The 144,179-nt window shown below is 34.3% G+C and overlaps 4 protein-coding genes and 2 long non-coding RNA genes across 18 annotated transcripts in view; 3 read left to right on the forward strand and 3 right to left on the reverse strand.

Moving 5' to 3' along the window:
* Positions 1-15,681: 15,681 nt before the first annotated feature.
* LOC125681145 (spore coat protein SP96-like) lies at positions 15,682-26,858 on the reverse strand. The gene is made up of 6 exons (XM_056156069.1): positions 26,738-26,858; positions 24,689-24,889; positions 24,274-24,438; positions 22,275-22,334; positions 20,192-20,579; positions 15,682-19,928 (listed from the first exon to the last, which is right to left on the reverse strand). Exons 1-6 carry the CDS (start codon positions 26,793-26,795, stop codon positions 19,679-19,681), a joined length of 1,122 nt encoding a protein of 373 aa, XP_056012044.1. The 5' UTR covers positions 26,796-26,858; the 3' UTR covers positions 15,682-19,678.
* Positions 26,859-32,964: 6,106 nt separating this feature from the next.
* LOC125681142 (uncharacterized) lies at positions 32,965-96,858 on the reverse strand. Of its 11 annotated transcripts, XM_056156063.1 has the most exons (17): positions 96,732-96,800; positions 95,741-95,790; positions 92,309-92,568; positions 92,084-92,208; positions 88,496-88,640; positions 87,796-87,932; positions 85,157-85,292; positions 80,910-81,005; positions 75,564-75,703; positions 75,178-75,266; positions 74,994-75,078; positions 73,829-73,900; positions 73,426-73,521; positions 73,179-73,337; positions 58,219-58,296; positions 33,486-33,581; positions 32,965-33,364 (listed from the first exon to the last, which is right to left on the reverse strand). In XM_056156063.1, the coding sequence occupies exons 3-17, from the start codon at positions 92,436-92,438 to the stop codon at positions 33,287-33,289; spliced, it is 1,662 nt and encodes a 553-aa protein (XP_056012038.1). In that variant the 5' UTR covers positions 92,439-92,568; positions 95,741-95,790; positions 96,732-96,800; the 3' UTR covers positions 32,965-33,286. The 11 variants fall into 11 exon arrangements, 9 of the variants coding, with proteins under 9 accessions (XP_056012038.1, XP_056012036.1, XP_056012037.1 ...); XM_056156061.1 differs by lacking the exon at positions 95,741-95,790 and having other exon boundaries at positions 96,732-96,846; XM_056156062.1 differs by lacking the exon at positions 95,741-95,790 and having other exon boundaries at positions 96,736-96,831.
* LOC130052073 (uncharacterized) lies at positions 34,878-51,634 on the forward strand. 2 transcript variants are annotated; one of them, XR_008800433.1, is made up of 4 exons: positions 34,878-35,099; positions 42,879-43,091; positions 47,834-47,904; positions 49,712-51,634. It is a non-coding gene; the product is annotated as an uncharacterized LOC130052073 (long non-coding RNA). The 2 variants fall into 2 exon arrangements; XR_008800434.1 differs by lacking the exon at positions 34,878-35,099 and adding an exon at positions 36,805-36,971.
* On the forward strand, positions 57,434-69,029 carry LOC125675425 (uncharacterized). The gene is made up of 4 exons (XR_008800435.1): positions 57,434-58,163; positions 63,294-63,489; positions 66,028-66,135; positions 66,673-69,029. It is a non-coding gene; the product is annotated as an uncharacterized LOC125675425 (long non-coding RNA).
* A 15,230-nt stretch (positions 96,859-112,088) lies between the features above and the next one.
* Positions 112,089-121,847, reverse strand: LOC125680815 (uncharacterized). 2 transcript variants are annotated; one of them, XR_008800439.1, is made up of 4 exons: positions 121,819-121,847; positions 114,468-114,703; positions 112,629-112,722; positions 112,089-112,527 (listed from the first exon to the last, which is right to left on the reverse strand). XR_008800439.1 is itself a non-coding variant. In XM_056156076.1 (4 exons), the coding sequence occupies exons 1-3, from the start codon at positions 115,368-115,370 to the stop codon at positions 112,637-112,639; spliced, it is 357 nt and encodes a 118-aa protein (XP_056012051.1). In that variant the 5' UTR covers positions 115,371-115,395; the 3' UTR covers positions 112,089-112,527; positions 112,629-112,636. The 2 variants fall into 2 exon arrangements, 1 of the variants encoding a protein (XP_056012051.1); XM_056156076.1 differs by lacking the exon at positions 121,819-121,847 and adding an exon at positions 115,336-115,395.
* Positions 121,848-134,393: 12,546 nt separating this feature from the next.
* The window catches only part of LOC125678963 (titin-like), a 294,828-nt gene continuing 285,042 nt past the window's right edge, over positions 134,394-144,179 (forward strand). The window contains exons 1-4 of the mRNA XM_056156077.1: positions 134,394-134,980; positions 140,360-141,360; positions 143,546-143,608; positions 144,098-144,179. The exon at positions 144,098-144,179 is cut by the window's right edge and continues 33 nt beyond it. Of these exons, the coding sequence (XP_056012052.1) occupies positions 140,364-141,360; positions 143,546-143,608; positions 144,098-144,179 (1,142 nt within the window). The 5' untranslated portion in view covers positions 134,394-134,980; positions 140,360-140,363. The remainder of the gene's footprint in view (positions 134,981-140,359; positions 141,361-143,545; positions 143,609-144,097) is intronic.

A 144,179-nucleotide genomic window follows, 5' to 3' on the forward strand; every position in this document is an offset into this window, starting at 1 on the left:
ATGCATTTAAAAGTTTTGCAAGGTCGAGGCTGTTGTAAAGTACATCACCTTTTGGTACCGTAATATGGTTAGAAATCGAATAAGGCACATTTACCAATTCCACAATAATCAAAATTAATCAGAGTGGTGTTTAACAAAGTAAGTTTTTTGGATGACTGATCACTAGATATGAATATTTCCGTTTTCCATTTTTGTTGAAGAAGCAACTGCCTATGATTTCAAAATGTGTAGTCTTTAATTTATCGAGAGGAATGGTCATGTATAGTGTTGAAAAGTCATAGGTTTTAATGTTATTGATTTGGGGAAAATTCTTCGATTTCAAGTTTACAAAAAGTTCTTTAGAATTTGTTATAATCCACATTTGATTAACATAAATTACAAATTATATCTTCAGAAGGACGTGAAAACATACCCAAAAGTAATTAAAGTGCGATATTTCAGAATTACTGCATGTATATTTCACTGATTATCCTTATTTCATAGTTTTTTATCAACAAGACTTTTAATGAACTGATATTAACAAGACACTACAGATTCATACAACTGAAATTATACACCTCCACATTCAAACCCAAACGCAACGAGAAACCCATTATAATACGCATCTATGTTAAGGCTCCCCGGAGTTTCAAATGCCTTCAAAACATACATTGCATTGCGAGGTAAGTTTTTGGTTTTCACTTGTCATTTGTATACTTAAATACAGACAATTTATATAGAAGTTTCTCTCGTCTATATATTAGCATATCTGTTATGATATCACATGACTTCGTTGATCACTTGACGGTAATTTATAATTGTTTGAAATGTTTCACATAAATTGCTTCAGCGCAGTTGATTTACAAATTATTTTCAACTTTTTGTTTGATAAATGAACTCACGGTATCTTTATGTTCCCGAAATGTGCTTTGGAAAAATTGTAGTATTACTTGCGTACAAAATAGAGGTATTTCATGAAAAGTTCAACTTACCGACACACTTACCTTTTACCTTACATTTGAGGATAATATGTATTCAAACAAAGCCATCACACATTTTTCCCAAGCAAGATTGGGGTAGAGAACAAACTCCTCTTACGACTTTCGTAGAAGATGTTAAATGAATCCTCATAAATTGCCTGCGCTAGACTCTTTTATAAACACATCATAAATTCTACCTCCTACCACTGGTATAAAACAAAATACATTTCAATCGTATATTTTTCGAAAGCAGTTTAAACACGCTGAATTTCAATCAAAGATAATTAAACAAACTATTTTAAAATATTCGGACATATAAGATATTAAAATGTAATGCAGACATGTGAATTTTGCAATAGCGTTCTGACATCTTATAGGCAGTTTGAAATAAGGTCTAAAGTTTTTGACACTCTCCCCGTCATAACAGCTCAAGTTTACAGTGACTTTATGTTATTTTCCATTATGACGTCATATATTGGTAGTTTGAAAAAGTAAAGGATAGAGTGCACTGTGATAATCTATAAGGGAAGACTTAACCTTCCCGCGTAGATGTTGAATAGGAGTTTTAAGAATCAATTAACCTGTTCATATATTTTTTATTCTAGGCATTCCCGTCTTATACATGACTATATAACTGCTACAATTGACAGGCATTTATCAAGTATATTCCTGTATTGGTATCAAATTACAAATTGACCAAAAATGAGGAATGTTGTTTTATTACGATATTTGAACGAAATTTATCCGTTCATTTTTCACTGCAATTCGCCAGATCAGCACAATGTGGTCATATGTATATGTGGTGGCCCTTTCGATTTGGTGGTATTTCCTGCAAATTAATGAAATATTAGATCAATTTATGAATAATATTGACACCACTGTGAAGCTGTGGTTTAAGATTCTCCTTACTATTGCTTTTATCATAACAATATTGATATACAAAGTAAATAGCACCTTAATCTTAGTAAGCGATGATAATACTGAAATACAAAGCAAACAATGCCATGATATTCATAAATCATATCAATGCTGGTATACAAAATAAATAAGACAAAGGTCTTTGTAAGCCGTAACAGTGACGATATACAAATAAACAAGACATTGGTCTTTTGAAATTGATAGCAATATTGATATACAAAATAAACAACACTTGTGGACATTCTGAAATAATCACAAGGCGGATATACAAGAGTACAATGCTCCTCTATATAAATGCTCATATTCAAAGTAGACTAAACTACATGACTTGTTTGATATCAATTGTTAAATTGCTCTTTGAATACTGATTTCGACTGTAGATTACTCCATTTATCTTATCAAAATATGAAAGGTGAAGATAGCGAACAGTGATCAATCTCATAACTCCTATAATGTAAAACTTACACGGTACCAATGTTGATGAACCATCTGTGCATTTCGACAAATAATGTCTCTTCAGTGATGCACAACGGAGATGTTTGAAATTCAAAATAACAATAAACTTGCTAGAGCTATAAGCAATACAAAATAGATAGTTCGGTAAACACGGACCCCTATTGCTTACGGCGAGTTTGATGAAATACTTCCTCCAACACGGCAATTAATCCCAACCCTGATGTTTCCAGGGACACATGCATGTGTTTTGTATTCGTGGCATTCTTAAGGAGCTTAAATTTAACACGGTGCTATTTTGATATTAACTTCTGAATTAATGTCTACAATGTGATTAACAGTTGTTTTTCTTCAAAATCTAGTTTATATTCACTCTGTGTTAGCGTTGTGTTAATTTTAATTCACATCCCGTACAAGTGTTAAGTCTTAACACAGTCGTTACAATGACCACAAATTTCATTTTCAATCACCTCAGACCCCAAAATCATAGAAGTTTCACAGACTCATGGATGTCTAGGTATGCACTGATCCCGCCTCTATTGTATTCAGGCGCCCGTGTATTACCTTCCTTAAATATCATATTTTTTATTGGATTTATTAAATTGATCATTTCGTTATCTTAAATTTTCATGCTTTATAAAATTGATGAATTTCGATTCCGTTTTTTATCATCTTTGTTATTGTCTTGTCAAGGGATAGAATCTTCACAATTCAAGTTAATTTCCTTAATTCAGGGGGCACACTACACGTTGCGGTCTTCAAATTCATAGTGTTGATGCAAGGTGAAGATAACGAACAGTGATCAATCTCATAACTCCTACAAGCAATACAAAATAGATAGTTGGGCAAACACGGATCCCTGGACACACCAGAGGTGGGATCAGGTGCCTAGGAGGAGTAAGCATCCCCTGTTGACCGGTCACACCCGCCATGAGCCCCATATCCTGATCAGGTAAACGGAGTTATCCGCAGTCAAAATCAGTGTGCCAAGAACGGCTTAACAATCGGTATGAAACACGTCAGACAGCATTTGACCCAATGCGAGGTTGTATTGACGAACTAGATCGTTATAACGACCATAGAACTTGCGAAATGCTGACTTCAATCGAGACTGTTGAAATCCCTGTACCATCAACTTGTTTGTCAGTAGCTTACCTCGATTTAAAAACTGACTATACCCAGAACAAGCTCTTGCATATCGAATCAGTTGAGATATATAAACACCATATGCAGGTGATAATGGAATATTGCTACATAAATGTGGGAAGTTGACGATGGAGAAGCTGAAATCATCCCGATTGTCATACAGTTGAGTTGTTAGTTTGCCGTTAATGTCTACTTTCAATAAAATATCTAAGTATGAAGCAGAAGTGGACGACTCTGTGGTGTCCTTTATTTCGAGCTCACAGGGATATATCAAATCGACATATGAATGAAAGCTATCATTGTTAATAGACAAAACGTCATCGATATATCTAAAGGTCGAATTGCAGGTCACAGCGAAAGATTTTTTCTTCTCACGTAGAAGTTTTTGAATAAATTCTGCTTCATATGAATATGATATGAGGAATAGAATGAAATGTGCTATAATCAAATTAATATTAGGTGACGGAAAAGGAATAGTGTTGATTTGAGGATTAGATTAAAGATTCACAATTTGTAATTTTAATTAAGTCACAGTAGAGGATTTTTCTAATTGTTAAATGAAAAGGTAAATATCCATATCCCTAATGTCATCTTTATATTAACAAGGGCGTCTCCATACAGATGGTTACTTTTTACTTACAAGCTTTGATCTGTGGAATCCCCACTGTTTTAAAAACTTGAAGTGGAATTATGGAATTTAATCGATAATTTCAATTGAAGAATCGACCTTATCACAGCTTGGACAGGAAAAAAACCGCAAATCAAACTCAATGGTAAAACCCCCTACCTTTCAGAACCCACAATTTGACAAAATATTGAAGAAACAAAACCTTCACCATGGATATAATACAACCGTTCAAACTCAACCTAATAAATAATTTGGTACCGTAAGATTCATTATACACTGTTTGTTAATGATATTTATGTGAAGCTCAAAACCGCAATGATAAACACGCCCTCACTTTCCGGTGTAGGGAAACTACAAAAAGGTAGGAAAATAACCTAAAAGGATAAAATTGGCTGAGAATAAAGTTGACTCACGAGGGCAGATCTTCGATCTCTGACTTTAAGTTGTCCAATATCGGTATTTTGAGCAACAGCTGGTTTATCCATAAGTTCACGACCTGTGATCATCTTTCTTCCAACTCTCCATGCATTGTAAAGGTAATCAGAGGGAGCACTCTCGACAGCGTTGAATAGAACGCCGAAGACGATGATAAGGGACAGTAATAGCTGGTCAAAAAATGAAGTGCCGACATTTATTCACGAATGAAAAATCAAGATGTATTAAAATACTAGTACTCAAAAATGTATATCAAATATTTCTATGAAAGGTGAAGATATTAAACATTGATCAATCTCATAACTCCTATAAGCAATACAAAATGGAGAGTTGGGCAAACACGAATCCCTGTATATATCAGAGGTGGGATCTAGAGCGCGATTTACACAAGAACTTACGACTTACGACTAACTTTGCAAACTGAAATTTTCCAGTTCATTGTAGGATCGATCACTCCTAATGCAATTTTATATAAATGTTGAAAATCAATCCTCAGAAATTTTTTACTTCATTTATTTAATTTAATAACTGTGTAATACAATTTAAGACTTGCGACTTTGTCATAAGTTGTTTTGTAAAACGGGCCTAGGTGCCTAGGAGGAGTTAGCATCCCTTGTATGTCTATCCATCTGTCAAGATATTTGTGATGAACAGAAATGGTAATTTTCACCACATTTAGAAAATATTCTGGGATCAAAACCTGCACTTCTACATCTATATTTTTACGTTCTCAGATGCAACAACTTCATTACATTGTTCCGCAATACGTGACTTGTATTGTTACAAGAGATAAAATGCATACATGTTCTTACCATTTTGAATACAATCTCAGTGGCACCTTGGATAGCAGGGATCCTCATATACTATACGACTAACAAAAGCGTTCATTATATACATAAATATTACGTCATAGGCGGAAGTAGGTGTGCCTTCGCCCAGCCACTCCCCACGATTAGGACAAAGCACAGTTTGAAATTATATTATTTTTAATACAGTAATTCTTTGCATTTGATGTTGTACTGGTTTATGCCTTAAAAACAAGTCTAGTTATTTCAAATAGCGCGTGTGCTTGCAGACTGCAATTGCTAAATTAGTATTTTATGAAGGTTTCTTTGAAGTTTGATTGGCAAATGTGAGGTGTGTACTACTCCTAGGCACCTGACACCACATGTGTTGCTACCAGGGGTCTGTGTTTGTCTTATTCTCAACTTTGTGTGCTTTATAAGATGGAAATTGTCCCATGTTTGGCACTTTGTAGAACTAATAATTCTGTGCTGATTGGAACAACATTTATTCAGGTATATAGTCAGGCTGTTGCATAACCCTTACAACCCATCCTGACTAGGTATACAGGGTTGTAAGAATTCCAACTCTTTCATACACACATTTGCACGGACAGACATTCATTCTAAAGAAAGGCTAGAAGTAATAAAAAGTAGAATAAGTGGACAATGTACTCAGGTTGAGTTGATAAATGTCATACTGTAATACTTAACAATGAGATGCATGCTGTAATACTAATGTTTTTATTTGAAAATACTACTTTAACAAACTATTAATTGAACAAATATACGCAATACAAAAAAGTAAGCATTGTATGATATTTCTTTTGTAACATAGTTTACGTTATACTTGAGTTTAATGTTTCAAATGATTCCATTTCTTTTCAAAATTATATGTACATGTTTCCCTTGCAATTTGTTTTTCTATTTTGTATACATTAATCCGAATGCCTTTAAATTTATTCAATGACAGACAATTTCCTTTACATATGGTTAGATATGTATAATGTATCAAATGGCAATTTACAAAGTTTACGGATTCAAATGTTGAACAACCAAGGATAAAAAATGTCCTATTAGTTATAATATTAAATGAAAACGTGTCATTAAGCCCAACATCGCACATTTCTTTTAAAAATTACTGACTTTTCACAATCATAATAAAGTGGTCCAACGATTTTCTCTCTTGTAAACAGAAAGTGCATAGATCGTTGTCTGGTTTCTTAATCATTTTAATAGGATATTTTATAGTTAAAATTCTATAATTCACTCGATATTGTAACCATTGTCATTTATCATCTTTTGTGCTCATAAAAACATTCTTATGAATTCTTCTCCATTCTTTATTTGATATTTCAAATTGTTTATCCCATGTTTTTGTCCATTTGGTTTATTGGGTTATCCTTGTTAAAACCGAATATTCTGTACATGCAAGGTGAAGATAACGAACATTGATCAATCTCATAACTCCTATAAGCAATACAAAAATAGATAGTTTGGCAAACACGGACCCCTGGACACACCAGAGGTGGGATCAGGTGCCTAGGAGGAGTAAGCATCCCCTGTTGCATATTTCTATTGCTGATGTTATTACACTGTATCTAGTAAAGGTGTAATATGTAAGGGAATAATTAGTTCCTGTTCTTAGTCAATATCAAAATTTCTCACCATTTTCTTCACTGCTCGTGTTACTCCGAAAAATTCCCAAACAAAATAGTTTTAATGTTATATAAAATCATATATTGTTTTGAAATTAGCATAAGTCATTATATTGCTTTCCTCATTCAGTAACGAGTTGATTAAATTAATGTTGTTTTTACACCATTCGTTCAAATGCGTCAATTTTTATCTACTTTAAGTTTTTCGTTATACCAGAGAACAGTTTTACCCAAAGAGTCAAAGTTTCAATGGTTACAATTTCAAATACTTCATAGAATAATTCCTTCCAATAATTATCTTTTTAAACTTAAATTAATAAACTCTCCTATTTGTACGTTTTGCAAAAGTAGCATAGAAACAATTGATTATCTGTTTGTAAAATGTTTTGAAGTAACGGTGATCTGGTGTGCAATTGAAAATTAGTTTTTCAATGAATTAATAAACCAATTATATGTGATAAACAAGCCATACTATTTGGCAAATACAATAAAAGAAACTTATACAAAGTAAAAAAAATTACCAATACTTATTTTCATGTATTAAATATTTGTAGGTATAGAATTGCTCCAAAACTAAATGTTTGTGTAGTGAAAAAACATTATATTGATAGATGCTATATAAAATAATCTATGTTGCTAAAAACCTGTAAATATACCGAATACGAGAAATACTGGTAGACTATATGTGAATTGCTTTAATTATGTACTGTTAACAGAGAACAATACGGAATTTTTGGGATGTGCCGGAACGACCGATTAGACTTGACGTTTATACACCACAGTCATGCGATATTAAGCAATTCTAGGGCAAAATCGACATCGACGAAACTGGTGTTTCACTAGCAGACGGTCCGTAAAAAGCTATGCACTGTCTCACGATGACGATTCAATCACTATTGGTGCTTAGTACCTGGGTGTAAATTAGATGGAAGGAAAAGGGCGCATTTAGACGCGTATCCTTGGATGGAAGGCGTGAAGTTTTACCGATATCCTGAATATATTCCTTAGATTTGTTTTCCTCGCCAACTCACATAAGTTAATCGAATGCATTTTCCTATAGAATGGTTGTAGTGATTCCTTTCTTTACAAAAGAGCATTTTAATACAGTAATTTGATAGCAAATGAAGTATGCCATGCTTGTTTACTTCGTTGTTATTGTAATCCGGAAATGACATGCCCTACAAATTACGTTCAACGCGCGATAAAAGTCAAAGTGGATCCGTATCTCGAAAGTCCGGTATTACTTGACATGAAATGATTGAAACTGACCAGACAAATATATTCCTCTCTCTCCCCTTCTCTCTCTCTCCATATTTTTTCGACTATTTTCAAGTTTATGCCACTATAATAAAACATTTCCATTATTGAACAACACATTTGGCATCTACCTAATTATGAAACTATTGCAATATAACTATTTTTTTATCCGGCATCCAATAGATGTTTATAAAACCTAATATCCAACTCTCTTTGGTATTGCTCATGGGAGTTATGGGATTAGTCATTGTTCGTTATCTTCGCCTTTCATATTTCTACAAACCCCATCAGTTTTCCAGTCAAGCATTGACAACAAACTTTATTACAGCTATCCACTGTATAAATACAAAAAAACTGGTTACTTTGGGGTAAAGTCGGTTTTTTTTTCTTTTAGTACTATACATCAAATAATATTACAGTACAATATATCACAAAATATTATCCTTTTTGTTAAAGGAATATAGCCAAAAACTTTAACATATCTGTCTTGTTTTGTCAGAAATCAGTAGTTGCAACATGCTTGGCCCTTGGCACCGTAGGAGTTTTTTATTTCATTTTTTACTGTCCCTTCTAGATCCCCTACTGCTATCCGAAAAATAGTTTCATTTCAGTCATACGAGACTTAATTCCATAACCTGCCTCATCATTCAAAGATCCAGGATTTTCATCTGGGGGAAGGCGATGCGCAATTTATTCTTTCAAACATCTTTGTTTACCTATATGGTGATACACTTCAGACATGATGTAAATTTTATTCTAAATTGATGCAATAAATATTGCTTATGCAAAATGAAAACTTCTCAGTACATGAGACATTTAGTATCAAACTTGTTTTCAATCCAGTACTTGTACAATGTACTATTTTTGAATCAAAATATTATTTCTATTTCCATAGCCGATTTTTCATCATTTATCCTTTACCAGTTCAGCTACAATGAAAGTTTATCATTTAAGAGATAAATACAAATAAGAGAAATACCACATCAAAACATAACACTGTAATCATAAAAAAATTTCATCATTGTGCATGTTGAAGATAACAGACAGTGATCAATCTCCTAATTCCTACAAGCAATACAAAATAGATAGTTGGGCAAACATGGACCCCTGGACACACCAGATGTGAGATTAGTTGCCTAGGAAGAGTAAGCATCCCCTGTTGACCGGTCACACCCGCCGTGAGGCATATATCCTGATCAGGTGAACGGAGTTATCCGCATTCAAAATCAGTGTGCCAAGAACGGCTTAACAGTCAGTATGAAACACGTCAGACAGCATTTGACCCAATGATAAGTTGAATTGACGAACTAGATCTGTATAATGTAAAATTGTTGTTCAGAATGACTTTAATGTGGATTTTCTAAAGAATATTGATAGGGGTATACATGAGTAAATGAATTGTGCTTGAACTTACACCCCAAACCCAAATTACACAATCCACATATTCATGGTTAATTTCATACAGTACGTTTTGTTCCTCCTCCTCTAAATGAGTGGAAATATCGTTTGAAATTCAAGCGTAAGTCATATTCAACATTTAGAATTTTCATTTCAAGTGATGATCATTTAGTATTTTGCCCTACAGTATCCATTGTCTGTGGATGAACTACAATGAAACACAACCCAACATAATTTCCTATTTTCAAAGTATGTGAAATATGTGAAGAATTTATTCAATGACAGTGACATGTACCTTTGCAGACATTAAAGGGACTGATTCACGAATTCCCCCAAAATTTTGTTTTTCACTTTTAATGATAAAAATCTATTGTCTAATGTGTTTACAAGATTTCACATCAAAATTAAGGTGATACACTATCACAGAAGATCATTTTAGAGAGTTTGTTTTCTAAACAAAGATTGAGGTATGTTATTGTTTACAACATTTTCAAAAGAAATGGATATTGATCTAAGTTTATTATATCTTTCAGATTTCAAGCATTCTTTGGGTAAAATGTGTCATCTAAAAGTTAAAAGTTGTGATTATGCAAAATTGAGATCCTCAATGTAATTTCTAATTTAATGCAATTCGTATTTCGAAATAGTGTATACGTAACGATGTGGATTTGCTGTTCTGGTGAGAAGGGAGAGGGGGTATTTTGTTGGTAGATCCTCTAACAAATATCCCATTTTATATCATTAGACTATGGGTGTTTTGCAATTACAAATTCTGTAATTCATATAAGGGACCGGTCAATATTTATTGGGGTTGGGGGTTGGGACCGGTGCATTCAATATTTCCATTTTTAAAAAACCCTATGTCCTATCTTCTAAAACAAAAAATGTTACTGTCCTATATCAGATGTGTAATTAAAAGATGTGTGTCCTATCTAATAAATAAGGATATATATGTATGATTAAACAACATTTTTACTTCCTTTTAAAAATCTCTGGAGTTCTTCAAAACTATCACTTAAAATTTGTCTCTCCAGTTATATCAGCTGAGGGATTCAAGCTCCTGAGAAACTTTTGTTTACTTTGTCATGTTCTATATCTTGATCAGGTAAACGGAGTTATCCGTAGTCAAAATCAGTGTGCCAAGAAAGGCCTAACACTCGGTATGAACCAATTCAGACAGCATTTGACCCAATGATAGGTTGTAATGGCAAATTGTCAATGATGTGTTTAGAATTTAGTTTTCTTACTTTTGATATAATTTTTTTTCAAAGCTTCAGTATCTTATTGCAAATTGTCTCTAGTATATTCAACTTGGACATGAGACATACAGACATACAATTAAGTATTATTGTTTTGTTCATTGATACATTTGCAAAAATATATAGCTGTTCTATCAGTTCTGAAAATTAAAAAAAAGTTGGAGTCCTATCAGTATTCAAACCAAGATAATTGTGTGTCCTAATGCATTTTGCAACGGTCCCAACCCCCCAATAAATATTGTCCGGTCCCTAATGTAGACCACATCCATATTGTAAATGTAATAAAAATCTTCATAGAGATTTCGATATAGAAATACTTGGAGCCTACTTATTCCAATATCTTACATGTATGTATCAAATAGCAGATCCCCCTCCACCTCATTAGTAAACTTGATGAACCTGGAGATTTTAATTTTGTTCCATGACCTTCCAATATACATTTTTCCATAGTTGATACTTTTTAGTAGTATTATTCTAAAGTAGCATTGTGTTTTTCTACACATAAGTTTGAAAAGTAAATTTCTAAAGTTTTCAAAATATAATCTTGGGATTCATTTAAAGTGGAGTCAAATTCGTCTAAGGATAAGAGTTATGCATGAGGGAAATAATCCTTAATTTTGAAATGAATTTCTAAATTTTATAACAGCAATTAAATATCCATCCGTATTTTCAAGCTAGTAACGAAGTACTTAGCTACTGGGCTGTAGAGACCCTCGGGGACTAACAGTCCACCAGCAGAGGCCTAGACCCAGGGGTCATAATGTAAAACTTATACGGTACCAATTTTGATGCACCAGATGCGCATTTCGACAAATAATGTCTCTTCAGTGATGCCCAACCGAAATGTTTGAAATCCGAAACAACAATGAAGTTTTAGAGCTATTAATAGCCAAAAACAGAGTGCCAAAAAAGGGGAGATATCATTTTTTAATGTTGTTGGGATATGACATGAAGTTGGTCATGTGATCAAATCCTAGATTTGATCACGTACCAATTTCATGTCATATCCCAATAACATTCAAAAATGATATTTTATTTCTTATATTTATATTTTCTATTTTGATTTGTGTTCTTACCAAGCTTCCATGATTATGTAGCAGATGACCAAAATAACGATCGTAGAACACAAAATATAGTTCGTAAGAGTTTTATCGAATAAAAAATTAGGAACAATATCAAAGAGAATATCAGATATATCAGTTAACTTTACGCTCTTAATTACCTTTATTTTTACAAATGTTTCATCTTTTTAAAACATTTCGATTATAATAAACAATTTCCATCATTGTAAAAATGGAATCAAGATGCCTTTTATTAATATTTTCTGAAGAATATTGATAGGGTTAAGCATTGCTGAATTAATTGCGCATGTACTTACACTCCACATCCAAATTACACAATCCACATATTCATGGTGAGTTTTATACAATACAGTTTGTCCCCCCCCCCTTCTCAAAATGAGTGGAAATATAGTTTGAAATTCAAGTCATATTCCACAGTTAGAATTTTCATTTCAAGTGATCATCAATTTAAATAATTTTGTCCTACTGGAACCATTGTCTGTCGATGAACTACAATGAAACACAACCCAACATAATTTCCTATTTTCAAAGTCTGTGATATAAGTGAATAATTTATTCAATGACAGTGACATGTACCTTTGCAGATATTAAAGGAACGGGCTCATGATTTTCCCAAAAAGTTTGTTTTTCACTTTTACTGATCAAAATCTATTGTCTAATATGTTTAAAAGATTTCACATGAAAATTAAGGTTATACATTATCACAGAAGCTCATTTTAGAGACTTTATTACTTGTTTTCTAAACAAAAATTGTGGTATGGTATATTTACAACATTTTCAAAAGAAATGGATACTGATCAAAGTTTATTATATCTTTCACATTTCAAGCATTCTTTTTGGTAAAATGTGTCATATAAAAGTTAACATTTGTGACTATGCAAAATTAAGATGCTTTATATTACAAAATTAATATTTTACTGGTTTGTTTGTATACATGAAAAGATTGGAGTCTTTGTTTACACAACACAGATTTCATGCTAAGATATTGCTTTTATTCTTGCATTCAGAAGGTCAAACATTTGGATGTTAACATCAGATCAATTATATTTTTATGTTTGACAAAATAGTTTTTTTTTCAAAAATCGTGAACCAGTTCCTTTAGGTAAACAGGCAGTTTAATATGTAGAATAATACAAGACAGGCGCATAACGGTTTTTCAACAGAGTATGATCTTGAAGTCTAAAAGCTTACAGATCAAGACCCCTACTTATCAGAAGCTGAAGCTAAAAGGTTATTTTTTGCATTATCAAGAGTCATGTGAACTTGTGTCCATTTTATTTATGATTAATTGTAATAAAATATCTTTGAAACTGTAATGGTAATCCTATTTTCCTAATGATATGAATAACCACAATTGTAGTTCATTTAGGAGTAGAGAATCTTTTAAAACCGTGGTAGCTTTTTCATCATAAATACCGTTTACTGTACTGACACACGATTCTTCATAATCATCTGGTGTTCCTCATCTGTCCACAAAGTCTACACTGGTCTTATTTTTGTACTTTACTTACCAGCTGCCAATGGATAAAATTTTATTTTGAATTGAAAAAACATGATCTCCTACTTTCAAAGTCTGTAATATAAGTAATTTATATATTTATAGTGATGTGTAACTTTTCGGACATCTTGTAAACAAACAGATTAAGATTAATTAAATCATCAGGCCCACTTGGCTTCTATACCACTTTGAACACAGAACTGGATACAATACATAAATCAGTATACTGTAGAAAGCATTTCCAAAATGTCAGCATGTCCCCATTAATATCTTAACGTCTAATGTTCACAAATGACTAAGACTTGTGAAGTTAACAAAATTTATAGACATACTAAATGAAGTTTTCTTGCGGGACTTGGTGATAGATAACAATTCTGTAGCACTGAAAGCATGTCACGGTCACAAACCTTTGATATCTTAATGTACACACTCTTTCACATTAATAGCCCATCACTATGTCTTTGATCAGGTAATATTAGACAGGGGCCTTGCTTTTATATGGTTTTTCTTTTTATTATAATGCAAGATCGAACATCTCATTAAATCCTGCAATAAATTGTAGTTTTAAAATGAAAATAATGAATTTGAATATTTGAAGTATATGCATTTAAATTATCTCTATTTGCTCATACATTAAACCATTCTCTTCCAACTCCAACTGTTTGAAAAAAAAATGCTTTCCAGATTTGTGTACATAGGTCAATTCATCTTATCTTGATTAATGAAACTTTAGAATCTACATTGTGATAGCCTATGAGTGCATAGCACAAGTCTCGAAACTTGACACTGAAAGGTCATATGAACCGATTTCTAATAGTGCTATTTTACTTTATAAAACAAATATGGATATGAATGAAAGTTAAATTGTAATGTGTATGATAATTTGCATTGATACGAAGTTAAGTCGTTGTGGTGTTCCTCATGTGCCCAAAAAGTATAAAATTCACAATTCGTTGGTTTTTGTTTTATTTCCTGGGGGTTTCCTTTAGTACTTTACATACCCACTGACATTGGATGAAATCTTAGTTTTGATTTAAAAGAAACATAACAGTATTTATATTGTTTCCAATAAACATCTTCAGAATATAGTATATGGAATATAGGTTATGATATATGAATGATACTTCTTTGGGACATGAGTGTATATAGCTATGCTACACGTAATGATAAATATGTGGCGCTATTTGAATACACTTGACGGATATATTTGTAATGTAATTCTAGATCAAATATGAAACTAAAACATCATCTTGTGTAGATTTATTCAAAGTTTGCATTCATCGCTAGATATATTTTTCTTATTACAATAATGAAAGACGAAGATAACGAACAGTGGTCAATCTCACAGAACCTGATCCCACCTGAGTGATCAATCTCATAGCACCTGGTGTGTCCGGGGGTCCGTGTTTGCCCATCTCTTTATCTTGTATTGCTTATAGGAGTTATGAGATTGATTACTGTTCGTTATCTTCACTTTTCCTAAAAGAAATGCAAAATAGACAGCTGGGTAATCTTAGACTCCTGGATAAACGAGACGTTGGATAAGTTCCCTGGGAGAAGTAATCATCCGCTGTTGACCGCTCACATCCACCGTGAGCCCCACATTTCGATCAGACAATAATCTTGTTCAATACATGTATATTTCCAGTGCTCTTCGCTTGCAGTAAGCGGTTGGCTTTCTACGGTGATTAGTTTGAGTCTTGGGAATTCAAAAGTGATTGGCATAGCGTCTTATTTTACATCGAATCATTTTGAACCCACATTATTTGGCTACCGCCGGATGGACTGAAAACATGACCACCTGTGGAATTTTTCGCAGATAATGCTGAAGTGGTTCAAATCCATCACGTCGGGAATATTGTACTCATTTTATCCTAAAGGGATCTCTTTGGAAGAGGTACATGAGCAACCCTTTATGTGACCTATTATTACAAATAAACGCCGCATTTCCAAAGCAATACATTAAATGTAAACACTTAGGACTTATAAATTTTATGCAAACTCACGGTGAGTCTTTCTGACAATATCAGCAAGGGAGATAAGCAACAACTATTAAGGAACATTTTTGTGATCGATAATATTTGATCAGCTGCATTGACGGTGAAAATAAATGGTAAATCAACCATAATTAATGCATTTCCAAACATACTTCATGGTCAATGACAATACCTGATTCTAGTTATATCAATCTGGCAACAATGAAAATAATGAGAAATGAAAATCTTTATTTCTTAAGTCGGACATACAGTGTATAAACAACAATGAACAGTAGCCATATATAAAGAAAACCGTAGTACCCGGAGTGAACCCACGTGTCCCAGTATTCGACCATTGCCGATCACGTGTCACAGCGAGCTATCATGATACCCCCTCATGTATACAACGACTGCTGATCACGGGGATCTGTCTCCGGTTGCAGCGATAAGAAATGAGTTAGTTAACCACTACTGTACCCGGACAAAATATCTAACTCCAGTATTGTATGTTACACTTATAAACACATTGACAGTGGATACAATAAAATGTAATTCGCTATTACACTCATACAGCGTCTGTTATTTTATAACACCGTGCAATGGACATAACAATATAAATATAGCAACAAAATATAGATGGTCAAAAGTTTGAATGTCGTTATTCATTTCAGCATATCTTGAATAATTATGTCCATTCAACAATATATTACCTCCCTTGTTGAACGTTGCTGAGGTGAATATTTTGTTACGAATTCGAATGTTGTTATGCTTCAAAATAAACTCAGAAGAAATCAATCGCAAAACACTCCAAAGACTTAACAATCTATTTACAATTATTATCAAAAATATAAACCAATGAAAAAATCACTGACTTGCAGTATCTTTAAACGTTCACAAAATCAGTGTCTTATACTTGTTTACCGAAATCTAGAATTTTCTAGGTCACAGGTGTCAATCATGTACAATGTATTACACAACAAACATAAATCGCTTTTATTAGAACGCTTAAACTTCTTTCAGTTTAGTTAGCTGTTGTTCACAATGGATCCATACAGAGCACATTTTAAAATTCTTTTGATAATAGTTTATAAAACGTGTTGTATATGTCAAAATGTTTTTGCGAAAAAGCATATGGCTGGAACTTTCAAATTGATAAAAGAATTGGCTTTATTGACCATGACCTGACCTTGGGAATGTTATATTTAACTAGAGAAGCTACTGTGCTAAATTTAAACTTTGATAAGTATACAGCATAAACAGCCGTGAGACATAATTTGGCCTACTGCCGTATTGAACAGATTTTTACGAACCATGTAGAAATCCCCCACAAGCTTGTCGGAGAATAACTGAAACAGCCGAGCGTGTGGTTGAACAAGACTAAATGGGCGCCATCATTTTGTTCAACTATCGGTGCTCTCAGTTGTGTCCGTTTTAATTCGTACGAAGCCACTCAAGGAGTTCCGAGTAATTGCTTCATTATCTGCTTCAACAGTTATTCGAGTTTTGAATTTGATTGCCAAAAAATACAAGACTCTATCGTGCAATTGTAATTTAAACACTTTTAAAATTTGTTCAAAATTGAATGTGTAATTGTTATTGTTACAGTTTTAAGCCAATCGTGATATAGAAAACAGCAATACGACTAAATAGATGGATGAGTTCATGAGTATCTATAAATAAAAATAGGCTTGTAAAACTTCGGTACTTCGTCGAAAAACTTGTAGATAAAATGAATAGATTTAAATTGTTTGAAGAGTACAACAAACATTTCTACATAAGCAGACAAGTTTCTGTATGCCTTCCTTTGTATTTTTGTTCTTGATATGATGTCACAATGCAATGTTATATTCCTCGCGTTTAATGAATGGGCGGATCAAATGCCTAAAGACTTGTTACAAGATGAAAGGTGAAGATAACGGACAGTGATCAATCTCGTCACTCCTATAAGCAATACAAAATAGAGAGAGTTCGGTAAACACTGATCCCTAGATATACCAGAGGTGGGATAAGGTGCCTAGGAGGAGTACGCATCTCTTGTCGACCGGTCACATATTTTGATTATCCCTAGCAAAGCATGTGATGTTACAATTTGAGATTGATTGTTTAGATGTTTCGGTACATTTATCATTCCCTCAAGTTTCAATAGACCCATTTCTAATTTCATGTGAAAAAGACTACCAAAAAATAGCTTTAATTATTTGAATTTTAGTTGGAGTCTAACGTAGTTCCACCCTTCTGCGACATCATAAGATTTTGCAAAGTCAACGATTTAATAAGATTTATGCATGACAGGAACATAAATTTTGTTGTAGTCTTTTTCAATAGTTATCATATAAATCTTGTAAAGCATAAAATATTTCAAAAGTCTAAGTTATATATGAATAATCAATTATGTTTCAAAATATTGAATCTAAGAGCAATAACTCTGTTTTCATTTATTATTCATAAAGTCCATTATGCGATAGATTTCCTTTATTTTTCACAAACCTTTGGTATATTTCTGAAAGAAAGGGTTTCATGGAATTGTTATGAATACTATTATATCGTTTTAACCACTTTGTGAAATTTTGATCATGTTGTTTAAGGATGATTGCAATTGTCTGACGTTGATAACCGGTGTATGTGTGTGCTAATTGATAAATGAATTATTAATACTAAAACATACTTATTTTACATGTCTCATTTTATTTATTACTAAGATATATTATTTGAAGAATCAACAATCAAATATAAGATCGAACCTATAATTCTAGAGAGGTGGAATTGACTTAACGCCAGAATAATTTCATAAATAGCATAAGAATATTTCAAATGTTCCGTTCTTTACTGAAGTTGAATATTATTATCACTTGGAACTCCCAATTAACCATTTCGTGCTTTGCTCGGCCCAACGGTCACACTGTTATACTTAGTAAATCAATACGGCGCTTCTATATATAGGTTTGTGAAATATGTTAGCTAAGTGAGGTTTTATTGTACTGAATAATCAACGCCTTGTCATAAAATAGAGTTTTGTGATGGCATTTTCAGTAGACTAGAGGTTTTCCCGTTTCCGTTTAAATTAAATTCCATTAATAATAGAGGTTAGGTCAGTCTTGCATATACATTAATGGCAAAATGTGTCAATTTTTCATAATCAAATTTTTCTAAAAAGTCCAAAATATCTAAAATCCTGGTTTGAATTTCTTATCTTAAAAGATATATTAATTTCTGCATCATTTTGTTCATTACGGTTTTTTTTTAAATCTGAACAATACATTTCCTTTAAATATATCTTAATGTGTAGCAAATTTACATTTATGATTTCCTATTGACGATCCATGCATGATATATTGTACATCGCAGTGTACACAAAACACAAATATAGCAATTATTTGAGATTTCGTAACAAATAGGTTAGCTTTGTGAAGAGTGTTAATTTTTGTAAAATCTTTATAGATAATTTTTACATAGGGCACATTCTTATCACGAAAGGTTAATTTCACACTTCTCTAACTGGGGTCTGATACCCTATATTTGAAACTGTGTAGAAAAAAAAAATACGATAGATTTCTTTTATAACATGCACAATACGAGTTTTTGTTCCTCAGAACTAAATATTAAAGTTTCAAAACCATTGAACTTGAGGAATATCGTTACGTGCCTGTTTGGTAATACCTTAGTACAAAACAAATGACAAGACCTTTTGTTTATGTATTTCATAAATAAAGGTCGCTTCCTCAAGCTAACTTTGAAACTTTACCCTTTTTGGCCTTGTACAAAAATATCAACAAATAGTAAGAAACAGGTACTGAATGACCAAAAAAGTAACATATGTACAGTAGAATCTTTTGAATATTGACATTACAATTCTACTAAATTTGACCAAACGAATAAGAGTAAATTTATCATCACTATTACATAAATTTGCAAAACTAGTAACATTTCTAACATTGTAAATATTGCTCAAGTTTTCCTCATAGCAGACGGTGAATCCCGATCCCGACTTGTCTTAATTGCGTCAGGTGACTTTTCCCTGCTCAGCAGATAAATTTTCTGCGCTTACCTCAGGGTCTCCGCAAAATAAACGTGATTATGATATAGAAGACTAGCAATCATTACACTTCTCTCAATCCGTAAGATGTAAGATATTAGTGCAATTTACAATTATTACACATTTATCTTCATCAAATGATACATGTACTTGAGCGTACCATAGCTCATCTTTTAAGTTGCTGAATTTTTAAATCCTATTTCTTTATCCTCTTCTTGCCTATCTCAATGCACGGTTGAGGTTCATTCGAGTCTGACAACAATTCTCTCAGAGATTGCGACAAGGGTGGCTCCAGATGATCATGTGAGGGTTCTTGTGGCGAACCGATCTGAGGTGGATCTAGGTGTCCATTATCAGGAGTGGGTGGCATTTCGTTCAGTTCATCGATTCCAATATCGATGGACTTTTTATCTACCACCTTCCTTCCAAATTTAGGATACAAAACTCTGTTAAAACAAAGTAGGTACAATAATACCGTCCTTGAAAGGCACGATATTTATATTACAATGTCATCATTTTACCTTTAGCTCTACCTTTCGTTGTTTCCATGGCGAGCAATACCAAAAAATCAAATTAAGAGAATTTAATTCAGGCAGAAAAAATAAAGACATACCGACAAGTAATATATAGTGTATGATTGAAAATGAACTCTGATAAAAGAACGACAAATAAAACGAATCTACAGTATGTCTATTTTATTAACCCTTACCTCAAAACTTTAAAGACTAAGACACCCAGCAATAGAGTCAGCCCTACACCGAGACAGGTCAATACGATTACTAGGTTTGTCTGAACACCTGTAGATCGTGATTTCAACAAAGTTAATTTCGATGTTGTTGTCGATGCCGTTGATATTGATGCAGGTGTTGTTGTCGATGCTGTTGTTATTGATGCAGGTGTTGTTGTCGATGCTGTTGTTATTGATGCAGGTGTTGTTGTCGATGCTGTTGTTATTGATGCAGGTGTTGTTGTCGATGCTGTTGTTATTGATGCAGGTGTTGTTGTCGATGCTGTTGTTATTGATGCAGGTGTTGTTGTCGATGCTGTTGATATTGATGCAGGTGTTGTTGTCGATGTTTCATTTTCATATTCTGTACCTGGATACATGAACATTTAAAAGATGATAAATATGGTTTTAGGCAACATGAATTATTGAAGTTATATATAGGAATGATAAAAGCGCCACACATTTTGAATTATACTAGGCGTTCAATATCATGCAGTAGAGAGGGTTCTTCATTGTGCCAACGCCTACCAACCTCGATAGGTATTCACGAGATAGTGAGTATTCGATGTTACATTGTACGAATGTATATGATAAAAGTTATGTATAGTTGATATAAAATCACGTGTAAGACACAGAAATCAGATACCCCGGGTTTCTTTCAGTTGCTAGCACGGCTTTATGCAGGGTGATTCCCTGTCTCCATTTTTATTCTCTCTGTATGTTAACGATTTTGAAATGGATTTCATAGAAAATAAGTGTATACCCGTAGAAATACGAGATATCATATATGCAGACGACAATGCGCTTTTTCCTCCCAGAAACAGAAAACAATTTACAAGATATGTTGTTTCTTTACAGCAATACACATCTAAGTGGAAAATAAAGGTGAACATAAATAATACAACAACTGTATTCATAAAGGGAAGAATTGTCGTTGGAAGTATGGCAATGAATTCATAGATATTGTTGAAAATGTAAATACTTAGGAAAAACACTAAAGCATAACGATGAATTTCATATGAAAAAGAATACTAGCATTGTACTGTAGAAAGGGTTTGAATTGTTTAGCATCGGTGTTTTACTGTTACAAGCACACAATTGTCATTGTACATACATATGTAAAAACAAACCATCCATGACACCGGACCTCGGTTGTAATAAATTGAAGCCGTAATGGAGCATTGAAGCACAATTTACAAGTCTTAATTCAGCAACGTAAATTTCTTTTTAAAATTTTCAGGGGAGGGGGAGCAGCTAATGGAGAAGTTAACCTCACAATTGCCTACACTTATGGACATGAAAAATTTTCAAAAAAACAAATCGAGAGGGAGGGACCAGACAACCCCCACCCCCCCACCCCCCCCCCCCCACCCCACCCCCAGTCAACGCGCGGCTAAGGTGATAAACATACGACTATTTGCAAAGTTCTATATCAATTCAATGATGTACAACTTGGAAATGGGTGATCGAGGATGGCCCCTCCCTTCCTTTTTTTCATTTTGCTTGTCAATAATTTTAGGCAACTGTGAAGTTTTTCTCATGCTCAACATATGAAATTTTGAACATATTAACGTATGATCAAAACGGGGATGGGGTTTATGTTTTATATAGATTTTCGTTTGTTAGAATTTTTTCCACCCACTCCTCAAAATCGTTCCTACGGGCCAAGACCCTGTGTTACCAAAGAACTTACAACTAAGACTTAAAACGTTACAGAGTTCTAAAAACTCGTCCATGTATTTGACAAAGAAGACCAGATCAGTGCAAGGGTTCAAAATTTAGAAATACTTAGAAAATTATCTTTTCAAGAATATCAATAATGCGTCCAATAAATATGACAACATCCTAATAAAGGAAATAAAAGGATGATCTGGGTTCACGGATACTTAACCTACTTATTAATGCAATCTATGTATACATTTTAGTTAATTGTTACTAGGTCCCAAATATTTGTAAATCTGATAAACAAAAGGACGGCCACGATCATCATATTATCAACATTGTCGGATTGTACTATGCGTGTTAAGCCCTATAGATGTCAATACTTTGATGTATATGTGAGTACCTTGACAAGGTGTGAATCCGGTACTTGATGATTGTCCTGCCGGACACAGGGATCCTTCTCCTGTGAAAAAGTGATCTATATCAATCAGGATTTTATTGAAAGGTAAAGAAACAAAACTACAGAAGGTGGGTTATAACCTAGCATGGGACAAAAATATATCCTTTCTAATCTATTAATAATAGATTTATGATAATACCCAAAGAATAACGAAAAGAATCACTATGTTTATACCAAATCTCATCAATCGGGTTTATCTGAATATTAAATAGCATTAGCTAAAGAACTATACCGCACTTTAAGGTCACGGAAAACGTATTCAACTTACTCCAATTTTTTTTTTGAATATTTCAAGTCTTAAACCATTGTAACATACACGTTTTGAAGATGGAAACTCGCCAACACAACCAGGTTAAAAGACTTCCAAAGTACAGGATGTTAAGCAGTTTATTTCAATATTATATAAGTGTAACACCGAGATATACTTTCAAATTTATAAATATCTCAGATGAAACAGCATCAGAGGACAGATCTAACAGCCTCAGAGGATACATCTAACAGCATCAGAGGACACATCTAAAAGCATCAGAGGACACATCTAAAAGCATCAGAGGACACATCTAACAGCATCAAAGGACACATCTAACAGCATCAGATGACAAATCTAACAGCATCAGAGAACATCAAACATCATTAGAGAACACATCTAACAGCATCAGAGAACAAACATCATCAGAGAAGACATCTAACAGCATCAGAGGACACGTCTAACAGCATCAGAAGACAGATCTAACAACATCAGACGACAAATCAAACAGCATCAGAGGACATATTTAACAGCATAAGAGGACAAAACTAACAGCATCAGAGGACACATCTAACAGCATCAGAGGAAAAATCAAACAGCATCAGAGGACACATCTAACAGCATCAGAGAACATCAAACATCATCAGAGAACACATCTAACAGCATCAGAGGACACGTCTAACAGCATCAGAAGACAGATCTAACAACATCAGACGACAAATCAAACAGCATCAGAGGACATATCTAACAGCATAAGAGGACAAAACAAACAGCATCAAAGGACACATCTAACAGCATCAGAGGACAAATGAAACAGCATCAGAGGACACATCTAACAGCATCAGAGGACACATCTAACAGCATCAGAGGACAAATCAAACAGGATCAGAGGACACATCTAACAGCATCAGAGAACATCAAACATCATCAGAGAACACATCTAACAGCATCAGAGGACACATCTAACAGCATCAGAGAACAAATCTAACACCTCCAGAGGACATATTTAACAGCATCAGAGGACACATCTAACACCATCAGAGGACACATCTAACATCATCCGAGGTCAGATCAAACAGCATCAGAGAACACGCCTAACACCATCAGAGGACACATCTAACAGCATCAAAGGACACATCTAACAGCATCAGAGGACAGAGAAAACAGAATCAGAAAACAAATCAAACAGCATCAGAGGATACTGATGAGAAAAATTCCATCAAGTATGTTTCAAGTTTTCTTTTTTGTTTTGAGTAAAAACAGCGGATTTTGATATACTCAAAACTTGAATGAAACCTGGAATATTTTTTACATTTATTTTATGATTTCAGATTATCACATACTCTTATAACAAATTCCTGAGAATGTGATGTGACATTTCTTACATGTATTTATAGAATATATATAATACAGGTTGCATATTCTATCTACATGTATGCAAATGATACATGTAGCTTGCAAAAACAACAGTCGTTTTTTAATCAGATATTCTACGTTTGGAAGTGGATGCGCCTTTGTCATGCAGCTATATCAATATTAAGATGCGATTCATTATTAAATTGAAACCTGGGTAGGAGTACTTAACAGGAACTCTTCAATGATAGAGATAGGAAAAGTAAATCCTGACCTACGTAATGTACATGTATATAACATTATGAACTTTTATCCACACCTTTCCTTGATTCGCTATTTTACCTATACAGTAGCCAGTGGAGGTCTGAGGAGGCGGTACAAGATAATACACTCTGTATCCCACACAACTCTTCACTTTTATTGATAACCTCGTAGCACATGAACCAAACAGTCCCGCTATACAAGCTGTTCTGGTCACCTCCCCATCAGCATCTGAAGGCAACGTTCCTGAAATGGATGAGCATGTTTAAAAATATGCTTTATAAAATTAGTTTTCTATTATCTTGTCAACTTTAAATGAATTCAATAACGTTTTATACAAATCACAAGTTTACGTAACTAGGAGATGACCATATCTTATTTCCACAGAAGGAAAGAGTGACTATGGGTAAAAAAAAAATGTGGAAAAGCGGGGGTAATTTGCCACGTGCTAATAATAAATCAAAATTCTAAATTCCTTCCCAAAACATTTACATACCTAACATCCAGATAGGATATATCGTTCCACATTGGGTCAATGAAGGCGCCGACGTCACCATATCATTTCCTGCTCCACTGTCAAATCTGTACCATCCCGAAGTTAAGAAGTTGTCACTGATAGCAACATCAGATAACTGTAGGGTATAGTTACTAGACCGTCTGTACTGTCCGTTTATCAGTGTGTTACTTGTACAAGGATCTAAATAAGGGATTCAAGGAGAAATTAAACATCGTCGCAAACGTGTGATTTCCATTTCGAAACAAATCTAAATTCTGAATTAAAGAATTCTCTATTGTGACGTTGTTTGTTGTTTGTATCTACGATTCACGTGACGTCTTGACAGGTTGTGCACTGTCACGTGTTGATAATGATGACTAGAGGAAAATGGAAAACGTATATTCTGCTGCTGTTGTTTTGCGATCTGCATTTTGACTGGCTAATGCACTCATGAAAAGGTGAAGATAACGAAAAATGATCAATCTCATAATACCTGATCTCACCTCTGGTATATCCAGGGGTCCGTGTTTGCCCAACTTTCTATTTTGTATTGCTTATATGATTTATGGGATTGATCATTGTTCGTTATCTTCACTTTTCACCTATAAGAATGTCAAAATGTATTGGACATGATGTATTCATTGAAATATAAGAAGCTATAGTCTTTCTTCAAAGTTTTCTTTACTTTTATGGGGTCCAGAAAGGCTGTTATATCATTCATAATCCTTTGTCATTAAAATATGAAAATATACAATAACTAGGCTATTGAGGAAATGACTTCGTGTAAAATCATACTATTTTCTACAAAATCAATCCTTTATTGTGGGTAGTGGGTAGGTAATTTATATCAAATATATGTATATGTTTTATATGGCTTGAAATTCTATGAATAGAAAACACATCCGATCACAAACCTAAATGATCCTATCTATCACATCTTATATAGCATATCTTCTAATTTGAACAATGTATTTGATACAAAAGAAGATTTTTTTCAATTAAATAAGATCAAGAGCTGTCGCATAGCATCTCTCAGCCTTCTTGGTCAAGGAAGTATCAAGAGTATATGTAAAACTTTTACGGTACCAATTTTGATGCACCAGATGCGCATTTGACAAAGTATGTCTCTTCAGTGATGCTCAACCGAAATGTTTGAAATCCGAAATAACAATGAAGTGTTAGAGCTATTATAGGCAAAAACAGTGTGCCAAAAAGTGGAGTCAAATTCGCCATGATGTAAATGTACTAACAATGTTAGAGAACATAGAAAAAATAGAAAAGAGTGTGTGTTTCTAGGACTTACAATTGTATAATAAACCCTATAGAATAGTAATTATATAACTACACCTTTAAATTCTAAGAAATGATTATATTATTATAACACATCCCAGGTTTTACAAAATAATGAGACTGCACGAAACATGGGTTTTATCCGCTTCATTTTTCGATATTTTATTAAATATAAAATTAACGGCAAATTGACAGCTCAGCTTTCTCCAATGACAACTTTCCGAATTTGTGTAGCAATATTTCATTATAACCAACATATGGAATTTATGTATCTCAACTGATCCGAGATGCGAAAACGTATTCTGTAAAAGTTAAAAATCAATCTCATAACTTCTATAACGAATACAAAATAGAGAGTTGGGCAAACACAGACCCCTGGATATACGAGAGGTGGGATCAGGTGCCTAGGAGGAGTCCTTTGCTGACCGGTCACACCCGCCGTGAGCCCTATATCCTTCATCAGGTATACGGAGTAATCCGTAGTCAAAATCAGTGTACCAAGAACGGCCTAACAATGGGTATGAAACACGGCAGGCAGTATTTGACCCAATGATAGGTTGTATTGGCAAACTAATTCATTATAACGACTACAGAATTTGCGAAATGTTGACTTAAAACGAGATTGTTCGAACCACTGTAACATCATCACCTGCCTCGATTTAAAAACTGATACTACTCTTGTGTATCGAATCAGTTGAGAAATATAAACACCATGTGAAGGTGATAATGGAATAATAACATGTGAAAAATGGTACAAACCTGTACTAATGACTTTGGACAGCGAGAATATCAAAAGGATGCTGAGACAGGAAATCATTGTTCTGAAATTACAGTTGATAGAATATCTATAATAACAATATGTCTCCTCGGGAGAAAACGAAGTAAATATCACTGTGCGTGCGTGCGTGCGTGCGTGCGTGCGTGCGTGCGTGCGTGCGTGCGTGTGTGTGTGTGTGTGTGTGTGTGTGTGTGTGTGTGTGTGTGTGTGTGTGTGTGTGTGTGTGCGTGCGTGCGTGCGTGCGTGCGTGCGTGCGTGCGTGCGTGCGTGTGTGTGTGTGTGTGTGTGTGTTTTAAGCTTGTGGTACTTCACCTACAGCTGGTGAGATCTCCTATATATTTGACTACGGATTACTCAGTTTGCCTCATCAAGATTTAGGGTTCACGGCGGGTGTGACCGGCTGACAGGGGGTGCTGACTCCTTCTAGTCACCTGATACCACATCCTGGGGATCCGTGCTTCCTAACTCTTAATTTTGTATTCGTTATAGGAGTTATGAGATTGATTTTGAGTACTTATTAATGTACACCAAGCTACATGTAATTATCACAGCCACATGCAGGTAGTTTAATTAGCTTTTATTAATTAGTAATTTATTTATTATTGACGTGTTTCCTACCAATTGTTGGGCCGTTCGTTACATACTGATTCTGACTACGGATTAACCTTTTTACCTGTTCCAGAGATAGGGCTCACGGCGGTGTGACCGGTCAACAGGGAATGCTTACTCCTCCTAAGCGCTAGTATTTTCAGGGGTCCGAGTTTGCCTTACTCTCCATTTTTCATTCTTTTCAAGAGTTATGGGATTGATACTTGTTTGTAATATTCACTTTTTTATTGTTTCTATATTTAGTATACTAGAATCGGGAGTGAAAGGATGCCGTTATAATGGTGCAGGAATCTATTGATTGACGAGGAGAGGATGGATATTCAAACATTTGCGAGTAGCATGGCGTTCTCTGAAGAGGATCCGACACAGATAGTATATTTAAGCATATGTTGGTAAAGTTTTCTCGGGTACCAAGATACTTGTAGTTGATGCCCAAGCGAAGTAAGTGATTATTAAACTCTTTGTGGTTTCCGTTTAGCTTAATATAACATTTCAGAAGTTTTATCCTTTAATCAATATTATCAGTTACTGGCATTTATTTTGATTGGTGCAATTTGGTACCGGCCGGGTTTGATACTTAAGTGTAGTACCCTCAAGGGGAGTTTACCTGAATTCAACAATCAAGGATGGATCCACTGGGAGTAGTTTTAAAGTATAATTAGGTTTTTTATAATCATTCAAAATATCATCGTCCATGTTTCAAGACTGTGTTCCACGTTCTGTCAAATTTATTACTTATTCTTCTAGACAATAGTGCACGTACTGATTAAGTTTGGGCATGATAGAAAAGACTTCCATGAGATTTCTAGTTTCAGACTGTTTCTAGATATTTGAATGACGGATTAGAATTGCATGGTTTTTTCTTATATACCATGGTTTATACCAATTTTATGAGCTAAGTGGAAGACGACGCCCTGTCCTTGATCATACCTCTACCAATCATTGATAATTATTGGCTTGATAATCAGGAATACAATGGTATGGTTCCCCAACCATGAAGCTTGCATTGGAATTGGAGTGATTTGATTAAGGCAAAAAGGATTTTAAAAGGAGTCCAAAGGTTTAGCATTAGTAGATGCAAATCTTTGCGCTAAAAGTTCATCGTCAAAAGAAATTTATAGTTATAGGAATATTCTAGAATTGTCAGTTTTAAAATTGTACACGAGTTGCAATGTATTGTCTCAGTAATGTAAAATGAATATGAAAGTGTGGGAAATTCAGACCAAATTGTTGAATTATTGGACAAGAAAATGAATTTTTATCAAATAAATGCAGGTGATCGATATAGACGTTTTTAGGAATCGTTGTTCTGTTTGAGAAACTAAGTTAACCAAAGTCTTTAGTTTCAATGCAAAGCCAAAAATTTTAGTAAATGCTCAATATATGATATTGTTTATAACAACTGATGAAAAATCAAAGCTTTATAGGTTATATTTGCTATTATTACTTTTAATATCATTTTGTTGATATGTATATTTCCAATACATTTAAATTGTGCATACCTGTCGTGGTGACGTTTCCATATGAGTGAAATATTCAATCAATCAATCAATCAAATACTAGTTTTATAGAAAGTGTTTTGGTATGGAAGATATTGTATGCATACATGTGTGATTTCCAGATTCGTCAGAGAATACGCAAGTCATGATTCTGAATAAAACGAATAAAATAATTCAAATAAATCAGGTTGCAGTAAGAATGATCATAGTTTACATCATTACCTATTGTAAATTAAGACATCTTTATAACATTTTCGGCAGTTTAACGAGCATTTGAAATGTAATATTGGTAAACTAGACAGACAAAAAAAGGACAGCGTTTGATGGTGTTACACGTAAGACGACCCGGACAGAAATTCAATTTTGAACGGGTTTTAAAATGCGCCTCTATGGAGTATCTTACGATTGCAGACGACAGGAAATGATCGGAATATCGGTTTATCTTAAGTATGCAAATGGCATCGGCGATTATAGATGAAGTATTTGGCACCGAATACCGTGGCCAATTAACCAAAGCATACGGACACAAAGCTACTAGCGGCAGTGAAGGACGTTTTCACCGCACCTTGTCTGTTTAGCTGGAAGTGGTAAAAGTTCCTTCTATATCAAACTAACCCGAAGCTTCAGAATGACTTGGGTGTGGATGTCAGATGGGTTCCTCGCCTGCTATAGTGGATAGCGCAGCTCCAAATTCCTGGATCATTGTAGGGTCGATCCAACTTTTCTTAGCAAAATGTTCACTACTGATTCTTTGATCTTATTATGGTGCGCCGTAAGGCAACGCTCCATTTTGATATGAAAGATCATATTCATCTTATTTGAGGATATAGTTGAATTTTTTTATGCATACTGATGAATAAAATACGAAGGGATAGTGAAAAATGTAGAATACAGCGTTCATTTTTTTCCCTTTAATTTTGATAGCTAATAGACTAATGCAATAAGTATTGAGCTGGTATCTTGCAAGTCAGAGGTTAACCCTAACCCACACATCAGAGGTGGTGAAAATCTGTGGAGATACCTCTCTTAGATAAAATCATAAAATTATTATAAACATATAATGATATGGAAAATATATGCGCTCTTTTTTTTTTCTTTTTTCTTTTTTTTTTTTTTTTTGCCGTTGTACCTGGGAGCATCAGAAAGTAACAGGTATCTCAAAAATATTGAGTTTTATAGGCAAAACAGACCCACAGTGATATTTCTGTTGATTAATGATATTTGTACTTACACTGTACGTTATGGCTTCCAAAAACAAAAAATTAATAAAGTGACTGGTAGAGATAAGATGTGACGTAACATACATTCAACTGATTGGTAGATTTTTTAAATGAATATGTCAAGAGAATATTTTTACATTGCAGCCAGGAAGTAAATTCAATCCATTGTGTACAATTAATTTTAAACATCGAGATAGATTCCGCTGTGCTGGTTCTATTCTGAGAGCTGGACATTCTGAAATAATTTATATTTAGCGTCGCGTAATAGATTTGGGGCTTTTAAACTTATTGAGCATTTTACCTCTTCGTCCAAATGTCTTTGTGATTTTGATAGATTGATTGCTTATTCCTCCCACAATTGCATTAAACTTTTGCTATATTGTTAAAATTGCGATTTATCTTATCATAAACTTACATACGTTTATTAAATAAAAATTGCACATACATTTCAAAACCAACCATAGGGGACGTTGATCTTATCTGTTTGTTTTAAATATTTTTATATCTGAAGGTATGTGTGAACATTTATTTTGGTCAGGATATAGAAAGTTTGAATTTTATATCTGCACATATATACATCTATATACCCTTGCAACTTGGAAAACCACATGCATGCATGCTTACAAGCCCCTGTCTTGTCTAATGTTTTTATAGATCTTCTGTAACATCACTTTGTTGTATGAAGTACAGAGTCACAACACCACTATACGATATGCTGTCCAATTTTGGCAAGAATAACAGTTTATAACAAACGACTTTTAGTTCAGGGTCAGGACAAATCTCAGGGATATAGACATTTAATTGATTATGTCCTCAATACTTCATTAACCGTGTGCGTATGGGAAAAAAAAGTAAAATGCTGGAATGATGTAGAAGAACATTAAATAAAGCTAAATATGAATATTGAAAAAGTGTGACCCTAAAGAAAATATTTTGAAATTATGCAAATTTTGTCTATTTTGTTTCAGTTAACCAAAAAGAATTTACCATTAATATTACAACAAAAGTTAGCATATCGGTTTTGTTTGTATATACATTGCCTGTTAGCGTTTCGGTTTTGTATGTATATACATTGCCTGTTTGCGTTTCGGTTTTGTATGTATATACATTGCCTGTTAGCGTTTCGTGTAAAAGATGCCAACATGAAGTACATTTCTTGTATAGATTTACATTCTACTTTCACTTCTATCGGAGTTCTCAGCTGTTCTACTTTCACTTCTATCGGAGTTCTCAGCTGCTATAGATATAGTGGTACGTGTACTACATTCACCAATCCATGTGCGCATTATTTACAGCAGCACCGCGTCCTTAAATGGTTATCATTATAATCTGTATCAAAAGCAAACATTGTAAGAGTATTACCAACACTATATATACTGGAAGATATCAAAAGCAAACATTGGAAGAGTAAATCTTACCAACACTATATGTACTGGAAGACATCAAAAACGAACATTGGAAGAGTAAATATTACCAACACTATATGTACTGGAAGACATCAAAAACGAACATTGGAAGAGTAAATATTACCAACACTATATGTACTGGAAGACATCAAAAACGAACATTGGAAGAGTAAATATTACCAACACTATATGTACTGGAAGACATCAAAAACGAACATTGGAAGAGTAAATATTACCAACACTATATGTACTGGAAGACATCAAAAACGAACATTGGAAGAGTAAATATTACCAACACTATATGTACTGGAAGACATCAAAAGCAAACATTGGAAGAGTAAATATTACCAACACTATATGTACTGGAAGACATCAAAAACGAACATTGGAAGAGTAAATATTACCAACACTATATGTACTGGAAGATATCAAAAGCAAACACATTGGAAGAGTAAATATTACCAACACTATATGTACTGGAAGATATCAAAAGCAAACATTGATATTACCAACACTATATGTACTGGAAGATATCAAAAACAAACATTGGAAGAGTAAATATTACCAACACTATATGTACTCGAAGATATCAAAAGCAAACATTGGAAGAGTAAATATTACCAACACTATATGTACTGGAAGATATCAAAAGCAAACACATTGGAAGAGTAAATATGTACTGGAAGATATCAAAAACAAACATTGGAAGAGTAAATATTACCAACACTATATGTACTGGAAGACATCAAAAGCAAACATTGGAAGAGTAAATATTACCAACACTATATGTACTGGAAGACATCAAAAGCAAACATTGGAAGAGTAAATATTACCAACACTATATGTACTGGAAGATATCAAAAACGAACATTGGAAGAGTAAATATTACCAACACTATATGTACTGGAAGACATCAAGAGCGAACATTGGAAGAGTAAATATTACCAACACTATATGTACTGGAAGACATCAAAAACGAACATTGGAAGAGTAAATATTACCAACACTATATGTACTGGAAAATATCAAAAGCAAACACATTGGAAGAGTAAATCTTACCAACACTATATGTTCTGGAAGATATCAAAAGCAAACATTGGAAGAGTAAATATTACCAACACTTTATGTACTGGAAGATATCAAAAGCAAACACATTGGAAGAGTAAATATGTACTGGAAGATATAAAAAACAAACATTGGAAGAGTAAATATTACCAACACTATATGTACTGGAAGACATCAAAGGCAAACACATTGGAAGAGTAAATATTACCAACACTATATGTACTGGAAGATATCAAAAGCAAACATTGATATTACCAACACTATATGTACTGGAAGATATCAAAAACAAACACATTGGAAGAGTAAATATTACCAACACTATATGTACTGGAAGATATCAAAAGCAAACATTGGAAGAGTAAATATTACCAACACTATATGTACTGGAAGACATCAAAACGAATTATAATACATGTAGAATTTTCATAATTTACCCATTATGAAATTTTAATGAGGAAATGATAAAAACAATAAAAGAGCGACAATAGACCACAATGATGGTGGAATTAAAAAATGTTGTTCCACTGACTCTAGAAGATGCTGGCTTCAGTTTTTGTATAGAATTTCTATAAGACGTATTAAAACACGGCATCAGTAAAATGTAAGTGTTTAAACCAAAGTTTCCAATTTTTTTTATTGTTTTGTTGAGAATTCATCCCCCTTTTCGACTATTGGGCTATTGTATGTAACTCCGATCTTTGGTTGAGTGTCAGAGCTATCATTGTCAGATTTCAGTTCTTCTCATCCTTTGATTTTAATTTTGATGCTGCAAAGTGTCTCAAAAAGTCCATGGTAGATCGATAGGATTCCTGAAAGTAGTATGATACAGGTATGTTATAAACGTTATTGAAAAATCCAAAACTATTTCTGAAAGTAATATGGTATGATAGAAACGTTATTGTAGATAAATTTATTGACTAATCTGTTTACCTGATTCAAAAAGTCTACATCTTCCTTGGTGACGCCAAACGTTAGGGTCCCTATATAATGTGTGTTTATCCCCACGGTCCTAGACAAATCCTGTGACTATAGAAAATATTCACATTTGAATATTAACAAAAGAACTGTTGTTTTCTTCTAAAGAGTATTTAGATATGGGTTTTAATGGTGTTTTCTTGTAAAACTACACTTTTGAGGATGGATCGAAGTATTTCAGACACATCCTTATGACAACGAATATTTTGAATGACGCTATAATTGGCAAACGGATGAAGAGAGATGACCCGCTAAAAATCGGTGCCGTCCGTGAAATTTTCAATGATCTTTTATTTCATTATTTTCTTTCGATGTATTAATCCGGAATTCTTGAATTAGGTTTCTATTTAAATACTAAGTTACATTAGTTCAAATTCAAATCATCAGTGCACTTTTCACTTTTAAGATCATTCAAAGCATTTCTTTAACCTGCCGAACATGCGCATAACGATAAACAACGTGCCAAACATACCGAGAGGTGGGTATAATATGTTGCTTGATGGGAAATTATCTTGTCAAACAGAATATACCACTCTGATTAGTATGATGTTCTCACGAACAAATTCGACAAAACAGTCTGCAAATTCCACAAATAAATAAACTGTCCATCAATTTTGGTGCTAAAAAATCAAATAGAGATATTCCATCCAGATCCACTCTACAGTATGGAAACTGCATGTAGATAAAACACAGTTGCTGGTGATGAGCATTAATTTAATTCAATATTACACCTTTTTATCTGCTTCATACCTTGAATGATGGCAAATTAACAACTTCAATTTATGAAAAACGTGATTGAATCAGCTTCGTTCCATCTTTATGCAGCAATATTCCATTTTCACCTCCTTCTAGTGTTTAAGTCTCTCAACTGATTCGATACGCAAGAACATGTTCCACGTATGATCAATTCTTAAACTGAGACAGGCTACTGTGAGAGAGAACTTACACTAAATCCTATCTGATTGATGTTGCCATGGAGAGTGTGTGAATGAGAACTTACACTAAATCCTGTCTGATTGATGTTGACATACATGGTGTTGTAGAGTGTGTGAATGAGAACTTACACTAAATCCTGTCTGATCGATGACATACATGGTGTTGTAGAGTGTCTGTGAGTGAGAACTTACACTAAATCCTATTTAATTGATGTTGACATACATGGTGTTGTAGTGTGTGTGTGAGAACTTATACACTAAATCCTGTCTGATTGATGTTGACATACATGGTGTTGTAGTGTGTGTGTGTGTGTGTGTGTGTGTTCGCGCACTATGCCGACACTTACGACACGTATAAGGTTACACACGAGCAACCTATGACATTTTCAGAACCTACGACACAAAAGTGTGTCGTAGGTTTGGAGACCCCTTGAAATCGGAATTTTTCATCGTGTTTTACCCAGAAAATACAAAATTTTGTATAGTGTGAGTTTCCGGGTTACACACGACTTTTGTTACACACAACACCGAGCCATAATGGGGTGCTTACACACTTTGCATCCTTGCCACATTCTCGCGCATGCGCAAATTCAACTTCCTAAGGAAACGAGGTCGAGTGGATGACAATGCAAATGTAAGTGTTTTTGTTTATTTAATTGAATATAAGTAGTCAATTAATGATTTAAAATTGATATTTTTGTTCCCGTCCGTTTAGTTTGAATACATTGGGGTATGTGATGTATCGTTATTCTGCAGTAATGGTGAGAAAAAGTAAGTTGACCTTTGACACGACTAAGATACAATTAGATGCGTGTAAGCTTAATTAGTTCAATGGTTTTCATTTTCTGTATGTTTTTGTGTTTGTTTTATATCATCATGATTATCTTCAGTATTTTGGTTTATCATTGATTTGACAAAATGTTTTACAAATACAGAATCAAGGAATAGTTAGAATTTCCTCTTCAATACAATATCGGTGTACACGTTTTTTTTTTTAGACATATGAACATCGTTAAAAGCAACAATTCTCTAAATATTAAATGAGAATTGAATTATTATACACAGTATATTTGTCATTCTTTGATGAATATGCGTATCTTAATGTATAACATTGATATATAACAAACTGACGAACAACTGGAATTTCCTCTTTAGAATATTCTATCTTAGCTTGGCAAAATATTTTCAATATTTTCAAAGATATAAACCCCGTTTCAAAGCGACAATATCAAAGAAAATTAAACAAGTACATAGCTCCAAAAAATTGGGTCTTTATTACCACTATTTTTGGATATTATTAACTGGTAACCGGTGGATAGCTCCAGCCTCTTTCCCCTTAATAAGGAAGGTGTGGTCAAGCGCGGTTAAACAAGTTCTTTGGGAAAATATTGTTTACCTTATTTTAAGAAATTGTTTAGATTTCATTTTGTTCCAACATCGACCAGTTGCAAAGATTTTGGGTTAATTTATCTGATGGTTGACTTTACGCCATGGCTATAAACAACTTTATATAATATGTTGATTTATAGGCGTTGAAAGAAATTTCCAAATAAAGGGTGTTGAAATCAAATGGGACAAGGACATTTAAAGTATGTGCGGTTCAAGTGTCTCTCATCAATATGAATAGAATGAAAAATAAAGTAATTTGTCCCAAAATGAAGTCCCCCCCCCCCCCCCTTTCTTCTCTCCAACCCCATCCCCATTTGTGCATGCAGCTAGATCCAGTGTTTTCATACCAGACCAAATTCATGTTAAATTATCAATGTTTGTCCTGTTAAGAAGATATACTTTTTAAGTAAATGGAAACTCCAATCTAGTTCACTGAATTTATGAAAAGGCAAGAGCAGATCCGGATTTCTATCTCTCTCTCTCTCAGAGTGTTGCCAAATCGGTGTAACTTACATTAAAAAAAATAAAGGGGTTTCGGTCAAGGGCTACCGCTATTTTTAGAGCGACCCTGAACACTAGCGACAGCGATCACCGCAACACCGGCACCAGAACATGTACAGACTGATCAATCGAGTGGGGAAGATCCCCAGGGCTTTTTGTAAATTTCATATAAAGTTGCAGAAATGACATTTTTTATCTTTGTTTATTTTTTTACTTATTCAATTGTAAGAAATCAGATACTATTTATATGTATTTCTAAAAATAAAATTGAAAAAAAAAATAATAAATCCATTACGAGATTCGAACTGGGTACATGTTATCGTGAGTTTCATAGACATCTCTAACGATTACGTAACAGTGTTTTAATCTTCACACTCTTGTTATTTCACACTCTCAAATAAATGAAGTTATGTAAATAAATTTTGTGTAGCCTATGTTTCAAAATATTATCTGTATTTTGCACCATTTACAAATGTAAAATAGTATTGTTAAAAATTCAGAAGTTTTTGAATTTGTCAGCACTTGGAGATTATTTTTCTCGTGCCGTAGACCGACTGAAGAAGAAAAAAAAGGGGTCAGATTATTTTCTTAGTGCTGTGTTTAAAGTTATGTATTAGTAAGTATAAAATGAGGATATCATTGTTTATAGACATCAGTCAGTGCTGCATATACATGTATTACCATTGTCTGTCTGTCTGTTTACCAGTATTTACAGGTATCTGAATTTTTAATCAGCTGTTAATCTGTAAATGGATACAAATAGAAAAATGGGAGGGGGGATGCATATAGATAGATATATAGTGTATTTATCATCTATTTATAGAGATAGAGTTTTTTCCTTTTATTTATTTATATATATTTATTGATTAAAATACCTGTGCAGTATAATGAGTATAGGCCTTTCCGAAAACGTGAGTTATCTCTCTTTGTATTCTTACATTTAGTGTGAATATGACAACTTCCGGGTAGTAACACACTCATACTTCGCATATATTATAAGAGTTAGATCTATATTAGTATGGGTGCTGTTCAAAATCGAAAACAGTTGAAATTATTTGTACGAGAGAGTAAGAAAATGTTAATGGAAACTAAAACGAATTTCTTGATCGAGTCGGGTGTGATTTTTCGGGGGGAGAGGGGTTGTTTAAAAATTAAATTTGAAATCACGCAGACATTCATTTGCTTACATATGTCTCCAATAACGACTGACATAATTATTTTGTATGAAAACAGAACTTCTGATTCTCAAGAGATGATGGCATCTCATCAACTCAAAGCTCGGGTTTTTACAAGGATCGACACGTGCAAAGATCTTGCATACCCCCCCCCTTTCCAAAATAATAAAAAAAATCAATTAAATTAGGAAATCAACGCTCTCGTTGTTTTATCAGGGCTAAAATTAATCCACCACTACCAATCGACTCTTTCAAAAATAAACCAGATTGCAATGTTTGGGTAACTTTCTCCAAAGTACCTGGACGTGTTCATTCTGTGTGCAAATCATTTGTACATTGCAGCATGAAGCTGGAATTGTTAATATCAACCGATATATTTAAAATGCAGAAAAATAGGTAATTAAATAAAAAATTTAAAATTAATTTCGTTCAATATTGCTCGATTGATAAAAATCATTTTTCATAGATCTGTGTGATCTAGGGGGGGGGGGGGGGGGGGAGCTGCCATATTCTCAAATGTACTATCTGGGGGATAGGCAAGTTTAACCCCCAATAGAATACTTTTGACGTCTCTGTATCTTCCCTCTTTTATTCGTTTTAGCCTCCTTGAAATGTACTTGATTATGTATAGGCACGTATCATGTCATAATAGAAATTGCAATCTCAGATTTATACCCCCTTTTCGCCACAAATTTACAAAATACTTTTGAGTAAAACTCCAAATATTTAACCCAAAATGGCTGTATACAGGTACACACTCTTGCCGACTATAAATTCAGGGAGTTCAATTATATTTTAAGTTATTTTATTTTCAAAACATTGCACGTCTAAATGTTAGTTTAAAGGTGGTTTGTGACGATGAATTTCTTTATGGTTATACTTGTATTTGAAATTGTATAAAGTAGTTTACAAGTGGGCAGACAGCTGGAAATCTGTCAGTGGCCTCTCACTTACAAGTACAAGCTGGGATAAATTTTACTCGCCAATCGAAGAGATGGACATTTTCAGAATCCAGAGGTGTCAGTTCGACATAACTTGACGTGGCAGAACTGTTATCGCTGAATGTACTACATTGATATTGAACAAGTAACTTCTGATATTTTATTATAAATATGACTGTATTAAAACACGGGCTAAAGATTCTGAGGAAATGTATGCAATATATGATATATACTAATTTCAGTCGTAAAATCCTGGAAAATGGGGGGGGGGGGGGTAGTTAGAATAATCTAACTGCGTCTCGGGACAGGCCCTTCTCTTTAACGATAGAACATTCTATTTGGGGGGGGGGGGGATCCTCCTCTACTTAAAACATTAATTTTGTATTATTTTTACATGCAAAGTTGCTTATTTTCACGTGTATGAAGTAAACCTATGAATTGGGATTTTTTATTAATGTTAAAATATTTGTTGGCGTGATTACTGTAAAAATTATACAGCAATATCTTTGCGGCCTTCGGAACTGTTCATAATGACGCTTCTCGAATATACTACCCGGAAGTCTTAAACTACTGTTACACAAGCGCACTACGTCCCGGATCAAGGAAAGATAACTCATGTTTTTGGATTGGCCTATTGCCCATGTCTGTTGTAGGGGTAGTGGTAAAATAGTATGATATACATGTATGTATGATATTTTAATAATATTAACAATGAACCTACATTGTAATATTTTTGCCATAGTGTGTATATGAATTCTAGGTATCAGGACAACTCGCCCCCAAGACAACTCGCCCTCAAGACAACTCGCCCCTAAGACAACCCGCCCTCAAGACAACTCGCCCCCTCTTCGGGACAACTCGCCCCCTCTCTTGAGATAATTCGCTCCTAAATATCATACATGTTTACAATTATTATTTTTGGTCTAAATCCAAGAGGTGTATTACCAAAAATTAATGAATTTCTTATAGATAGTATATACATCACAGACAATAAGACGTGTTCACATTAACACCGAACTTCATGTCTTTTTATGCAAGACGAACGATTTTAGTGGAAATCCAGTGTTTGGGTTCAGTAAATTCATCATCACTTTTATGTACATGTAAAATATATAATTTCAGCGGAAACAAGTTAGCGTTTGGTATAGGGAGAGTATTAGCTTGGTCTACAGCTGACGTAGTATAATTATCAATAATCTGCGTCTGTTGTTAAATCTAATTGTTTCATTTCCCCCAAGCTGTTATAAATTTACTTCAAACATTATGAGTTACTCATCATCAGAGTTCTTTACACTTTGAAATCACCGCGTAAAAAGAATCAGTAAAGCAAAGCCGTTATAAAATTTCTAAAATGGGAATTTTATTTTTCAACGGGTATTAGTTGAGAAATGCATTAAAAGATAATTACATGTATCAGAATATTCATGCTTCACCTTTACACTTATGTATACTATATCGATAAAAGAAACACCCACACCCTCAAAATTTTCTCAGTATTAGAGACATTTAATCAATTACCTGAAGATCAGTAAATATAATTTTCCTTGCCAATTGATTTATGAAAAATATAACTTTTTCTGAAATGCAATAATTAAATATATGTATAATTCTATTAGAATTTACCATTCGTGTTAAAGTATGAAAGAAAAAGACGTATCTTTATAATTGTAATTGTAATTAAAAGATTTATATAGCGCCCTATCAACATTAGTTCTCTAAAGCGCTTTACAAATGTGAAAGAAAAGATAATATAAAATCGATGTGCACATACATGTGAATAAAATATTCATAGTGTCAGAATTAAAATGCATAAATATTATTATTAATATATAGCGATATGATATGATTACCCTAATAACATATGAAACAATTTAAAACAACCCTTAGGAATAATTAAATACATAACAAGGACATAGGCATAATAACAAACAGCAGGGTTTTTTTTTTGGGGGGGGGGGGGGTTGTTTGTTTTTTGTTAACAGCACTGTAAGAGCTGTATGTAAGAGCACTAAGTATATAAAAATAATCACAAATTAAAAGCTAATTTAAAGAGATGCATTCTGAGGTCCACTTTAAAATTAGACAATGAAGTACATTGTCTGAGTTTAAAAGGCAGAGAATTCCAGAGACTCGATGCAGCTTTGTCCAAACGTCGATCCCCATATGTTTTCGTACGTGTCCGAGGTACCTGGAGAAGATGCAGAGATTCGGATCTTAGTGATCGTGTGGGATTGTAAACTGTAAGGATATCCTTTATGTAAACTGGAGATAGGTTGTTGGGAGATTTGAAAGTATGAAGGAAGTATCTTATATTGAATTCTGTACTCAACTGGGAACCAGTGAAGATCTATTAGAACAGGAGTAATATGGTCGGATTTTTTTGAGCGTGTTATTAATCTTGCAGCTGTGTTTTGTGCCCTCTGAAGTTTGCTGGTGTGTTTAGAATGAACACCATAAAGCAATGCATTTCCGTAATCTAATCTGGATGTAACTAGCGAGTTTACTAGAGTTTTACATGCTTCATCATTGATAAATGTTAAAAGTGTAAATAACACACACAAAATAAAAATAAAATGTGATAATATATTTATATATAATATTGGGGGCAGGGTTTGACACTAAGGCACGCCCGACCGACCGAGACTACTAAATGATAGGTCTGGTTGGGTAAAATGTTTATTTACTAGTCCGACTGGTCGTGTTAAAAATATGAACAAATTTAAGAAACTTTACTTTAAATCATAAAATATTTTATTCATAAAAAAAATAACTGTAAAGAGTTTGCGAGCAATTTAATGAACCGCATGATGACATAATCTCTATCTTTAGTTCTAATAAGTCGCGGTCGTAAGTGATGTTCTACGACATCTACACATTGTTAAAGTGTGTAAAGTTATGTTTTGGTTAAATAGAATTATTGAATTCACTTTCATTAAAAAAAACACCAAAACAGTTCATTTGAATTGAATATAAGAAAGTGTTTATTAAACATATGTGCGGGAATGTCTATATAATCAAATATGAAATCTCGTCCTCAATGAAAGCAAAAGATGTCTCAAGAAAGAAAAAAAAAGGAAAACGTTGGGAAGAAACAAAGCAGCTAGGGCTTATGAAATAGAAATTTTAAAAAAAATATTGAGGTCAATTTATTCTATTAAATGGATTAAAGAATTTCCGTGCCGGTAAAAATTTAATGAAACTGAAAATAGGGTTGAAAGTAAAAGCATCAAATTGAATGACGAGATTAAAGATTTTTTTGAGACAATTAAATGCATTTTAGTTCAAACTTAACGTTTTTCATTTAAATTAAGTACATGTATTTAGATATGGAGAATCTTATAAAAAAAAATTCTGGAACGTTGGTCAGGGCTAGTGGATGTAAGGTCAGGTCTAGCAAAAATCATTTTAAGTAGCCCGATTGGTCTAGTGCCCCAAAAAGTTAATGTCAAACCCTGGGGGGCAAGTGTCTCAAGAGAAGGGGGCGACTTGTCCTGAGAGAGGGCGAGTTGTCCTAAGAGGGGGCGAGTTGTCTTGGGGGCGAGTTGTCCAGCATTCGAATTCTATTGGTATCAATTATATAGTAGGCCTAGTAAGAATACTATTCTACTTCTATTCAGTAGAAATAGAGCAACACATACAAGAATATTTAAGCTTACATTTATGTATAGTAGTCTGGTACCACTAAATATATTAAGTTGAGTGTTCATAATATGTTAAAAATTCAGATCATGATGTTTATTTACATGTCAGAGGGCATAAACATGCACCATACTTTTCATGAAGCACCAACACTCTTCATGAAGTATGCTGGCGTAAAGCTCAGCAGTTCAGGGTACCTGTAAAGTGCGAAACGAAACGAAATCCACCGAAACGAAACGAAATATGTCGAAAGGAAACGAAACCCACCGAAACGAAACGAAACCTACCTAAGCGAAATGAAACAAATTGTATAACCAAACTCTTTTAATTATAATAATTAAAAATGGCATCTTAGGCCCCTGTGAAAGTTACCACATATCAATAAAATTCGCCTCCCCTTTGATGTAGGCCTTCGGCTTAACTGATATAATTAAAAGAGATCGGTTATACAATCTGTTTCGTTTCGGTAGATTTTGTTTCGTTTCGGCGGATTTCGTTTCGTTTCGATTTCGTTTCGCACTTTACAGGTACCCAGCAGTTCATGCCCTTAAATACTTTAAAAAATTAAACTTATTTCTTAAATATGCATACATGTATTTGTACTTTAATAATCCATGTTTAGGAAATATTTCCATGTTATATATGTTAATCATATGTGTCACCATGCAATGTTAGATTGAAAAATAATATAAATACATGTGTATATGCAAGCTAATGTTTCATTAGATTCTTTGCATTTGATTTTAATGTCAAGTTTCTTTTTCATAGTTGACGCAACAGATTATGAGATACAGATGAAACATGCAGGGAACCATGTAAATGATTCTGAAAGTGGCTACCCAGGTGCTGTTTAAGGAAGCTTGTAATAGGAGTGGAAAACCACCCAAAAACTATGTGTCTCAAAATGCCAGTAGAGACATAGAAAGAAGAGAGGAACTAGCTGGGATATCATTATGAAGAACCTAACCTCCTTGGAGTCAAGTATGTGACAAATTATTCATATAAATAATCATCCATGTCACCATGAGATCGAAATTAACTTTTTAACCACAAGAAATTTTAGGTACTGTATTCTTTTCCTACTAGGCTCCAATTCGAAATTTAACCAGCATTTTTCTATCGATTGCTTTTTTTTCAGGAATTTAATAAACTAAGCACCCCTTTTATCAAAATAAATGAGAAGAAAGTGCAATATCAAAAACAAGATTGGAATTTCTTTCCTTTAACATTTTTAAATGAATTATCAGGCAATGTATCATTGGTGGGGGTCATGGGGAACATCTATGCAGCATGTACTCACTATCCAGAGGTCCTCCACCTACAATTTACAGCATTATGTGGCTTGAACCTTAAGACTTAATGTGTATTTAATTCTCTCTCTCTCTCTCTCTCTCTCTCTCTCTCTCTCTCTCTCTCTCTATATATATATATATATATATTTCTATTTACTCAATCATGTGTGTAATCATGCTTAGCAACTATCCAGTATGTTTCTGTGTAACATATTCTCAGCCATGCGGATGTTTTTCGTTAGATGTCATTTTTTTCCTGACGAGTGAGGGGAAACCATCCCCTTATGAAACAGCCTGTAGAGAAATAAATGTTATGTGATTGAACTCCATCTGATCATCAATTTATATATATATATATATATATATATATATATATATATATATAATCCAAATAGAAAGAGTTGATATCACACAGTCAAAATAATTAAATAAAAAAGCAGGAAAATATGCAGTTCCAAAATATATTCAAATCGCTAGTGCTTTCTGGATTTTAACATCCATTCTCAGGTGAATACAAATATTGAATACAAAGTTGTTTATCTTATATTGTTGTATATGTATATCTAAAACATTTGGAGATTTCATCACAGTGGCTCATCACAAATTAACCTCTCTCTTCTATATTTACATGGGGGGGGGATCTGGTATCCCAATAATCACTCCTTCAAATTTCTATTATGTCTCCTTTATTTTACTGACATAAGATTTTACGACCCCTCTCAATCGATCAGAGAAAGACCATAGTTTGTAAAAATACTTAGAATATCTGTTCGCACCAACAATATATTTGAAGGAACAATGCATTTTCTATCGTTTTTAAAACCACAGGAACTTTTCATCAATCACTCAGAATGGAAGACAGACTTGCATTGGTCAGTTCAAGTTGCTCTTCAGTTAGGATGTGTGAGAGTAGTTTAAGCAAACATCCCCCCATTTAAGAAATTATGTCATTGTGCTTCTGCACAACTAATCATAATCTTACGTTCTAAGTTTTTATAGTATGTACCTGGAATATGTCAATATAATTCCATTTTTCTCATTCATAAGAGATTTACCAGTTATCTAAATATTACGTATGCAACTAATCAGAATGAAATGCTTGACGTGTGCATGTGTAGGTATTCATATTGTAAATCAACAGCAAAAAATCATTTTAATTTAATTACCCTTTAATAAGAAAGTTGTGGTCATTTCAGTACCAAAAAATGAAAGAAAGCAATGCACGTTATGTGCATATGTCAATCTGTAATTCTGTTGATGTCATCCAACAGGTATTTGTATCATGTACATATGATTAGCATAATTAGTTTGAATTTCATGTTTGCATCATATATAAGAAAGCTGTGGAGATTTTGAAATTGTCTAATCAAAATTTAGCACAATTGTGCATGCACATGCTGGCTAGTAATTTTAACCATACCAATTTGTAAGTGCCAAGACATACTAAAATCCTCAACTTCAGAAGAATTTAATGAAAAACATAAACATTATGGTCCTTGAAATATAGAAAAAATATAGAATCTTCAAAAGACAGGATATGCATATACTGAGTGTTGGCATTTTTGTATTACACCAATCTATATAGATACACATACTATCTACTATGCTGTGATATCAACTCATTCACTTTATTCATAAGAAAGTTACAGACATTTTAGTATTAAATCCAATCAAAATGAAATTTTGCATGCATGTGCAGATTGGTCATTTTGAACATGCAGATCAGTTAATAAATATCTTAAAAATATCTTAAAAATAAAAATCTTAAAAATTACAAGTCTTAATTAATAAATGCCTACAATATGAATATTAAACAATCTCAAAGAACAACAAAAAATTTAGACTGATTCCCAAGTTAGTGTACCAAAATCCAATGCATGCACATTCAGACTAAAATACTATCTTTCTGCACATCCAAATGATATACATGTACGTACAATCATCTTAAAAAGATTGCATATAAAGGATCTCTTGTATAGTTATTGAGAACAGAGTATACCCTAAGTTCTGGGAACATAAATATAAGGAATCACTGTCTAGTTTGTCAGGGTATATGAGGTGATTAACAAATTAACATCAACTGAAAATATGAGAATTCATGCATAACAGCTTCACCGTTTATATAGTTTGCATGCATGTATCATGTTCATGCTTTTATGGGATCTTTGTGAATTATGTCAAGGATTTGGATGATTTGAATATATTATAAAAGTGGCAAGAATGAAAATAACATGTTCTGCCATATTTTTGTTTTCGACAGTTTATTTTATTTTTCAATGCGTTGTTTTACACCAGTTTTATAACGTATGCAATGCAGTGTACACCAGTTTTGGACAAATGAAATTGGCCTTTAGTTTGCTTCATCAATATACAGACTCTATTTCAATTGATTATATATTAATAGTGAGGCTCATGCCAGTATAAGGCAATATACATCTTTCTCACATAATCACTAGTGTGAGACCAACTCAACCCATGTGAGACAGCCATACAAGATTTTTCTGTCTTACACTGCTAAGACATATCTTTGCTTGTGATGTACATATGTATGTCGTATATTTTTTGATTTACATTACACGATAAAGAAAAATAGTTTGTATTGTTTTCTTCAAATTTCAATTTGATATATATTATGTATAGCTTTTTTATGGACAACCTTGGGTTTTGTACTTTACACTTATATTGTAAACCATTTTCAGGTATGCTGAGATCTTCATACTGTGTAATTAATTTTTGCATATATTCAAAGAAGGATTTCAATAATTTTGAATTTTCTCAAAGCTCTTGAATTAAAATACTGAACTGATAAAATGTGAGAAAAATAACACTTTATTATTTGCTCATGTGGGATAGGGAAATTCCACCTCTGGAACAAGATTCACTGCTTAAGATTCAGCAAAGTCTCGTCCTAGACTGCAAATCTTGTCCCCTCGGTGGAATTTCCCTATCTCCCATTCATACGAATGAAGGATTCCATTTATCACACACATGCAATGCACACGTGATATCATGCCAATATACATATGCATTTATCACACATGTAGCAAGTTTCAATGTTAGAACACATCTGATATATGCAGTGAGTTTTATGTCAATATATATTTATCACACACATGCAGTGAGTTTCAGTGCCAGTACACATTTGCACACATGTAATGAGTTTCAGTGCCAGTACGCATTTATCACATGCGTGTAGTGAGTTTAAATGCCAGTACACATCACACACATGTAGTGAGTTTCAATGTCAGTACAGATCAATACACATGTAGTGAGTTTCAATGCCAGTACAGATTTACCACACACATGTAGTGAGTTTCAATGTCAATACAGATTTATCACACACATGTGAGTTTCAATGTCAATACATATTTATCACACACATATATTGAGTTTCAATGTCAATACAGATTTATCACACACATATATTGAGTTTCAATGTTAATACAGATTTATCACACACATGTAGTGAGTTTCAATGTCAATACAGATTTATCACACACATGTAGTGAGTTTCATTGTCAATACAGATTTTTCACACACTTAAACTGTTAAGTGAGTTTCAATGTCAATACAAAGTGATCAATTCTTTTGAGAAGCCTGTAGTAACCAACCATGTTGATATCCAAGAACTTTTTAACATTGTTATCTCTTTCTAAAATATTCAAAGTTTATATTTGGATTTCAAAAATCTTTTGTCTCTCAATCAACACATTGAAATTTGGTTTAAAGCATGTTGAATTTAGTTTCACAATCTTGATATGATTTAATTGTGATGATTTCAAAAATAACATTCCTACTCACCACCCTGCACCTCAGAAATTAAAATGTAACTTAGAAATAATGAATGCATTTAAAAAAAAAAAGATTTAAAAACATTCAATATTTAAAATGATTGGACCAGTATTTCCTAATGTGAAATAATGTTAACGTGTACTGTGTTGTGCGGCGTGAAGACAAAATGTTTGGTAATAAAATAAGGTTATATTTAACAAGGAAAAAGTTTTTGAATAGGTATTGACCATATATTACACAGATAAGTTAAATAGGCAACTTAATAAATTTCAAATGATTAGGTCACTAAAGATCATTTTGGAAAGATCAAGGTCACTCAACATGTACCTTATATAGAAAAGAACCTTTATTTCAAAAGTTATATATCATTGTGCAAGTCATTTGTTACATGAAGTATTTCAACTTCATTGGTTAGATGCAGTTTGGGGAAGCAATTACTAATATTCTTGTTATTGGATTTCACTCAAATAGAGACATCAACACTTGCCCGAGTCCCCACATACACAGGGTGGAAGTAACTTGTTTATGTGTTTGGAAAACGCGATATGTATATTACATATTTAAAGTTCATTTACATTTTGTTAATAGTAACTTACAGCAGTACAAACATTTTAAAGCTTTATCTCTTCAATGTTGTAGACTACATTCAGAGGGAATGCAGATACTGAGGCCCCCAAGCTCATCTAGGAAGTCGGGAAGAAAAAAGCGAGGTATTTGTATGTCATAATTTGTATTATATTTTGTTATTCCCAAGCAAATGAAGTTTAGGAGGGTATATTAGAATCGCCATGTCTGTCTGTTGGTCTGTCTGTCTGTCGATTTGTCTGTAGGCATAATTTTGGCTGTACTCATTTTAGGAGACTAGCTAATGGAATTTTCTTAAAATGTGTACACTCTCTCAAATCATAAAGACATAAAAATCTGCACCTAGGGTTTTCATAATGATTGGACAAAGTTTACTTAATTTAGATCATTTTGTTGTTTCTTTGAAATTAGAAAAATTTTGAGCCTTGTTTGCTTTAACTTAAGGGTATGTCCTGACCTTAGCAGAGGGTCATTTGGACAAGATTACAGATATTTTTATGCCCCCTAGATCAAAGATCGGGGGGGGGGGGGGGGATATTGTTTTTGTCCTGTCTGTCATTCTGTCTGAAACTTTAACCTTGCTAATAACCTTTGAACAGTAAGAGCTAGAGCTTTGATATTTCACATGAGTATTCCTTATGACAAGACCTTTCCGTGGGTACTAAACCTTTTGACCTTGACATTTGACCTACTTTTTGAGAAAAAATTGACATTGGTCATAACTTCTAAATGGTAAATATTAGAGCTTTCATATTGTACATGAACATTTCTTGTGACAAGATCTTTTTACTGGTACCAAGATATTTGTCCTTTTGACCTTGGCCATCTTCAGAATTGGCCATTATCGGGTGCATTTGTGTTTCACAAACACATCTTGTTTGTCCTTGCCATAAATTGCAAGATGAAATAAACAGGAGAATAATATACTAGGTGCAGAGGTTGCTTGTGTTCAAAGAATGTGCAACAACCAGCATCAGATGATAATCATTTGGACAAGCTAGGTCAAGGTTTCTGGGTGTGCAATGCAAAATTCTTCTCTATAATGTAATTTTATTATGAAATAACTTCAGAAAATTATACAAGATTAATTAAAATATGATCAAAGAAATGTCATGACCCTGAACACAAGTCATTCAGACAAGTTTAGGGGCACAGTTTAGGAGTTTCAGATTATGAAGTCTTAGGAATGTTAATATTCTAAGTTAGAGGTGCATGGAGAAGTCATACTTGACACAAAGGCTGCTTATAGCCAAGAAGTATGTCATAAACCTTATGCCCAGGTTATTTGTAGAGGGTCATGATCACATGACTCAAAAGTCAAATGTTCTTTAGGCTGCACCAATTTAATGCTGGGATTTTGGACAGTCATATTTTTCTGTTACTCTACTCAAAGTTTACTCATGACCAGACTTTTGGACCAATGTCATTTTGGGAAGGTCAGGCTCACTCAGAATATACACCTTATATATAAGGAAAAGTGCCTTATTTCATTAGTTTTTAAACAAGTATGGATCATAAATCGTGCAGATAGGTAATAGTCAAATGGCTTTCAGACAAAGGTCACTCAAGGTCATTTTGTAAAGGTCAACATCACTCAACATATACCTTATATATGATAAAGAAACCTTCATTCCAACAATATATCAACATTTATTGAGCATTGTGTGAATCATTTGTTATTTGAAATAGTTCATTCAGGTGAGATGTATTTTGGGGAGCATACATCAGTTTTATCAATATTCTTATTTTATATTAAATATCTATTGGTAGTTTAATAAAGGTTTAGGATAGAACATTTAAAAAATATATTATTGATTTGAAATCATTTACTTTAAGTTATGGTAAATGATAGAGAAAATGAGTTGGACAATCTTTCAAGAAACTGTTGTACAACTGTTTCAAGTGATATGTACTGTCCATTCTTTATTACAGCCAATGTTCAGTGCCACACTTGGACCACTGCAGAAAAGGCAGCTTTGTAAAGACAATTTGAGACTTTCATCAAACTAGGAAAAACTCTGGCTCAGGTTGCTGTCTAAAATCCATTTGGAAGGAGAAATCGCTGTCCAGTTTAACATGGTGTCGTGGAAAGTTTGCTGTTAAAAAAATTACTTCTGACAGAGGTGTTACAAAGAGTTAATCCAATTTTTATGCCCCCTCCATTTGAACGAGAGGGGACGTATATATTGTTTTACATGACTAATTAGGTCTGTAGAGCAAATCTTGTCTGCTCAATATCTAATGAATTCTTTTGCTTGACTGTTTCCAAACTTGGTACAATGATTGCCCCTAGATAGTGAATGAACCATATTAATTTACAGGTCACAGGGTCAAGGGTCAAACTGGACACAGTAAGATATTGTCTGTTCAATATCTTGAGAACGCTTTCCTGACAGACATCAAACTCGGTATACTGGTTTCTTTTAAGAAGTAGGTGGTTTCTTTTAAGAAGTAGATGGTTTCCTTTAAGAAGTATATGTCCCATAATGTCCCATATTCATTTTGAAGTCACAAGGACAAAGGTCAAACTGTACATAATAAAATATTGTCCACTGAATATTTAAAGAACCAACCCTTTACCTGACAGTTACTAAACTTGGTACAGCGGTTGCCCCTAGAGAGTAGATGACCCCTACTGATTTCCAGATCCCAAGGTTGAAGGTAAAATTGGACATAGTAAGATACCGTCTGTTCAATATTTGAGAACCATTCGCTTGACAGACATCAAACTTGGTTCACTAATTTTCCTTAAGAATTAGATACCCCATGGATTTTGAGGTCACAAGGTCAAGGGTCAAACTGGACATGACAAGATATTGTCTGCTCAATATATTGAGGACTCTTTGCTTGACAGATATCAAATCAGGTACACTTGTTCTACCTAAGGAGTAGATGACTCCATTTGATTTTGAAGTCACAAGGTCAATGGTCAAAATGCTACGGACATAGGTATTGTCTACACAATATCTTGAGTTTGCGTTTCTTGACAGACATCAAACTTGGTACACTGACACATCATAAGTGTAGATATCTAGTATTCATTTTAAGGTCAATGGTCAAACTACTCTGGACATCAGATTTTGTCCATTCAGTATCTTGAGAACCCTTGTTTGACAAACATCAAACTTGGTAGTCTGGTGCCGCCTAAAGAATAGATGGCTCCCATTGGTTTTAAACTCTCAAGGTCAAAGGTCAGGACTCAAATAACTGGTTATTTGAAAATATCTGCTCAGTACCTTTAGAGATCACATATAATGGTTGCCTCTGACTAATAGATACATTGTAACTTTTGCTACCGACATTCTAAATGATCATTTTCAATATTGTAATATGGAGGGCATATATATTTCTTAAATCTTTCTTGTAAATGGTTTTGATACTAGTTTTATATACAAGATGTATTATCAGCATTTGTCATTCATTGTACACCATACATTGGTTCATTCAAAATTGATAAATATATAATCAACAGCAGTACACATGAAATAATTCTCCATCTATATCTTGAATTGAACAAAAAGTTTAATGGTATTCCAAGGCCTTATATTCATGTGCGATTGACAGACTGAATGAATATACTAAGATAATATAACAGTATTTAACTAAAACTAATTGCAGTTTAACACTAATGTACTTATAATGTAATTGATAGTACCATGCTCTTACTTGTAACTTGTTTTCATTTATATTCAATAGATATTTCAAGTTTGATAGCTAACTCAAATTTCAAATATGAATGAACATTAAGTGTCTGCTGTTTTAAGACTAAAGAGTAGCTTTATTTACATCATATGAGGTTTTTTGAGCTAAATTGATCAGCTTTGTATGCTTATGAAATAAATATGTACACCTATATTTTGCAGTTGATTGTACTTTGCTTTAAAGAAGTCTTAAAATTGGTGTAGTTTTCATTAGGTTTGGACTTCGCAAGTGACAAATTGGATTAGGAGTATTTTTACTCAGTGTCTTCTCAAATACTAATGAAAAATCAAGACAATTTAATAGAGTCTTATAAATTCAGTATCTCTTGATAGATTGCTGAAAGAGTAGTACGAAAGAAAAATCCTGAACTCTGAACGATCAGATTCATGATGGATGCAGGGACACACAGTATTTTTAAAAGTCCTTGGTACAAGTTCTTCCTGTGACTTGAGCAGTGTCTGTATTCAGATATTTAAAAAAAAAGATCTTTAAAGCACTGTAGTACACTGTCATATAACCAGGAATATTTCCTGTATGGTCACCTTTAAATGGCCTTTGGTGTCGTATTTCGACATAAAGGACATCCAGGATACAGACGCCTTTGAATGCAACATTGGTTATATTACAAGTGTGACTGATAAGGAGCGCCAAATTAACAAAAACTCAGATAAAAAGATCAGTTCAATTATTACCCGTAATAATCAATTGACGTGCGCATCAAATCAATCATTGTTCTCATCAATTGATTAGGTGTTCACATCAATTATTGCGCCCATATATTAAATAATGCGCGCTGCCCATCAATTCAATGTATGAGAGCAATAATGGGTTTGCTGCGCGCATTTATTTAACTGATGACTGCAATACTTCAGCGCGGCATGTGATTTTGAGCTCCGTATAATTGATTTAATAATCTCTTTAATTCAATTGAAAATATCTTAATTATTTACAACGATTTTTGTACAAGAAATTAATGAGCACATCAACTCTTATATAGAGAGAAACACTTCAATTAATATAATGAATTCAAGACAGATCTAATTAGATAGTTGTTGTATCTAGAAGAAGTATTGCATGTATCAATTGAATAAATATCAATTCAATTGAAGAGAGCAATAATTAAATTATTACACACAGTAATTTAATTGAAGCGCCAGTAATTGAATTAAAGCTTTTTTTAATTAAATTGTGGAGGGCATCAATTCAATTGTTGATATCAGTAATTCATTTGAAGAGAACAACAATTCAACTATAGCCTAATCAACTCATCAAAGTATTCAATGCTATAAAGAATTCAATCAATGCGCGCAATAATTCAGAATTGTAGATTTTAGTAATTATCTGAACATGTTTCATTGAATTGTTGCAAGCATCAAATGAATTGATGATATCTTCAAATAATTAAACTTATCTTGAATTTAGCTTCTTAGACTGAAAACCTTTTTCAAATCTTTTTAACATTAATTTCTGTTACAGAAGAGTATATTTTAGTTCAACTGACAAAACACTAGACAGCCTCTCTCTCTCTCTCTCTCTCTCTCTCTCTCTCTCTGATATTTATATAAATTCCCCAAAAAGTTGTTTTTTGAGAAGTGGTTGAAACACTTGAGTTCCCTTTTAATTCCTTCAATCAACCGCCAGACTAAATGTAGTGACTTTCATGTAATATATCAAGTTTATACACTCTGTAGTGAGTTTCCGGTGTGTGTTCACATGTGACGTGGTGTCGTAGGTATCAGGTGAAAATTCAATTTTGTTAAAGACGGATTTTCTATATTTTAAGTATCAGAGCAATATAAACAATTTAATCAATGCGCGCTAGAAATTAGAATAGTAGATATTATTAATTATTTGAAGAGATCTTCAATTGAATTGTTGCGCGCATCAAATGAATTGATATTTTCAAATGCTTAAAGATGTCTTGAATTATTTGAGTTTACGTTGATTTGGTGATTCATAGACTGAACACCTTGTTTAGATCTGCTTAATATTAATTACCGGTATTATATAATGAGACTCCCCCCGGAAAATTGGCTATATATAGTAAGCCCCCCTCCCCCGGAGGAGTCTGGCAATATAGTTAGACCCCCCACACCCACACCCACCCCACACTTATCAATAGTGAGCCTCCCTCCTTCGTGATTGGTCTGGATTTCCATCGGAAGACTGGCTATGGTATTTAGTGAGTCACCCCCTTTGAGGGGTGGCTATATCCCCTAGCCCTAGTAGTGAAACTTCCCTACAATACACATACGTGGTTGGTTGCAATTTCATTAATATCTTTGATATATTGATTAAAGGGGTAAATTCTTTTGGCAGTCGTTCAACTACTGAATTGAATGCTCATTGCGCTTATGAAGGATCATTTTTTAATAAGATGCATTTTGCTATATAGCCAAATTTATTTAGGGGTAATACTGATAGTTAGCCAGGTTTCCGGTGGATGTGGTAGGGTTGCTTTATAGCCAGAATTTCGGGGTGGGGGGGGGGGGGTAAATAGCTTGGGGGAAAAGCTATTCTTGTACTCTGTACAAGGACACAATGCATGAGCAGACGAATACATTTACTGTATATGTACATTTTCAATATCCACTCTTCGTCTTTTCATCAGACCTTATTTTTATTTGATATTATTGTGTAACACAGGACATATTATAAAATCCAACTTATACTGTGACATAGAAAATGTTAAAAACGGATATTGAACCAGTATTCGTGATTCGATGAAAGACCCTATATTGTCGAATGATAAATGAACCTTTTTCACAATTTATGTCGGGGAAAAAAATAGGAGTTTTTCCTTACTTTTATACCAAACACATAAAAAAAATAGTTTAATCTCAATTTAAAAGGACTTTCATACAATGATAGACGATTAATAAAATGGTAAATAGAAACGTTTTAAATTTTCAACCTAGGACGTAAATATCCATCTGGATCCTCCATTATCCTAAATTCTCTGAAAGTAATTACTAAATGGCTAGGCATAAAGCAGATTTTCCGGAGGATGAACCTACTGAAGGGGGTATACGCTACAACACCAGGTGTCTCATCCCATGCCCCACCAGGGCTTAACCATGGACGCACTGAAGGCATAACGCCGGACTATTTAGACCCATTGCCTCTGAGGATTGGTACACGTCCTCCAACCCTTGCATCCACTCCTTGGTAGAACATCAAATACCTTTAATTAATATAACTTATGATCAAATATATAGGTTACAATGTGACACTTCAAACCAAGGCTCTTCTTCGGATATGAAGGTCATTGAAATATGAAAATATTCATTGCTAAACACAACCTCGTGCACTGGCCGAGAAGCCATATCGTCTGATATATATAAAAAAAAATAGTTCTTTTAAAGGTACCAACTTTCCGGATAATATTTTGTGATAAACTGAAGTAAAACAATGCATAAAAGACTGGGATTTTATTTCAATAAACACATGTAAATTATAGCGAACAGGACTATTCCGTATACCAAAGTAAAGACCCCCCCCCCCCCCCTTTACTTTAGTATCCGGAATAGTCCTGTTTGCTGTAAAGGGGGATACTGTAAAATAAAAATTGTTGGGTTTTGTTTTGTTTTTTTTGAAAATGGTTGAAATGCTTGAGTTTCCTGTGCTCTCAATCAATCGCCAGACTAAATGTAGTGACTTTCGGGTAATATATCACGTTTAAACACTCTGTAGTGAGTTTCCCGTGTGTGTTCACATGAGTCATGTGACACCGTGTCGTAGGTATCCGGTGTAAATTCAATATTTTTAGAGACGGCTTTTCTATATTTCAAGTATCAGAACAATATACAGATGTCCCACATTACGTAAAAATGAATTTATATTCTGGTTAGCATAACTAGAACATAGTGTAGTGAGTTTCAGGTGTAAAGTCTTGTGTAGTGAGTTTCGGCATTATGCACGTATGTGTGTGTGTGTGTGTGTGTGATTCTGCCATATTGGGGACCTGCTACAGATACGCAAGTCATAAAATGGGGGCCTCAAAAAGTTTGGGGACTTGACTTAGGTCCCCAATCTTTTTTATCGTTCAAAACAAATAAATAACATGTCTACTTTCTAGAAAAATAAAAAAAATAACGTGTCCCACTTTCGGGGTTTCATCAAACACATGATTACACAGATACTGTGTGGATTTAAGTTGCCATCTTCGTTTACGCACCTCTGACGATACACACATGTAATATGCGCATGCGCATGTGTAAAGAGAACGGAAGTATAACTGTTTTGAGGCGGGAGTCAACAAACATGACAAAAAGAAGACGCAGAAAGGCTGGGTAGGAAATTCTGGATTCTTTCAATAAGGATTCTTTCTATATCAAAGAAACGCTGGAAAAGGGTATGTCTTGTTACTTGTTTGATGAAATATGATGTGAAGAATCTTACATCTTATTTTAAAGTGCAAGTGGGGGGGGGGGGGTCATTGACGATTGCTGCATATTAGAAATTCAATTGAAATGAAAAGACAGACATATTGGTTAATATTTTCCCTTCAAATAGTACACAATGTATACTACGCGGGTAGGTTAAGGATTCCCTTATAGAATATCACAGTGCACTTTATGCCTTTACTTCTCCGAACTACCAATATATGACGTCATAATGGAAAATGACGTCAAGTCACTGCAAACTTGAGCTGTTATGACGGGGAGAATATCAAAAACTTTAGACCTTATTTCGAACTGCCTATAAGATGTCAGAACGCTATTGCAAAATTCACGTGTCTGAATTGTATTTTAATATCTTATATGTGCGAATATTTTAAAATAGTTTGTTTCATTACCCTTGATTGAAATTCAGCGTGTTTAAACTGCTTTCGAAAAATATACTTTTGAAATATACTCTGATTTATACAAGTGGTAAGAGGCAGATTTATGATGTGTTTATAAAAGAGTCTAGCGCAGGCAAGGATTCATTTGAGATCTTTTACGGAAATCGTGAAACACTTCCAACAATTACAAATGACCGTCAGGTGATCAACGAAGTCATGTGATATCATAATACATAATATAGCCGAGAGAACCTTCTATATAAATTATCTGTATTTAAGCATATAAATTACAAGTGAAAACCAAAAACCGAACTCGCAATCCAATGTATGTTTTGAACGCATTTCAAACTCCGGGAAGCTGTATTCATTTCACAATATTTTAGAATTCAACTAATAAACGATATGAATGTGCACACATATGTGTCATAGCAACATGAGATTTTGTAAGTTTTATAATAAATGAATTTGGTCCCCGTTAATTGGAGATACGGGAAAATAGTACACGTAATGTAGGTTTTTGAAGCCAAACTTGAGATCGGAGTCTATCCCCCCTTTTCTTCTCTAATTCATCTACCTATTACTATATATAGTCCTTCCTCTCACTTAAATTGTTACGCATGCTTAAAATAGAACATGTATGTCATTTTAACTTGTGTCTAAAATATGTAGACCTTATCAGGACCTTAGAAAGCAATTTCAGTGGGGGAGGGGGGGGTCTTTTTCCTGGGGGAAGGGGGCACTACCAAACAAAAGGACAAGATAGGATCAGACCCCTCTTTGCTCTTTGTTTGTGGTGTTCCTAAGAATGATGCAATAATTCATCATTAGAAACCTGTTGCCATCCCTGTTATGAAATGAATATTGATTTTAAGTTATGGGATATCATATACAAAGGTCACATAAGGTCACAAAATATTAGGCCAATATCCGATTTTTTTTAAATTTTTTTTTGGATTTTTTCCCCCCATTTTTATGCCGCAAATTTTCATTAATTTTCAGCACATTTTGTTTCAGAAAACACAGAGCTCTAAAATAAGAAAATCCAAAAGGGATTTACTTAATAAAACATCAACGTACTTCATTGTTACTCAATTGATAAGCACTTGTTTTCTATTGTTTAAGACTAAAATAATTGTAATAAATGTTTTCAGGTTGTTTATACTAGGGATGCTAGTGCTGCAGCAATGCATTCAATGATTTAAAAAGTTATCAAATCACTGATATAAATTATAAATAATATAGCTACAACCATTTGTTTTTCTTTTTTTCTTTTATTCTACACAATTCCTAAGATTAATAAATGAATAATATCTCATTGTGGTCTCACTAGCCTAAAGCTGTGTGTTAATATTATGATAAGCTGCATGATGCATATTAGATGGTAGCATACATTTATTAATGTTAGATTATACTTATAATATTATATTAAAAATGCTCTAGATTAACTAAATAATGCTCTAGATTAACTATTTTCAAACTAATGTTAAAAGAATACTTCATAAGTCCTAAAAATTTAAATTTTCTCTGGATTTCTTTTTGTGTGGTGGTATCTAACGTAGGTCCAAGTTCCTGTGCACTGTAAACAGCTGATTGAGGTCAGACATATTATGGGTGTTGAAAATGCGCATCGAGTGTTTGATTTCTTGTCATTCTGCAGTGCTGTAATCTTGTTTATACTCTCTTACATCCGTGCAATTTCTTGTCAATCGCCATAGATGTGTTAGACCATGATAATTTTTTTTTTTTTTTTATAAATTCTCATCCCCGCCCGCCTCGATTTCCCCCCTATTATTGTAAAATCGTCTTGATTCTGGTCGGGATCGGTATTCACCTCCCCATTCAACTTTCATTTTTATACCCGCGTATTCTCCTTGACAGCTGACAGGCTAGGTGAAGGTAAGGGTAATTTCTTGTGAAAGATTGGTGAAGTTATGTAGTAAGAGATATTTACATTTAAATGGACTTCTACTACGACTTTTATTCGGGCATAATAGATAAATCTGCACCCATTGATGAGGTCAGCAAAAATCTGTACAATGGAGGAAATAAAAATTATAGAATAATCATTTAAGATAAAGCAGTATAAATCTTATATCATGTAAATGAAGGCATATTTTAAGATTCACAGATTAGGTCATGTCTATGTTAGTGTCCATTTTCAACAATAAGATGCAATTAATGCTCTGCCCATATTACGCCATATTGTATGTATAAATATATTATGAATAACAAATATAAGAATATTTTTCAATGAAAACAATTAACCAGGCATATATGAAATGCCTTGTCCTGGTACAATAAGATAAGATTTATTGAGACCAAATTTAGGCCCTTGAGGGCATGCAAGAAGATAGATGGAACATTCTATCGTTAAAATGATATTGTCCTACGGACCCAGTTTAACAAAAGAATTCGTTTCCATGTATTGACAATGTAGCAAGATAAACACGGGCGTTACTCGAACTCGGTGAATTCACTATGAACAATCCCGAGAGTTCTTAATGTCAGCATGGTGTGTAAATTCGAAGGGAGAAAAATGTTGAGAAAATGAGCTGAATTTTCGTCTTTATTTGGATTACTTTTTAGGGTAAAATTCATTATTCAACTATCCCATATTTACACAGTGTTTTAGTTTGTGTTTTTATACTGTTAGATATTCGAATCCACTTCATGTGACTTTATCAATTACATTGTTTACATTAAAACCTTTGTGATGTCACAATTGTTGATATGAAAAGGATATAAATATAATATGAGCTTTATTCACTGTAAAAAGCATGAACATATAATAATAGCAAGCGTAGCAAGGTGCAACGTGCCGCTTGCAAAGCGAGCTCAATATAGACACGAGCTCAATATAGACAATTGTGTAAGAACAGGAAATTCAAACTGAAATCTATACATTAATTGTCAAGCAAATTTTTGTGTGAAACCTTCCCAGAATTCCTTTGCTACTGTACCAGCAAAGTAATTTACATTTCATAAAATACAATGTAATTGTTTAACTTAATCAAGTTCAAGTAAACACAATTTAAGTCAAATTCAATAGCGATATGCACATACCTGGTACATTGTACATGTATATGCACATTTATATGGATTCGGAGGGCCTCGAAAGCGATTTTTGTCGTGTAAATAATATAAAAAATTTGCAAGGGGGGTTACAATGTCATATAGCTTTAGATTATGCATATATTCTATTTAGATCATGACGACATCGCTCATATTTTTTCAGGTTTAAATAAATCATAAGGAAAACAACAAAAATATGTAACTGTCAGTAGGCCTACATGAAGCACACAAAAATTAGCATTTTGTTGTATATAGGAGATTCGATATTTCTACCGATCATTAATGATCAGAAATCGCACTAAAGAAATGGCCTACAATAGATAAATTGAAAGTTGGCAACACGATTTAACATCATAATCTGTAATATTTGCAGAAATCTCGCGGGAATTACTAAACGACTGTGTCGTAATGCAATGTATATGCAGAGTTTACGACTTCGCGATGTATTATATAACTATAAGCATTTTCTCTCCCGAGCGTTGTTTTGTATAGAACCGCCTTGTTTTTATTATTGCGATTCGTTTGTTGTTGTTGTTCTTTTAATTCTAAATTTTTGTTGTTTACTTTCAAACAATCAGTCCTAACACGGTCTACAAAATTTACCAAAATGCCATCGGGTTCGTTGCATGAATGTATCATAACGTTCGTGACTCATAAATAACGTTTCTAACATTATTTGACGTGGTATGGGGAATTACCTTAAACTTGTTTAAGTTAAACAATTACATTGTATTTTATGAATTGTAAATTACTTTGAATTTACACAGGTTAAAAACTTTTACCACCTTTTTCCATAAATTACTGTTAATTTAAGGTAAGGTTTGCAATAACAGGGAAATAACTCTGGATATACCTCAGTGCACTTCGCGTTTTATGACGTCATAATGAAAAATGCGTCCCGTCATAGTTGAATCGAGGGAAAATGTCATAATATTTACTTGTTATATGATCTACTAACGTTGTCAAACTTGTGTCAAGCGGCGTATGTGTAACCCTCTATGACAAAATAATGATAGTGTTTCTCAAATGATCATTTATAAATTATTTTCCTTGATATTATAAAAGTCTACAATTTTTCAGAGCTCCAGATAAGGTGCGTATCGGCGTAAATACTCATTAAAGTTTACCAAATACGCATTAAAATTTAAAATCAGGCATACGATTACGCATTCGCTAATGTAAATACGCTTTACACTCCTCAAGTAATGCGTAGAGGTAACTCAATACACAACTGTATAAGCCTAATTGTTATACTTCTCTCTTAAATAAACAGGTAGGGTGCGATCGAAAGCACACAAAAACAGAAAATGGTACTGGACAAACGATATACATTTCTTCTGTTAAACTTACTAAGTTTTTACTGAAATGTCGCTCCTGCAGCATTGTCTCGCTAACTATTTGAAAATATTTGCAAGAATGGGAGTCACGCATTTATTTACCGACTTCCGTCACACATGCACTCGTTTTACACAGATGGAATAAAACCAATTCTTGCTTAACGGTACAAGGTGAGGGGAATCCAACAGTAATTTGCAGTGAAAACAAAGTGCAAAGATATATATATATATATATATATATATATATATGGGCAGTATTAGGTTCGTCTAAATTCTAAAAAATGCTATAGAAAGTCACAAAAACTTTAGACTTTGTAACTGATATTTGGTTTAAAATGATTTTAGTTTCTCGGTTTTTGCCTATAATAGCTCTAAAACTTCATTGTTATTTCGGATTTCAAACATTTCGGTTGAGCATCACTGAAGAGACATGATTTGTCGAAATGCGCATCTGGTGCATCAAAATTGGTACCGTATAAGTTTTACATTATAACAGTTTAATTTACAATATGACAAATAGTTTTGTTGTTTGTTTGGTGTTTATGAATTTTTTTCAATACTGTACAATCACAGGGGATTCTTATCCATTTTATTCTCAATTTATATGTTATATATAAATTATATATAGATTGAGAACAAAATGGATAAGACCCTGTGGTACAATAAATGATTGTATGTTTACGGGTGAAAATTCTTTGTAGTTCTTTTTATTATAAAGTCTTCATCGTCATTGGGATTTTGAAAATTGTTTAGGTATAAATTTTGATATGCCAGACACTCAGTCATATGATATCTGGTTATATTTAGACTAAGTGATCAAATTCTGTATTAGTGGCAAACAGCAGATAATCAGTAAATTAACAAAATACTCTTTTGACTTTTTCTGAAAAGCAAATACCCGTTGATTTGAAAATCATGCATAACGTCAACATAAAACAGATTTTATTAGTGTCATTTTTACTAACTTAACATTACACCCCCCCCCCCCCCCAGATCCATCATTGACCGGGCTCTATACTTTATATTGTCACGAAGGTTACAGGTGTAAACAAATATCAAGTAATGGAACAAGGGGATGGAAATTATTTCAAAGATGTAGAGTATAAGACAGGTTCGGGCTAATGTAACGCAGAATTTATGACGAAGCAGGACCGTCGAAAACCCGCCGGAATATTGAAAATATTGTATTGTATTGAATTTAGAAAAAAAAAACTCAACATCTTAATTTCTAATAAATGTGATACTACAATACTTGACAAATAAATATAAATATCATTTTTGGGCTGGAATTGTATCTTATTCATGAAAATGCTCAATGCACTCTTCAAAAGTTGTACAATTATAAAACAAAGTGAATATTCGCATAAATGAAATAATTCTTTGTAATCTGTTACCATGAAAACAAAGCCCGGTGGGTAGTAATTCTATATGCTTTCTTAAATATTCATGGTCCAAATATTATGTTTAAAGTAAAAAAATTTCTGACGTAGACCTTATAAAGCTGCTCAATATACATTTTTTGTTGCCATGAGAATAACCAATTTAAATTTTATTCAGGATATAAAAAGTGCTATTTTTTGTGTTTTAAAATAATATTTTTCTACCAATTAGGATAATCTTATAGATAATACTCTTTTCAAAAATTCTACCAGCTTTTTACCCCATAAGTTTGCCTCGTGTAGTTTTTATACCACTAGTATTCCCTTTTGTACAAAGATCCCGAAAATGTAAAACATCACAAAAATAAGCCCATCTGGTCAAAAATCGACACGGGCGATTTTTTTTAAAAAGTCAATTTTTAAAAGATAAATTCCTACTGAACATACTGATATGCAACATGACTTTGTTCGCCACATATCAAAATGTCGTAAACCTTGCCTTAAGCAGGTCAAAAACTTGAACTTTTACATCCAAATTTATGTCTATTTGATATCAACTTCACAAGTTTCATGTCCAATAAACTAATCCTATCGGTCTTCTACTGAGGTGAAATTCACAAGGCAGTCAAGCAATATTATGTATACATTAAGTAGGGTTTCCTCATAGAATTAAAGTTCTTTTAGTGAAAAAAATTGCATACAAGTTATATGTAGGTAGCTGGTGTTTGGAATGCGACACCTTGAACATCAGCTTTTGAACCATACGTACGATACAAGAGCTAGTGATCCTTAGAATTATTGAAATTTATCTTTAAAAAAAAAAATAACAAGAAAAGTCTTATTTTTATTGTACAGTATTAAAAAAGATTTTCAAAATTTTATATGAAATCTTCATGATTACATAGGAATGTCAGACTATGTCTAAAACTGTTGATCTCGTCACAAGTTTGCTACTTTCGGTTACTCAGGGCAAAGACATACTTGAAAACCATATTTTTATTTGTAGTATTTGTGCAAAATAATCTGCAAGATTTTTTCCAAGTTGCATCCTGTTTTCAAATCATTTCAAATACAAATGTATTTATAATTTACATGTAGTTCATACAACATGTACAAGTGAATTGTAGCTCCAGAAATCTTATCTTTATATTATTTAGCAGCATCAACATTTTCCAGTCACAAAATCATAGTCATGCAAGCTAGGCTGAATTTTATGGTGCAATTTTTTTTCCATTAAGGGTTGATGCTTCAGAGGAAGATGGTTCGTTTGGACGCCTGTTAAACGATGATCATCTTCATCCAAATTGTAAGCCAAAAGTCATTGAGATAGATGAGAAGCCAGTTATTTGCTTTTACTCTCTAAAACCAATACCTCCAGATACAGAACTGTTGTATGATTATGGGCCTGGTAACATGTATCCTTGGAGAAGAAAGGTAATGAAGCCATATTTGCATGCTTGTTTTTTTTTTTGTGTGTATGTGTGATTTGAGGTGGATGAATATACACATGTAAATATTCAATCTCATCGTCGGAAACCCACGGTTGATTACACTTCGTTCCTCTCTCCATCACCAGTGGGTCCATTCATTCCTACTCGCTCGTTCTAATGAATAAATATTTTAAAATATCGTCCAATCAAAGTAATCGTTATAGTAATGGAACTCTTGTTTTTAAAGGTAGCACTAACTTAACTTTGCTACCACAGCAATTCTATACCGAAATTGGGGTGAAAGTGTCTTTTTGATTGGACAAATCGCTTAGGGTTTTCTATGAGTGCCCAATCAAATTGCCTCATTAATTATTCATGAGAACGAGCGAGTAGGAATGAATGGATCCACGGGTGATGGAGAGAGGAACGAAGCGTAATCAACCGTGGGTTTCCGACGATGATTCAATCTAATTTCAGCTCATTTGCAATGCTATATTTCATGTTAGCTGAATCAAAAATAAGATATCGATTGCATGACTCTTTTATCTGTAGACGTCCAAAAGAAGTGCAAAAAATACAAATCCACGGAAAGGTCTTATTTTTGTGCATTATGTTCTTGTTTTGTTGAAACTTATCACCAGAATTTTTTATTGAACTTAACACTCAGAGAAAAGCAAATTTATAATTTATCTATCTTCAATATGCTAACTTAAGACTATGGTTACAACCCGAGTACAACAGTTTTGAAGCAATTTACTGAATTTCATCTTAGAGTTCATCTTTTTCTAACTTATATGAAACTTGAATGAATACATAAGCTCAGAAGTTGTGAAATAGTCAATGTACAGTGTTTATACATACAGCAAATTTGCTGGACCTATAACGAAAAGTGTATATATTTGTTTATGGTTACCCAAACAAACCCTAATTTAATAGCTTTCTTTAGAATATATTTTATGCTGGTATGAAATTTTCACTGTTTCACTACTGCTTCAAATCACTTCTTTTTTTTTTAAAAGCTTTATTTTTATGTAATGACTTGAGACTGTCTGCTTACATGTATTTTTAATGTTAAGGATTATTTTCAACAATATACAGATTTCTATAAAAATTTTGTCTTGCTAATAAATACCATATGACTTTCTTGCAAAATTAAGGTGTCAAAAAACATTGGTGCTCTACAGTGTGTCAGAACTGTTGGTTTGATGGACAATCTATTGTTTACTACCTTGTGTTAAACAAAAAGTGGGTTTCACATAGTTTTTCTACTTTAGACTAAAAATAGATTGGGAATTTCCCGTACTAAGAAAGGAGAAAATGTATGTCAGGACTATGCAGGTATCGAACTGAGACTCCTGCATCACTAGTGCAGGTGCTCTACCAACTGACCTATCCAGGCAAATATACATGGTCCAAACCATTACATTCCAAAGTGATGTAATTGGTTAATTCTTGTCATCCAATGAAATACCTCATTTCTTGCTACGTTAGGCTATGACTTTAGCATATGTAAACAAACTTGCTGAAATGGCAAATTTTGCTAACTCAAGTGGAAAAAATACATGCAAATTAAGTTTTTAATTACTCTATCATGGACTGATATAGTGTTTAGAATGCTTGAATTAATCTTTATAAATTATGTAATAGAATGCAGATTGCAAATTATTTTATTTTATATCAAATGGTGGATCGGTCTAACTACACAAAAGTACCTTGAAATTAGTGTTCAGTGTAGAGAGGGTCATTAAACATGTTAAAGCAAAGTGATTTTCATTCCGTTTCGTTGTAAACCATGTTGACAACTTAACAATATAAATTACGTTTATGAGAGCAAAATGGTCAGTCCTTGGTATTTTGCTATAGGGATGTTTTACTGTACATGTATTTATTCCCCCTGTGGAAGTTTGATGTGTATACTTTCTATACTTACAGTGTTTTAATGTAGAATTATGACCACAGCATTTCTTTTATCTTGGCAGTACTAACTGTAAGAATTAATATTATTATACCCCCCGCAACAAGTTGGGGGGGGGGGGGGGTATACTGGAATCGGGTTGTCCGTCTGTCTGTCCGTCCGTCTCTCTAAAGCGTTATCCTTTCCACCTACAGTCACCATATCATACATATGGACTACCCATGGGATGAAGATGTGCCCTATCGATTTTGGGGTCAAAAGGTCAAAGGTCACGCGCACTGGACATCGAAGTAGCAATATGGTTCGGTTTGTCATGCCATTTGTTTTTTACACTCGGAAAAGAGGTAGTTTATACATATTACCAACACCCTTTGGGAGATTGGGGTAAGCGGGGGGTATTCTTAGTGAGCATTGCTCACAGTACCTCTTGTTTTTCATTACTAATGCCATAAAATCAGGGATCCAAGGCCTATGATAATTGTGCAAAACTTAAAACAAAAAGGTGGAGGCTCATACCTCACATTACAAAGGTTTTGACCTATGAATATGTGTGCCTATCATAAAATGGCACTTTCTATTCTGGTTTAAATATTTGTGTTTTTAAAATTAAGTTGCAATTTTTTCCAGAGGAAGTAAAGGATATTGATGCCAGTTCTTGTGTGGATGATGAGGATCAGAGTGAGGAGGAAATAGATGACAGTCAAGACAACCAGAATTTCCAAACTGTGACTCCAGGTACTGTATACACACTGCATGAAACAATTTTGAGCATCAAGTTTCTTTACTTGGTATTGTAAGCATAAGCCCAACATGGACTACATACATGGAAATGTGTAGTTCTCAAGACTTGAAATGGAGTTTGTGAATGGCAATCAGGATGATTATACTCGAGAATAGAGCAAGGTTTAGTTCAGGACACAAGTTATTTGCATTGAGTGAACTTTGCCAGTATGAAAGACATTGTACTTCACACAAAAGTCTTCTGAATGGAGATGGGGGAGCTGAGATTAAATTCCTAGTAGAACAGAGTATATAACTTTGTGCATAGTTAACCACTCAAGTACACAGACCATTCAATTAATGAAAGTATTTATTACCAGTACACAAATATGTAAACAATCACTCTCCGAAATCGCATTCATATGATAAAAATCACTTCACTCTTCTCAAAAGATTTAGCCAGTCATGATGTACCACTTTCTGAGCAATTTGCATTATCTATACACATACCATACTACTAACCAAAATTATAGTCTGAAAACTTGATTTTAGGGAAGAGGGAGGCAGTATCTGATAGCGGATGCTCCAGAGAAATGGATGAGTCTTCATCCAAGCGACAGAAGTTACAGAAAAAGCCATGGACTTCATCTGAAATGAACTCCATTCACAAACATTTTTCACACTTTATTACCATGTTGAAGGTACCTGGGGAAAATGATGTAACAAATGTTTTGAAAAAAGATAAAAACCTTTCAAAAAGAACTTGGAGAAATGTAAGAGACCTAGTCTACAATCTAATTAAAAAACAGAGAAAATGTTGATTTCGATACTACTTTGATTGTTCACTAGAATTGATGGTATCTGTATGAAAAATGATACTTTTGTTTACAGTTCTTACAATTTACATAAATTGTACATAAAAGAATTTGTTGAATCATTATCAAAATAGATTTTGACAAATTTCAGCTTTTTAACTCATATGAGCCAAAGGCTCAAGTGAGCCTTTCTGATCAAAATTTGTCTGTTGTCTGTCGTTGTTGTGACCGTAAGGTCGGATGTTCGAATCCCTGCTGCGACTTGACCTGAGTCAATAAGAAATAGGTAGCAAGTGTTCCATGGCCAAGCACTCAACACATTGAAATAATAGTTTCAGGTCTTTCAGATGAGACCTTAAAAACTGAGGTTCCGTGTCATGGCAGGTGTTGGCATGATAAAGATCCCTCACTGCTCGATGGCCCTAAGTTCTGAGTAAAGGTCTAAATTTGAAGCCCTTCACTGTTATATGGTGAGGTCTCTATATGACTGAAAAATCTCAAACGGGATGTAAAACAACATACAATCAATCTATCAATCAGTCATTGTCAACTTTTTACAATATCATCTTCTTCTCCAGAACCACTGGGCCAGTTTCAACCAGACTTGGCACAAATTAGGAATTCAAGTTTGTGCAAATGAAGGGCCACACCGTCTTTCAAGGGAAAATAATTAAGAAAAAGTAAAATTGGGTGTTGTCATTCAAAAATCTTCTTCTCAAGAACCTTTGGGTCAGTAAAGATGAAACTTAAATGAAAGCTTTCTGACAAAGTGTAAATTCAATTTATTCAAATCATGACCCCCGGGGTATTGGTGGAGCCATTATGGGCAATCAAAGTTGTACATAGGAATACATAGGAAAAATCTTTAAAATCTTCTTCTAAGAACAGCAGAGTCATAATCAGTCACATTTATATGGAAGCATCGTCAGGTAGTGTAGATTCAAGTTTGTTCAAATCATGACCCCTGGGAGTAGGGTGGGGCCATTATGAACAATCAATATCTAGGAATACATAGGAAAAATCCTTAAAATCTATTTTTCAAGAACAGCATAGCCATGATAATTCATTTTATATGGAGGTATCCTCAGGTAGTGTAGAATCAAGTTTGGTCCAATTGTGGCCCTGAGGTAGGGTGGGACAACTATGGGCGGTCAAATTTTTACACAGGAATACATAGCAAAATTCTTTAAAACTATTTTCCCCATGAATAAAAAAGTAATGATTAGTCATATTTATATAGAAGCATCCTATGGTAAGCATAGATTCAAGTTTGCTCTAGTCATGAATCATCCCCCCACCCCCCCCACCCCCCCCCCACCCCCACTACCTCCTGGGCTACAATGAGTAATCAAATAAAAGTTTTTCATAGGAATATGTAGGGAAAAAAATCTTCTGATTAAAAACAAGAATGGTCATAATTACTCAGGTGAGCATTGTGGCCCATGGGCACATTGTTAACATTGTGTAATCAAAATGCAGAGAATATGTTAATTTGCATATTACGTGTACATGTAATATTGATCAGTTGGTCATGTGATATAATTTTGTATATGAAATGAAATGATGACAATTGTATGAATGATGATGAGTTTAAAGTCAGATTCTTTAACACATGTATTTTCAAGAAAAAATTTGTCTTGAGGTATTTTGGAAATTTACTTTTTATAGTATTGTAATAAATGTTTGTTTTCATGCTATGTTGAAGGTCAAGTATCTACGAACACAACTGACTTGAATGAACATCAGAAGTATTAGATAATGTATTTACAACTGAAACTGTAATATAATTTTATCAATTGAATTTGTAAAATTAATTTGATAATAAATTTTGATTTTTTTACCTAAATTTAAACATTTTGTTGCTTAGTAGATCAGACTACATTTAAATCATAAGATTTAAACATAAAACCCATAGGCCATTTTACTTAAACTGTTTGTATTGACTGAATGGTTCAGTACTTTTTTGTCAGTCAATAACTTAATACCTCAGTATGTGAGCAGGTCCGGGAGAATGGTGTCTGGTGTGAATAAGGGACATGCAGTCAATTTGTAGCTCATGGATCTAAAAGAGGAATAAATATGATACACGCTCTGTATTTGAGTCATAGTTAGCACTGTCCCAGGGTGAAGTTTTTGCAGCAGATCTATCACTATGTAAATACATACTTTGCATAGAAGGAACTCGCATGATTGAACAGTGCTTCACAAGCCTTGCATGACGTGTGTAGCAAACATTGAAGGTGTTGTAGGAAGTTTTACTATGATTTGATTTTACATGAACAAATTCCAAAGTATCACATACTTTTCTTAAAGTAAAAAAGGTGCAATTAAGTTTGATTAAGTCTCCAATTTTAATTAATAACCATATCCTTGTATGAGATCCTCATTTTACTGTACTTTTATCAAGTGCATGTACTGTAATATGTCTTAAATTGAATATAAGTTTATTATTTTCAAGTACCCAAATTTTTCAGTGTAAATAAGGTCCTCGGTTTCTGTTTAAACCATATTATTTAATGTAAGTCCCCAAACTTGTACCCTGTGTATAAGGTCCTCAGTTTCTATATAAACCCTTCTCTTGTTTACAGGGCCGTAAATTACATGGAGGCGGAGGAGGCAGCTGCCTCCTCCAACTTTTGAGCCAAAAAAAATTAAAATTTAAAGTTCATTAGAATATATGTTGTTTCCAATAACTAAGAACATGATACCTCCCTTAAAAAGCATTCCAAATCTTTCTTTTAGAATGAGTTAGTCAAGTAACATCTTAGAAGTCCCTAGAATCAAGGATTTTGCACGAAACGTGTTCAGTGTGCACAAAATGTGCTCAGCGTCTGGGGGCCTGGGCGGCCCCCAGACCCCGCCTAATTTCCTGCCTCCTCCAAATTGAAGGTTAATTTACGGCCCTGGTTTAAGTCCCCAAACTTTTACCATGTGTATAAGGTCCTCAGTTTCTAAATATACCCTTATCTTGTGTAAGTCCTCAATTTCTATTTATATCCTTATCTTGTGTAAGTCGTCAAACTTTTACCGTGTGTATAAGGTCCTCAGTTTCTCTACTCTTGTGTAGGTCCCCAAACTTTTACTTTGCGTATGAAGTCCTCAGTTTCTGTAGGCACCTTTACCATGTGTAAGTCCCCAAACTTTTACCATGTGTATAAGGTCATCAGTTTCTACATATACCCTTATCTTGTGTTAGTCCTCAATTTCTATTTTTATCTTTATCTTTTGTATGTCCCCAAACTTTTACCGTGTGTATAAGGTCCTTAGTTTCTATACCCTTATTTTGTGTAAGTCCCCAAACTTTTATTTGTGTATAAAGTCCTCAGTTTCTGTAGGTACCCTTACCATATGTAAGTCCCCAAACTTTTACCGTGCGTATAAGGTCCCCCGTTTCTACCCCCCTTCTCTTGTGTAAGTCCCCAAACTTTTACCTTGTGTATAAAGTCCTCAGTTTCTGTAGGTACCCTTACCATGTGTAAGTCCCCAAACTTTTACCTTGTGTTAAAGGTCCTCAGTTTTCTATATATACGCTTGTCTTGTGTAAGTCTTCAAACTTTCATTGGTTATATATCGTCTTCAGTTTCTATATCTTTATCTTGTGTAATTCCCCTTAAACTTTAACCACGTGTACAAGGTCCAACTTTCTGAACCTCTTATTTTATGTAAGTGTACAATGTGTATAAGATCCTCAGGTTAATGTACGTTTTTCTTTTTCAAGTACACTACATTAATTATGATACCGGGTGCTACAAACATGGCCGTAGAAACCCAAGGGGCCGTGTCCCCATAATCTTGCCGATATATAGTATACTAGAGAAAAACTTAGCTCATTGATGCTTGTGCCCCCACAACAATAGTGTCTGATTACCTTTTTTACTTTTCTTTTTTCTCGCCAAGAAATTTTTGCTTGGTAGTTTCTGAAAACATTTGGTTGTTCCCCCCCCCCCCCCCCCCCCCCCCCAAAATCCACCTGCTTCCTACGGGCCTGTCAAATATGTTTTGATAATATATGAATGTTTTGTTTAATATTCACATGAAATATTTGACTTGAATGCTTATTTATTTTTCAACGATCATGCGAATGCCCTATGATATATATACACTATTAAGCTACCTGCCTTCTAATACTATTTTAACATTTTTGACCCTTCAAAAATTATGGTACTCATAATGGCTGAGTGAAATCAAGGAAATTTTTTAGCTCACCTCAACGAAGTGGGGATAGCTTATGTATCGTCTGTATCTCGCAGGTTAAAGATTTTTAAACAGTTTATTTCCAAGTAACTCTCTGCCCTAGATGCACGGATGATACCTCTCGGGTTTAACTGTACCAGTCAAGTGTCAAAATATTTTCTAAATGTATGAGCAGATTAAAGTTCCGGGATTGTGTCTCATTCCCAATATATAATTGTATAGGCCCTACCTGAATCAAACTCAGTTGCATGGATGATGTTTCATGGGATAAAAATACCAGACCATGCTTCTGATTCTGTACGATACCCATAATTTTGTGATGAGTGAAATTGTTAAATTTTTGAAGCAGGTCTTATGCTTGAAAAATAGAGCCATACTTAACTATTTTGCATAGATAAGTCTGATTGGGAAAAAAAAAACCGTAACAATATCACAATCTTATAATTATTTAAATGGAATACGTCAGAAAACAGTGTGTGTATGAATAGTATCGCACAATTTGGTACATAATAGAAATTTGGTTTTACTTTTATGTAACCCTTTTTTTAACTGACGACATTTCTAGGAATGCACAGAGTATTCATTTAAAATAAAAATCAGGGTTCATTATTCTTCAAACATTCAGTTTTAACTGTCAACTGTCATTTTTTGTGTCAAAATAAAATCATCGCTGATTCTCAGGAGCTTCCCCAGGAACTTTGACATATAACAGTGCCACTTCTAACCCTCCCACCGTTCCAACGCAAATTCCTGCTGGATCCACATTTATAGTCAAATTTTCTGTATACAATCTGACCATTGGCTTGTTAATTTTTCATCATAGTACAGTTTAAACATGTATTTGTAGCATAAATTTACGATTTCGTTTTGTGGACATAAAAAACCTTTGCCCTGAATGAAATCAATCTACAATACACATAGAGGGGAAAAAAAACTATTTCGCCATGCACAGACCATGTACCTGTGTACGATGAAGTACAACTAAAAGTGTAGCTGCACTGTATCCATAGTTATGAATAAGCAAAATGACCAACTTGTTTGGCTGCTTCTTTTTTATTTACTCTCAATCTGTTTTCGAATCTCAACGTCAAAACCAAATGGAAGCTTCTCGGAGTTTTAAACAGATTCGGCTTTGGCTACCATATACGCATCCAAGTCATGATAAGGATTCTCGCCATTTTTGTTTTTGATGTTAAATTCATCGGTCCCCTAGCAAAATCTTTTGTCATACCTATAAAAATTATTTCTCAAATAAATCTGAACTAAAATAGTCTAACATTTCTGATGAAATCGTAATTGTTGAACAGCTCATTGAGATATTGTACCTCAGTCGATGAGATATTGGAGAGCTATGACTTTTTTTTTGACACACTGTAGGCGGGATAAGTTATTATCTAATCAACGATCGCAAACATGGAAACCATCACAAGATATGATAAAATCAAAAGTAAAAAGGTATGACAACACATTGTTTGATTATGTTCTCGGACAAAACGTGTTTTGTCCTTCGAACCAAACTGTTTGCCTTCGGCTTAACAACCCCAAGCAAACAGTTTGGTTCATGGGTCCGACAAACCACATGTTGCCCTAGAACCCAGTCAATAAAATTAATGACATGTATGATTCATAGGTCCATGCTACCCCAAAATTTTAATTCATGAATAGGTCCCCATTTCTCTCTGTGTATGAACGACTGAGGTTAGGTCCTCAATTCTGTTTGCTTATGAGGAATTGGGTCCCCAAATTTTACACAGAAGTCCTCAGATTGGCACTTCCGGGTCCCCATTTTCTAAATTCATGGAAATATCAGTCCAGCTCAAAGACTCACTCTGTTTACTTAAATCAGGATACCTACAGAGTAAAATGAGTTGAACAATGCCAAATATGTCATGAAATCTCTAAGTCCCCATTTTAAGATGTTATGACAGGGTCCCCAGATCGGAGTCGATACACGTATGTGTGTGTGTGTGTGTGAGAACTTACACTAAATCCTATCTGACTGATGTTGACATACATGGTGTTGTAGTGTGTGTGTGAGTGAGAACTTACACTAAATCCTATCTGACTGATGTTGACATTCATGGTGTTGTAAAGTGTCTTTAAAAGCGTTGTCAGTGTTGTGACACTCTGTCGTTTTAATCCCAAACAGCGAGTCCCTATTGTAAATCCCGAATCTTCCATCATGGCAACAATCTCTTGAAAGTTTATCTTTAAAAAGAATTATCCATACATAAACATTGTTAAGAATGAGAAAATGGAGATGTAGATTTCTGTAGAATCTGAGAGGCTGATTTACCATGCCGTTTCCATCTCTATCCAATCGATTCATGACGTCCTCTACTGTCACATTTTTTCCAAAGAGTCTTTTTTTATCCGTTTCTGTGAAATATTTCTAAAAATCAAACATGTATGTTAAAATGTATATAATTAATGTATTCAACACTTTGTGTAAAACTTGCACATATTTCTTCAGGTCATCATGATGTAATAATTCAGGAATTTAAATTTCAGTGAAATTAATCCATCATCAATACCATTGTTATCTTAATATCATGTCTACATATGAGATCGGGTAAAATAAATTGACGTTTCCTATCCACTTACATATACACACACACAAACCGGTGTGAGTGTGTACGCATGTGTGTGTGTGTGTGGGTGGTTGTGTGTGTGTGCGTGTGCGTGTGTGTTTAACTTACATCGTTTAATATCCCTGAAAGTTCTTCTCTGCTTATCCGCTGATCACTGTCCTTGTCGTACTTGACTGCAAGCTTGTAAAAAAAAAAATTAGTCAGCTACGCTGTGTTACGATTCACGGGAAAGTAATGATCTAAGAAAATGGAAATACATGAGGATATAAACTGCGGCGCTTTAAGCCGGCATACTTCATAAAGTTTCCGGTGCCAAAGTTACTAGTATTATATTAAAGGTTGAAATTTCTATTCCCAGTAACATCTTAGACGGGAATGCGTAACATATAACGTGCACTCACAGAATAATCTCGTTTTCATTACCTACAATTTGTTTTGGATTAACATCGATAACTCCGTTGGTAAGGGGCAAGATGAAAAACAACATTACACTAGTGTAACGGAGGAAAAACGCGTGGGTTCCGACGATGAACGAAACGTTCAATGTCTATTTTTTTTTTAACCCAAAAGTGACAGAGTTTTCAGCAAGACCGTCATCCCCTTACTGTATAACGATCATATTTCATATTTATCATCTAATAAAACGGTAATTAGAGCTTGTTTTGTGTGTGTTTGTGTCATTTTTAAGGATTTCTAGGATCCGGAAATCAGATAAAACGAATATCTATAACATAAACTTTGGGACTTGGTATCAAATTAAAAAACAAAATTAAACTATACTGTTCGTATACAATATGTTAGCATGAAAAAGAGCAGTACATGATTTAAATAGAATATTACATCCCAAAATCCATATCATATGTCATATCAGCCCTCGGGCCCCACATCGACCCTCGGGCCCCATATCGACCCTCGGGCTGATATAGGGCCACTCATGCCGATATGATATATGCTATGGATTTTAGCATACATGTAATACCTTTAAAAAGTACAATTATCGCTATATTTACCTCTTACAACTGAAATTATTGGTATACGTATTATAATATTTACCGCTAGAAATGAAATTATCGGTACATGTATTATAATATACCTCTAAAAAATAAAATTCTTATATTCAATACTTAAAAATGAAATTATTGGTATATTCATCTTTAAAAAATATAATTGTTATATCTGATACTTAAAAAATGAAATTATTGGTATATTCATCTTTTAAAAAATAAAATTGTTATATCCAATGCTTATAAAATGAAATTATTGGTACATTTACCTCTAAGAATTTGTTGACGGTCCTTTTAACTTGTAGGTATTCTTTTCCCAATTTCACCTCACTTTTCTTTTTATTTTTCGCTCTTCTGTGCACAAAAATATTTTTTTAATACCTACTATATATCAGATCAATAAAAAGATGCTCATTACAATGACAGTTTGACATAATACAAGTCACAGTTTACCTGCCTAACTCTGTGTCGGGATAAACCAATGGAGTCATTCGTCTACATTCGAGGATTTGTTGGAAGTTCTGAACTTCATCTTCAGAGTACTAAAATATAATATCAAAATTGTCATAGCATATTCCTACATTCATATCCTGAGAGACTTTGCTCTCCATTGATCATTTCATTCATTCAAGTATAGAAAACTTTTAATTGTCGCTACACGTTTTTAGGGTCATATCAGAAATACCCGTGATTCTCACTTCTAAAAGCCGAGCGCTTGGCGAAGGAGCAACCACTACTCATGTTTGAGTGGTCATGCCACGAGCGGGATTCGAACTCACGACCTCCCGGTTTCAAAGCCAACGTTTTTGGACTAAGGAAAAACCCTTGATATCTCTTACCAGAACAAATCCTAGCGTTTTATCAGCTGTGTCTTTGTCCCGAGCAAACCTGTGTCTTTTGTCCATAATGTGATGGAGGTTATTCAGATTCTGCAGCCTTCTGAAAAGCGAGTCTTCCTTTTTCATAGACAACCACCATCCTTACAAAAACAGAACACTATCCCTTAAAATGCGAATACAAAAAGATACATCGTTTACATAAAAGTACATGTAATTGTAGGTAACATATAAAAGGTCATGTCACAGTACCCTAGTGATTAAGGCGCTACCGAGAAATCCCGGGTTGGTGCCGTGTCAATTTCAAACAAAGGAACATACTTCGTAGTTTTTGGTGATCAGGTCTTCCAACAGTCTGTTGGAATTCCCATGGGCACGAATTGTTCTCCTTTATTAGCTGACCTGTTTTTATATTCTGATGAAGCAGAGTTTATTCTTGCTGTGACCTTCAACTCGACATTCAGATTTCTCGACGACGTTTTTTCTATTAAAAATAATCATTTTCATTCTTATGTCGATTTTATATATATCTGTGAACTTGAGATAAAAGACAGCACAGAGTCCTCCACATCTCCTTCACACTTAATATATTTTAGTGAAAATGAATATTGACAGCATACTAATAACTGATCTATATGACAAACAGGATAATTTCAGCTTCTCCATCTTCAACTTTCCATATTTATGTAGTAATATTCCATTATCACCTGCACATAGAGTTTATATCTCTCAACTTATTCAATGCACAAGAGTTTGTTCTGCGTATGATTAGTTTTTAAATCGAGACAGGCTACTGACAAACAAGTTGATGTTACAGAGGTCTCGTTTAAAGTCAGCATTTCGCAAATTCTATGGTCGTTATAACGATCTGGTTTGCCAATACTACCTATCATCGGGTCTACAGTTGTCTGACGTGTCAGGTCGTTCTTGACACATTGATTTTGACTGCGGATTGCTCCGTTTACCTGATCAAGACATAAGGCTCACGGCGGGTGTGACCGGTGGACAGGGGATGCTTACTCCTCCTAGACACCTGATTTCACCTCTGGTATATCAAGGGGTTCATGTTCGCACAACTCTTTATTTTGTATTCCTTATAGGAGTTATGAAATTGATCACTGTTTGTTATCCTCACCTTTCATGTAGACGGCGAATGGTCCTTCTCCAAACGTTAGGAGTTAGATTGATTATTTATTGTTGAACATCCCACTCGAGAATCGAAAGGCTGCAAAATGTAGGCCATTGCTCGGCACTTAAGGGTCTTTATCGTGCCACACCTGCTGTGACACGGGGCCTCGGTTTTTGCGGTCTCATCAGAAGGACCGCTCCATCTAATCGCCTCTTACGATAAGCAAGGAGTATTGAGGCCTATTCTAACCCCGGGTCCCCACCAGGAGTTAGAAGTAAGAGTCACGAGTGTTTCAGACTTCCAATGTTACTGTTAGCACGACAAAGAACATTCACCAACCTTCAGCACCAGGTATGGGTTAAAATACTATAATCGTTCCAACAACAGTGTGTCACATTGGTTTGATCGATCAGTCACTGATTGACTGTGTGGTTTCAATAAAAGAGAGTTTGGAAGGCCACGCTATTCTTTCAATGTGACTGATCACTGAAAACAAAAGTAGAACATGTTTCATAGAAATCTATGAGAATCCTCGCCCAACAATTTACATGCTCGATCAAGCGAAGTGAAATGCTGTTATTAGAACGATAGTATGCGACATTTCACTGCAGGTGGCGTCATTCGATGAGTGAGAAATTTTCCAATGTGAAACAACATACATTTATTCAAACAAAATGTCTGAGAATGGACACATTTCACCTCCGTGAAAAACAATGCCTGTTCGTCTTGTAGCTTGACTGCCGTACATCTTTCATGGTGTACATTTATATACTAACGTCGACCTTCAATATATTCTTGATGTTGAATACATATGTAATACATTACTGGACAGTGCTCGCTGTTTGTCACTCTTTTTTCTACAGAAAACGCACAATTCCTAGACGTTCTAGGTTTTTGTGGCAGACGGTATTTTGTGGCAGACGGTGTTTTGCATTTTGGCTAAATAATCATTGACGCTGTAGTTACCTCATGTTGCCGAAAAACTGAAGCTTTTGTTACGTACTCTATCACTGAAGCTTTTGTTAAGTACTATATCACTAAACCTTTTGTTAAGTACTATATCACTGAAGCTTTTGTTAAGTACTATATTACTAAAGCTTTTGTTAAGTACTATATCACTAAACTTTTTGTTAACTACTATATTACTGAAGCTTTTGTTAAGTACTATATCACTAAAGCTTTTGTTAAGTACTATATCACTAAACCTTTTGTTAAGTACTATATCACTAAAGCTTTTGTTAAGTACTATATCACTAAACCTTTTGTTAAGTACTATATCACTAAACCTTTTGTTAAGTACTATATTACTGAAGCTTTTGTTAAGTACTATATCACTAAAGCTTTTGTTAAGTACTATATCACTGAAGCTTTTGTTAAGTACTATATCACTAAAGCTTTTGTTAAGTACTATATCACTAAACCTTTTGTTAAGTACTATATTACTGAAGCTTTTGTATATCACATAACATTTTGTTAAGTACTATATCATTGAAGCTTTTGGTAAGTACTATATCACTAAAACTTTTGTTAAGTACTATATCACTAAATCTTTTGTTAAGTACTACATTTATATCACTAAAGCTTTTGGTAAGTACTATATCACTAAACCTTTTGTTAAGTACTATACCACTGAAGCTTTTGGTACGTACTATATCACTAAAGCTTTTGTTAAGTACTATATCACTAAAGCTTTTGTTAAGTACTATATTACTGAAGCTTTTGTTAAGTACTATATCACTGAAGCCTGTGTTAAGTACTATATCACTAAAGCTTTTGTTAAGTACTATATCACTGAATCGTTTGTTAAGTACTATATCACTAAACCTTTTGTTAAGTACTATATCACTAAAACTTTTGTTAAGTGCTATATCACTAAAGCTTTTGTTAAGTACTATGTCACTAAAGCTTTTGTTAAGTACTATATCACTAAAACTTTTGTTAAGTGCTATATCACTAAAGCTTTTGTTAAGTACTATATCACTAAAACTTTTATTAAGTACTATATCTTTGAAGCTTTTGGTAAGTACTATATCACTAAAACTTTTGTTAAGTACTATATCACTAAGGCTTTTGTTAAGTACTACATTTATATCACTAAAGCTTTTGTTAAGTACTATATCACTAAACCTTTTATTAAGTACTATATCTTTGAAGCTTTTGGTAAGTACTATATCACTAAAACTTTTGTTAAGTACTATATCATTGAAGCTTTTGGTAAGTACTATATCACTAAAACTTTTGTTAAGTACTATATCACTGAAGCTTTTGTTAAGTACTGTATCACTAAGGCTTTTGTTAAGTACTATATCACTAAACCTTTTGCTAAGTACTCTATCACTGAAGCTTTTGTTAAGTATTATATTACTGAGGCTTTTGTTAAGTACTATATCACTAAACCTTTTGCTAAGTACTCTATCACTGAAGCTTTTGTTAAGTACTCTATCACTGAAGCTTTTGTTATGTACTCTATCACTAAACCTTTTGTTAAGTACTCTATCACTGAAGCTTTTGTTAAGTACTATATCACTGAGTCTTTTGTTAAGTACTATACCACTAAAACTTTTGTTAAGTACTATATCACTGAGGCTTTTGTTAAGTACTATATCACTAAAGCTTTTCTTAAGTACTCTATCTCTGAGGCTTTTGTTAAGTACTCTATCACTAAACCTTTTGTTAAGTAGTCTATCACTAAAGCTTTTGTTAAGTACTATATCACGGAGGCTTTTGTTAAGTACTATATCACTGAGGCTTTTGTTAAGTACTATATCACTGAGGCTTTTGTTAAGTACTATATCACTGAGGCTTTTGTTAAGTACTATATCACTGAGGCTTTTGTTAAGTACTATATCACTGAAGCTTTTGTTAAGTACTATATCACTGAAGCTTTTGTTAAGTACTATATCACTAAAGCTTTCGTTAAGTACTACATTTATATCACTGAAGCTTTTGTTAAGTATTATCACTTACGTGGGAAGAATGTAAACTTCGCTATCAATCTAATAAATATTTCATCCATGGCTAATCTCTAGTCACTGTAATTCTAATCACCTCTATAGAAAATTTCATAGTTATCTTTCATGTACACGAGTGCGAATTCTTCTGCTTCTTCTTCCGCTTCTCATACAAAGTTTGTTCGGGACATAACTATTTTGTCTTTTGACATAAGCATTTGGTATGTGGGTATACCATGACAATATAGTGTGTCACGTACCATTTGTAATGACCCTTGACCTTTTATTTTATGGTCAAATACATGTGTAATAGAATATTTTGGGTATTTTTATTGTCCGGACCATAACTGTTTTGTCTTTTGACATAGGCCTTTGATATTTGGTATGTGAGTATACCATGATAAGACAGTGTATCACGTGTCATTTTTATTACTTTTGACAATGGCCTTTTATGTAAAGGTCAAATAATAGAATTTTTGGGGCTAAGCCTTTGATATTTGGTATGTTGGAATACCATGATAACACTGTGTTGTGTGCGATTTTTTAACCTTTGACCTTTACCTTTTATGTATATAGAATTTTTGGCGCATTTTTCTTGTCTAGATAATAACTTTTTTGTCTTTTGACATTGGCCTTTTTATATTTCATATGTGAGTAAACCATGATAAGGCAGTGTGTCACATGCCACTTTTCATGACCTTTTATGTAAAGATCAAATAATAGAATTGGGGGGGGGGAGGGCATTTTTGTCTGGAGCATTACATTTTTGTCTTTTTCATATTTGATACATTTGTATGTTGGAAAGTTTAATTCACTATCATATGTTGACAATGCTGTTCCTTGGTTGAAACACATATATATGTAGGTGACTGTTATGTTCGGTAACTTTAAATTTTCCACTTTAAAAATTACCCCTGAAATGGTTATAAAAAGCTATGCAAAATGGAAGTGGAGACATCAGTTTTAGTGTGCTAAAACAATTCTTCCTAGTTGTACTTCGATTCTCCCTTTTCTGTAAACAGAAAGAGAGCTAACATATCCTGCTGCCCAATTCCGTGAATAAGATATTGTTTAAATCAATTGAAATGTAACACCCTTCAACTTTTATACATAGTTGCCTAGCTATGCATAGGAAGACAGCCTAAAACGTTATAGAATTTATGAAATGCTGGGTTTTGTCTTTATAAAGTACTGTACGTATTCATGCTTTTACTGGAACTACGATACACGTATGACATTTCACTCACAGAGTAGTTTTCTAAACCTTACCGTCAAAACAAGTTATCGGGTAGTTAGCCAGCATTCCACCATCTACGTAAATGCTCTCTTGACCACAGGTTGTGTAACCCACGGGTTGCATCATGCCTATAAAAAATTCACGTAAGAAATTATAACAAGCACTAGTATCGTGATGCTGAAGAAAAATCAAGAAAAAGAGTATAAATTACAAAGTTTATGGAGACGCAATTCTGCCATCACTTGTCAGAAGATTATGTGGACTTGTTAGAAGATCAAGTCGACTTGTCAGGTAATTAAGTCGACATATCAGATCTTTACGTCAACTTGTCACTTTGTGCCATCCATTTATCATCAAAAGTCGACATGATTACTGACAAGTTGCCATAATCATGTGACAAGACAACATAACGATCTGACAAGACAACACAATAGTCTGAAATTTCATTGACTTGTCAGATATTTGTATCAGCAAGTCACATCACTATGTCGATTTGTAAGAAAAGTTATGTTGACAAATGAGTGACAGTTTTTTAGCAAGATACTGAGATCTTGCTTCCAACATGAAAGGTAAAGATAACGAACAGTAATCGATCTCATAACTCCTATAAAGGTGAAGATAACGAACAGTAATCGATCTCATAACTCCTATAAAGGTGAAGATAACGAACAGTAATCGATCTCATAACTCCTATAAAGGTGAAGATAACGAACAGTAATCAATCTCATAACTCCTATAAAGGTGAAGATAACGAACAGTGATAAATTCCATAACTCCTATAAAGGTGAAGATAACGAACAGTGATCAATCTTATAACTCCTATAAATGTATAGATAACGAACAGTGATCAGTCTCATAACTCCTATAAAGGTGAAGATAACGAACATTAATCAATCTCATAACTCCTATAAAGGTGAAGATAACGAACAGTGATCCATCTCATAACTCCTATAAAGGTGAAGATAACGAACAGTGATCCATCTCATAACTCCTATAAAGGTGAAGATAACGAACAGTGATCCATCTCATAACTCCTATAAAGGTGAAGATAACGAACATTAATCAATCTCATAACTCCTATAAAGGTGAAGATAACGAACAGTGATCCATCTCATAACTCCTATAAAGGTGAAGATAACGAACAGTGATCCATCTCATAACTCCTATAAAGGTGAAGATAACGAACAGTGATCAATCTCATAACTCCTATAAATAATACAAAATAGAGAGTTGAGCAAACACCAGAGGTGGGATCAGGTGTCTAGGAGGATTAAGCATCCCCTGTCGACCGGTCACACCCGCCGCCTGTAATAAGGCGACATAACAAGAGTACCGCCCGGGGTACAACATACGCCAGTTAGACCTTCAGTGCAATATCTGTATCCATTATGAGAAAAAGTCTAGAAAACGATTTGACTTCCTTTTAGCCCTAAAGTGGGCCATAGTGCACCAACCAAGTGAACTGATTATGTATTTCTCTGAGAGGGATGTTGTGACAAAATTTCAGGGAAATATCTGTATTCATAACGGAAAAAATCTGGAAAACTGTTTGACCTCCTTTTATCATTAAAGTAGGTCATAGTGCCATCCAGCTGAAATACAAACTGACCTTATACTTCTCTGAGAGGAAGATTGTGACTAAATTTCAGAGCAATATCTATATCTGTAGCAAAAACGATGTTTTTCTACTAAGTGATACTATGACTTTGACCTTGAGAAAGAATAGGCATCCTCCGCTTGGCATAAGGTATATATGTATCAAGTTTGACGGTCCTAGTCCCAACGGTTCGGTCGGTATCCTGCCTACAAGATTTCCTATTTTAAAAGCAATACTACAACTTTGACCTCTGACCTTGAAGAACAAAAGGCATAATTCACTTGGCATGAGAATTATGTGTACAAAGTTTGACGTTCCTAGCTCCAATAATTCTGTATGTATTCTGCCTACAATATTTTCCTAATTATACCACCTTCACACTCACGAATTTTTCTTACGAGTCCTTACGGATCTCCGACTCGTAGTTAATCGCAAGCATTTGTAAATCACTCGTCGGAATCCGTTAATAATTCGTCACAATTCGCACACACTCGTAAGGATCCGTGAAATTAGGGGCAAATTTTTTGACATGTCAAAAAAATTCACGATTGTCCTCGGATTTCATTTTCCGTAAATAACTTGTAACAATCCGTAAGTATCGTAAACTGATCACAAGAACACGTAAACTACTCATAAGAATCCGTAAAACACTCGTAAAAAGGTTGTTTACGAATCTTTGCGGTTGGTTTACGATATGTTACGGATAGTTTACAAGTTGTTTACGGATTATTACGAATGCCTAAGTGGTATTTACGATTTTATTCACGTCGGGTTACAATCGCTTTATGGATTGTTCAGAGTCATTACGAGCGTTTTACGTATAGACACGATTACTTTACGAGTACATACTTAAACTTTACGATTAATACCACCTTCACACTCACGGATTTTTCTTACGAGTCCTTATGGATCTCCGACTCGTAGTCAATCGCAAGCATTCGTAAATCAATCGTCGGTATCCGTGTCTAAATCGTAACAATCCGTGTACTTTTACGAATTTGTGGAATACGTAAGGATTCGTAAGAAAAATCCATGAATGGAAAGGTACCATAAGCGATACTACGATTTTGACCTCTGACCTTGAAAACAATAGGCAAGTTGTAAGATCCTGGAGCTTACAGTTCAGTCTGTATCCTGTTTACAAGTTTTTCCTTCTAAGTGAAAAACCGACCCTGACCTTTAACCTCTGACCTTGAGAAACAATTGACATCTTCCTCTCATCATTGTAATTAAATGTACCAAGTTGTAAGATCCTGGAGCTTACAGTTCATTTTGTAGACAATGTCGGGACAGACGGACGACGCCTCACCATGGTTTGCCCCGTCTTTGACAGGCGTATAAAAATGTGACAATTCGATATAAACGTCTAACATGTTAACGGGAAAGGCAACCCTAACCACATATTTGCTTTTATGAATAAAGTATTACTTACTGATATCGTAATTGACAGTCTTTAACAACAAAAATCCTTGCTTAACAATTAAATCAATATTAATCTATCATGTATTTTAAATTACCCGCTGTTAAGAGAGTGGCCATTGAAGTTTAATTTATGACGTCACTCCGTCTATTACGGTTTATTTCACCAGCAGCACTGTAAACATGACAAGTCACGAACAGTTAAGTTTGGAGTCGTATAGATTTGAACCCGTTCTATCGCAAGAAGAAATTGAGAAAAGAAGACGTTCAGTCGAGTCGCAGACAAGGCAGACGGTAAACGTTCTTCATACAAATGGCTTGAACCTCAACTTGTAATTACGCACATGATGGATCCATAGTTTACGTAGTCTTTTCTTTTCAAATGACTTGGTTGGGTCGGGAATTTCGAAAAAAAAAAAACAACCTTTTTTCACATCTACCCATTGCATTAGTGTAATTAACTGCTTGCCAGGAAGGCATCAACCTATTTATTCGTAAGATCTACCACATGCACATCTTTGATGATCTCACAGGTGCTTGGGTTAAGGACCCCCCACCCCACCCCACCCCTCCGAATAAGCTACATGAGTTAATTTAATTGTTTTGTTGAAAATATTTTTAATGCATGTCAATGTATTGCATACCCATAAAGTCCAAAATACATATAATTCAAAATAAGCCCTTTAATAAAAATACCCTCACTGGTTATTATAAGTTCTGTTATAATAACCAGTGAGGGTATTTTCTTACAGGGCTTATTTTGAATTATTTTGGACTTTATGGGTATGCAAGATGTTGTTGACATGCACTAGAAATATTTTCAAGAAAAAATAATTAAATCAACTCATGTAGCTTATTCGGAGGGGAGTCCTGAACCCAAGCACTTGTGGATGATCTTAAAATCTCATCAAAACCGGAACAGACGGTGTGACGTCAAAATTATTGATTTTTGTGGTCTTGAATACAAACGAGTTACACAATATTGTAAACTCTATAGATCGCGGGAATTTCAATTTTTGACGTTTTCAAATTAGTACTGAAGCTTATCAAGGCCATATATCAACAGAATTATATGACAAATCTTTATCATATGATTAATCCTATCATTTATCATGTAAAAATATTTTGGGTTGCCTTTCCCTTTAACATAATTATCTAACAAGTTGGTGGCAGTAACAATTCGCTAAAAATGTAAGGCGAAACCCAGTAACCTGGAAGACTAGCCGACATCCGGGGATTACTTTAATTAAGGTGTTTATTTACCTGGAAGACTTGCTGACATCCGGACTGCTATTCTGATAGGAGTGTCGGGTGTGGTTTTGGGATGAAAATATTCCTCCTCCATGTTGTTAACGTTGGTGACAACGATACAAAGTTCCTTTCCGGTTTTATTGTACAACTAATGATAAATATTGATATCATGTCAACATATTACATGCATATTATTGTACAACTAATGATAAATATTGATATCATATGAACATTTATATTATTGTACAACTAATGATAAATATTGATATCATATGAACATTTTTATTATTGTACAACTAATGATAAATATTGATATTATATGAACATTTTTATTACTGTACAACTAATGACAAATATCGGTATTATGTGAACATTTATATTATTGTACAACTAATGATAAATATTGATATCATATTTATTTAACATGTTATATTATAATTGTACAACTAATGATAGATATTGATATTATGTGAACATTTTTATCATTGTACAACTAATGATAGATATTGATATCTTATTTATTTTACATGTACATGCTATGTTATTGTACAACTAATGATAATATTGATATCATGTCAACATGTTATATTATTGTACAACTAATGATAATATATCATATTTATTTAACATGTATACTTTTGAACAACTAATGATGGATATTGATATCATATTTATTTAACATGTTATGTTATTGTACAACTAATGATAAATATTGATATTATGTGAACATTTTTATCATTGTACAACTAATGATGAATATTGATATCATATTTATTTAACATGTTATAATATTGTACAACTTAGTAATCATAAATATTAATATCATATGTATTTAAATAACACTATTTATATACATTTTGGGTATACTATGCCAAAACAGTAGTCAGGGTTGTGATAAATATTGATATCATGTGATCATGTTATATTATTGTAGATAGCTAGCTATTCATAAATATTGATAGCTTGATATATTATTGTACAACTATCGATAATTAATGATTTCACAATAACGTACATTGTAATTTAAATAAAGGGCGACTTCTCCCACGAACTGGAGTAACTATTGTTGAATTATGATGTAGTGAAACCGAACCCGACCTGAAGATACTAGCAACCAATCCATATGTAAGTAACTGGTTTCACTGTTTTAAATCATTTAGTCATATGGTAAACGGAAGCTTGCTTCTCTAATCAATCACTTTAGATTGTTTTAGATTATTTAGTCATATGGTAAACAGAAACTCGCCTCTCTAATTAATCACTTTCGATTAATTTAAATTATTTAGTCATATTGTAAACAGAAACTCCCTTCTCTAATTAATCACTTTAAACCAGGTCTTGCAGTCTAGCTGTATACAAAGATGGCCGACCTGGTATCGTCTTCTCATGTAGCTATATAGCGACGTATTGACCTCAATAAATATCTGTCTTGTAAGTTTAAGGACAGAACAAAGAAACAATACGCAAGATCGCGACTACTTTTTCTGTCTTGGTTTTAAATTTTACTTTCCCCTTTCAAAGTCTCGCGAGACCCAGAGTTTGCGAGAATTTGGGCATGTTGGTCAATAATACCAGTTCTGCAACTTTTGTCGTGATCGATTCACCCGATTTTAACAATGGTGTACTGTCATTGCATTGCAGTAGACTGTAGTTAATGATTCAAGAAAGAAACATAATACGCAGAAATATCCACAATTGATTGATTTTAATGGAAATGTGGTTGATTTTTTCCCACTGCTGTCAGCCAGGAAATTCCCAAAGCTGAGAAGAGCTTGCGCCAAAATATATAGCTTCGCGAGCTAAATTCAGAAGTTCATTTTTCCTGTATCCAGACGCTTTTACACACCTTTCATCTAAAAACGCTTTTAATTGTGGAACGCACGTGGAGGTTAAATTGTCTTCCGATGCCATGTTTTGAATAAACAAAAAATGCCCAAGATCGACACGCTTTTCCGGACTTCTTTACAAGAGAGTTCCACTAACTCGGTATTTACGATCTTGCGTATTAGCTGCATGTAATAGAAGCAGGTTTTGGGTGAAAATCTTCCTATTTCAGTTTCCTTTCGTTTACTTTACAATTGTTATACGTTTTTCACATAAAACATTCAATTTATTGTTTTCACACTCGTGCTTGCAAATTGGCATGGATTGCACATTTTCACCCACCATTTCTATTGTTTTAATCATGTAATTTTAAAATTGTCACGTGATGCAGGAACTATTTTTCTAAGCGTTGGCAGGGTTGTATGTGAAGCCTGCGTAACGCGCCTTTGGTAATAGAATGTATATTTGTAGTAATTGCACATGTATAAAGCATACCCACAAGAGAGATTACTCGTATTGAATACCAAAGAAAAAGACTACTAATATTTATATTTTCATTCGGGCTTTTTAAAGGAAGTCAGCCATTGTGACAATGTAGTACACCTGCTTAACACTGGTTATATGGATTTGTTTGCATTATATGTTAAAAAAAAAAACACACACACACACACACACAGTCCTGGCCTGGATTTCTCGAATAAACTGAAGTCGAAATTTGAACTTTTAAAAGTTTGATATTTTACTCAAATTTTGACTGCTCAAATAAAAGAGAACTCAAAGTTAAGTTTTGGATTTTTTTTTTTCGAGAAATTCAAACCCGTACTTACGTCGATAAAAGTGGCGTCTTTATTACCAAGTTTCTTCTCAACGAGTTTTCCAGCCAATTCATACAACGTGTTCATGGGCTGCCATCCGAAGTAGCGGAATAGATTGGGGAGCAAACTTAATCGTCCAAGTGTGGCGTCTACACACAGAGGAAAAGCAAACTGTTGATGTTTCATCGTCCTTTTGCGTTATTTTTACAAACAGTTTTTTAATAGTAATTTACATAGATGTTCAAAAGAATCCAACGAATTGTAAATATCTGCAGTTGTTTTGATATATCTTTATATTTAAAATATGTCGATCATAGACAGGTCATTGTTTTACATGTACAGAGTAAATTAAAAATGATTTCCGGAATATTACTGACCGAATACCATTCTGAAAATATCTTGTTATGACTCCGAATTTTACTGACTGTAGACCGTTCTTAAATATCTTGCTATGACTTTCCGAATTTTACTGACTATTGACCGTTCTGAAAATATCTTGCTATGACTTTCCGAATTTTACTGACTATAGACCGTTCTGAAAATATTTTGCTATGACTTTCAGAATTTTACTGACTATAGACCGTTCTGAAAATATTTTGCTATGACTTTCCGAATTTTACTGACTATAGACCGTTCTGAAAATATCTTGCTATGACTTTCCGAATTTTACTGACTATAGACCGTTCTGAAAATATCTTGCTATCTCACTGACCGAAAAGCGTTCTGAAATCCGTTTCCATGACTTCTCCAATTTCCTCGGAGCTGTATCCTAGCGCCACCAAGAACGCTGTAATGGAACCCACACTTGTCCCTGCAAATCTCTTGATTTTTGCCATCAAGCCTAATTCTTCCAAGGCCTGAAAAGATTAAAATAGCAACATGCTTTTCTTATTCCTATCTAAATTTACCTAAAAGAAGTTTGTAGCATTGTCATTTGGAATATTTGATTTATATTTTGAAAATGAATTATGAAAATAAAACGAAAACCATATTGCTTTTTATTATATACTTTCAATTTCATCTCTTCTTTTATCTTTAAAAGTTTGCGGGCATATATCACACGATACATATGGAGAAATTTTAACCGCTTTATTCATGAGCTTGATATCAGGTGATCTTAAGGTTATGAATATTTATTAAGCGCGTAACTTTATCAGAAGTTATTTTACCGCGTAAATTTAATGGCAATTGGTGGTGTAAAAATTAATTTGAAAAAATTGAAGTTTTGACAACACAACATTTGAAACACGAGATGAATTTAAAACAAAATATACTCCCCGGCACGTACATATTTGTACACATGATATTACACAGAGAGGATCCTGTTCGGTAAGTCAATGTACATTGTATATAACATAGCCCCCCCCCCCCCAATAGTCAACAACATACACCATCGGACGATCCCACCTCTACCATGCATTGCAGGCAATTCTATCTCAAGTATTAATATTTATTTTAACTGCAGGTACGAATACATATTCACTAATAAATGTTTCCTTTGCTTTGAAGATGCATCAAGTTTCAGTGAAGCATCATATTTACATAAATGTAGGTTTTCCGAAATCAATTAAACAATTTGTAGGTATCTCTTTTGAGGGCCTCATGACGTCAGTACAAGTGTCAAGGACAGAAAACATGACATTTCTATTCATAAAATGAATACATGGGCATGACTGCATTTTCTAAACTTAATTTTCCCCTTAGATGTCTACCGAAATGCTAAAAATGCTGAAAACGGTGGTTTTGATTCAAAAACGAACTTTTTTGAAAAATAATTAAATAAATATGTAAACAGATTCCGGAAAAACACAGATCAAGTTAATTTTCAAATTTTTCGTGTTTTTCATCTTTTTACTCAGTTAAACCGATAAAGTTATTGTTAAAAATAAAATTATTGTTAGTTTCTAAATGAAATTGAAAGTATATAATAAAAAGGTTATAGACTTTGTATGGAAAATATGACGACCTCGTTTTTTGTCGCGAACGGACCTCGCAAGCTCGGTCCGTCTACGCGCCAAAAAACTCGGTCGTCATATTTTCCCATACAAAGTCTATAACCTATAACTATTGAGCTATATTCATGAACAGATTTGGATTTGTTCATATTGACCATGAACAGCTCAAAAATGATGTTCATTTCTTATATTTATATTTATTTACTGAAACACCGTTTGTTTACATTGCTTCAATTCTATTTTGTTGCATAAAACGAACTCCTAGCCTCTGTCACAGTAGTTATTGTGACTTACGTCAACACATAGACATGACGTCACATTTTGTCTCGTCCTGCCTTTTATCAACATTTGCAAGGTGCACTGTATTTTGGAGGTAGGAGACCGCAAGATTGGGATGATAATCCCGGTAAGTTTACAATCTTAATCCAAGGGTGTGACTTGCGAGATCTTTGTAACAGATGTTCTATTTTTTTCCCCAAATCATTACGCTCTCTCAGTCGCCTGCTTTAAGCTAGTTCATAATCCGTTCATAGTCGATGTGAACGGATTGTGTCGCGCGCTGAAATTGGTTGGTTCATAGAGGAAAATGCGATTTGTAATATAAATATACATGAATCAAATACTGTTGAAATCAAACTATTATACAATGTATCTATATTCTTCTAAAAACATGTATTTCAATTTTCTTGTTCATGATACAAGTAGTGGAAAATTAATTTTAAGTGAAATTTTGTATGAACATTTAGCTTTTTGGTCAATAACTCAAAAATTTTATCTATAGCACCCATTTCTTTTTAAAGCTGTATCTTAGATTTTGAGGCAAGAAATTTTAACTTATATGCAATTCTAAAAACTGACCATTCCATGTATATTTTTTAAAAACTTTTTGTTTCTATATGATTTTGTGTATCACGAATGCAAAAATTAATTATCTATTTGCAGTCTACTAACATTAAACATTTTTATATCTATATTGTGAGAAGACATAGGTAAATATGAATTGAATGCAATGATTGATTGATGTTGCTTACATGTACAATGTATTTTGTGTTGGCTCCAAGAAACAGAATTAGTATATGCGAGTAAACCTCAAGGAGATGCAAAAAAGTCAAGTTTAACACATTATATAATATATAGAAAATACATACATAAATAGGATTAGGCAGCAGGCACAATGTCTATATAAGTCCTTTCCATAGGTCAAAGGTCAGTTATGACAAAATAAAATTAATATAGTACATGAAAATATAACAAAAGATTGAAGAAGACAAATAAATGAAAAAATAAACAATTATAAAAAGGGAATTGTATTATAGTATATCAGTTGAAACAGTACCGGTAAAATTGTGCATAGAGCTTTTTGATTGAACAGTCATTCCGCCACAAGATGTAGTTCTTTCCAAACTCCTTCAAAATTTGAATTGAAATTTTAAAAAATTCAACTGAATGTAGTGAATTTGAAATTTTTTTTACATAATGCAGAGCATGCATCCATTTCTTTTCAGTTTTGTAGAGAAAATAATGTAGCAATTTTTGGTCAATATATATTCTAAGTCTACAGATCGTGTTGGATTTTAGGTTTTTATTATATGATATATTCTAATTTTTATAAAAACTTAACAAAGTTTACTTTTGAGACGAAAATCAGTGAAAGATGGCAACTGTTTTCTGTTGTGCGTGCGGATGTTTTTTTAAACATAATTTGAAAATATTCAGTTTTTGAAACGTGGCATATTCAAAATGTCTAAATTTAACATGACTGAAAATCACCAGCGCAGTTCAATTTCTATTTCATTCGTAAGATTAAGTTATCGGCTCAATGCCCGAAATTTCAAGGAGGAAGAAAATGTGATTTGGTCCTTTATGACTAATGTTTCTCGGAAATTATTTATATGTAATTATCATATGTACATACTGTACATGTAAATATCTGTTCAGTACATGTACATTGTTGTGTATCGTTTATATACATGTATTTTCATTTTCCGGTCTTTCCGCGGCTTATGTATTTTTAAAGTTCAAGGAATAACAGATTCTACTTTGAGAGTTTTTAAAAATTGTAAAAGAAAATATCTTTGAGTCAATTGTTTATTCAATTATTCATATTTTCCGTGTCAGTTGCATGATATAAAAAATATTGTGAAATATAAGTCTGATTTTCACGTTCACCGGTGTACATGAAGGTGGTGTTTTGATTTATATATCTATCTAATTTTTTAATCGTTCAAAATATATAAAAACCTGTCTTTTATAAGTACATACAGCTATTTCTAATTACCATCTATTAATTAACTCTATTGAGGAAATACATCATAAACTGGGCTAGATACGAACTTAAACAATACCAGTAGAGCTCCCGGATAGGCCACGCCTTTACCACCACCGCCCTCAAAGACGATATTTTCAAACGGAAACTGGTCCACATAATCTCTAACGTCTATTGATGACAAATCTTCTATTTCTGTTTGTTCTGCAAGGTTTTTATTATGAAATAAATGTACGTCAATCAAATAACAAACAGAAGTAAAGTTGTACACGGAGTAACTGAATTAGAAAATTGGTTTTCTGACCTTCGACCACTGAATCTTCAAACTCCGTGTCGTCATCTCTGTCAAGGATTTCGTCAATGTATCGATGTTTGGTGACATCATTACCAGGGGCTCTTGGCGAACGTGTGTGATACGAGAAACGAGGACCCATTATTGAACCAGACCCAAGACTGACAGCAAGACTGTCGGTTAACGGTTTCCGGGAACTTAACCGATATCAAGACTGATGGTTAACGGTTTCCGGGAACGTAAGCGATACCAAGACTGTCGGTTAACGGTTTCTGGAAAGGTAACGAGAAATATATCAAAGACGTAACTTACCGTCGTAATTGACATAATGATAGAAAAGTCAACACTTCCACACATTCATTGATGTCAATATCACATCGTCACCCCAAGCCTTTTATTTCTAAACAGTCACACGATCACAGGATAAAATTAATGGTAATAAATGAAAGAATTGTTTGACGACAAAATGATGTGCAATTTCTTCCAGAATCCCTTCCTTCCTTTCGCAGTCACTTGTACCGTAAAAATCGGACATCGAAAAATGGCGTATATATAGCTCCGTTATTGCTCATGAAATGCGTGTAAATTATATTTTACATAAGCTATTGTTATCATTTATATATTTTCCTTGCCATTGATGAATAAAACTTTAATAATCCACAAAATATGCATCTGTGTAAACACAGCGGAAGCATTTTCTTATGCACGTATGAAAGTAAAATCAGTACCATGCGCGATATACAAGTGTGTACAAATAGTACAATACTTTGTACCGAGAAAAGTCATACGCTAAATGTACAAGTGTATAGAAATAAACATCTAGTTTGTACAAATCCAAATGATTTGATTTTTGAAATTGAAATTCAAAATAATCGGATTAATTAGTAAGACTAATATATTGAGTCTGAAAACTTATTTCTATCATCTTAGTTAACGGTGAGTGTTTTATCTACTTTTTCTCCTTTTCTTTTAAATAATAGTTAAATTAATAATAATAATTAAATTAGATTTGTATATCCTTTTCTTTTAAATAATAATTAAATTAATAATAATTATGCAATCCCTGTATACAATTTTGATAACATACATGATGTATCTGATGCAGACATTTCCTTCTCTATTAACGATCAACTTTTTTTTAGAAACATTACTTTTAGAAATAAGAGGTAAAACTATCTCTTATGCATCATATATCAAAAAGAAGAAAGAAAGAGAGGAAAAAGAATTAAAAGAAAATATCAAATTACTAGAAGAAAATGTTTGTGACAGCAATATCAATGAACTGTGTAGTAAAAAGCAAGAATTAGAAAACATTAGAAAAGATAAGTTGCATGGTATTTATGTAAGAAGTAGAGCTAGATGGATTGAAGAAGGAGAAAAACCATCACATTATTTTTGTACGTTAGAATCTAGAAATTTCACTAGCAAAATCATACCAAGATTAGAGTGTAATGATGGGACAGTAATTTATAAACAATCAGAAATATTAAGGGAAACAAAAACATTCTATGAACAATTATACAAGAAAAGCAATTTAAACTCAATAGACTTGCACAATGATCTTGGTATTGAAGATGTTCCAAAACTTTCAAATAAAGAATCTGAATCACTAGAAGGTAACATTACTATTGAGGAAGCCTCCAATACCCTTTACAAAATGAAATCAAACAAATCCCCAGGATCTGATGGTTTTTCTGCGGAATTCTTCAAAATGTTTTGGAAGTATATTGGTCTTTTTGTAGTTAGGTCTATTAATTATGGGTACAAAAATAACTGTCTTTCTATTACACAAAGACATGGTATTATTACATTGTTACCAAAAGGTGACAAGCCGAGACAATATTTGAAGAATTGGAGACCAATTACTTTGTTGAATACTGTGTATAAAATTGCATCGGGCTGTATTGCGAATAGAATAAAAAGATACTTAGACAAAATAATTAATCAAGATCAAACAGGTTTCATCCCCAACAGATATATTGGAGAAAACACAAGGCTTATTTATGATATAATGCACTATACTGAAGAAGAAAATATACCTGGATTATTACTACTTATTGATTTTGAAAAAGCCTTTGATACTCTTTCATGGACATTTATACAAAAAGCGCTAAAACTTTTTAATTTTGGCCCTTCAATTAGGAATTGGGTATCGATTTTTAATACAGACATTACATCTGCAATCAATCAAGGTGGTAATCTCTCTGATAGAATCATTATTCAGAGAGGTTGCAGACAAGGGGATCCATTATCACCATACATATTTTTGATATGTGCGGAAATATTAGCAATCCAAATTAGAATGAACAAGAATATCAAAGGCATTACTGTAAATAATGTAGAAAAAAAGATCTCACAATTAGCTGATGATACCTCACTTATCCTTGATGGCAGTGAAGAATCTCTCGCAGAAACTTTTAAAACTTTAGATTATTTTTCAGAAATATCTGGACTACATATCAATTATGAAAAAACTCATGTAATATGGTTAGGTTCCAAAAAATATAGTAATGAAACTTTGCTGCCAAATTACAGGCTTAGGTGGGGTACCACCAGATTTACTTTGTTAGGAATACATTTTGACATGGAATTAGATAAGATACCACAATTAAACTATGAACCAAAATTAGTGCAGATCAAATCTATAATCAAACAATGGGAGAAAAGGTTTTTAACTCCCATAGGGAAAATTACAGTTATTAAAACAATGGTTTTGCCATTATTAAACCATATTTTAATGTCAATCCCAAATCCTTCTGAACTCTACCTTAAGGAATTAGAAAAGATATTTTTCTTGTTTATATGGAATAATAAAATACATAGGGTCAAAAAGGAGGTCATTGTTAAAAAATATGAAGATGGGGGTTTAAGAATGGTAAACCTAATGGCATTCATAGCATCTATGAAGTTGTTTTGGATAAGACATCTCATATTTTCAAATAGAGGGATGGAACATTTTATTCCAAAGTTGGACTTAAGCAAATTAGTGAACTGTGGAATTGAATACATTACAATATTCTTGAAAACATTGAAAAATAAATTTTGGATAGATGTATTTAAATCATGGCTTACATTGCATAACCTTAGTAAAGAGTCTGATGTTGCTGCCGATGCACCTCTATTTTATAACCCAAATATTCATATTGGTGGAAAACCATTTTATAATAAACAAATGTTTGACAGCGGCATCAGACAACTTAATGATATAATCAGTGAAGATGGTTCATTTCTTGGTTTTGAATCATTTTGCAATACTTATCCAAATACAAAGATTAATTTTTTAGAATATAATAGCATTATTCATGCTGTTAAGGCTTGGGTGAAAAATTGTGGATGTGACAAAACTATCAAAAAGCTCACAAATCCATTGATTATGTCAAATATATATACAGTGTTGAAATGCAACAAATCAAAACTTTTTTATGAAATTATAAATCAAAATACCTCAATCACATCGGGCAAAACAAAATGGAGTGAGCTTTTGGAAGTTGACACTAAAGAATGGAAAATAATTCATAAAATACCCTTCAGAGTGACAAAAGATAGCAAAATACAATGGTTTCAATACAGAATTATAAACCGAATCTTAGCTACAAACTCTTTTTTATTCAAAATCAAAAAAATTGACTCAAAGTACTGCAATCATTGTCATTCTGAAGAGGAAACAATAGAACATATTCTGTGGGAATGTGATTTTTTACAATTATTCCTAGCAGAATTTGAGCATTTTTTAGAAGATAAGACTGATTTACAGATAGCTATTACAAAAAAATCTTTTATTCTTGGTTTTATTGAAAATAATAGTCTGATACAAAACACTATTGTCTTATGGCTTAAATACTATGTGTACACAGCAAGATGCACTGAGAAGTCCTTGAGTGTGCGTGCTGCAATTTCACAAATGAATTTTTTTTATGAAACTCAAAAATTTATTTCGTATAAAAATGGTAAAAAGGAAAAGTTTGATGCCCAATGGAATCGATGGAACCTTCTGTTTTCTTAACTTCTCTCTCTTCCTCTTCTTCTTTCTTTCTCAAACCACACATACCTTCAGCTCATATGCTTTTTTTTTTTTTCTTTCTTCTCTGGATATAATATTATTGTATATCTGATATACCGGTATGTGTACAAAAATAAAAAATTATAAAAAAAAATAAAAAATAAAAAAAATAAAAATAATAATAATAATTGAATTAGATTTATATCTCCTTTTCTTTTTAATAATAATTAAATAAATTTATAGCAATTAAATTATATTGAGTGATTTGTGATCAACAGAAAATATGATGTTTTAGCACATGGCGAATTCGTCAAGGTTTTAGCGTAACCATGTGTCCACTAACGATTTAAACGCTGAATTAATATGATGCTAATTCGCTATATTTATGAAGTAACGAAAATTGAACTGATATGCAATGTATGTAATAAGACAAACCTACAACCAGCCGTGTTTGTAAAACTGCGTATCCAACCCTCCACTACACACCAGTAAATATAAAAATAATGAAAAACACCGCCCCATTGTGAGTAGGAAAAAAAATGAAACGCAAATCCACCGAAAGGAAGGAAAGCGACCAACACTAAGGAAATGAGAGTTGGCACAAACATTAGGAGTGCCCAATACTACTACTGATATTATTGTGTGTGTTACAATTACACTTTATCAATGTTTGCTATGAGTGATCAAAACTCCATCACTAATTTCATATCTATCCCACATATTAGCTACATCTATATTTATCTGCATGCATCTATCTTTCAAACTATCTATATATCAAGGTAATTTTTATCTATCAAATTATTTATCTTTTAAACTATTTATCTATCAAACTATCTTTTAACTATTTATCTGTCTATCCGTCTATCTATAAATATCTAACTACTAGCGTATACATGTATCTATCTAACTATGTATCTATTTAATATATTCAACTAACTACATGTATCTATCTGTTTATCTATCAAACTATCTATCTATTTATCTCTCTATCAAACTATTTATCAATCAAACTATAAATTATCTATTTATCTATTAATCTTGATACATGTACTAACTGACTAAATCCCACACGTATGGTGATTTTATGACATATTTTATAAATGTGCGATAACTGTATGCAGCCATTGTATGATATAAAGAAGAAGTCGTAAGTAGAATAAAAAATCATGTGTGAACATTTTATCGACTGACTAAATCACTGAAAGAGGAAGTGGGAATCAGAGACGGATCCAAAAAAATTCAAATGGGATGCGACCCAAGTCTGTACCTTTTATGCACCCCCCCCCCCCCCCGGACCTGTATGTGTGTGCGTGCGTGCGTGAAGAGCGGTAAATGACATAACCAACCCCTCTAGATCCCCACCGAGAATAGCTATTTAAATAAAGAAAATAAACACTTCACGAACGTGAAAGAAAAGGGGCGTGGATCTCAAGTCATAGAAAGAACACGTGATTTCTTCGTGATTGCCTAAAGTAATTTGTTTTTGTTTTGGGGTTTTTTTGGGGGGGGGGGGGGGTGTTGCAACAACTATTGTACTGGGAATTTTTTACTTAACAATACTTGTCCCTATTTGCGACACCTAATTCTTTTCTGTGCATTTATGTTACAATGTTATATTTACATTTGCCAATGCACTTCCTTATATGACAACACTAATGAAATCGATGCTCAATTTTGTGTGACATGAATTTGGTCACGTGATCAGTTTGTTCTTGAGTATGAATACAATCACCGCTTCAAAAGTCAGTTCCTGTATTTTCACCTGGCTTCTTGCTTATGCAATGCAGTGGGGGATTTAGACACCCCCCCCCCCCCCCCCTTATCGCTACAAATTTAAATAATAGAAATAGTGTGAGTAAAATTCCAGATTGGCACCCAAAATGGCTGAGTATTTTGGTTAATACTTGACACACACACCCTTCGTAAAACCTGGATCTGCCACTGCAATGACATCATAACAGAAACAAACGCAGCAGGATATTTATACATATTTTATTTTGTAAACAAACAAGAAGTTCATCAATTTATACAAGAGAAACATTAAACATATCGTTCTGTGGTTTCATTTTATACAGTTTTAAATACCGTCTGCAACTTCTGCATGGCGAATTTATAAAGTTCTATGATATTGGAAGCGAAAACATGTAGGCAGAGTTATAAGCCTATTTACTTTATGATGATAAGTTAACCTGTTGTTTCCTGGCAACTTCCACCACGGCTATGACTCGGCATGATCTTATTTCTTAAGTATAGGGCCTACATATAAACTGGCTACTAAATTTACAGGCAAAGGTAGCATCTCCACATGAGTGAAAGATTCTCATGAGGGACGTTAAACAATATACAATCATTAAATCTACACAAACTGTGGTTGCCTTAGACCTTTACACGATTTGTTCTGCTTCTGTTTCTTTTATTTTTGTCCGGACCCTAATTTTGGTCCCACACTAAATAACACTCATTATTCGACAACTTCTGACTATTTCATCATTAGACAACTTCTGACTATTTCAGTATTCGACAACTTCTGACTATTTCAGTATTCGACAACTTCTGACTATTTCATTATTAAACAACTTCTGACTATTTCACTATTAGACAACTTCTGACTACATGTATTTCATTATTTAACAACTTCTGACTATTTCATTATTAGACAACTTCTGACTATTTCATTTATTTAACAATTTCTGACTATTTCATTATTAGACAACTTCTGACTATTTCATTATTTAACAACTTCTGACTATTTGATTATTAGACAACTTCTGACTATTTCATTATTAGACAACTTCTGACTATTTCATTATTTAACAACTTCTGACTATTTCATTATTAGACAACTTCTGACTATTTCATTATTTAACAACTTCTGACTATTTGATTATTAGACAACTTCTGACTATTTCATTATTAGACAACTTCTGACTATTTCATTATTAGACAACTTCTGACTATTTAAGTTTCATTATTTACGAACTTCTGACATCGTGTCATATCTCTCAGAAATCATGATAACTTTTCTTCTACTGCAGGTTACCTGGCTATGAGTCATCATATTTTTTTTTTAAATAATAGTATCTGTAGGTGTTGCGATGAAATCACATGTCAAATGCAAAATTGAATTTTTACGGCACAGATTTGTTAAGAGATTATAGTATTTTGAGGTTAAAATTTTGCCTTGACGATTTTTATAAACTATTTTCAATGATCATGGTATCACACTTTGCTTAGAATCATAGAGGGGGGGGGGGTGAACAATTTTGTATGAAAAGTGAAAAAATTATGAAAATTTATACTAAAATGACCTCACTATAATTTTTTATTTTTATTTTTTCAATGACATAGCCATTGAAAAAATGAAATGATGACTCATTTATGGCCAGGAACTGTAGACTGTTTTGCATTGCTTGTCAACTCATACACTCAATAAAAGTACAGATATATTAAAATTCCACCTTACCTTATATAGGCCCTGGGCCAAATAGAAAACGTTTTACGAAAGTCACGAATACCTTGCCCTGGGCATTCCGTGTGACGTCATAATATGACGTGTTAAGTGCACTTAAGTCATTTGACATAAACATTGGCGTAAAAGAAAGGATCCACCGATCCTTATTTTTCAAATGAATCTCACTATTTGCAACTTTAGGACTAGGTGAAGGTCAAAATAAGCGCAATTTAGCGCAATAGCCTTGTCCTAAAGTTGCGAATAGTGAGATTTCAATCATTTTGAAGTATCCTGTTTTTCATTGAAATTGAAAACTGGTCAATTAAACAGTTAAAAATCTTTTCTTCGAGAAGCTAAAGAAATGGTAATGGAAACAAAGGGGTGTGATTTTTAAAAAGAAAAAAGAACTTTTAAAAATCGAATTGGTAGCTGTTTCCAAGTGTCTCCAATAACGACTTACGCAAAGCTCGGGTTTCAACACGTGTATGGATCTTGCATATCATGGTACCCCTCCCCCCCCCAAAAAAAAAACCCAACAACACCTGTATAAATTAGAAATGCTCTCACTGTTTCATCAGGGCTAAAGTTATTCCATCACTATTAACCGACTCTTTCAAAAATAAACCAGATTACAATGTTTGGGTAACTCTCTCCATGCAAAGCAACTAGAGGTGTCCACTCTGCACCCTACAAGTAGGCCTACATGTGCAGCATGAAACAGGGATTGTTTACCTCAACGGATATATTCAAAATGCAAAGCAAAATCATATTTTATTTGTTAAATATTGCTCGTTTGCATTTTTAACTGGGAGGGGAGGGGGGGGGGGCATTAACGTGCCACTCTCAGGTGTGCTCTTTTGGGGAACAAGTAATTTGAACCTCCTTTTTGCTTTTGACATCTCTATACCTTCCCCCTTTTATTCATTTTAAGTCCCCTTGACTTGTCTGATTGTGTAGGCACATATCGTATCATAACATACGGATTTAGAGTCCCCCCCTCCCCTCCCCTCCCCTCCCCTCCCTTTCGCCACAAATTCAAAAAATAATATATGCAAGTACAACTCCACAGTTGGCACCCAAAATGGCTCAGTAATTAGTATTTTGACAAATACTTGACTTTCACATGTGTCCTCCCCTTTTCGGAAATCTTGAATCCGCCATTGAATTATAAAAAATAGATGCAAGTTTGGAAGTCATATATATTCAGCTGAGTTTCAGGGACAGGCATGTTCAGAAGATTTTTTGGCGCAGAAAATAGAAAACAAGCAATCAAGCAAATTCTAGAAATTAACCAATGGTTAGGTGATCATCAGGAGCAGGTAAAATACGTTTATGTTTAGTAAACCAGAAGTGATCAAAGAATTAGATACACGTAGGTTACATGAGGAATATGTTTTTGTTCCAGCTGACAAAGCTTGTATCAACATTGTCTTTGTTTGCAAGGCTCATTATTACAACTACATGTATATTTTAAACTAACTTGACATTAATTCCACATTTATTTATCGTGCTTATACTCTAACTGCCTTTTCTAAAGATGAAATTCTTCAAAATTATGCTTCAGTTTTCGATATATCTAATAGCATAGTCAATGGGATGGATTAATATGATTTACCGTACCTATACTGGATTCCCAAACTTCACAACAACCCGTACAAAGAAAGATAGAGTAAATTTTAGTCCCTCTCTTTGTTCAGTTGTGAAAGAGAAACTTCAAACGTAGTGTGGCACAACATTTGTTAAAAGAAAATTGAAGATAACAGTGATCAATTTCATAACTCCTATAAGCAATACAAATTAGAGAGTTGGGTAGACACATAATTTTAGAAGTGGTGTAAAGAAGTGGTGTAAATCAAATGTGGATTCTTAACAATTCTAAAGAACTTTTTGACATCATAGACAGTTACTTCTTAAACAAAAATGTGAAAAGGAAATATTCGTATCTAGAGATCAGTTATTTTAAAAAAAAAAAATACTTTGTTAAACGCCACACTGATTCCACGTACAAGTACTCTGAAGTTGAAATTAAAAAAAATATGCTGGAGTTCCTAATTGACAATATCTTCGTGGTATTTCGTGATCAGGTCTTCCAACAGTCTGTTGGAATCCCCATGGGCACGAATTGTACTCTGTTAGCGGACCTGTTTTTATATTACCTATGTTCAAAGCAGAATTTATTCAAAAACTTCAACGCGAAAAGAAAAAATCTCTTGCTGTGGCCTTCAATTCGACATTTAGATATATCGACGACGTTTTATCTATTAAGAATAATCATTTCATTCATAATATCCCTGTGAACTCAAGATAAAAGACACAACAAAGTCCTCCACACTACCTTGTACTTAGATATTTTATTGAAAATGGATATTAACTGCAAATTTTAAAACATCTCAATTGATGACAAACGGGATGTTTTCGTGTCCATTACAAAGTCCGTTTTGCCGATTCCGGATTATATACCTCTTTATAAAGATGACAGAAAGTGATAAATGGATCGGTGGATTCTTTTAGGAATACTTTTCTGATACAATACTGAGAGAAGAGAGAACAAATAACGGTGTGGTTCACGGTTGAATGATTGATTCCTTCTTCACTGGTGGAGCTATTGATACGCTTTCCAACAGTTTATGATAGTGGTGCCCGGCTTTGTGTGTTTCTTAATTATAGTCACAAGATTATACACAGTTCTGTCTGCCACACTGATAAAAACAATTTTTGGAATCTCTCTCCATTCCTCCAAACACCTACACCCCGTCCACACGCCTTCCTTTGTGATATTTCCTTTTCTTAAATTTTGATTCATCAATTTCATTAAATTCTCCTTACCAGTAGTACAAAGGTATTGGGAAAATACATATAAGTATTCATACAAATGTACAATATGATGTGTTCACAATATATACACATGTACAAACTCATTATAAAAAAAAGTCATTATAGAGGGAACAGAGTATGATGGATAGCTTTTAAGAATTTACTTAATTTTATTGTCAGAATTAAAAATAGATTTTGTTGTTAATACATTTGGTGACGACCTTTTTCTTCATTTAATACATTGATTTCTAATTGTAGCAAATCTGCTACATTTAATCAAATAATGGTATTCATCACCAATTTCATTGTCATTACACAAGGACATTTTCTTTGGGGTCTTTCTATGCCGTACCATCTGCCAACTTCAATAGGTAATGGATTATTACATGTACGGTATCTACACAAAGCTATTCTGTCAGAAGGAGCAAGTATATCGACGTATTTTTCAAAACAAACATTTTCTTTTATCATACGATAGAAAAATCCTTGTGCCAGATTCGTCGCTTAATAGTATGTTTGAACCATTTAAAAGTAAAACCTCTATTCGAATCCCACATATTACCGAAACCTAGATTATTTAGATTTCTTTAGCAAGAACTTTGTGTAAATTTGCATTTACAAAATGCGTACATAATATTTGAAAATTTATTATCTCCTGCAAAAGCAACCTTGCACCAATAATTGAGGATCCTTGATTGTACATCAACATAAAGTGGATACGCTCCCAATTCACCATATATCATATAACTTGATGTTGAACGTTTTAAATTCAATAATAATTTTCAAAACTTTAAATGAAACCTTTCTAAACAATCATGATTACCAGTACCCCCAAACTTCACACCCATACAATAAAATCGGCTTTACAATGCTACAATAAAGACCGTACCGACAGCTTACCGATAGTTTATGTAATATTCCCTTCTATAAAATCTCATAAACAGCCTTTAATCCTTTCTGAGCATTTCTCTTAATAGTGCTTACAAAAACACCGTTTCTATTGAAAATTACACCTATATATAGATACAAAAATTCATCAACTACCTCTACATCATGGGAATCATATTTGAAGATATAATTTGGTAGCCTTCCTTTTGAAAATACAACTACTTTTGACTTTTCAGCATTTACCTTTAGTTTCCATAGTTTACAATACTCACTAAAAATATTTAAAACTGTTTGCAATCCATCTTGAGTCTCCGAAATCAACACTGTGTCATTAGCGTATAACAGAATAAAAAGTTTGTTACTGCATCTCAAAATGCGGTTATTGCGACTGTAAGAGGAGGAGCCCTTTCGCAATCCAAACAATCCAAAGCCACAAAAGTTAGATTCAGATAAAGATCTACGTGTATCAACCAATTAGTTATGTACTCCAAAGAATAACATATTTTCACAAGATCTTCGAGTTTCATCGGCTTCAAGTTTCATCGGGACGTCTCCATATGAGTGAAAGATTCTCGAGAGGGACGTTAAACAATATTCAATCAATCAATCGAGTTTCATCGGCATATTTGTTTACATTGAACACATGCTGAACTGTCAAAAGTCGTAAATACACCAATTTCGCAGTATTGGCATGTGCGAAATTAACAACAGATGCCATACATGTATTTTCAACATATTGAAGAAGTATGTAAATATCATTGTTAATTGAACGTATTTTAACTTGAAAAAATAACCAAGGATTTAAATTCTACGTATAAAAAAAAAAAAAAAAAAAAAAACGGAAAAAACTCATTTTTCAAATTTGGCAATCGTTAATGCGATTACATAAACTATAAAGAAGACGAATTTGGCGTATTATATTTTAGCGCGTTTTTATGGAGACCGGCAAAGTAAATTCGTTCCAAATATGGTTTACATGCTTTCAATCTTGTAATATCTCAGAATGACGTGAACTTGGGTAGATGAGATTCTAAATGGCGAAATAAAGAGTCCCCACGCTTGTATTCGAATCAACGCCATTTTAACCAAAATTTCAAGTTCCACGGGTATGGTTTAATTTTTCATTCGTCTTTTTAAATATATTTTCCCTTTAAACATGTATATAAGTGTTATGTATAGAGAGGGCTTCGCTCTCACCGCCCTTCGGCCTGTGAGAAGGATTGCCCTCTAATAATCACACACTATAAAGAGCAATGTTTGTCACAATCCTTTACGTAGAAATGTACAACATTCCTTCCTTTTTACAGGGTAGATCATCCATTGAAGTTGACAGATAATCCTGAGAGATTCTGAAAAGAAAATACCTTTAGCATTCATGGATGATTTTGGCACACATTTTGCATTGATAAGAAGTCTTACTAAGCTCTAACTATTGCCATATTTTCCATACCTGTGTTTTATGGATTATTTTGCAAAATCAATTGCTCCGTGCTCGATAGACTTGGAAACAAGTAGGAAAGGTGCAGCAACGCCCAGGAGAACGACTACAAAATATTGTATATTCTACATGCATCATTTGAGACAAAGAAGCAAATTTCAAATAAGGTCTAAGAAAAAATCTAACTCTAAGTAGTCATAACTTTTTGAAATAAAATGGTGCGAAAATTATTTTTATGAAACTTGCAAATAATGATGATGGGAAGGAATATTCCGAGGCTACTTCCGGGTCCGCCTGAGAATCCACCTCCAGTTCCGGTGCTGACGTATTGATAAGAGGGTTGGGCTTGAGCGTAGTACATTTGGGGTGTAATGTAGTTGTACGCCTTGCTGTTTTTCATGTAACTATCCGCGGTCACATACACAGCACAACCAATCAAGACAAGCACAAAGACAGCGGCGACTCTGGAGAACTCCATTGTTCTGGGGAAATAGAAAAGTGTTCCAGAATTGTTCAATGTGCTCTTGCTTCCAGCGATAAGTTGACGGTAATTTAAAATTAATTTTCGTGTGTTTTATGAGTATTCAGTGAGGATGAATCGGCATATACAAGAACTAGCAATACGGAACTTTCGGGATGTGCCGGAACGACCGATTAGACTTGACGTTTATACACCGCGGTCACGTGATAGTAAGCAATTGTACGGCAAAGTTGACATCGTTACAACTGGTATTTCGCTAGCAGACGGTCCGTAAAGAGCTATGCGCAGTCCCACAATGACAATCCAATTCACTGTTGGTGCTTAGTACCTGGGTGTAAATTAGATGGAAGGAAAAAGGCGCATTTAGACGCGAATCCTTGGATGGAAGGCGTGATGTTTTACCGATATCCTCAAGACATTCACTAGATTTGTTTTCCTCGCCAACTCACATAATTTAATCAAATGCATTTTCTTATAAATTGTTGTAGTGATTCCTTTCTTTGAAAAATAGCATTTTAATACAGTAAGTTGATAGCAATTGAAGAATTCCATTCTTGTTTACTTAGTTGTTATTGTAATCCGGAAGTGACATGCCCTACAATTACGTTTGACGCGCGATAAAAGTTAGAGTGGATCCGTATCTCAAACGTCCCGCATTCTACAGGAGAGTTCAATGAGTGTGTGTAATTTTTATAACCATCATCAACATTATTTACATGTATAGAGAGAGAGGGGGGGGGGGGAGAGAGAGAGAGCATCAGGAAAATTATAGAGATATAAAGAGAACATCAGCAAAATTATATAGATGCATGTATATATATATTCATATCAAAATGGTCTTACCTAATGTTAGAGTGCAGGATCGATTAGGAGTATTGCGTGCTTTTTATATTACATTTGTGGACCAATAAGCGTAGAGTAGTATAATGAATTACCATTAGAGGCCCCGGGGGATTCCGAAAGGGTAGGTAGACCTGCCATCCGGGGCAAACACAATCATCCAAACGCTGACTACGTTTACAGTTCACGGAGTCCACGATCATAATTAGAAGTTCAGTTTGAAGGAAATCTCCGTTTCATGTATATGTATTTTTGGAAAATGACGATTATTATGAAATAAATGTTGTTTAAACTAAATGAAGTACATTGTATTTAAATTCATCGATATATGAAAAGATAAACAGCATATGCATGTTGTCAGTACATCAATGGTTTTGTTATGTTGTTTTGCATGTTGTCAGTACATCAATGGTTTTGTTATGTTGTTTTGCATGTTGTCAGTGTATAAATGGTTTGGTTATGTTGTTTTGCATGTTGTCAGTGTATTAATGTTTTGTTATTTTGTTTTGCATGTTGTCGGTGTATAAATGGTTTGGTTATGTTGTTTTGCATGTTGTCAGTGTATTAATGTTTTTGTTATGTTGTTTCACATGTTGTCAGTGTATAAATGGTTTGGTTATGTTGTTTTGCATGTTGTCGGTGTATAAATGGTTTGGTTATGTTGTTTTGCATGTTGTCAGTGTATTAATGTTTTTGTTATGTTGTTTCACATGTTGTCAGTGTATAAATGGTTTGGTTATGTTGTTTTGCATGTTGTCAGTGTATAAATGGTTTGGTTATGTTGTTTTGCATGTTGTCAGTACATCAATGGTTTGGTTATGTTGTTTTGCATGTTGTCAGTGTATTAATGTTTTGTTATTTTGTTTTGCATGTTGTCAGTGTATTAATGTTTTTGTTATGTTGTTTCACATGTTGTCAGTGTATAAATGGTTTTGTTATGTTGTTTTGCATGTTGTCAGTGTATAAATGGTTTGGTTATGTTGTTTAGCATGTTGTCAGTGTATTAATGTTTTGTTATGTTGTTTAGCATGTTGTCAGTGTATAAATGGTTTGGTTATGTTGTTTTGCATGTTGTCAGTGTATTAATGTTTTGTTATTTTGTTTTGCATGTTGTCAGTACATCAATGGTTTTGTTATGTTGTTTTACTTATACGTAAATAGAAATAAACTATCATTCAATTATTTACAAGGGGTTTGTGATGATAAACTAAGTTTTATTAACATCGTGTCAAAGTGGTCAGGTAGCACACACGGTACTTTTGGTCTTGAAAACAGTGCGTTATGATATGTTTGAGACTGGTGATGTGGCAGAGGAGTGGCTCCTTGGAGATAATGGTTATCTATTGCGATCTATTCAATTTACAACGAATATGATAGTGTATTGTAAAGAATGCTAAATATATCAAAGCAATTAATTACACACCGAAAAAAGACGTAGTTTACTATAGACACATGACACAGCTCTCTGTTGCACAATGCTGCTACACCCTTTGGGAAGCGAGAGTTAAGAATGTACGTGCTGGATCCGTCATAAAGAGAGATAGTGCTCGTGAGTGTTCTAGCACCTGATAGAAAAAGACAAAGGTCCTGACCGCAAAGTTCATATACAAAAGATAGTTTATTCACAAAGTGAATAGGACTAGGCAGCAGGTAAAGCCTATTTTAGCCCTCTCCCTACGCCAAGGTCAGAATGGAAGTGGAAACAGAAAATAATTATATACATAAACATACATACACATACATACACATACTTAATAACATAAAATGAGCATACATTTATATACATACAATCATAGAAAGGGTGAACATACAAATAGACTTAGAAAAACATACATATTGAAAATAAAGATGTAAAGAAATACAAGGTTGAACAGAAAACAGCAGTACCCGTAAAAAAATTTAAAAGAATAATTCCATTGTAGGCAAGTGCATTCAATTGTATATAATACGACACATATAAGAATGTTTTGGTATCTAAAATATACTTTTGAATAATTTGAAAGATGTTTTCATTGTCTTAACACTTAGACTTTTTTCACCATGTACAAGAAAAGTCAGTGATAAAGGAACAGCAAATTGCATTTCATTGATAAATGAGACTAAATTAAATCTATAATCTGTAAACTCAGGACATCTGAAGAAAAAATTAAAAGCATTTTCTGTGTGGAGACCACAGATATCACAAATAGAATTATCCCGAGAGAAGTGGTCTGTAAGATCTGCCTTTCGATCTTTGCAAATTGTTTGCATTGTTTCTAAGTTGACAATGCAAAATGTTTCCTTTGCGTTTACCATAATAAAAAATTGTATTAGGATGTAAACAATAGAATTTTTTAAATGATGAAAATGAAGGAAGATTTCTAATGTGTATAGGTACATGTGTATCATTCCATAATCTAATGGTGGACGGAATAATGCTAAGATCGGGACTATGCAGAATCTCATGGTTAATCACTGCATCCCATCGTGCATCCTGGATTGTGACTGTTTCTAAACTAGTGGCTGAGATGAGCTAAACATTTCACATATGAGACAAGATTTCGAAGAAGGGTAAAGAAAAATCCCTAGTTTGGTCATTTTACACATTTCTATCTCCTGGATGTTAGATGGAATTTTCCTGATAACTTGCCGTGTTCTATTTCTGGATATATGTGAGAGGTACGAGGTCATTATCGTTTAGAGTCGTACATCATCTAGGAAGATTCGTCGATTTTCTTGAAATACATTTGTCATAAAGTCGTCGTTTACAGTTTTTATACAGTTACTCTGCGCAATTTTCGATTTGCGCGCTGATAATTTCTATAGGACTCGTGGCACATACCACGTGGTACCTTGGCCCTGCTTTGTTCAGTTACGATTTTTAAACAGATTTCTATCGTTCTGCATTATGAAGTTGTTTTACTGTCGATGTCCATTCCGGTTTTAAATATAGTCTGTATTAGACAGATAAGACAAGAACAAAAAGTATTATGAAGCATGGATGTTTTGGGATGCAGCATCGTGTAACAGACAGATAAGATAGGAACAAAAGGTATCAATATGATTTACACATTCAAGATTCCTTTCTAACAAGGCAACAGATTCTTTTGAAACGAAATTTTGATACTCTTTGATTTTAAAAGAATCAGTTCTATGCCAGGCTGGCAGACATGCAACTAGATGAACCTTCCTCGAAAACATGATGCAATGTAACATACTCACAAAGAGAATTGCTACAAACTATACAATCATGTGTGAATAGAGTTTGAATAAAAGTATATTGAGAATCAGATACATTACAATCAACGCGGGGACCTCCCATGTAGTTACATATGACATAATCTTTAAGCAGACTCGAATTGTACATGTTAACACAACCAAATATATTCAAGTCACCTCCTCCAATCACATGAGCTAGTAGATCTTCAAGTCAACTAAGTAAAAACTACACAAGGAGCAGCCACAGGACCGTCTGATTTTTAACCCAATAATACGTGATGAGTCAAGGTCTAACAACTCGCATATAGACAAATTGGATTCCTTTTTATACACAATACCAATCCCACCCTTAACGTGAACACTGTATGAAGAAACGTTTTTAAAGCTAGGTTCTATGCGAAGACAACTCAGATAGTTAGGATAGACGGAATCCTGAGAATTGGCATGTGTAAAACTATTGTTAAAATAAGCAAATAAGCGAAAGCTAGAACACACGATATGGTCCTGAGGCTGCCAGTCTTCATAGTCATAGTGTGCGTCGCCAGAGCTCACGATGTTGTTCTGCCATTGTGAAAGGTGAAGATAACGAACTGTTATCATAACTCCTACAAGAAATACAAAATAAAGAATTGGACAAACACGGACCCCTGGACACATCAGAGTTGGGATCAGGTGCCTAGGAGGATTAAGCATCCCCTGTCGACCGGTCACACCCGCCGTGAGCCCTATATCTTGATCAGGTAAACGGAGTTATCCGTAGTCAAAATCAGTGTGCCAAGAACAGTCTAAAAATCGGTATGAAACACGTCAGACAGCATTTGACTGCAGCAGTTGTATTGGCAAACTAGATCGTTATAACGACCATAGAATTTGCGAAATTTTGACTTTAAACGAGATTGTTAAAACCCCTGCACCATCAACTTGTTTGTCAGTAGCCTGCCTCGATTTACAAATTGACCATACGTAGAACAACCTATTGCGTATCGAATCAGTTTAGAGATATAAACACCATGTGCAGGTGATAATGGAATATTGCTACATAAATATGGGAAATTGACGATGGTAAAAGCTGATATCATCCCGTTTGAGTTATTAGTTTGCCGTTGATATCTACTTTCAACAAAATATCTAAGTATGAAGCAGAAATATACGACACTGTGGTGTCTTTTATTTCGAGTTCACAGGGACATATGGAATCGACATATGCTGAAAATCTAGATGTCGAATTGGAAGATATTGTTTCTTCTCACGTAGAGGTTTTTTAATAAATTCTGCTTCATAGGAATATAAAAACTGGTCTTCAAACAAAGGAGCATAACTCATGCCCATGGGAATTCCAACAGACTGTTGGAAGACCTGATCACCAAAGACAACGAAAATATTATCAATGAGCAACTCCAGCACATCTTTTATTTCAACTTCAGAGTACATCTGCGTGGAATGAGAGTGGTGTTTAACAAAGTAATTTTTGGATGACTGATCACTAGATTTGAATATTTGCGTTTTCCATTTTTGTTGAAGAAGCAACTGTCTATGATGTAAAAAAGTCTAGTCTTTAATTTATCGTGAGGAATAGTAGTGTGAAGTGTTGAAAAGTCATACGTTTTGATGTTGTTGATTTGAGAAAAGTATTGTGCTTTCAAGTTTACTAAAAGTTCTTTAGAATGTTTTAGAATTCACATTTGATTTACACACTTCTGGCATAAGTAGTCGCACAGTACGTTTGAAGTTTCTCCTTCATAACTGTTAATAGTTTTGGGAGGAGTAAAGATAGGGGCTTGTTTAAACACTTACTAGTAGTTCCAGCAATGTATCTTTGTTTGGTAGGGTTTTTATGTAGTTTGGGAATCCAGTATAGGTACGGTAACTCATATTAATCCGACCCATTGACTGGGATATTAAATGTGTCTAAAACTGAAGCATGGTTTTGAAGAATTTCATCTTTTGAATGGGCAGTTAGAGTATACGTACGATTACCAATAGTGGAATTAAGGTATGTTGCTTAACCAGGGTATGCACGAAATGTCCTTTGGCCAGAAGCTCGGTTAACACCAAATACCAGATCAATGGACAAATAAATATAACAAAAAGAAACCACCAGAATTGACGGCCACTGATGTACAGATAGTCGCTCAAAATATTCTCCCCTCGTCTCCCAGATCGCCGGCTGCTTGTCTAAGAGAGACTCTCAAAATTGTCTCTTCTCACCTCCCAGACCATCGGCTGCTTGTCTACAGGAATTCCCTCTAATATTGGCTTCCTCTCGCACACAGATTAATGTGACACTGAAACTACATGTATATATGATTGCTGTAAGCATGTTGTCCTACTGACACGTGACAGTGGTCTACTGGCTACAAGTTTGTCATCATCTGGGATTTCGTTCAAACTAATTTCAAAATTAAGGAATTTAAACATTGTTGCTATTTGTTATACAAATGTCTCTTTTTGAGCTTAAATAAAACAATGAAATTATCGAAATTTCATAGTCTTGATCTCTCTCTCTCTCTCTCTCTCTCTCTCTCTCTCTCTCTCTCTGTGTGTGTGTGTGTGTGTGTGTGTGTGTGTGTGTGTGTAACGTTTCTAGGTTAGTGTAGATTCGGCTGCTCTGCTGAACATATAAGAAATATAACATAAATTTCTCAACCGCAGATTTTAATCAGTATTATGTACAATAACATGCATGTAAATCCCTTTCTTGATTGGAGCGCATGCGCTTCCACAACAGAAATGCAAATCTGTGTACCAGCCGACACAGCTATTGACAACGCCCTCGATAGTCTTATGCAGGCATTTACGTTTTTTTAAACGAATGTTTCCGCTCACCTAACCACCTAACCCTTTTCTACTGACTGCCAACACCGAACTGGATTCACCCAGCTTATATACTCTATAGTCACATGACCACTCAGAGATTAAAGAATTATATGGATATCATTATTCCGATTTTTACTTCGGTTCATTTATAAACATTAACAATCACACACTTACAATGTTGTTCACAATCTTTTTTATTTATTTTTTATTTATTTTTTTTTTTTTTTTTTTTTACAAATATACAATATCCATGCTATTTTCAGCATTGTCAAACCATCGAAGTTGATAGATAGTCTGAGATATTCTGAAAAGAAAATGCATGTGTAGCATTCATTGGTCATTTTGTCACAGAGTTTGCATTGATAAGAAGTCAGTTGGCTCTAACTATTGACAGATTTTCCATACCTGTGTGTTTATTTTGAACTCGCAAAATGAACACTTCCGTCCGCTACAGATGGTATGGCGCTGAATAAGAAAGGTGCAGCGCCCAGGAGCACCACTACAAAATATCAGGTACTATACAGGTCAACTACAAAATATCGGGTACTCTACAGGTCAACTACAAAATATCGGGTACTCTACTGGTCAACTACAAATATCGGGTACTCTACAGGTCAACTACAAAATATCGGGTACTCTACAGGTCAGTTGAAAACAAGGAAGCAATTTCAAGGAAAGTGGCAACGGAAAATCTTAATTCGCAAAGGAATTGTAAAAATAATTTTGATATGAAAAGAAACACATCGGGAATAAACAAGCCTCTGTTGTAAAGCATTTCACAAAAACACGACTGAAGAGAAGGTTGAATGGGGTTTTGCCTCTCTCGTATAATCTATTTATCGTTTTATCCTGCAACAACAACTGAATATATTCATGAATTCATGAAAAGGTTTCGTTATTTCGAGTTAAAATAAGAAATATTTTGAAACATATATGCCTCATGTGACAATATTGAAAAAAAGATCAACCTTATATTTAGAATGTCTGTTGTGACAGTGAAAAATATAGTGAGTAATCTACTAGGCAGAGGCAACCATAATAAGTTTTATCTCTCAAAATACTAAGCAGACATGTCCAAATAACCAATTATAAGAGACATGACCTTTGACCTTGTGATTTGAAAACCGATAGGGTTCATATATACCGGTACCCTTTTGGAGTACTACTGTACTAAGTTTGATGTCTGTCAAGCAATAGGTTCTCAAGAGATTGAGTGTACAATATCTTCCCGGTATCTCTAGGGTATTTTGTCCATTGACCTTGTGACCTCAAAATCAATACGGGCTATCTACGCCTCATGATATACCAGTGAATCAAGTTTGATGTCTGTCAAGCAAGAGATATTGAGCGGACAATACCTCATATTCAGATTAGTTTGACCATTGGCTTTGTGACCTCAAAATCAATAGGGGACATCTACTTCTTCGGAGAAACCAGTGAACCACGTTTGATGTTTGTCAAGCGAATGGTTCTCAAGATGAGCGAAATGTATCTTACTATGTCAAGCTTGGTCTTTGACCTTGTGTCCTGAAAAGCAATAATGGTCATCTACTCTCTATGGTCAACTAGGGTACCAAGTTTAATAACTCTCAAGCAAATGATTCTTTAGACATCGAGTCTGAGGAGCGGACAGTATTTTATGCACAGTATAGTTTAACCATAAGAGCCATCAATTCCTTAGGTAAAGTTTGGTAACTGTAAATTAAAGGTGCTTTTTTGGATATTGAGCAAACTATGTTTTGTTATGTCCAGTTGACCCTTGACCTAGTGAACTGAAAATCAAAAATGGTTATCTACTATTTAAGGGCAATCATGCAGAGTACCAAGTTTGGTTACTGTCAAGCAAAGGTGCGGATAAGACTTGATCTATAGACCTACAGCTTGACCTGTAGTCTTTTGCCTGAAAATCAATAGAAATCATCTACTCTCTAGGATCCACCACTGTTGGATAACTGTTAAGCACAGCATTATTTAGATATTGAGCAAACAAGACTTGTTCTAGAGACGGATCAAACAACCTGTAAACCGACCGACAGGTGCAAAACAATATGCCACATCTGTTTTCAAAAGGAGGCATAAAAGTATGAGAAAATAGTAACAAAATGGATTAAATGGTTGTATTAATAGGCGCATCATTTGAGACAAGGAAGCAAATTTCAAATAAAGTCTAAGACAAAATCTAACTCTAAGTAGTCATAACTTTTTGAAATAAAATGGTGTGCAAACTATTTTTACGAAACTTACAAATAATGATGATGGGAAGGAATATTCCGAGGCTACTTCCGGGTCCGCCTGAGAATCCACCTCCAGTTCCGGTGCTGACGTATTGATAAGAGGGTTGGGCTTGCGCGTAGTACATCTGGGGTGTAATGTAGTTGTACGCCTTGCTGTCTTTCATGTAACCATCCGCGGTCACATACACAGCACAACCAATCAAGACAAGCACAAAGACAGCGGCGACTCTGGAGAACTCCATTGTTCTGGGGAAATAGAAAAGTGTTCCAGAATTGTTCAATGTGCTCTTGTTTCCAGAGCTAAATTAATGGTATGTTAAAATTTATTTTTGTGTGACTGCCTATTTTTATTGTACTACTACTTGTGTAGATAGATAGATAGATAGATAAATAGATAGATAGATATATAGATAGAAAGAAAGATAGATAGATACTATACAGTTATTGACTGGGTTCGAGGATAACAGCTGTTTTGTTTGACCTGAGAACGGGTCTGTTGCCCGAAGCCGTAGGCTGAGGGCAACCGATCCGTTCGAGGGTCAAACAAAACAGCTGTTGTCCGAGGACCCAGTTAATAACTGTTTTGTTATACACCTTCATTTTTTTATGTTGTTTTTACTAGGTGCACATGGTTTGTTGACTTTAAACGGATCGACAGTGTGATTGCGTATATTTATCACTGATTCCACTAGTTTAAAAGAAAACATACCCAATATCCTAATTGATAATTATATTTTTCGTGTATCTGCTCTGCTCATCTAGTTTACTTCCATTCTGAAGGAGTATATGTTATAGTGACACATGTACTGTTAATGTATATAAATATACAAATAAATAAATATATATATATATATAATTATATATCCAATAGGTCTTACCTAATGTTAGAGTGTAGAATTTGATCGTGAATCATTAAAGAGTGTGCTGTGCTTTTTATATTTCATCTGTTCCTCACAACGATGCCGCAGTGAACCAATAAGCATAGAGTCGTATAGTGAATTAGCATTAGAGCCCCGGGAGATTCCTAAAATGTAGGTAGACCTACCATCCGGGGCAAACACCATCATCCAAACGCTGACTACGTCTACAGTTCACAGAGTCCACGTTCACAATTAGAAGTTCAGTTTAATTAAAACAAAACTCATTCATTCTCAAATAATTTAAAAAGAAAATCTCAATTTCATGCATCTGTACGCTATATTGTAAAATGACGATTATTATGAGATAGATATGTTTAAATTCGACCTCGCATTACTACACAGAAGACTAGAGACTGGCCAGCTGATAGTGATGTTCGGTGTCCAGAATAACCACTGTGGTATAAAAGGAACCCAACCCCCTCCTCCTAAGATTTGAATTAGATGAAATGAAAATATCCAAAGAACAAACAAGACCAAATGTTCGCTAAAGAAAATCAAACCATCTTTAGCCCACCTTCTCTATGGCAAGCAGGATTGTTTGTGTGTATATATATATATATATATATATATATATATATATATATATATATATATATATATATTTATGTTTGGGAAGGGGAGGGGGGGGTCGTCAGGTCGAATATTATTTGTGTGTTGTTTCATTAATTTTTAGCATTGTCTCTAGTCTTCTAAAGAAAAATGAAATTCATTAATTTACATTTAATTGATATACATGTATGAATAGATAAAAAGCATATGCATGTTGTCAGTGTATCAATGGTTTTGTGGTACCTGTAAAGTGCGAAACGAAATCGAAATGAAACGAAATCTATCGCAACGAAACGAAACGGAACAGATTTTATAACCGAACACTTTTAATTATGATAGTTAAAAATGGTATATCATGCGCCTGTGAAAGTTACCACGTATAAATAAAATTCGTCTCCCCTTTGATGGAGGCTTTCGGATTGACTGATACAAAGTTTTAAAAGTTGGAAAGGGAGGGGGGGGGGGGGGTGAGTAAGCATAAAGTACATGTCTGAAGTTGATTAAATCATAAATACCATGTGCAATTACTTTCGGATCAAGAAATTCCAGAGCGGAGAGTTACAGTCTCACAGGTCAGAGGTCTGGGGAAATACACTAAACGAGAGGTGGTGTCGCCTGCGTTGGATCCACCTTTGGGCATAAATACATGTTTCAGTATTTTTTGCTCTAAAGATAATCTATGTATACATGAGGATGTTGTGTATTTGTATGTAGGTTATCAAACGGTGGATTCATAGTATGTCTTTCCGTTTTCTTTGTAATTTCTGCTTCCCTTGTTCTTAAGCATTTTGATTTTACAAAATGCTGACCTCCTGATATCATTGCATCAAATATTTTCCATTTCAATACCCCGTTTTAGCAACTGTCCAAATATACTAGCGGAAAAAAGAAACTGCATTATTTAATATATGTAAAAAAAAAAAAAAAAATAACAATGAACAAATTTTATTTTTATTTTTTGTGATACTGTTAACAAATGTATTCGTTACAACATTTCATAATTCATTAATGTTAACGTCGAATAACGTCAATTTCAGCACACTCGAAAGACACTGGTATTCGAACTTGAATTAACAAAGTTAATAACGCGTGTGACCACCATTTCCATTCACGCATACTTGACAACGGCGCCCAATTGATGCCACTAAAGTGTTCAGAAATGCTTGACGAATGTTGTTCCAGATGTTGGTTAAAGACTGGCCCAAATCAGCCAATGTCACTGGCTGATTTCGTAAACGGTGTAGGCGTCGTTCCAGTTCATCCCAGACGTGCTCGATCGGCGATAAATCGGGGAAAACAGATGACCAAGGCAAGTTATCGACATTCTGTTGAACAAAAAAGTCCCTGAGTACACGTGCAACATGTGGCCTTGCGTTGTCTTGCTGCAGAGTGATGTGATTTTGCTGTCTCTGTATGAAGTGTATCACATGGCGCTGAATAACTTCGTATCGATAGGGTACGCCGGTGAGATTTCCATTGACAATTTGTAGAGGGGTCCTTCCACGTGCTGTAATTCCACCCCACACCATAACGCTATATGGTGACTATAAAAAGGAATTGTAAGGATGCTGAATATTCAAAAGCAAATGAATTTTACAAATAGTATGGTTAATGATATAATTAGCATAATTAGTAATTTAAATCCGGGTATATTGCTTTTGTATACATACCAAATATTGGTTTAGGTTTATTTCTTTTTTTGGACCAACTGAGATTTATCTGAGTACGACATTGTGTGGGTTGGTGAGCTGATTAATGATTGAGAAGTGAGTGAAAATATGTCATTATTCTAAAATGCCACCATCCATAGATTCAAAACATTTCAACATCTCGACTGTCTAAAAAGACACGTGACCCACGGAAAGTAATCGTTTAAACACAGTTTAAAACCTCAGACGCATGTTTTCTTCTTTAATTCCTAATTCATTATATAAAAAAATATCTTTTCATTTTCTACTAATTTTTAAATACTCAGCTTTAAAAAAAACAGCAGCTTGAGAAAAAAAATCTACATGTATCTTATACTAAATTCTCACCATTACGAAACTAAAATCATGTTATTTACAAGGAGTTAGAATAAATGTATTGAAATGTTTTTCGTTCTTCATATATTTGTGCAATATTTACGTATTCTACTTCGTAATAGCGTTACCTACCTGTAATTCTTGCTGCACCTGAACACACAGGCTAAAGGACTAAAGATTCCCATTTTCCTCGATTTAGATATGTTTCCTCACCCCCACCCCGGTTACCTTCATTTTCTTACATTCTGTCTCCACATTTCGCCTCCATGTTGATTTTAGACTCCCTTCTTCCTTTTTGTCTCGTCTGGTCCATCTGCGTTCCACTCTTCTTACGTCATTTGTGGGGTTTTTAAGACGAGGTCAATCCAAACTCATCTGTATTTTCTCAGTAGTGTCCTCATATCCCTTGACTTTACCATTGTGTGTCAATTTTCGTTGACCACTTAAAATTATGCGCAAATTATTGTGCGCATCAATTAAAACAAATGAAGATAGTAATCAATTAATGGAACTAATGCGCGTAATAATTTAGAATTTAAAGTATCATTAATTAGTTGAGGAGGTTTATAACTGAATCGTTGCACGCATCAAACGAATTGGTGATATCTTCAGATAATTAAAGATATCTTCAATCATTTGAGTTTATGATAATTTTGCGCTTTATATGATTGTCCCGTATCTACTATATCTGTAACTTAGTCTAAACAAACAGTTATAAAGCTTGCATCTCCCATTATACAGTATTTTTATATTAAACGAAAAAAGTACCAGGTACAGCTATTTCCTTGATTTCCACATGTGCATAAAGTTCGGAGAATCAGCAATATTTCGTCTGTAAATTAAATCGCTTCAAGTTGAGTAACAGATTGTTCCTTGATTTTGTATGTTTTAAGAATGTGTACCAATATATGACATAGAAAAGGTACATATTGTAAGTAGTCAGTACAGTGATTCCCTAAAGGCTAAGATTGAAAGACCAGTTATCATTCGCCCCGCACTTTAGCTGAACTTTATGTCGCCTCTCGAGTTCTGGATAACTACATTCATCCCATACAACTTGGACAAAGCCCGTTTTGGGCCGGAACTCTGTGATAACATATTTATAGTAACACCGAGTTCGGGCTCAGCCCCTGTGTCCCAGACAACAGGGGCATATTCCAGAACTGGTCTGATAAAAGCGAGATACATTTGAGTGTTTTTATACCAAGCGGAATTTTCCGTTTTTTTGAGTAATATTAGCATATGTTTATGTCCCCTTTGAAAAAAAGGCGAGATATTTGTTTGTATCTGTCTGTATGTCGGTTGGTATACCAAGTGTTCTCCACTCAATATCTAGACAAACATCAAACTTATTTCACTGGTTTCCCCTAAGAAATAGTTAGATGCTATCTATACTCCTAGATTTTAACCTTATAAGGTCAAAGGCCAATCTAAAATGTATATGGACAGAAAAAGATAGTGTCCGCTCAACGTCTTGAGAACCTTTTGCATGACATACATCAAACTTAATACACTGGTTTCCCCTACAAAGTAGATGCGATTTCGAGGTCATAAGGTTAACGAACAAGGTCAAACTGTAAATAGTTCTAAAGATATTGCCCGTTCAATGTGTTGAAAATCATTTGCTTGATTGACATCAAACTTAGTACACTGATACATCTTAAAGAGTAGATGACCCTTCGTTATTTTGAGGACACAATATCAAAGATCAAGGGTCAAACTACTCTGGACATAGGAAGATATTGTCTGCTCAATATCTTGAGAACCCTTTGCTTGACAGCCATCAATCAAACTTGGTACACTGGTACATACTAGAAAGTAGATGTCTCCCATTGGCTTTCAGGCCACAAGATTTGACTCCTTAAACTTTTCATTTTGAATCTCACAAGGTTATAAATCAGTTCACTCTGGGTATAAACAAATAATTCTTATTGAGATAAAACTTAGTATTGTGGTTGCCCCCATTTTTCATTCAGTACAGATATTCTAAATTTTTAAAAAAGTTAATCTTTTTCAATATTGCCACGCGGGAGACACATATATTTCTAAAATATTTTTGTGAGTGTTTTATTTCATTTTGTTTTTAAATTCGTGTGTTGTGTTTGTCTGTCCTCGGAGGTCCATGAGTCGTTACCCTAAGGATGTTTGCCACATTAATCGCTTGTTTAAACTTGTTACACTAAATTTATTATAACATACCTAAAGGACTTCTATTTCTTCGTAGGACTTTACATTATTTTCATTATTTTTTCATTTAATAAATAAATAATCGAGCACTGCAAACACCAATGAAGCGGAGACGCCATTTTGAAAAACGTCCCAGAGTCGTGACGTCAGATATAAACAAAACTGTAAGGCCAAATCAGTCTAAAGATTCGTTTATAATGAAAAATAATGCAACAATGAATAGATGTTTTGCACACTCGGTGCCGCCATATTTAATTACCTAATTATATATGCGTGTCAAAGGTCATAGGGGAAAAAACGACGTAATCATGGACGCAGCCTTTTGACAAATCAACGATGTATGCTTTTCCCCCCAAAGTTTTTAATGATTTATCTCTTATATTATGATAGAATTTGTTTACATAATAGATAAAGAGGACCAAAGGTTTACTTTATCATATCTTTTATGGAAAAGTTCCTTTCTAGAATTTCTATGAGAAACTATTTATTGGCACTAAAGTTGCTTTTCATACCCATGTTTGAAGATTCCATTTCATAATAAACAATCATTTTTACACAAAAAATCTTAATTCTGAATTGCACAAAAATGTGAAATTTCGATAATAGAGTCTACCCCTCTACCGACTACTGGACCCATTGTATTGTGATGTTTTTAGGGGCAGGGGGGTATTCATTATTAATGGTAATTTTACAAAGAAAATAGATTATAATGCATTACAACAAATCAAGGGGAGGGGGGGGGGTACAAAATATAAATATTGACAACTACTACGATCTATACAGATAATATTTTTAAAAAGGAAATTTTACAAAAAAAGGGGGGCGAGATAATACGCACGACGACAAATTTTGAAAATCACTTGTAGTCTATATAGTTAGTGAAAGTCAGGAATAATTCAGGGCTTTTCCAACCCCCTTCTCTCCTTACACTCGTCAAATATACCTCCATCTCTTTACATTCGTCTAATACAAACCCTTCTTTCGTAGAATCGTCAAATCCCCCCTCCTCCTTTTCCTTACACTTGTCTTACACACCCCTTTCTCCTTACACTCGCAAAGAGAAGTCGGTTGTTTAAATTAGACTGCTGAAAATGGATAGACTAACAGTTGGGAAAGAATATCGTGCGGATAGGAGCTCTAATATAAGCGCGACCGTCGTGCGAATATTGAAAATGATTGGCACGACAATGATGCTGATAGACACTTTAAAAAAAAAAAAACCAAACAACTCGTAAAACTTAATTCAATCCAAACTTCAAAATCCTTAATTGTGTGAGGGGTGACTTGATTCATAGGTTCAAACTTAATTACTACTCAGTACTGTATACCACAGAAGAGAGAGAGAAGAGGGGGGGGGGGGGTATGCCGATAAATCAAACCACTTTGACATTTTAAAAGAAAAAAGACACATTGTCAATAAAATTATTGAACTGTTATCACTTCTCTATGCAATGTACTACTTCACTGGGTTAATTTTAGAGAGCTAATGACTGTAATTCGATAGAAAACATCGCAAGTGAAAGTAGCGAGCAGACATAAACAACCTATACTTCACCAGCTCAAATTAAACAAATGTGAATGAAACATTCTAATCTGCAACTCTTAATGGTAACTTTAAAGTGTATTTTTTACGAATGTTATATTTTTATCATCTTACATGCTTAAACAAACTATGTCTCACCCGTAAAATGTTGGTGAGCAGCCGTCGTCGTTTGCTGTTTTACATTGACAAAGGACCCGGATGTAAGATTTTTTTTCCCTATGACCTTTTGACCTAGCATGACGTTAGCGTGTGCAAAACATCTATGCGTCTTACATTTGTATGATCTCTATGGGGAATTGCACCGTCACGATATTAACAAATTCAGTTAACAAATATAATAACATTGGATAACAATTTTAACAATGTAATTAACATTAAAAAATTTAATCAATATAATAATAACAGTAAAGCATATTGGGATAATTGTAAACATTTTAATCACTCTTCTGTACAGTGAGGACAGAAAAACGAGTCATTCCTTCTAACAAATCTCACAGGTGAGCAGTAAATTAAATGAACCCAGTGGTTACATCTGTCACACTGTGCCCATTTGGTAAACACTAACCTAATAATAACACAAAACATTTTTAAAATGCTATAAGGAACTTCACTCTTTGTAACGAAAAATTATCTTTGTTTGGCCTTAAACATTCCAATCGGATCACATGACTTTCATTCGCTGGATGTCAACAAAGGAGACAACCGATGTTATATTCTTAAATTTTGGGTTTAGAAGTGTATTTGACCATTTCCATCTGTGTCTTTATTTGGGATTAAGTTATCTTAGCAAATATTTGAATAAAAAAAAAAAAAAGAAAATATTACCTCTTTTGATCGCATTGTAGTAAGATGTGATGTCACATATCATAGTAAAATTTTTCTCACGGATTGCGCAACCTCGGATAAAATCTCGCGAGATACGCGAGGAAAACAAAAGGGACACGACTCTGGGACTGTAACGAATTTAGGGTCTCCGACGATATTTGGTTTTTTGGTGGTATTGGGGGGGGGGGGGGTATGCAGTACTGACTAAATTCTTCAGAGTCGTTCTCGGTAAGCATCAAAATGTTCTTTATAGCGTTGTGTACCGATTTTGCTGAAAGTTGACAAAAAATGATTAATTGATACCCTCTCATAGAATTTGCATCAAAATTAGTAATTGAGGTACCGTTACCATGGTAACAAAAACACCTTGAAAATGACTCCCAAGATACTTTAAAATGGTCTATTTTGGCCTAAATTTGATATATTATTTAAGTGTTTTACACACAAATACTATATACCAAGTTTGCCCCCACCTTTGGGTCAGAACCCCTACCCCGGGGTCATCAAATTTACAATTTTTGGTAGAGGCCTTCCTTGCTCATCATTACTATATACTCACTTTCTCTGCTAGATGCCCAGGAGTAAAGAAGATTTTTAAAGAAATACATCAATTTTACAGTTTTTACCCCAAAATTAAGTCCCCTTAGGGTGGGTGGGTGGGTGGGGGGTCCTGAAATTTACAATTTCCGGTCTCCTTCACCTACAGATGCTACATACCAAATTTGGTCAAGATTGACCCAGTAGTTTCTGGGAAGACGTTTAAACGGACGACGCACGACGACGGCCGCAGACCAAGAGTAATAGGTCACCTGAGTGACTCAGGTAACCTAAAAACCTAAATAAATAGAATTAAAAAAAACAAAAAAAACAAGCAATTTAATATAAAAAGGTCATATCTTGAAAATTGAATGAAAAGATGGACATACATTGCTGTACCGTGATACATCCTGTAAAAAGACAGATGTATAGAAAATAAATTAATGCTTGCATTATAGGAATGTTTAATAATCCGACTTAACTCGCTTATGAGTTAAGTCATGTTATTGAGATGAATTGAGCAAGACCAAGAAGGATAACTCGTATGCATTCCTATTAGTTTCTCTTCGGTAAATGTCGTCACTTTCCGCAACCCTGGTCACCACGAAGCATGCGCAAAACCTCCTTCCTTTTGGAAAATTCTAGAACAACGTAGAACAAGCAATTCCGAAGACCAGCTACTCAATCCAATATCATATCCTTTTTATTCTGTACATCAGTACAGATTTTGGCTAAGTAATTTTACGTTCAATTGCGGAAATGCTGCGCGCTAAATCAAAACGGAAGACGGCATCACCATATGCACACCAAGGGACTAGAACAAAGAGGACCTACCAACAGATAACTACAAGTACCACACAGGATCCAAGTGCATCCTGTCCTTCCCATACAATGGCCTCCGGATCAACTGCCACACTGGTCTCCAGTTCTGCCGCGAGGTCTACTCCTGAGACATCCAGTACATCAGGTACTGCTTCTCTTGCAACAAACGTTGCAATATCTGTCTCACCCTTAGACAATCCAATTCCTCTCATCAGTGTGTCAGATGAGTTGGGACTTCACGTGCCCCAAACAATTAAAGACAAAATATGGGGGAAAGAGTATATAGAACTAGCAAAGGTTTTAGAGTCCGAGTTAGACTCGGAGAGGGGTCAAAAATTTTCTATTGTCGAAGGACAATTAGTTATGCAACCAAAGAGTAATACTAAAAAAATTACGTCGATTGATTCGTGGACCGACGCCTTCTTAGTTTTTGCGAGCATATACCTGTCAAGACACCCTGCAGACATACAGGGCATTCTAAAATATGTACAAACCATTCGCCTTGGAGCTAGTCGTAACCCAACCTGTGCATGGTTGGAATACGACAAACAGTTCAGATTAAAAATGTCAAAAAACACGTTTATAGCGTGGGGGTCAATCGATGCAGAATTGTGGTTACTTTATATGTCAAACCACCAAATCTCACAACCAACTCAGTCGACACTCAAATGCTATGACTATAATTATAAGGGCTCGTGTGCAAAAAATCCTTGCTTATATCAGCATGTGTGCATGTACTGTCACAAAAATCATCCACGCATACACTGCTGGTCAAATCAAACCATAGCATCATCTAACTTCAGACCAAATACACCACAGACAGGCCAATCAAATTTTCGTCCCCAATCCTTTCATCAATCTACAGTACGACCAAGACAATTCCATCAAACACCTAGACAAAGACATATGGGACCTAGGAATAACTCCAATTAATGTGGGCTGCTTACAAAATCATCTGACTGAATACCCAGATAAAGAAACTGCGCAATACATATCAAATGGTTTTGAACATGGTTTTCACTTGTTTTATACAGGATTAAGGCTTCCTTTTCAACCAAGAAATATGTCCTCAGCAAAAAATCACAAGTCTGAACTATTAAGTATAATCGACAAAGAAATCCATCTTGGAAGGATGGTTGGGCCCTTTCCCAATCCTCCAATATCTAATCTTAGATGCAACCCTGTAGGTGTACTACCCCAAAAAGATGGTGGTTGGAGATTAATAACAAATCTATCTGGCCCCATTGGCAATAGCGTCAATGACCATATTGACCCAGCCTTATGTTCTGTGTCTTATGACTCTTTTGATCACGCCATCTCCATGATTCAAAAATCGGGTAAGGGCGCTCTACTTTGTAAGATGGATTTGTCAAGCGCATTTAGGTTGTTACCAATCCATCCATCTGACTTTTGTTTATTAGGTATACATATTGATGATAAATACTATATAGACAAGTGCATGCCTTTTGGTTGCTCAATAGCATGCTCAACCTTTGAAAAAATTTCATCTTTCCTTCATTGGTTAGTTTCAAAAAGGACTAATAGTACAAATATTATCCATTACTTGGATGAGTTCTTGTTTGCGGGAAAGTCAGATACTCCTAATTGTTCTAGGTTATCAAAAATATTTCAGTCCACCTGTCTGGAACTAGGCATCCCAATTAATGCTAAAAAAACAGAGGGGCCGACAACTAAGCTCTCATTTCTCGGTCTGGGTATCGATACCATAAAACAAACTATTTACATCCCTGAGGATAGGTGCATTGAACTTGGGTCTAAACTTGCCTCCTTACTTCAAACCAAAAAGGTTACCTTAAAGGAAATGCAGTCTTTATGTGGGTCATTAAACTTCTTTGCCAAGGCGCTTCCAGGAAGTAGAGCATTTAATCGCAGGTTTTATATCGCAACGATAGGCATTAGAAAGTCTCATTACTTTATCAGAGTTACAGCTGATTTGAAAGAAGATGTCAAGGTCTGGCTCAGATTTCTTGAAAGCTATAATGGTCAAACACCATTCCCTTTACTAGATTGGTCTACTAATGAAACACTCAACCTTTTCACTGACAGTTGTGGTTCCTGTGGTGGAGGTGCCTTTTTCAACAATCACTGGGCAGTTATTACATGGCCTACCTCGTGGAGTCCTCAGATACTCAGGGACATCACATTCTTAGAGTTAGTGCCCATATTGACTGCCATTTGGGTTTGGTCTGATCATTTTATCTCACATAAATTACTGATCAATACTGACAATATGGCATTGGTTCACATCATCAATTCCCAATCTAGCAAATCTCAAAGAGTCATGTAGATTTTAAGACCTCTAGTACTGTTGTGTATCAAAAATAATATACAGATAAAATGTGCTCACATCCCAGGTTATAAGAATTCTATAGCAGATGCAATTTCTCGTTTTCAGTGGACAAGATTCAGAACTCTAGCTCCCAATGCAGACAACTTTTCGGCACAAATCCCTCCAGCATTATTGAATCTCTTAAACCTCAGGTAGAGGACATTTTAGCAGCAGCAGTTTCACAAAATACTGCTATAACTTACCAAAGGGGCTTGGATTCCTTTGCTTTATTTAGAAATAAATATGCTCTCCCTTTGCTCTGGCCTCCACCAGTCCACCAATTTGTCAATTATATAGCATATCTTTCTTCAAATTCAGTATCATATTCTACCGTTAGGTGCTACTTGAGTGGCATTAGCTATCAACTTCAAATACAGGAGAAGGAAGATAATACAAAAACGTTTATAGTTAAGAAAATGCTTGAGAGCTTGCATAGATTAAAACCATCTAAAGATGTTCGGGCACCAATAACATTACCCATGTTAAATCAAATTATTACTGCACTGCCAACTGTTTGCTCAAATTTGTATGAAGCTACACTATTTGCATCTGCTTTTGAATTGGCATTTTTTGGGTTACTTAGAGTTAGTGAATTGACAGTTTCTAGCAAGAAGGCAACAGTGCTATCATTTCGCGATGTCAGAGTATCCAATTCAGAAATTCAGTTGCTCTTAAAGGGTTCCAAAACGGATCAACTGTGCAAAGGTGCAACAATACAAATTGCATTCAGTAGTGAAACATCTACCTTATTTAATCACATGCACCAATATTTCTCTGTAAGGCCCCATGATGAAGGTCCGTTTTTCTGCCATCTCAATGGTAAACCTCTCACTTCATATCAGTTTACTGCAATTCTACACAAATCAATCAAATTTATTGGGCTCGACACTTCGACTTTTAAATCACATTCGTTCAGAATAGGTGGGGCTACTCATTTGTACCTAACGGGGGTTCCTGAAGAAGACATTAAGATCAAAGGTAGATGGAAATCAAATGCAATGTATTCTTACATACGGATATAATTGTTGTTTGTATAATGCACCTAGCAACGTCAAAATACTTTATGCTAACAAGTATACAAAGTTTGCAGGTGCAAATATCAAAGTATGGATAATTGGATCATCCTTAATTCGTTACGCACATCGTCATGCTTTCATCATTTATGCGGACCAGCACTTGCATCTACAGGCCCACAACATCTCATTAAAATGGTTTGGTAAGAGAGGCATGATTTGGGAGGACGTGGAGCTCATTACGTGAACTCATTGGTCAGTTTGGATATCCCAATGTTTTAATGTTACATTGTGGGGGGAAAAGCATTGGTACTATGTCATTGCGCCATCTCCAAAAGTTCATGAAACTTACAATTGTCAATATTCAAAACATGCTACCTAATTGTAGAATAATATGATCTCAAATCCTTCCCAGAAAATATTATAGACATATGTTTTCACGTGAAGCTGCTGAAAAAGCACGGGCTCGAATAAACAGTTCCCTGTCAAATTTCATTTTGGCAAGAAATGGAGGTTATATTAATTACCCAGACTTAAAGCAATGTACACTAAAATTGTTTCCAGATGGTACCCATTTGTCTGATGTAGCACAAACTCTATTTTTGAATGGCATACAGGGTGGCTTGTACAGTATTATTTGTAAAAACGTCCAGATTTACCCACCCCCTTTGTAATGCAGTTTTGTCGTGGCATGGGCAAAATTTGCCCGCTTTTGGCGGATGTCTTCATGCATCTTTGCTACTGCTGCAGTTGCATGCCGACATATGGCCGAATTTTGCTTGAAGTGCCGCTGCAGGTTCTGTTATCTTCCAGGGTCTGCGGCCAATAATTGTGCTTCCGTCATTGTTTCATTGTCATTGAACATTCTACATCATATACTATTGATAAAGTCGATGTAGACCATTGTGTGTGAACTCGTTGATGATCATTGATATTTGCGTCTCAACTGCGTGTTGACAATTTTATTCCTATACAGTATTGAACCATTGAACAGTCATTGATCATTGTATATATTCATTGCATTGTACCACTGAACAGTCATTGATACTTGTATGCATTGTATTATTATTAATTTTTCAATTTATCTCAAAGTAAAGCCATGACAAAAACTGCCAAAACATTGTTGCTTTATTCTATCGAAATAATCTGTTTTTGTTCTTTGCTTTGTTTTTTTTGTTTTTTGTTTTTTAGATTTGTAGAATTTAATGTAGTATCAACCATCATGAAGCTGTGACATGTGCTTTCTTTTGCATCCTATGAATAAAGTGTCTTAGTTTAGAAACAGTAACAGGGGGTAGATAGACAAACCAAGAGTTCTGTGTGGAAAATATTTTCTTAAGATTAAACAAGTTCAACAACCGTAATGTAAATGTTTCAAACATCAAAGAAAAATTGAAAATTGTTGAGAATCAAAATTCTTGCAATACGCACATCTTCACGTTGTTTACATAGGCCCTAATTTTAAATCTGCGACAGGGGTTAAAAGTACAAACCATGCACTCACTTTATAATATTTCCTCAAAACTGACGAAGTTCAACAATGTGTAATCTTCTCAAACATTGAAGAAAATCAAAACCCTTGCCACATGCACATCTTCCATGCCCATACAAATACTCTGTAAAATAAGAAGGCCCTCACTTGAAAATTGCAAGAGGAATTAGACAGACAAATTATTCACCCTCCATATAACATGTATTTTCAAATAAAGGGGCAAAATTCCTGAACGAGAGATAGAAATTTATCAAAATTGACACATGATTAAGAATGACTAACAAAGAAGCTACATAGTAAAACTGACATAGAAACAAAAAACTCCAAATGGACGGGCGGACGTACAGACATCGCTGTACCACGATACGTACCGTCTGAAGAAGTAGAAGTAGGCTACGATCTCTAAGACATGGTACACATTCCAGCAGACAGTTTTAAAGAAGAAGAAAATAATTTCAGTAGTTCTATGGTCTTGATTGTTTTTCATGTCAAAAAGATAATCTTTATCTTAGTTTATTGTTATTTCGGATTTCCAAACTTTCGGCTTGAGCATCACTGAAGAGACATTATTTGTCGAAATGTGCATTTGGTGCATTAAAATTGGTACCTTATAAGATTACATTACGACACCTGGGTCGAGGCCTCTGCTGGTGGACTGTTAGTCCCTGAGGGTCTCTACATCCCAGTAGCTAAGTACTTCGTTACTAGCTTGAAAATACGGATGTATATTTAATTGCTGTTATAAAATTTAGAAATTCATTTCAAAATTAAGGATTATCTCCCTCATGCATAGCTCTTATCCTTGGACGAATTTTGGCTTCAGTTTTTGGCACTCTAGTTTTCCTTTTAGCTCTTACAAGTTTATTGTTATTTCAAATTTCCAAACTTTCGGCTTGAGCATGACTGAAGAGACATTGTTTGTCGAAATGCGCATCAGGTGCATTAAATTGACATCGTATAAGTTTTACATTAGCCCTATCTTTGCTCCTCACGAAAATATTAACAGTTGTGAAGGAGAAACCTCAAACGTACTGTGCGACTACATATGCCAGAAGTGGTGTAAATCAAATGTGGATTCTAAAACATTCTAAAGAACTTTTAGTAAACTTGAAATCACAAAACTTTTCTCAAATCAACAACATCAAAACGTATGACTTTTCAACTCTTTATACAACCATTCCTCACGATGAATTAAAGACTAGACTTTTTTACATCATAGACAGTTGCTTCTTCAACAAATATGGAAAACGCAAACATTCCTATCTAGTGATCAGTCATTCAAATAATTACTTTGTTAAACACCACTCTGATTCCACGCACAAGTACTCTGAAGTTGAAATAAAAAATATGCTGGAGTTCCTCATTGACAATATATTCGTGGTCTTTCGTGTTCAGGTCTTCCAATAATCTGTTGGAATCCCCATGGACACGAATTATGCTCCTTCGTTAGTTGACCTGTTTTTATATTCCTATGAAGCAGAATTTATTCAAAAACTTCAACGTGAGAAGAAAAAATCTCTTGCTGTGGCCTTCAATTCGACATTTAGATATATCGACGATGTATTATCTATTAACAATAATAATTTTCATTCATATGTCGATACAATATATCTCAGTGAACTCGAAATAAAAGACAACACAGAGTCGTCCACTTCTGCTTCATACTTAGATATTTTATTGAAAGTAGATATTAACGGCAAACTAACAACTCAACTTTATGACAAACGGGATGATTTCAACTTCTCCATCGTCAACTTCCCATATTTATGTAGCAATATTTCATTATTACCTACATATGGTGTTTACATCTCTCAGCTGATTCGATTCGCAAGAGCTTGTTCTGCGTATGGTAAGTTTTTAAATCGAAGCAGGCTATTGACAAACAAGTTGATGGTGTAGGGATTCCAACAGTCTCACTTAAAATCAGCATTTCGCAAATTCTAAGGTTGTTATAACGATCTAGTTTGCCTTACAACCTATCAATGGGTCACATGCTGTCTGACGTGTTTCATGTCGATTGCTAGGCTGTTCCTGGCACACTGATTTTGACTACGGATAACTCCGTTTACCTGATCAAGATATAGGGCTCACGGCGGGTGTGAACAGTCGACAGGGGATGCTTACTCCTCCTAGGCACCTGATCCCACCTCTGGTATATCCAGGAGCCCGTGTTTGTCCAACTCTCTATTTTGTGTTTCTTATAAGAGTTATGAGATTAATCACTGTCCGTTATATTCACCTTTCATGGGTTAAATCTGAATAATAATTTGCTGGGTCGCATTTCTAAGACACTGACATTATGATTTAAGGTTTGTACAATATTTTCTGGATTATGTGATACATTCTGAATTGAGTTGTCATCATCAAATACGCTACAACATGACAACATATATTGTGCGACATCATTAATATAAATAAGAAAGAACAGTGATCCTAACAGATACCCCTGAGGTACACCAGCATAAATACAAACATTTAATGGTAAAAGATCTTGTACAGTGAACCAATGAGAAAGATTTCCACATATCCCAAAAGTTTGTGATTTAAAAAGCAGACCTTTGTGTCACACCCAATCAAATATGTTCGTTAAAGACCATGCGAGATTGATTGATTGATTGAATTCATGTTGTTTAACGTCCCACTCGAGAAGTTTTCATTCATATGGAGACGTCACCGCTGCCGGTGAAGGATTGCAAAATTTAGGCCTATGGTCGACGCTTACGGCCTTTGAGCATGGAGGGATCGTTATCGTGCCACAACTGCTACGACAGGGGCCTCGGTGTTTGAGGTCTCATCCGAAGGACCGCCCCATTTACTCGCCCCTTATACGACAAACAATGGGTAATGAGGATCAATTCTAACCCGGATCACCACAGGATACCACGCGAGAAGATTTTCCTTCACCATTATCTGTTAAAAGATTATCATATGTTTCTGATAATTGAAATTCTGTAGAATGACCAGGCCAGAAACCTGCTTGGTATTTGTAAAACACATTTCTATGAAAAAGTTTAAAAATCATTCTTTGTGTGGCCTTGTATTTTTGCATACGTAATTAAGAAGAGAAACTAGCCAGAGATGAATGCCATGTTTTCCAATTCTATTTCTCTCAACACGGCCTGTTTTAGAATAGCATACATATAAAGGTCTAGACACAGTATATACAAAATTCTCCCGTACTCATATAAGGTGATTCATAAAATGGCACCAAAATACTTAGAAGAGGCGATCACCAAAAAACCAACCAAATCGTTCCCTAAGATCGGAAAATTCGCTGACATTAGTTAGACCTAGATGTCGAAACTTCACATATGGAAACATGCGCTTGGCTGTGGCAGCAGCTACACTCTGGAACTCTCTACCCGATACCCTCCGCCGTTGTCAGAATTTGAACACTTGCGCTTGGATGTGGCAGCAGCTACACTCTGGATCTCTCTACCTGATACCCTCCGCCGTTGTCAGAATTTGAACACTTTAAAAATCATTTAAAAACACATCTTTTTAGACTTGCATATTATTAGTATCATAGGTGGTTAAATCTTTATGGTTTCTTTACCATCAGTTTTAACATGACTTTTGTATATTTATTTCAACTATTATATAGTTTTATATCAATTGATTGTACGGCGTGGAACTTTCTTAATGCACAACATGTTTTAAATTTTTAGTAATTTTTACTTCACATTATTGATGTTTTGCTAGCATTGTTTTGATAGTATCTGTCTTAATGCTATTGTAATTTCCTTTTACTACTTTTATAACATGCTGCATCACTTTTATTGTGTGCAGCGCTTTAGAGTGGTTATTTATATATAGTCATATAAGGCGCTATATAAATAGATATTATAATTATCATATCAAGAGTAGATTTCAACATATTGTTGCTTACAGTCAAGCCCAGCTTTGTATACGGAATGAGTATAGAGATGCTATATATGTCTTCAGTTGCTTCATCTTAACTTGCCATCACACAACTAATACATATTAGGTAAGATTAATGAGGATAGATTAATGAGAGAGTCTTCAATATTCAAATTTAAAATAGAAGTAAAATACTTGTCTAGTGCTTCAATCTCTCCCTTTTCAGAAAAGGCTAAAATATTATCCTCTTCGGTTGAACAGTTTTGAAGCAAGTTCGAGGTTTATAAGGTTTGTGGATTGGATCAATCTCTACCCAGAGTTATCGTTCCCGCTACGCTCCACTAATACCTCTGTCAACGTCTAAAAAGTTATATCAAAATGTACAAAAACTAACTTAGCATATCGAACTGTAATGATAATATCTGAGCAAATCAAACACTTCTCTGAATTTTTTAAAATCAGAAGATGGTAAATATGAGACACCTGAGCGAATTAGAAGGTTTATATAAATATTCATTTATTCAATAATACTAGTATAATCATGGAGTTCGTTGTTTTTGTGAACCTACTTTAAGATTTAAAACATAAAACTTAAACTTATAAAATTATTATCCATGATGCTATAGGTATAGGTAAGTTTGCCAAGAATCTTGACATTTAGACGTTGACAGAGGTGTTGTAGCGCAGCGTAATACGCCCTCTGGTGAGAGAATGGGATTGGATATGCGGGTATTCGCCCTTAATGTTACGGGGAAAGTACAGCAATCAATATCATCTTCATTATGAATCATTTAGAATACACATGTAGCGACACATTTAGCCTTGTAGAGAAAATTTGGACTTTTTCATTAAATTATACGTTCAGAACCCTGCTGAAAATGTGCGAGCGCTCTCGCATCTTATATAAATCATGCAAAGCACAAACATCATGGTTCACATTCATGTCAATTTCCCTGCTATGTCTCCCATCAATTCAAACTTTATTTGCGTTATTAATAAAAACTGGGGTGGGGGTTTTTAGAACCTGTGTCCAGTCCAAGTTTGTACATTACAAACCGGCCGGAAGATTCAGGCATGTTTTGCAAAAATAGCGTTATGTCTTAAAATGCTGAGAAAGGTGACCGCAGCTGGTTTTTGCTGTATCATATTAAATATAAACATAAGGCAAATTGAGTATGAAAATGTCATTTATTCAAATGACGAACTAGATAACAAACAAGGAGATCAGACTCTCAAACAATCCACTGAAAATGTCACTGAAATGGGGAAAGAAAATAAACAATGACAAAATAATTCAATATATCTGATCCCCCAAATTTATCTATAAAAGTCTACATCAACTACAATATTAGAAAACAATCTTACAAAGATGCAGCAAAAAGATGGCACATCAAAATTGCAAAAATAACCTTTTGATTTTCTCAAAATTACGCGGAAAATAAGAAAATTCTTGACCACCAAGACCGGTTATGAAGATAGAACAATTAGTTTTAACTTTTTTTTTTTTTTTTTTCTTTTTTTTTTTTCTTCTTCTGATGTTAAGGTTATTAAAAAAACAAAAAAAAAACAAGAAAAAAACAACAACCCCAAGTTGTTCAAACTGTTCGATTGTTCAAAAGGAATGAGACTTGGGTATCACACATACAAAGTTTCATCAATTTTCTATAGCCTCGTTAAGTATACTAATTATTTATTCATTCATATATCATATTCATTTTATTATGTTTACGCTAAATAAGGGTGGAAAACTCGTCATGGTCTAGTTACCTGTAAATCGGTGTCACCGGAGCGATTGAAGCTTGGTCTCTGTCACAGAGCTGTTTGAGAGAAAAAGTATACAGAAAGTTTGTAGACCATTAGATTTGGACTTGACTGAATGTTCGTTATGCGATGGAGTAGTTTTTGAGTCGACAATTAGAGGTAAGTTTCTAAGATATTTCTTTCAAATTTCATGTGACGTATTGCTGTGCATAATGCAACAAAGCGGACCGGTGAACTCTCGTTTCCCTTCCCTACCTGTGTCTGTTCCCTGAATGTCAACAATCGCGCATTTAGATGCGCCAAGGACGAGAATCGCAATGAAAATTTGATATACGTGAGAAATGAAATAGAAATATGACAGAGTTTTGATTAGATTCTTTATATTACATAAGTACACGATAACTGCGATTTGCCGTTGAGGAACAGGTCCAGCAGGTCTACCTGTCGAATTATAGTCTGTATCAGGGAAGTGGCCATTTTTCACACCTGGTGTTGACAGGCGACACATTCCATTCCATCTACTGTATTACTGATTCTGATCTTCTGTGATGTTAAGCGTAGTGGACTTGTGTGACAGGCTTCTTGAAAATGAATTGGATGAATCTGATTGATAAACTTTTTATTGTTAAGCTTGCTCAGGTATTTGACTGATTCAGTGGTTGTGTTTACCTGAATGATTGTTTACCTGAATACCACGGTATTATTTATAGCCAGATTTATGATACCTTTATCAATATTCTAATTTAGTATGTATCATGCAAAGTTTTCTTGATTTACATTAACCCTTCTCAGTGCTTTTTGTAATGTATTGCCACTGAAATGGTGTAAAATCACATAGGATCCCAACTGAATGCAGATCCCAAAGTAATTTTTTTTCCCAATAAGTAGCTATGTGAAGTCGGTCAGGACTAACATAAGATATGCACTAAGAAGAATTAAAAGTCTGCTGAAGCTCTAGACATTTAGCACAGAGTCTTTGTCTGCAAATTGAAACAAATCGGAATGTGTGGTACCTTTAACTTTTAAACTTTAAAAATCAATAAAATCGATGGGAAACTTTTGAAAGAATTTAGGTGCAGTGTTCAGGAGTAGGAGTTTTAAGTTAATCTGAGTTATTTATTGGTCAAACAGATGTTAAATTCCAATGTTACTTTAAAAAATATCTAGGTGTTATATATGTCAATGGCCAATATTTAAATTGTATCTAGTTGTACAGCCACTTCCCCACCTTACCTATATAATGATATATATACATGTAGTTTTTAATAAATATATAGGGGGAAGGGTGCTGGAGAGTTTGGTACCAAACTTTTGGCCAACCCCAAACACACCCCCAACCCCCCTCTCCATGTATGAATTAGAGGCTATATATATATTTGATTATATACATGAGAGTGGGGATGGTCACCTGTTTCGTGCCTGTACATCAAAGTCTGGCTGTACAAGAGGAAGAAGTACTAGCATACCAAATTGTAGAAGAATGAAGTTTATTAAAATAAATGTACATTTTGTATATGTTGAACTGAATGAAAGTCACTCCTGAGTATTCCTGATTGAAATATTGCATCAATATTGTTAGAAAATCTATTTATCTTTCAGCAATGGGCATGAGAATGTTCCACAGCCAGTCTGACAGACTTTTAAATGTTTGTGTTGAAATGTTTCCCATTTACCTGCTATTTGTTGATCCGCAATTTAGGCTGAGTTACACAATACTTATTGTCACCAACAACAATATTATTTGGACAGATTTCAAATACGTGGTTATTCATTATAGACTCACCTATTCATTCAGTAGGATGGGTTTTACTGTTTATGTAGAGGATATTTCATTCATAGAATAAAACAATGGCCAGGAATGCAATAATCAGTATAAATGTTACATAACCAAGTACCTTTTTCGGTCATTAGAAAAGGGGACTTAAGCCTGTTAGATTTTCTGCCTGATACAATAGCGATAAGAGGTCTTTGATCATGCCTATTTGTGAATTGTTGGCTGTATGTACAATGTGGACAGAAGTGGACTTCCCACAAATCCATTTGTTTGGAGTTTTTGTGCTATCCTATACCACTTGTCTCACTAATTTCATCCACACAGGGCGATAATCATTAGGGTTCTAAGATTAGTGTGGACTATTGTGTTAGAATCATACCTAGTATAGATGTATGTTTACAAATACAAGGGGGTTGTCGGAGGGTCTTGTAGATGTACTGATCGAGCTATATTCAGTGTGATAAACTTCAGAAACCAGTCGGATTTACTGTATGAGAAACTTTAAAAGATATGCCCTTTTGACCTTTAAAAATCTTGTTTACTTTAAGAAATTTGACATTTGTGTGAAAAATTTCAATCAGATAAAAAATTAATTAAATTTTTAACTTTTCTGTTTGCACATGGTATATGGTTGAAGTGGTCGGAGCATTAACAAATATACTGTAACAGTATTAGATAAAAATAGATTATAGATATAATGGGTTAAGTTGTGACAGTTTGTCTAAGACATTGTTTTATTGTTACGTTCAAAGTTACAAAGGGTATGGGGTAATTGAGCCAGACAGGATAATTTTTTGAAACATATGCACAGATTGCTCTGAAAACATTATTATTGTTATCTATATGTATTATTAGCATTTGTTATTAATCTATTTCACTTTGATTCAACTAAAGACATGTATGCATCCAGATAGTGGTATATCAGACGTATTTAGATTTTCCTATTGATATTTATCTCAGATAACCACATCTGGGGTTTTTTTCTCTCGCTTCGATCAGCAGATCTTGTTTCCCCACATACATGTAGTCAAATCTAATTCTAAGTTCATAAAAAAAAAATTGAATGCAGTAAACGGAGATTAAGTATAGAAAATTGATGAACTTTAGATGGCTGTTTTCATATCTATACAATAACAATCAAACAGAGTGATTTTAATTTCTGTTGGAATGCATCATAAGTCAACTGCTGTGATACATTAATTACAGAATTGACTCATTGTGAACTTAACATAAACTAATTCAATATGTACAGGGCTATTTAACAATCAGGGGGGAAAAAAGCATGAATAATTGATTGCGTGAAATATACAGGTTGTTTTAAAGTTATCAGTTTCATGGGTATACAGGTTGAATGATATGGACTGGTGTGAATAAGAATGAAGCATGAACCTATATTATCATGACTTTGATACCTGAGTTGATCGTTCAGAATTTCTATTATCTATTATGCATGCGTCTATAAGCATGTGCCGTAATATGATGATTAATGCAGCATGATGGTTCATTTTCTGTCGATCACAGTGTGCAAGGTACAGTTGTATTTGGACTGACAGAGAAATTGACAGGCATTGAATACTTGTTCTATAATTCATGCAGAATTATCTACATTTCCAAAGTTTTGACTCTGATATCTCTGCAAATTGTAATCGTATCCGTTTCCTCATGAATGCATTGCAGTTGTAAACAATGCGTGTATGAATATAGATAAATATAGTTCGTCTAGATCTATTTTAATGGTTAGGAATACTGACATAAATGGAAGTAGAATGTAAATGTAATAGACAAATTTTATATATGATTGATTGAATATTGTTTAACGCCCCTCTCGAAAATATTTCATCTATATGGAGACATCACCACTGTCGGTGAAAGGCTGCAAAATTTAGGCCTATACTCGACACTTATCGCCGCTGTGACATGGGACCTTGGTTTTTGTGGTCTCTTCCAAAGGACTAGCTGCCCCATTTAGTCACCTCTTACGACAAGCAAGGGGAATAGAGGACCTACTCTAACCCGAATCCCCATTGGTGTTTTATATATGAAAATACATAAGGGTATGATCTACAAAGCTTCACACCCGCGTACTTTTCATGCTTCTTTCTAGTACAATTACTTTGGGAAACCCTAAAGCTTGGGAAAATTAAAAGTGTAGAGGCAGGGGTCCTTGATGTACATGATACAAAATGATGATAATGTGGCCAGAAATCTACTGACCACCTTCCCGAGGGAACCAGAGGCGGTCAGAAATCTACTGACCACCTTCCCGAGGAAACCTGAGGTGGTCAGAAATCTACTGACCACCTTCCGGAGGGAGGCAGAGGCGGTCAGAAATCTACTGACCACCTTCCTGAGGGAACCAGAGGCAACAGGTGATGTCGCTGGCAAGTTGAAGAGGCATTGTGATGACCATTACATTTGGGAAAACGTTTGAAAACTCCTTTCTGAAATAATTTCTTGAAGAAAGGAGTAGTCATCACAGGAAAATGATATGTGCCATCAACATTTAGAGCATACAAAGATTTTAAATATTTTGCTGTGAAAAATGAAATTCAATTACTTCATCAGCAAAACGATATAATAGTATACCGTTCTTGAAGTCCAGGTTTTTGGTTGCAGACTGAAATATGATAAATGTTTTGATGTTGACGATATCTTTACATCAAGTGATTCAGCCTTGTGTTGTTGAAGGTTTACTGCATGAGTCTGTTCAACATATCATATTTCTTCTCCGTTCTTAGTGGTTGTTAATGGTCTTGGTACCACAGACTTCTTTATAGCCATTACGCATTTGTGTCCTGTGGAACTTAACTGAAAACATAATGCAGGAAGAAACTTGTACCCCTGAAATCTTTATCTAATTTGAATTAGAGATTTATTGAATCATTTTCCCCCTTTTATAGAACTGCGTTAATGCATGGCTACCTAGAGAAAATCAGATTTATAACACCTGAATGGAGAGTGGGCTAGAGTTTTTGCTAGTTGCCTATGTATTACCTGAGTTTTGAAATTGACAATGTCAGGATATTGTCCATTGCTGTAAAATGTTGATTGTGAAGATTAAAGCCAATTACAGCAATTATCCACCGAGAAGGAATAAAGGTCATGGAATGTTAATTATTATCTTAAAAGGGGGGAGGCCTCTTCTATTTTACAATGTACTTAAGAAAAGTCAATGGATATCTCTGGGAGTCATGTAGAAGGAATCATATCCTTGTATTTTTTAAACTTTGAACTGTAAAGGTATGTAAGTTGCACTCTGTTCATTTTACGTTCAATATTAAATATGCCAATCCATTGTTTCAGAATAAGGAGATGCAGCATTCTTAAAAAGTTTCATCTATAGTTATCCAGAGTTACTCTCAGATTAAAACAGTGGCTGACATACAAAACCAGCAAAATCAACATAAAAAATCACAAAGATCTTGTCTGATGCATAATTTACATTTTTGTTTTAAAATTGTACTACATGATAATCTCATTGGGTCAATTTTGTATTGTATCAGACTTGATACCTTAGTTTGATCAATCTTGATCAAATGATTATATCTAGATCTGCTGACTATTGAAAAAACAGCTAAACAAATTGTGTTTAGATCTAGATAGAAATTTAAAATGGCAGTTTTTGAAGGAAGACCTCACAGTGACTGAATGTAGCAGTGGTGTCATTTATGAGTTTCGAGGCTAGAGTTTCCCATAGTTAAATGGAATGTTACCTGAAATTGTCACTGTGATGTTTACTCAACCGTGGCAATGTGCAGCAATTAAATTTCCTGAGCTTTATTTTCAATGTTGACATTCTTTTATCGATGGATAGAAAACTGAAGTTATATATGCCTAAAGAATTGATGCTAGAAATTTCTGCAGAGGTAAAAACCTTGAGTGGAAGGAGGGCGTTCAGCGACCGCAGACCTCAGATAAATTCTCAGTCGTCTGCTTGCACAGCTTGCTTCCAAAAAAGTCATCAAACTCGAAAATTTTAATAAGAGATATAAGTTGTAGTGTTGACTTGTAATCTTAATCATAAATACATGCATAACACAAGCACACCCCACACACTGTAAACATGACTAATAATTAGTTTCTTAGAACTGAATATTATAAAAACTGAGAGTAAATGTAAATTAATATGGTGTCAATGTAGAACATACACTGTAAGTAATAGAAAGTGAATATTAAGTACAAAATGTAAATGCTTAAAGGTTGATTTTAATTTCGCATTTAGTATCTTTTTTTTGTCTTTTCAGAGTGATGGCGTATCAGAGTGGTGTTGCCCCCAACTTGTCAAGGCAGGGGAGCCACCACTCACTCCAGGGTCCCCCAGACTTTAATCCATATGCCTCTCATCACCGACTCCATCCGACCAATCTCAGCCAATCGGTTCGTCATGATCCGCAGAGTCAGTCCCAGATTCTGGGCCACATGACTGGACAGACTCAGTCACAGAATCCTCACAAATATGTGTCTCAGCCAAATCTTTCTCACAGTAACCCAGACAGAGAGCACTATGGTAGCCAACAGATTTCTCCTAAACCAATGTATCAGCCAATCAGGTCGCACGAACAATCCAGTAAGCCAGCGTATCGACCAATCAGACCTGACGATAGTCAGGTGAACGAATCACAGTTCAGTAGTCAACAAAACTTGGCATCACCAACCAATCAAAAGCCACATTATCAACCAATCAGACCAAAGAGTACTGAAGGATCAAACTTATCCAGACCAATCAGCCTTCAAAACTTGAGTCTGAACCAGCAATGGAACTTAGTTCGTAGTGAGAGCCAGAGATCTGTGTCTGGTCAAAGACCAAAAGTTCAAAACTATGCACAAAATCAACCATCCCCATCCTCACCTCAAAGCCAAAGGCCACAGTATCCTGAGGAAGCTAGTCCACAATCACCACCCCCCAACTATCCACCCAATCAACCAATCACTAGACAAGAGACAGAGGGTCCCCCACCCTATCAAAGAGAGCCAGAACAAATGACAGTCTCCCACCAAAGCCCTCAGTACTCTTCACAACAGAATGGATATTCCACCCATGACTCCAGGAGGTCGCTAAAGTCACAGATCTCGCCTTATCCTGCCAGGAAGGAAGCCCCGACAAGTCCACCGCACACCACCCCCATGGTATCTCGTAAGGGTAGTGAGTATTCACACGCTCAGCGCAGTACGCGCACTCAGCAGAGCACTCACAGTCAGATGTCCTTGGCCAGCTCGGGGAGTGGAGCTCACCCGATTCCAGAAGGTAAGGGTCCTTAATTCTCAGAAGCTGCACTGGCTAATGAGTTAAAAGTTCACATCTCAGATTCTGTTTAACTACTAAAGTGATATACACAAGGCAGACATAAGTGCATTGTTGAATGAGGGAGGCAATTTATCTGATCAGACCAATGATAAACGGCTGTCACAGATGTGGTTATAAAACACTGACCAAATCTGGACAAATACAACATTCATTGAAAATTTACTGATTCGGAAGTTGATGTGAACTTCTTTTTCTTGTGAAGTAAACCTCACAAATACGAATGATTTTAAGGTATACATGTATCTCTATTTATGCCAAAAGCTTTATGTAAGGATAATAAATATGGAATATTTTTCTGGGTACAGGTATATGTTAATGTGTGTTGTTGAAATTAAATGGAGAATCCTCTCATTAACATACAGTATACATTTGTAAGGTAAACATGATATGATTCAGAAAAATTTATAGTTGCAACACAATGTATATTGATTTTCTAATGGACTTTCTGTGCCAGCCGATTCCGGAATCTCAGCGTTGCCAGATAACACAAATTTTGCTTCAGTACAGGATTTCACTCAGATTCATTGCATTTGTTAGAAGACTTTAAAGTAAACCCTGTCCACTTGACGATTTACTGACTTAAGTCTGTCCTTTGTGAGACAGAGATTATCCTATTAATGTATTAATGACAAAGTTTTACAAATATGTGACCTAGTTTTTTATGTACTTAAAGAATTAATTTTAATTATTACTGTAAGTCAACATTTGTATGTATGTGATAAAAGTTTTTAAAGATATGCAAGCACCTCTTTCTCTCAGATTTTGTTATTGTCAATCAATCGTTATATGTTTAATGCATTTTATCTACTATATATATAGTATCTTTTATGACCATATCTCAAAGCAAATAATATTTACCATTGACGGTTCATGAATAAAAGTAGTTGTGCACTGAAAAAAATTTAACATATACATGTTTACTGCATCAGTGTATATGTACTTTGACAATATTTATATTTTCGCTCCTTTTGTGATGAAACAACTGTCTACTTATCCATTCTCATACATAGAATAAGTGCTAGTTATCACGATTACGTACACTAAATAGTGCATTAGCTCTGATTTCACCAAATTTTAAAAACACTAGAATACATACATGTACAGTATATATGTCAATCAGATATACACAGACAGACTCTACGAATTAGTATTCCACTACCCGGCAAAGCAGAAGGGGGCTAATTTGGTTTCCTCTTCGTCTGACTTCTATCAAATATCAATTTTCTGGACTTTGTCTCACCATGCTCTGATTCAGGAAGCTGAAAATGTGATTTGCTAATATATATTTATAGATCAAGTTCATCACAGTTTACTCTAATTTTTACAAGATTTATGGAACTTTGTGTTGAATTCAGTTTTCTGGCCTTTTCTCTAGTATACTTTAATTTAGGAATCTGAGATTTGGTTTGTGTTTATAATCTAATTAGTAAATACAGATTAATTTTCACTTTAATCACAGTTGACGTATTCTGACAAAAATTATAAAACTTATTTTTATGGTTGATTGAACTTTTTAAATTTTTGTTTGTTTTATAATTCTCTGTATTTTTTCTTCTTTTATTTTATTTTTTTTGTGGGAGTTCCATATAGTGTACTGAATAAATCATGAATTTTTCTTTTCTTGTGCATAAACTGTTAACTTAAGATTGCTACACAGACAACTTGACTTGGGGCTGGTAGGGGACATGAATTGCTATGCAATACTTACAGAGTGCTTCTTGTCAATAATGTGTAATAAGCAAGATGACGTGAGATTATTCTCTTGCTAATTATGAATTACTGTAATTTGTATATATATCATATGTGATATTTCATTGGAAGCAGTTTTAGCTGTCTCAGAGAAATTGTATTGCATCTGTATAGTTTAAGGGTGTTTAATGATCGGGGTTATTTAGACAATTTGCATATACACACACATACACACACACACACACACACACACACACACACACACACATATATATATATGATTGAATATGTGCAATCGATCTACACAATTCATCGCTATTGAGCTGAAAAAATCTATCCAGGAAGTTCATTTAGTGTCCAAGACTGTTTGATAACATGAATATGTAGATTTATGAATTTTCATGATTGTAATTATTTATTTATTTTTATTTAAAAGCTCGAGGAATGGAGGCATCTCACATCATTGAAATCCTCAAGAAACCAATTGTATACCTGACAGGTGCGTGCTATAGGCAGCTCTGAAATTTCTGTGAATTCATGCATATTATTAGAGTAATTAAACCCTGTAGATGTATAATACCAGAAGAGTATGTTTCAAACTGATATCTCTCTGAAGAATAATTTGTATACAGGGAATCTGTCACCTGAACTACAGGCCCTGGACTATGTTATCTGAGACACTACAAGGAGATGTGATATACGGTTTATCATTCATGCTTTCCGATGCATAACTGAGCTGTGATCCTTTCACTAAGAATTTGGAAATTTAAAAATTTGTGTATTACTAAATAGATAAGAAATACAATGTAGGCATACAGCTAAACAAATTATGCTACGGCACATGCATTTTTAAAGATTTTGATTTCTTTGCTGAGTGTTTTCATTCATGTATTGATAGTAATTATAAAGAAATGAAAATCTATAATTTGTGTGTCACTGGAATGCCTGCTGGATGTAACACACAGATGACCTTGACCTTGTATTGTAGGAGGGAGGGACCGACAGGGAGGTCCAGTGCTGACTTTTCCCCCTCATCCTGCCAAACCAAACTTCAACTCGCACGACATCAC

The sequence above is a fragment of the Ostrea edulis genome, chromosome 2, assembly GCF_947568905.1.
Source record: "Ostrea edulis chromosome 2, xbOstEdul1.1, whole genome shotgun sequence".
Classification (NCBI taxonomy): domain Eukaryota; kingdom Metazoa; phylum Mollusca; class Bivalvia; order Ostreida; family Ostreidae; genus Ostrea; species Ostrea edulis.

Coding starts and splice junctions, on each gene's coding strand:
- LOC125681145 (XM_056156069.1), bottom strand. CDS start 26,795: ATGATTTCCTGTCTCAGCATCCTTTTGATATTCTCGCTGTCCAAAGTC. Junction 24,439..24,688: donor ATATCCTATCTGGATGTTAG/GTATGTAAATGT, acceptor CATCCATTTCAG/GAACGTTGCCTTCAGATGCT. Junction 19,929..20,191: donor TTAGTCTTTAAAGTTTTGAG/GTAAGGGTTAAT, acceptor TTGTTTTAACAG/AGTTTTGTATCCTAAATTTG.
- LOC125681142 (XM_056156061.1), bottom strand. CDS start 92,438: ATGGGTCCTCGTTTCTCGTATCACACACGTTCGCCAAGAGCCCCTGGT. Junction 88,641..92,083: donor CCTATCCGGGAGCTCTACTG/GTATTGTTTAAG, acceptor TAATCTTTTCAG/GCCTTGGAAGAATTAGGCTT. Junction 75,704..80,909: donor CCCGATAACTTGTTTTGACG/GTAAGGTTTAGA, acceptor TGTTTTTGTAAG/GATGGTGGTTGTCTATGAAA.
- LOC125680815 (XM_056156076.1), bottom strand. CDS start 115,370: ATGATTCACGATCAAATTCTACACTCTAACATTAG. Junction 114,704..115,335: donor ATTCTACACTCTAACATTAG/GTAAGACCTATT, acceptor CTATTTCCCCAG/AACAATGGAGTTCTCCAGAG. Junction 112,723..114,467: donor CCTTCCCATCATCATTATTT/GTAAGTTTCGTA, acceptor GATATTTTGTAG/TGGTGCTCCTGGGCGCTGCA.